The following is a 144,179-nucleotide window of genomic DNA, read 5'->3' as shown; positions in this document are numbered from 1 at the left end:
ATTACCTTCATCAAACAGACCTGGTGGGTACAAATGACACCTTAAAAGTATAGGATGACGATTAATTACCAGCACCTCCTGATATCCCACAGAAAAGCTGTATTTTTGCCGGAATGGGGGATTAGGCTCATTGGCAACCTGATCACGTGTAACACCTCCATGAATGTGCTCTCTGCAATGGTTCAAACTCTTATTTTTTTTTTTGTTTATATTTTGTTGCAAGAAATATATTGTGTTTTTGCTATGAACTTCCTCATTTACCAAACTTCATCAAAAGATAGATGGGCTTAGTTATTAGAGATGTGCGCAGGCCCCATTTTTGGGTTTTGGTTCTAAATCATTGTCTTGTTTTGGTTTTGGCAAAACCACCCTCAAGTGTTTTAGTTTGATTTTGGATTTTTTTGTGTTCTTATAGTATTATCAGCATCAATAACATTCATTTCCAGTCAATTTTGACCAATTTTGGCACCTGAAATCACGAGGGAGGCACTTACACGCAATCCAAAAGATGCGAGATCTGTTTTTTAGAACCGAGATCTGACTTTCGGGAGACCCAAGCCAGAACTATCTTCTACTCGAAACCCCCAAAGTGACCCGAGCCGGGACTAGATTCGACTCGAAACCCCAAAGTTCGAGAGTGTTTGGTTTCCAGCAGCACCAAATGCATCTGTACTATTTATTAACAGTACTTTGCAGGAAATCTTTCAAGAACGCCCATTTTTGGATGATTCCCGCAAAAAATTAACTATGGATTGAACGTTTGGAGGAGTCCCTCTATTTTTGATAGCAAAAGCAGCCCCCTTATGGGCCAAACTGGGCCCCGATAGTTATCGCCGTATTTAGATGATGTCACAAAGCAACAGAAGCGCTACATGGGAATTTTTTTTTTTCTTTTGATCAATGACCCTCAGTGAGTTCAAAACAAGTAATCTCTTCATATTCTGTCTCATCCCGTAAAGTACATATGGTGAATGACAAACTAATTTATATCAAAAGAATAAAGCTCAGCAAAGCATTATTAATTCTAATGAGAATAAGAAGTTCATCAGAGAATTATGATGAGACTCAGTTTCTGTTCATTGTGAGTCATGCGGCCGTTCCATGGATAACCCACGCGGCCACCTGGTGGCTCCGGCAGGGATAGTGTTAATGAGAAGAGGCATTACAGATGTCTCCATATTAGCAGTGACTTGTGATGACAGCAATATGTGTACTCAGAGAGCAGCACAGATTTGCTTCACTTGACTCATTAATCTGAACAGACTGCACAAGGTTCCATACTGTCACAAATCACAATCAGTTAGTGAGCAGAGGCCTAGTCTCCGAGTTGGAACCCAAGTGTCCCCCCTATGAATACAATGAGACCCTTTTCACCAATCTGTAATTTACACACTACTTTGGAATTGTTAAAACATCCCCTAACCATAATAATTTGTTATTTTGCAGCCTATTTTTTCTTTTCTTCTGCTTCGTGCTTCAAAGCAATTGTTTTTGTGCTTTGAAACTTTTTATATTTAGGAAATATACGATAAATAACTCAAGTTAAATGAATAGCAGTGGATTCTTGAAACTCTATTTCTAAATTGTGTACGGCAAGATCTTCCATTTTTGAGTCCATTGAACTGCTATCCGGAGACTAATGTATATATTTTTAATAACGTTTACCTGCTTAAACTATTTTTTTATGCAATTTATTAATTCTAGACACAAGGCAACAGTTTGTTATATTTATCTGTAACATTGATGAATTACCCATTTGACTGCAAGTGTCACTGGTCTATATTTTATATGTTTTATGATACATTGTTATACTGTATGTATGTCTTTGCTCTAATCAGAGCTTTGTTTTTATGCTTTTTATGATTATTTGCATTAATTAAATTAGATTCATTCTCATCTGATAGCACTCCCAGCATTTTCTTTTTCTTTAAATAAATATTACCTCTACCCTACTTACTGTGTGTGCACTCAATAAAAATGAAGTGGTCTATTTATCATAACCTCGCTTAAATAATGATTTTCTATCACTGCCGATCGCAAATTTTAGAAGCTGCCGCTTCTCTCTGGGTTTGACCTGGAAATGTAACATGTCAATGATATTAAATGCAAAACATGCCATGTTCTTCATTGGACCTTATGTAGAGTAGAACATGCAGTTGACAGCTCGAGAAACGTCTCTGCAAACCAGAAGTGCTAGGAGAGCGTAGAGGCAAAAAAATCTGAAGAGACGCAATGTGCAAAAGTGTAAATGTAAAACAGTAGAACCTCCTGGCACTTTGAAACCAAACCTTTGTTTCAGTTAAACTTTTCTGTTTCTCTGCTTTAATATCGCTTGGCTTAGCTTCTTTTATGGCTTAAATGAATCACCAGAGTGATGGGATGTGAACTATTTCTTTAGAACATGTATAATGCTAAAGTGACATCACAGCTACTATTAAGCTGGGTACACACTAGAGTGATGTGTACCTGGACGATAGGTTAGCTGACGGATTGCCATATCGTATTTGCGGTACACATCAGTACGATGTAATCAATGACGGAACAATCCCTCTTTCCGTCCTTCATTGCCTTGCAAAGCGCTGCATGCAATATAATCTGGCTGGCTGTGCAGCACGGTCAACTGGAAGATATCGATAACGAACGCAGAAAAGCGCAGACTGGACATACACACTGAACGATCCGGACAATATGTTGTTCCGATGTGGCCGGAAACAACATATCAGGCCGATATCGCTCCAGTGTGTACCCAGCTTTAGATGCAAGATACACTGAACACAGGCCCTGATTCAGAGCCGGACGCTCTGACAGAGCACTCGCTCTGAATCAGGGCCGTCCTTCATTTTAGCTGTGGGTGACCATCGAGCTTGCGACGAGACCCTTGTGGTAGGGTCTCGTTGCCGCAAGCCCTGGAGTGCTTTCGGCTCTATCAGAGCCGAGAGCACTCCCACTGACATCACTTGTGATGTCAGTGGGGCCGGCCTCAGACGGTAGGCGTTCCCATGGGAACGCCTCCATCTGGGCAGCCACGCCCCCGGCACGCCCACCAAAGGGGGCGTGTTGTCACTCACTATTGACAGCATGCCCCCTTTGTAGCGAGACCCAGAGCGACGGCTTGCCCGTTGCTATCCGGGTCTCGCGCATGGTCACAACGGAGCCGCCTCCATCATGAGCACTGGGCCAACATTGACCCGCTTGCGAGCGCCCAGCGCTTGCGAGCGGGTCTGAATTAGGCCCACAGTCTTCAACCTTCTCTATAACATAATAATAATAATTTAGGGGCTGTGGGGTCTATTCAGCAAGCAAAATTGTACTTAAATTATGCAGAAGCTAATGTTTCCGCATGATTTAAGTATCCCAGCTATGCAGGAACGGGTTAATGGTGAAGATTACACAATTATCTTCTCCATTAATGCCCTACTCACACAACATCACACTGTAGAGAGCAAGCCATTGCTTGAAATAGTTATGAACCCCTAACATACAATATCTGACTAGATACTGAGCATTGTTAACACAAGATCCAGCAAACTGATATTGTAGTTCTGATTTACTTTATATGCTGTGGCCGCTAGTTCTCAAGTTAATAATTAACAGATTCCTGTAGACAATGAAGAGGTTTGCGATATTGCAGATAGTGACATTCATTATCAGGGCAGATAGTATCAGTGAAAGTATCAAGGTAGCTATCAGGTTTTGGAAGCAAACATTGACTTAGGGTGGTGTCACACGGGCGCTTTTCCAGCCTCAGCTCCCATACCAAATTTTCAAAGTTTTTTTTTTATTGCAGATGGAAAAGTGCATCTCACATGGTATAATGAGGATTTAAATCACTCTGTATTACAAGTTACAACACTGTTCAAAAATTCTATATATCATTTGGAGATCATATTTAATGATCAATTTGTTCAAAATGCTGTTGTCAGTATTTTAAGAATATTTGTTTGACATCTTATGAATTTAACTTATTGAAATAATAATGTAAATATGGAGTGATTAATTCATTTGCACTTTAAATGCATGATGTCAAACTTAAAATATGCATAATAGGGATCATTGCCAAATTTAAGATATAATTCCCACAGTAAGCAACCTGATAGGAAGACAGACAGACATTGATGTCTTCCTGGTGGTGACATCATGATGACGTTCAGTGGATCCCTCTCCCAGTCCCTAACCCTAACCTCCCCTGCCGCAGCCTAACCATAACCCTCCCCTGGTGCCTAACCTCCCCTCCCACAGCCTAACCCTTTCCCTCCCTTAGCTCCTAATTCTAAACTCCCCTTCCACAGCCTAACGCTCCCCCTAGTGCCTAACCCTAACCTCCCCTCCCGCAGCCTAACCTTAACCCTCCCCTTCTGGTCCGTGCACAATGTTGACATTTCAGATGTCGACATTGTGAACATGTTGACATTCTGCACATGCCGACATGGTCAATGAAAGCATTCCGACAATGTTGACTTCATAACTGTCAACATTGTGGTGTCAACTTTATGAATGTCGACATTGTAAATGACAACATTATGGCTACATCCCGGTTTTGACAATAGAGAGTAGTGACAGAGGGCCTGATTCAGAGCCGTTCGCTATTTGCGGTCGTTCGTTCAAAAACAAGGGGTGGCTATTCAAATGATCCGTTCGCAAATTGCAGTCTGTTCACACCTCTAAGACTGAACGAGCGAGCAAAACATACGCTCGGTTATTTGTTAAAAACGCCCCCTGGCCGCTCGCACCATACGTCATGTCCGCTATTTATTAGATTAATCGAGTACATCGACCAGCGTATGAACTGCTCGCTATTCTTGTGGTTGGTTTTTGCTACCACAATCTTGCGAGCAGTTCTGGCTATAAAATAACCCAGTGACGTGGTCAATGACGCTGCTGTATTAATTATGCACACCCATAAAACGCCCGTTTTGACCTTTAAGCACGCCTGCGATCGGATCTCCACTCCCCATTTTCAAGCACCTTCCCCTGTTACCACCCACATACGCCTCATTCTGTCACTCTAAATAGCAGGCATTCGCTATATTGCGAGCACATGAATTTCGGCCGCACTGACTGGTTCGCGCATGCGTATAACGATCCATACGCATGCGCAGATGTGCGAACATTGCTCGGAACGAGCGTACTGCCGCTAGCGAGTGGCTCTGAATGAGGGCCAGAGACCGTAAGCATTTCCTGCACAACAGCAAGTGTGACTTATGTGCTTATTGTATTATGTTCAGGGTGACAGGTACAATTCATAGTCTTCATTGAAAAAGACAGCACAATGCAAATATTAATATTCTCTCTATAATATAATTTTATATGAACTGAAAAGTATTTAATGTATACAATGTTTGCTCTTTTTACAGAAGGAATACTCTCTCCAGGCTAAGTTCCATAATGACTATGGAAAACACGTGATAAATGGCTCAGGTAAGACCTGGTTTGAAGAATAAAGCTAAAGGTGCGTACACACTAGACGATATTTTGCACGATTCGCCCGATTTCGATGCATCGGAACGACAAATTGTGTAAAATACAGTATATCCAAATCGTGTGTCCACTCACGATCACGATGCGGATACACACGGGTCGTATATCGCATCTACAGATCTTGCCTACAGCAGGCAAGATCTGCCAATCTCGTATATACGACACACTGGAAATCGTTAAGGACGCACGTTAAATCGTTGGTCAGATTGGACACTTTTTAGCACCATATCGTGGAGTTCCGAGGAGAGTTCAAGGGAAATCGCTCACGATATTGCATCATGAGCACAAAGTCTAGTAGTGTGTACCCACCTTAAGACTGCTTAGTATTTCATCTATTTATTTATTGAATCAATAACCTTATGGCTCTTACCGTAAAGAATAATTTGCTGTCAATCATCTCGGTTGATTAAAAGTCTCCAAGAAAAGTTTTTATGTAGGATGATTGCTTTAACATATATTTTAACAGTGAAATCAATAGTACTGAAACAGCTTTCTACTTATGCTGGCTACACACTAAACAGATATATCTGCAGATGATGGTTGTTCATACACACCATCATCTGTGTTCTGTGTGCTGCCACTGCAAGTGTAATGCTGGCCATTGGCTGACTGCCCGTATACACAGCACGATGCCCCAATATATTTGCAGATACATTGGGCATCGGCTGTGCAGCACAACCAACGCGATATGTCTGTGAACGATGTCGTTCACAGACATATTGCTGGTACACACTGGCAGATGGGCACCCCATATATTTTGGTCGATAAATTTACCAGCCAGTATACCTGCCAGTGTATCCCCAGTTTAGACTGTAATAAAGTGAAACCAGCAGAAGGATCATTTGCCTTTTTCTACATGTGGTTCCTTGGTGTATTGCTAGTCTTTATGCTCGTATCTTCTGTCGTCTGGTAGCATGTAAAACCGGGTACACACTAGATGATCTGTGCACCCAGTGATGGCAGATGCGACGACACGATATATATCCGGCGGTCCGTGCACAGCGCACGATCTGGTGTACAACCGCCCAATATATCATTCCCCCGTCGCATCCAGAACCATGGTATCGGCCGCCGGATCTTCTGATCTGCTATGCATGCACAAATGACACACGGGAGCGCCAGGGTCGTATATATAATGGGTGCAGGTGTGCTGGGCACACGGGCCCCCGTGTCCAGGAAGGGCCCGCACGCACACCCTGCACACATATTATACTTACCTCTTCGGAGTCCCACATTGGCGCTGGTGTCTTCGCTGTGAAAAACGGCTGGAAAATGGCCACCCGGTGACATGTGCATGCGCTATAGACTCTGGGCACACTCTAGTGCCCAGAGTCTATAAGTGCGGCGCTGGCCGCACACTGCTCAGTGCGCTGGCGGCCGCCAGACGGAGAGGAGGGGGCCCGTGACGGAGACTGCACACGGGCCCCCTCCTCTCTAGAAATGCCCCTGGGAAGCGTGCGATAGTGCAAGCACACTGCAGGATGTGGACAATTTGTCGTTTTGATTCGCCTCAAAACAACAAATTGTCCAATATATCGTATAATGGACAGGTTCTCAAACTCGGTCCTCAGGACCCCAAACAGTGCATGTTTTCCAGGTCTCTTCACAAATTCACAAGTGAAATAATTAGCTCCACTTGTGAATCTTTTAAAATGTGACAGTGAGTAATGACTACACCTGTGCACCTGCTGGGTGACCTGGAAAACATAACCTGTGTGGGGTCCAGAGGACCGAGTTTGAGAACCTCTGGTCTAGTGTGTAGCCAGCTTTATTGTCCATTTCATAAAGTCACGCGCTATCTTGGTATACTGACCATGTTGACTCAAATCAGAAATTTAATTCTGTTAAGTTTGGAGTTTGTTTATATAATGCAAGTACAGTACAAAACCTGGATTTACTTATCTACATAATAACAGCATAAGATCTGGCCCATTTTCGATATATGTGTGCCCCAACGGCTTCCACTGCTAGGAAGATGGTACGGACCTTAGCCTAGCAGGAGCCAGTAGAGGAGATGGACACACTGCTGGGAAGGAGGCATGGGGGAAGGATAGAGCGAGGGGCGTGGGACTGAGCACTGGGGAAGTAGGACTGAGTGGGAAGCGGGCATTGCAGAGAAGGGGGTGGGTAAGGGGGGAGTAGGACTGAGTGGGAAGCGGGCATTGCAGAGAAGGGGGTGGGTAAGGGGGGAACAGGACTGAGCACTGGGTAAGTAGGACTGAGTGGGAAGCGGGCATTGCAAAGAAGGGGGCGGGTAAAGGGGGAGCAGGACTGAGCAGTGGGGGAGTAGGACTGAGTGGGAAGCGGGCATTGCAGAGAAGGGGGTGGGTAAGGAGGGAGCAGGACTGAGCAGAGGAGGAGTAGCACTGAGTGGGAAGCGGGCATTGCAGAGAAGGGGGTGGGTAAGGGGGGGTGCAGGACTGAGCACTGGGGAAGTAGGACTGAGTGGAAAGCCGGTCTTGCAGAGAAGGGGGTGGGTAAGGGGGGAGCAGGACTGAGCTGGAGAAGTAGGAGTGAGTGGGAAGCAGGCATTGCAGAGAAGGGGGTGGGTAAGGGGGGAGCAGGACTGAGCAGAGGAGGAGTAGGACTGAGTGGGAAGCGGGCATTGCAGAGAAGGGGTGGGTAAGGGGGGAGCAGGACTGAGCAGAAGGAGTAGGACTGAGTGGGAAGCGGGCATTGCAGAGAAGGGGGTGGGTAAGGGGGGAGCAGGACTGAGCAGAGGAGGAGTAGGACTGAGTGGGAAGCGGGTATTGCAGAGAAGGGGGTGGGTAAGGGGGGAGCAGGACTGAGCAGAGGAGGAGTAGGACTGAGTGGGAAGCGGGCATTGCAGAGAAGGGGGTGGGTAAGGGGGGAGCAGGACTGAGCAGAAGGAGTAGGACTGAGTGGGAAGCGGGCATTGCAGAGAAGGGGGTGGGTAAGGGGGGAGCAGGACTGAGCAGAGGAGGAGTAGGACTGAGTGGGAAGCGGGTATTGCAGAGAAGGGGGTGGGTAAGGGGGGGAGCAGGACTGAGCAGAGGAGGAGTAGGACTGAGCAGAGGAGGAGTAGGACTGAGTGGAAAGCAGGTATTGCAGAGTAGCGGCAGCAGAGGACTGTACAGTGGGCCGGTATTGTAGAGCAGGGGGTATTGACACGAAGTGGGAGGTTGGGGCAAGGTGGAACAGAACTAGGGACAGAGCAGCCAGCAGACAATGAGGGGACTAGTTCCTTTACTAATTTATGAAATCATTGTAGATGACATCTACATATCAAGACGACGGCTTTTACGTTTGCTATTACATGCCGTTTGGTTAATGGGAAACTAGGATGGTAACTAAAGAAGTTCATATGTATGCAAGGGGACCTAGCCGCAGGTTTTAGTGTGTATACTCCACTGGGTGTAATCTACTCATAGAATATTGCATATTGTCATACCCACTACTATTTTTCTGTGAGCCTTTTTCTTAATTTTTGACTGTCGGGTGATGGACAGATATTCGGGAGACTCTTCACAACCTACTCCTTCTAAGATGGGTAGAAATAGACCAGCGGGGAGCAAGTCATCCTCCATGCCACATGGATCCTCAGAGACCCCGTCGGGCCCACTGGACACCTCCTGTCCCGAGCAGGGGGTTATAGTAGCCCAGACGTCTATTGCTGATATGATCGAGGCAATTTCCAGAACACTTTTACCCCAGATTGACAAAAAATTTGATGTCATGCAAACATCCCTTGACTCAGCTTTGGCAAAGATTGATGCCAATACCTCCCGTATCTCTGGAATGGAGCAGAGGTTGAGCGATGCGGAGGACACAATTCATTCTTTGCAAGTTAGCCTTGCTCTCGCTCCTCGGGGGCACTGGTGGAGAAATTGGATGATCTCGAGAACAGAAATAGGCGCAACAACCTGAGATTTATCGGAGTTCCTGAAACGGTAAAAGGTCAACGTCTGATGGAATATCTTTCTACCACCCTGCCACGGGCTCTCAAACTATCTCCTGATCTGCCCCCACCACAAATAGAAAGGGCCCACAGGATTGGACCAGAGAGAGATGACACTGCAGGTCGACCAAGGCCGGTCATTGCCCGATTCTTGGACTTTAGAGTCAAGGAACAGATTCTCATGGCCTATCGAAAGTCTCCTCAGTTACAAGTAGATGATACCAGAATTTTGATTTTCCAGGACTTTTCTGCTTCTGTGGCTCAAAAACAGAAAGCCTTTTCTCCAGTTTGCAGTTTCCTGGTGGAGAATAATCAACGTTTTGCCCTCATGTTCCCTGCTAAGTTGCGTGTAGAAGTAGATGGCCGCACTATGTTCTTTGATGATCCTGATAAGGCCAAGGCTCATTTTCTACATAGGCACTCTCCTTCGAGGTCTCCAAATCAAAGACCTTAGAGAAGCATGAAGGATGTATTGGGTTAATAATTGTTTGGATTAACTTGCGGCTGGTCCCCGCGTTCGCTGACTATTACTGGCGTTCCTTATTGGACCGCGGAAATGGTGTAAACTAATATTATTGGTAATTTTCATTTCTATTGCTATTTTTTTCGGTACATTTCCCTGTTTTGGAGAATGTACAAGAGTTTTTGGAAGGAAAAAAGGAAAAAATGATGACTCAAAGGCACATATACTTATTTGTTTTTTGATTATAATGTACAGCAAATTTTTTTTTGTTTTGTTTATATTGAATGTGATGTATTTTTGCAAAAGTTTGGTCTGCCATGCGGATGGCCCCCCTCAACGATATCTCGTCGAAGGCTGGGACGGGGAGATGTTTGTTTTTCTTAAAATGTATTTTTTGTTTGTATTCCCCCTTAAAGGTATAGGTTGATGGCGTCACCTTTGCTTTCAACTCCTCCGATAGATAATGCTTTAAAGATAATCTCTTGGAACGTGGGAGGCCTCAATACGCCTATTAAAAGAAAGAGGGTTACTACATTTCTTAAAAAGCTTAAACATTCTATAGTGTTTTTGCAGGAGACGCACTGGAGGGCTGGAGACGATTCCATGTTGAGAGATTCCTGGATAAATGAGTGTATATCTGCTCCCTTTAGAAATAAATCACGAGGGGTAGCAATATTATTACACCGGGCCTTACCATATGTGATCCATGATAAATACTTGGATCCAGGGGGGCGTTTTATTCTTCTAGATATCTCTATCTCACACACTAAATATACTCTACTGAATCTTTACGCACCCAACACCCCGGCCGATTTTATAAATGATCTTTCTCAGTTTCTACTGACAAGAAATACTCCGAATTTAATAGTGGGAGGCGATTTCAATACAGTTGCGGACGCAATATTGGATAGATCTACCCCTCCGGTGAGACCTCACTCGGTTTATTGGCAACATCTGGCACGATTTGAATCTCTCCATGGCTTAATTGACCCATGGAGGATCCTAAATCCTACTGATAGATCCTATAAGCATCTATCGGCAGCCCACAGAACTCTATCCCGTATTGACTATATTTTAGTGGCGGATGCATTATTTTCAAAAATACAAAACGTAAACTTAGGTGATATAGTCATTTCCGATCATGCCCCAATCAGTATTTCTCTGTATAATACATCTCCGGTAGCTGCCTCCCGCCTTTGGCGCTTCCCCACATACTTGTCTAAATCAGAAGATTTTCGTAATTTCTTAACAACCAAGTGGAATGAATATCTTGATGACAATATAGAGCATTGGGATGACCCTGTGCTCTTTTGGGAGGCGTCAAAGGCGGTGATGCAGGGCCATATTATTAACTATGTCTCTAGAAAACATAAAGAAGCTAATATTCAACTTAACTCTTTACAAGCGGCCATGTCCTCGGCCTTCCAACTCTATATTTCTAATCCAGTTAGAGAAACTTTCGAGATCTATAAACAGGCACGTAAACTGATGGAATCCTTCTTACTTACCCAAGCCAAATGTAAATTAGACTACGCCAAAAACAAATATTTTCGATGGGGAAATAGACCAGGAAAACTGCTAGCTACCATGTCCAGGGCTAGAGGTGGGAGGAGCTTCATACATATGATTAGGGACCCAACCTCTGGGATCTCATATTCTCAGACAGATTTATTATGAACACCTTTATGAAGACAGACCTATTGACTTGAGTCTTCAAGATAGACTACTGAGTGAAGCGCGCCTCCCTAGACTGACCAGAGAGCAGAAAGATAGGCTGGATAGAGACATATCTTCTACTGAGATCAATGATACTATTTCAAGCCTCAAACATCACAAGACTCCGGGCCCAGATGGTCTTTCAGGAGAATACTACAAACTACTGCAACATAATATAGCCCCCACACTATTGGAACTTTATAGGCGTATACACAAGCATGCTCCTTTATATGCTATTTTTAATTCAGCATATACTATCTTCCTACCTAAGCCAGATAAAGATCCCCAGTTAGTGGCCTCTTATAGACCAATCACGTTGCTTAACGTTGATTTCAAAATATTGGCCAAACTAATGGCCACACGATTGCAAAGTATACTTCCTGATCTCCTTACTTCTCACCAACTAGGCTTTGTACAGGGTAGGCATTCCGTAAAGGGCATAAGAGCAGCGATAGCAGCTACAATAGTCTCTTCTGGTAACCCATCTTCCAATAATATGCTCCTCAGCCTAGACTGTCATAAGGCGTTTGACACTGTTCTCTGGCCGCACCTTTGTGGAGTCTTGGCACGACGAGCTTTTGGCCAGGAATTCATAGATTTAATTCACTATTTTTATTCATCTCCTAAGACTTCATTACTAGTAAATGGGGTGTGTGGGGGAATGGTGGAAATGTTTAGGGGAACCCGTCAGGGTTGCCCCCTATCCCCCCTTCTCTTTAATCTATCCCTTGATCCGCTATTACGGCTCATCCAACAAAATTTAGATATTCGGGGTATTTTGATAGGCAACCGTGAATTGAAAATTACTGCTTTTGCAGATGATATATTGTTATATATCTCTAGACCCTCTTCTTCTTTAAATCATCTACTGAATTTGTTTCACAATTTTGGAATTGTGTCGGGTTTGCAGATCAACTCAGAAAAATCGACTGCCTTATATCTTCGGCCGGGATACATGCGCCCCTCTTGGCATGCTAATACCCCTTTTGTGTGGGCAAAAAAGAGCTTTATGTATTTGGGAGTTCAGATCACCAAAAATCCTGCATCTCTTTATAGTATGAACATTACTAGAGCTCTAACGGGACTCCGCAAAGAGCTAGGAGGGTGGGGTCGTCTCCAGCTCTCCTACTTGGGCAGGGCTAGTCTGCTAAAAATGGTGTCCTTTCCTAGGATAATGTATCTCCTGCAGTCCCTTCCTCTCCTGCTGTCTTTAGAGGATACCAAGAAGATAAATACAGAGTTTGTAAATTTTATTTGGAATAAGGGGCGTCGTAGAATAGGCCTTGTTCATTTACAACAATTGAAATCGAATGGAGGCATAAATTTCCCTAATGTTACTCAATATAACCACGCGGCCATTTTGCGTCATCTCCTAGATTGGCTGCATGGCACAGACACATATACTGACTCTAATTTGGAGGGTGGCTTCCTCCCTGATTGTAACTTGGTATCTTTCTTACACATGTCAGACCATGATATTCTTCCCAACTTGAGGGAAAATCCTCTTCTATGGAGCACGCGCAAACTGTGGTGTATTTTGAGACACAAATCAAATTTAAATGCTAACAGATCAACTTTTAACTCTTTTGTGCTTAATCCTGAGTTTCAGCGGGGTCAGGCTGGCCACCCATTCACCACATGGGCGTCAAACGGTCTTGGATCAATTGGATGTTTATTAGACTATAATACAAAGAGGCCTCTCACGTTCCAACAGGCGGTGGGGAAATATGGCTTTCTCTTATCTTCTCCATTTGTATACTATCAAGCCCAACATTACGTTAGTGAAACTATTAGGTTTTTTTCTACACAAGATTGGTCCAATTCTTTAGACCCCTTATTGGCTAATCCTCCACCCATTTCTAAGGCCATCTCTATTCACTATAATTTTCTACGAGTAAAGCTTGATTATGAGAATATTCAAACAGGGCTATATCGTTGGTTGGACCATTTTCTGGAACTGTCAACTGATGATTTACTTAATACATTAGAAAAATCTTGTTACATCATACCTGCTAGCTCTTACAGAGAATTATTTTTGAATATATTTCACAGGACATATATAAGCCCTCACAGAAGCTTTTTGATGGGGTCTTCCTCTTCACACAGATGTTATAGATACCAGGAAGACAATGCAGATATATTTCACTGTCTCTGGGCGTGCCCTCTAGTGAGAATCTTCTGGTTGGGTGTCAGGAAATTTGCAATTGACCACTTAGTGAACTTTGTACCCTTTACTGCGGAGTGGGCCATATTGGGCATATTACCAGCAGATCAGAGGATATCTAGGGGAGGGCGGAAACTTCTTTTGGCAATAAGTGCCGCAGCAAAGAAAACTATCCTTCAGATGTGGATTCAGCCAGAAACCCCTCCTTTTAGTCTGTTTTGAGAGAAGTTGTTTTATCTTTTCAGGATGGACTGGATAGAGGCACCCTTGGAGAGGGAGAGTAGGGTTGGTAAATTTTTTGAAATGTGGGAGAGCTATGTGACCACTCTGCCATTGAGTACAAGGCAACTGCTCCACAAATGCTTTTCTCCTACATCATGGTTCGAACTAAGAATGGTGGATAATGACCCGCCGATATTGATGTAAAGCGGGGGCCCTATCCGCATGAAGGCAAGATTTAATAATAGTAATCTGCTAGTATGGAAACTACAAAAAAAAAAATAATTTAAACTGTCAAAGTTATGTGTTATGTTTTACTGCTGGAACTTTGTATGGTATAGAAATTTTATTATATGCTGTACGGGAATGTTATGTGTTTTACTTATATAACTGTACAAAATTGTATATTACTACTTTTTGTGTGCTAAAGAGTCATAATAAAAATATTTTTGAAAAAAAAAAAGAACTTCATATGTTACTCTTAGCACCATGTAAAATAAAAAAACTAAACTAGTGACTTTGGAATCTTAATATATAAAAATGCACAATGAAAGATAACGGGGAACACTTGGAATTGTGCCTTTCAATTTTTGGGGCTGCAGAGAATTTTCAGAGGGTAATCGGGACAAATTTTTTATCTGCTTTAAAACCACATAAACTTGGATTTGCACAGGAAGGTTTTATGAACTTATTGGTCCAGAGTGCATTAGCAGTGCTTGCTCAATCCCCCAGACTGTACATGGCAAGGGCAGAATGTTGGGGGAACACATGAGACAATGGGAGGGTGTGGAAGGTATACAGTGATATATATGTGACTAGGGCTCCTGTCTGCTGAAACACAATGTTAGTAAAACTTGTACTTAACACAATGTACAGTAACTCAGGTCCTTTATCTATGTCTATTTAGTTTTGGGCAGAATATGATATCAATATCCCATCCCAATTGTGTACTTACTTAGGGTTCGTCAGGTACCCTAACATCTTGCACATGCCTGGCACCGCCCTGCTGGCTCCTGCTTGTAATAGCTGGCAGCATGTAGATGGACAAAAGACCAGAAAAGAGAGTCCCACAATGCCTGTCGCTCTCTTGTCATTCCTGCTGGCCTGGTCTTTTTTTCAGATAGCAGCAGAGAGCAGAAGCCTGCAAGGCAATACTTGGCATGTGTAAAACAACGAGGACCCCACCAAACCACATATACATTGGGCCCCAGGTAAGTATACCTTAATGATATGGTAGACATTCTGATATTATGAAAATTCCATTTGAGGTGGAAGAATCCATTAGGACCGCGTGTTGCACAAAGTTAGGGCTGGCCAAGGGGTTGCAGCCATGTCAGATGGCAGACATGTTTTCTTACTGTACCTGAATGTAATGTTCATGTCTCTTTTTTTACTCATATTTGAGAACACAGGTTTTCTTTTGTCTTTATGAGTGGGTGCAAAAAATAAATCTTGTTGATAATAGAAAAGTTATATAGTGTGGGTTTTAACTTACCCCATTTTGTAAACAAGCTAGACATGGAGAGGCAGCATATATCATTTTTTAACCCAGAGAGAGTGTCTACAACAGGGTAACTGTTGTTACCATGAGCTTCCAAAAGTGAGGATCGGTCTAATACTTCACTATTAATAATGTAGCCACTATATTGGTATACTAGCTGATTAGCCCATCATTGCCTGGCTTTCTTTATTTGTAATTTTTGAGCTATTGAAAAGAAATCAACCTATATTACCCATCTCTATATCAATCCATCAACATACCTTGAGCCTGTGGGGCGGATTTTGCCACCGGGACAGCGGGAAAGTTCCCGCTGGGCCGGTCCCATTCACCCCCCTGCAGGGCCGGCTGACACTGCCTGCCAGGCTGGCTGCCGGCCCAGGCCAAGTACTATGTGCCAGCTGCCGCGCTTCCTGGATTTGCGTTCCATGCAAACAGGAAGCTGTCAGCTGCTCCAACTAGAGGCTGGCCACTGCGGGGTTCCGTTAGTCAGGAGGAGCAGCGGTGGTGCAGCGTAGTTACTGGAGCTTGTGCGGGGCAGTGGCTGTGTTAGACGGAGCACTGTGAATCCAAGGGGTGGTCCATTTGTGCACCAGACCACCCCTTAGCAGTGCAAGCAGCGGCTAGGTAACGCGGAGCCGGTCAGAAATCGGACTCAGCAGTGGGTCATGCGGACAGTAGATTTAGCTGGGGGCAGAGCGCCTTCTCAGCTTTCTTTCTCGGCGGCCAGCACTATGCACATTCAGTGATCCTGGAGGACCCTGCGGCTGTTACAGCATGGCATGAAGTTCTACTTAAAAGTAAGACGTCTGGGGTTCCCACTCTATGCGCAAGTAAAGCATTGAGGACCTCATTCAGAGTCGGTCGTTGCGGCCGCACGGTCGTACGCGACCATGTTCGCTAAACTGCGCATGCGTAAAATTCGCAATGCGCGTGCACAAACTAGCTATTACGATCAGAAATTTCTCTCTCCTTCAACTTGGCCAGGTCGTTAGTTTGAGTGACAGGATGAGGCGTTTGTGGGTGGTAACAGGGGAAGGTGCTTGTGAACGGGGGAGTGGAGATCCGAACACAGGCGTGCCTGACTATGCAAACGGCATTTTATGGGAGTGCATAATTAACTAAGTAGTGTCATGGCACATGTGACATGGGAGGTTTTTACACTGACATGATCGCAGCGCTTAAGAGAGGGTATAGTCAACCTTAAGCTCTACGACCAGCTCTGATGGTTCCCGATGGTCTCGATTAATCCTTATATGCCCGGAGATGACGTGTAATGGGAACGAGAAGGGGGCGTATATTTAGTCTTACGGCCGCATCCTCCCCTCGCTCGTCCAGCTAACGATCACATCCTAACGACGCAACTTGCGAGCGCTTCATTTGCATATCCGGTCCCTTTTACCTTACGACCGTGCGGCCGCAACGACCGACTCTGAATGAGGTCCTGAGTGCCTGTGAGGCTGCGATGTGACTACAAGTCCCCAGCACACTTTGTCAACTGGATGTGCTGAGACTTGTAGTGCCATCACTGTTATAAAGGTCATGAAAGGACAACTGTTTATATATATATATATATATATGTATACATACATATATATATATATATATATCCTCTCAGTGTCCCAGCTCTCACCCTCCCTGCAATGTCCCCTCAGTGTCCCTGCCCTCAGTATATCTGTAAATCCCACTCAGTGTCCTTGCTATAACGTCCCCTCAGTGTCCTAGCCCTCACCCTCACTGTAAATTCCCTCAGTGTCCCTGCCATCAGTATACCTGTAAATCCCCTCAGTATCCCTGTCCTCACCCACCATGCCCTCACTATTTCTGTAACTTCCCTCAATCTCCTTTTCCTCACCCACCCTGTAACGTCCCCTCAGTGTCCCTGCCCTCACTATCCCAGTACATCCCCTCAGTGTCCCTGTCCTCACCCACCCTTCCCTCACTATCCCTGTAACTCCCCTCAATGTCATTGCCCTCACTATCCCATTCCCCTCAGTGTCCTTGCCCTCACTATCCCTGTAACTCCCCTCAGTGTCCCAGCCCTCACCCTACATGTAACTTCCCCTCAATTTCCCGGCGCTCACATAAAAACATTGATGCTTTTTACAGATATTTTTGCGGGTGACTCAGCATCAGGCCCTATGAGGAGGGATCCTCCCCCATCGACAGACCCCATCCTCATTAGGGCTGCTTCCATAAATTTTCCGGGCTGGTTTTCCATCCCAATCCACCCCTGCCTGTGTCTCTGCTAAACCCTACCCCACACCAATCACCTTATCATCTCCTTCACATAAACATCATGCTCTGCCCCGTCACCAGTGCCTTGCCCACCTGCGGTGATTGGCTGAGATGCCTGCCTGTCACGTCAAATCACCGCTTCTTCCCTCTGCTTAGCCAATAATGGCCCCGGTGGCTGGCTGTGAGTGCCAGAGAGTAGGGATGGACATCGGACCCACCATCATATGATGGCTGGGCTTCCACCATTGAAACTTTCGATGTGATGGTTAATAACCATCGCAACAAAATAATTTGATGGTCAAAACTATTTATATAATATGCACAAATAGGCAAGGGGTGAGATCTGAGGCGTGACTAGGGGTGGGATCGGGGGCGGGGCTTGGAGCAACAACATAATACTCTGTACTCTAATGTAGCAGTGCTACCGCGGTGTGCTGCAGGGACTGTGGAGTACACTACATACCCAGGATGAACCCATAAAGCTTCTCTGATGCAGACAGCAGCCAAGGAGCCAGGGGAGGCATAGCTATTAGCAATTTAAAAAAACAAGCCACCATCGGAACACCATTGACTGATTACTATTTGATGGTGACAAACATCGTAAGGCCACCATCGAATGGTAAAAACACTAAAATCTAAAAAAAATTATGGTTAGTAAACATCGATTTTCGATGTCCATTCCTACCAGAGAGTAATAGTGGATGGAAGAGAGGACATCCTGTGGAGGTGGCTGTGGGGAGCTGGGCTGCAACACTCATATACATTATTAACTTGCAGCTACATGCGCGTATGCCGTGCACATTTGTTCTGGCGTCCGTGTGCAAGTAAACGTGATGACATACAGTAATAAAAATCAGGGTTCACTTTTATGATAATTGATATAATATTACAATGTGAGAGTATATCAACAAGAATGTTGAAAGCTCTAATTATATGTATGAAAGAGATATATTCTTCTAAGACCTAATTGTGAATAGATGGTGACCCGGGGATCATTATCAACATATTTATTTTTTTAAATATCTCTACTTGGTTTGGACAAAACCCCCAGTATGAGAACCTAGGGCTCCATTTATTAACAAGCCATAACCCCTTTATCACTAGTTTTCATCTGTAAAAGGGGTTATTATAATTAGTGTTTGTTTTAGCGTATTAAGGCCCTCATTCAGAGCCGTACGCTCTGAGCAGAGCGCACGCTCTGCATGAGGGCCGGGCTCCATTTTCATGGAGCGTCCTCCTGGACGCTCGTATAGCTGTGGGTCACCACCCACAGGCTATACGAGCGTGCATTTTGATGGCCGCGATGGTCGTGACCATCGCGACCATCGAAATTGCGAGCCGGAGCCTGCGGTTGAGGTTTTCAACCGCAAGCTCCGGAGTGATTTTGGCTCTATCAGAGCCAAAATCACTCCCACTGCTTCTGACGGGAGGCGTTCCCGTGGGAACGCCCCCGTCAGGGAGGCACGCCCCCGGCACGCACACCAAAGGGGGCGTGCTGTCAATCAACATTGACAGCACGCCCCCTTTGATCGGACACAACGAGCGAAGGAAAGTCCTTCGCTCGTCGTGTCTGGCGCACGCGCACGACGGAGCTCCCTCCGTCGTGCGCATGCTCAGTGCAGACCATCGACCCACTTGCGAGCGGACAGCCGCTCGCGAGTGGGTCTGAATCAGGCCCTAAGCTGTTTAATATTTTTCAGTTCACATAGTGCCGCTGCATTTCAGTGTGCCCAGCTTAAAGATAGCTTGATATTTAAGAAACAAAGAGAACCTGGACACATATATATGCTTGCGCCATCTATAGTTGGTGATAAAGTCCCCATTGCTAGCAATGTGACACCGATGGAAAGCCATGCCAGCTTTGCTGAATCCCCGCTGGGTTGAAGAGCTATGCGCATGCACGGACAACGGCGGATGCGATGCTTAGTACATCCCACACTTGCTGATCTCTCCAGAGACTCACTGAGCTCTTCACTTTCCAACAACCTGCTGACAAATATATACAGTCAATTCATATTATGCAGAAAGTCTCAAACTAAGGGGTAAATTTACTAAAGTGAGAGTTTTTAAAAATGGAGATGTTGCCCATAGCAACCAATCAGCAGCAGCGATGCAAAAATATGTGTCTTTGGGCACAGCAGCGATGCAAATATATGCTAATGCCACAGGAGGCGTCTGGGGACAAAAGAACAAAAGAGGCCCCCTGCCAGCATCGGAGCTCCGAGTGCTGCGTCCGAAGACACAGCATTGGATCAGCTTCGCAACTATTGGCTGCTGCAGACTAAATGACTTGGTTTTGGGTTTTTGCCCCTTCGCTGCCCCCAAACAGCCGCAGCACATCAATTATGCTGCGGCATAGGGGGCACTGCAAACTACCTAGCAGTACAAGATCTGCACATGTGCAGTGCGGATCCTGCGCAGAGCAAAGACCATTGGTGATGTAGACAAACCATCGGGTCTTAGGTCTTCCTAAACCAGGCTTGCCGACTTTCTGGCTGCCCCTTCCGGGAGGGAGCAGCCAAATCGGCATTACAGGGGTGTGTGGCCATCGTGAGGAGGCGGGGCCGGCCAGATGATGTGTGTTTGTGGGCGGGGCCACGTGATCACGTCATTTTGGCCCCGTCCCCGCTACACAATGCCGATATTACAGGCATTGTGAAGCAGGGGGCGGAGCCAAAATGACGCGATTCGGCGTGATTCGCGTCACGGTCCCCCCCTCCGCTGCAGAGGTTTCTAAGGTAAGTGCGGGGTGGGGGATAAGAGGGGCGGGCAGCAGCCGGGAGGATTGCCTGCCTTCCCGGGAGGTCGGGAGCGGCAACCGATTTTCGGGAGTCGACTAAATCGGGAGGGTAGGCAAGTATGTCCTAAACTGCAGCAGTTTAAAAAGTGTTCTCCTCTGATTAACTTCTAATCAGCCTCCTTATTACCCCCAAACTGCCCCCCTCCCTCTCATAAGAGCTTTTCATTCTGTCTTTTATACAGATAGCTGTAAAGCAATCCAGCTCTGATTGGTCGGTATACAGAGTCAGTCAACCGGCTTCCTGCCTATAGGTGTCAATGCTTCAGATTCTTAGTACCCAAAAAGCGGTTTAAGTGAATCTGACATGATTTTAGAAGATTTGGATATCGTTAAGGAGGATTGGGGTGGGCAGAATGCTACATTATAATATCCATTCAAGGAAACTAAATTCCTGAAAATAACCACTTCCTAATCGCCCACATCAATGCCCACCCTTAAGCCGGGTACACTCTAGACCAGGGGTGGCCAACCCGCGGCTCTCGAGCCATATGAGGCTCTTCTGAGTTTCCGATGCGGCTCCTTGCTCGCGGCTCGGCAGATCCCCATTAGTACTGAGAACGCTGGTCTCTGAAGCCATCAGAGACTAAAGAAGCCTCTGATCGCTTCTGAGGCCAGCGTTCCCAGTAATGCAGTGCACGGGTGACATCATGACGTCACCCGCGATGTGAGGAGCCTGCACACCTGCTAGATCAGTTAGATCCAGCAGGCAGCGGAAGCAGCGACAGCGGGACTCAGGAGCCCTGATGGCATGGAGCGGTGCCAGCATGAAGACAGGCAAGTTTCTTCATAGGGGTGTGAGCGGGCAGGGGGAGCTAGTATTGGGGGCACTACCTTAGGGGCCATGACAACAGGGAGCATTGCAGAAGGGGCACAACTACTGGGGGCATTGCTTAATGGGCACAGCTACAGGGGGCATTGCAGAAGGGGCACAACTACTGGGGGCATTGCATAACAGCCACAACTAAATGGGGCATTGCTTAATGTGCACAACTAATGTGGGCATTGCAGAAGGGGCACAACTACTGAGGGGCACTGCATAATGAGCACAGCTACAGGGGGCATTGCATAAGGGCCACAGCTAAATGGGGCATTACTTAATGGGCACAGCTCCAGGGGGAATTGAAGAAGGGGCATAACTACTGGGGGGCATTGCATAATGGGCACAGCTACAGAGGGCATTGCATAAGGGCCACAATTATTAGGGGGATTGCAGAAGGTGCACGACTACAGGGGGCATTGCAGAAGGGGCACAACTACTGAGGCCATTGCATAATGGGCACAGCTACAGGGGGCATTGCATAAGGGCCACAACTAAATGGGGCACTGCTTAATGGGCACAGCTACAGGGGGCATTGCAGAAGGAGCACAACTACTGGGGGCTTTGCTTAATGGACACAACTGCAGGGGGCACTGCATATGGGGCACAACTACATTGGGCACAGCATAATGGGCATTGGCTTTCTCAGTGTATTTTATGTGGTTCTGGACTTCAATATGTATTTTATGTGGATCTGGCTTGTTTCTGTGTATTTTATGTGGATCTGGCTTGTTTCTGTGTATTTTATGTGGATCTGGCTTGTTTCTATGTATTTTATGTGGATCTGGCTTGTTTCTGTGTATTATATGTGAGCGTGGCTATTTCAATGTTTTCTATATTGCTCTGGCATTTTGTTTCACTTCAACAGTGAAAATTGTATATTGGGAAGATTATGTAAATTGTGTATTTTCAATGTGCTGGGCTCGCCCCCAGCGTGACAAAAAACGGGGGTGTAACACAAGGTCAAGCTCCTGCGAATGTCATACCAAAGGTGTGCGCACAAAAATGGGGCGTGGCCTTGTGACAAGCTAGGCCACACCCCATTTTTGTTCTCGCGCCATGCTATCGGCTCTTTCACTTAACTACAGATATTTCTTGCCTCTTTGCCTCTGACTGGTTGGCCACCCCTGCACTAGACGATATGTGGTCTGATTCGGAAGATCAGACAACATATTGTCCACATCAAGCAGTGTCTACCCGCTATGTCGCTGACGATGTGCGCTCCCGTGCTTCGTCAGCCACATCACCCTTCGGACCTGCATGCAGGTCCAGGCGGGCAATATCGTCAGCGGGGGCCATGTTGCCAAATGCAGTATGGCCCCCGCCGCCGCTCCGTCATTGCCGTTGCTGATGCCAGCATCCCCGCCGAGACCTGTCGCTCGCGACATAGGCTGGGTACACATTACTAGATGAGTACCCAGAATTAGTCCAGGATGGCATATGTGAGATCATTACCTACTAATATTCTAAACTGTTTTGGTAAAACATATATTTACCTAAAACACACCATTCTCTATTACTGTTACATTACCTATATCCAACAATAAACTCATTAAAACAAATAGAGACCAACTGCAAAAGGAATTAAATTAGATAGGAACAAACAGCAATATATGACTTGTAATTTCAGTGTAACTCCTAGATGTAGCACAGAGCTATCAATCAACAGGGAGAAACTTCTCGCCCACCAGCCCTGCTATATATATATATTAAGAGGCTTCCCAATGGCATGTAATTATTCTCGTTGCCATGACAATGGGCCTATACTGAGCAGCATTATGAGAACAAGTTGTACCTTGGCATGTACAAGCTACTGACAGGCGACAGAAAAGCTTTTCACAAACAGAACTACAGATCGGACTTGTGCCTTTGTTAATCCAATGTCATTCTTGGTGCTCACTGCAGCCATCAAGTACAAATACGTCATCAGGAAGACTCTGTTCTCTCATGGTCAAAGAAAATATCAACTGGAGGCGTTTTTTTTTAGGGAAATAAACATGATATTGAGCTTTCTATCTGATACAGATCTAAAAACTGTATAATCACTGTACTAAGCCTTGGAGAGTGATAAAGTGGAGAGAGATAAGGTACCAGCCAATCAGCTCCTCTGCCCCTTTTCAGCTTCTTCCGCCTGACGCTGGGGCTCTTGTGCGCATGTGTGACCCGTAGGTCATGCAGGCGCACTAGTTTCACTACTCCGAAAGGAGCAATGAAAATTAGTGAAAACACTTGGGAGAAGCTGATTTTCGGATCAGCTGTCTCCGCGCTGGAGCAGTGACTAATTGCGTCGAGTTAGAATGTCCGAATGGACCCTGGTAATTAACATAATGAATACAGCCCTAAGGCTTAGTAAAGTACATCTCTGTCTGGATCATAAATTCCACACAATGCATTTCCAAACAACTATTTTGAGGGCTGTCACTCAGACTCTGCCTGTTCACATACAAAGGAGAAATGTATCAAGTACCAACCAATCAGCTCCTGTCATTTTTCAAACACAGTCTGTAAAATGACAGTTAGATTGATTGGTACTTTATCCGTCTCAACTTAATTTCTCGCCAAGGTTTAATACATATCCCCGTTATCTCTCTCTTCCACTTTATCTCTTGGCTTACTAAATCCCTCCTTAGGGACTTAGGGGTCAATTTACTAAGTCTTGGGTGGAAGTCATATTTTCCAACATTTACAAAAGCAAAATAAGTCCCACCCATAATTCATGCTCCCATCTATAAATCTCCACCCAGATCCAGTAGATCCATGCCCACTCCAGCTGATGTGAAACTGCACATCCCAGCATGCCCTGCCTCAGTTTTAACATATCCTAACGACAGAACTGTGTCAAGGCATGCTGGGATGTGTAGTTCCACAGCAGCTGGAGTGTCTATCCCTTTATAGACCATGCCTCTCTTAGGCAAGATTGTCTTTATTATATACACTTTACTAACTATATAAGCTAAACAACACAGTCTTTGATATACTGTATTATATACACTATACAGTAGTAATGTCAAACTTACCTTCAAAGTAAATTTATCTGTTCCTAATACATTCCCCATTATTGTGGATCTGCAAAAGCCTACCAAATAAGGAAAGAGGCATAGCTATCCCATGCTGTAGGATAATGCATACTTTCCATACATTTGATAGGCCTTCTACCATGCCACATGGATCCCCTATTAGAAGGTGGACTTGCCAAGGCGGAATCTGGTGCCCAATTCTTTTCCAGGACAAAAAATCCATATTGAGATACATTGGGGTATATTTACTAAAGTGAGAGTTTTTAGAAGTGGCGATGTTGCCCATAGCAACCAATCAGATTCTACTTGAAGTGTGTCGCTCCTGAATCAACTCTGGGTGGCAGTTCTAGTTGGGGAAGGAAGGCCATCAGTTTGTTCAACCCTCTTCCTTGTAACACGTGTCATCTGTCCACTATAGCCGGCTCTGTATAGCAGCGCAGCTTCAGCGGCACATCAGGCAAAGAGGGAGAGGGAGGCTGCTCAGCAGCAACGACATCCCTCCCCAGCAAGGCTGTAACAAGGGGTGTGCGAGTTGTGCTGCGACACAGAGCCTAGATCCCTCATGGCCCCTGCATCAGTTAGCAGGGTGTCTAGAACAGCTGCAGTGCCATGTGAGTGCCCTCTGTGCAGTGCAGACGTGCACACTGCAGCCCTTACAGCCCCTCGGAACATCCTCCAGGCAGTTATATAATTCCATGTGCTGGTAGCCACACCCTCCCCGCGTGATGTTATGACAACATTCACTCAGGAGGTGTGGCTGCCACAAGGTGCAGTAAAGCTCTGTTATGGTGCTGCTCCCCAGCAAGGCACATGCTGCTGTGGATGGTCCAGGGAGGTTGCTGTAGGGGGATGCAATCAGGAAGCCGACGGTCGTAATGCCAACCGCCGGCTTCCCGTCAAATCCCGGCAGGCGTTGAAATTCCTACGCCTGTCATTATACCTACGCTGGAAGGCCGACACCCGGCATACCGAAGGTAAGTCAGGCGGTGGGTGCGGACAGGCGCTGGGAGGGTTAGGTTAGGGGCTCCCGGGGGGGACTTAGGGATTGGCACCCCCCCCCCCCCGGGAGGGTTAGGCTAGGGGAAGGGGGGGTCAGGGGGGAGGTTTGGGTTTAGGCTGTGGGGACGGGGGGTTAGGTTTAGGCACTGCAATTAGGTGGGGTTATGTTTAGGCACTTAGGGGGGGTTAGGGTTAGGCACCCCTAAGGGAGGGTTAGGGGGGGTATGGTTAATTGTACTTACCTAAATCCCCTGTCTGGATTTTCACTGCTGTTGGCCTGCCAGCGCCGGCGGTCATTCTTACTGACTCCACTGCAGGGTAAGGTAATTCCCCTTCAGAATGACGTTGGACATTAACTGATGACATCAGGGTACATCTACGGAAGGGGATATAGCTGTAACCACTGCAGCAGCTGAACAAGTTTTCCACTTTTAAGGAGGCTTGATGCATCTTCACCGGCTCAAGACAACAATTTGCAAAAATGCCTGTGGCCCGTTGAGATAGCTGTATTCTTTTAGAAAACAAACAACTAAAAAAAGCATGTATCCTGCCCCAAGTCCCCTGTTCCGCTGGATTTTCCACTTCCAGCCTATGCTGACAGCGTTAGTCCCGGTTTTTTTAATGGTGGGGTGATACACACTTTTTTTTTGGTTTATTTAAGAAAATTGCTGAAAACACACCAGGATGTGTGGTTTTATGTAACCCGATACATATTACCACCAGCTTGGTTACACTGGGCCTTATTCAGCAAGGATCGCTGATGCGATCGCAGCAGCAAGCGCGTACGCAGTTCTGTTGCAAAATTATGCAAATGACTGCGATAGCAATGCCGCTGCAGCACAACATAAAGACACCCACTTCCCTTTACTCACATTGCAAGTCTGCGAAAACATCGGTACCATCGGAGCCTCATGCATATCTAAGGCAGGTCAGATCTCACTCACAAACTGCTAAACTTCCTGTCAGTAGCTAGAGCTCAGGCTGCGTATGCCGTCGCACGGGCTTAATTATGCACGTCCCTGTAACGGCGTTCAAACGCACTGACATGCCTGCGTTCGCTCAACAACCCCCCGTCACCACACCCACAAACGGTACTTCCTGTCAATCACTCTGCTATGCATATGCAGATCACGAAAATCGTCAGATTGTGTGCATCTTAGCACTTGCGATCCGTGATCAGGCCACTGTCTCCAAACTGCTGGTTATTACATCTGGTGATTTGGAGGCCAAAATCGCTGGAAAATCTCCAATGTGTGTGCGACTTCTAAATTCGCAACCTATTACATTCTGTCTATTTACTACTTTCTTAACTTGAACTTCAAGAGAACCCTGCTACTTAGCCACACGCTCTTCTGTTACAAATGCCTTGGATTTTTCCAGGCCAAATGACCAACACAATTTTATTCTAGTCTCAGTTGACACCTCAGCAAGCTAGAAGTGGGCATTAGTTTGTGGGGAGGCAGAAAGGAGGTGCACTGTGCAAGAGAGTAATACATACTGTACTTGCCTACTTTTGTTTTATTCAAATGACCACTTTGGGAGTGGGGCCGAGCTCTATACCCCACCCCCGTTACTGCAAGATGCTATGAATCGCAGCTCCGTGGCTGAAATGACATAATTATTTTGTTTGATGGGGCGTGTCCACACCTCTCCGGAATTTGGTTGAGCCCCTCCTCAGCAACCAGGCCTGTGGCAGCACTTGGTGCCCTTGAACAGGACTAGAACATGGCATCGCTAGGTCCTATAGAAAATTTGGGAGAGGGCCTGATGACACCAGCCTACCCACCGAGGGCACTACACATGGGCAGAAGTGGCTCTAGTGTTCTGTAGTTGCGCCGGACTGGCCATGTACAGTGAAGTCCCCAGCACTAATGTTTCTGAGTATTCATAAGAGAAGATAGAAAATTAATACCCTTTAACTATGGAGTCTCATAAAATGTAACATTATACTTCGATAAATTATGTTATCTAATGATGAATGAATCATATTAACTACAGTTCACTTTCAAAACTGAACAATTTTACCTATGGAACACATGGATAAAAAATATCACATCTGTGATTACATATATCAATCAATCAATGTTGACGTTGATGTCGTAAACAACAGACCCATTTTATACTGAATTTATTTTAATTGTGAACAAAATAAAAGAAAATAAAAACAATCAAATAAACTCATACTGATTCTCCTGTAATATTTGTGAGATTCACAAATTATTGTGATCAGAGATGCTAAGAGGGGGTGGGGAGTGGGTAATAATTAGCCTGGCTTGTTGGAGGGGCCTGGATCCACTGCTACCCCCTCCACACACACACTTTTTACCTGTCAGCAGCAGCAGCCTCTCTCCCTAGCCTAGCACATTCTTCTGTGTGTTAGGTTGCAGTGGGTCTAGAGAGGCTGCTGCAGCAGAAGTCTCCTCTCCCTTCTTGATCTGCTGGGGGTGGAGCAATTGCACTTATTCCCTCCTTTCCTTTGGATCTTCTAAGGTGTCCATGAGTGCTTTGTGTTAGTTTGACACTTTTGATTCTGACACTGTAATCATAAAAAGGCCCCCTTTCACCATTTCTGAACCCTCTGCAAATGTGAGGATGAGCAGTAGTAAACGTAATGATTATGATGGTTTAGACACAGAAATTGAGGATGCTACTGTGGAAGTGCAACAGGATGAGGGCGGTAATTGTGTATCTCACACAAATGATGATGTTGATGATGAATGTGTTGGACAAGAACAAGTGGCTAAAATTCAGGAGGATGATGTTGTTGGTGACACTATATGCTACAGCCATCAGGTGTCTTATCTGTTTTTTTGCTCCATGATCTGGCTCTGTGACAGGCTCCCTCCAGCTGCGGCATCTCCTGCAGTCTCTCTGGCTTCCACATGCAGCATTCCCTCCAGTGCTGGCTGTTTGGTGCAGCCATGACAGTCTGAATCAGGTGACTGTTCATCCTTCAACAGGAGACCAGTATGCAGTCACATGATGCCTGCAGTCAATCCCTGACAAGCCATGGGTATATAAGAACTCTCCCTACACACTAGGGATGGGCAGTGCAATTCACAGTACTGTGTTGAGCCACATGGCTCAGCTCAGTGGTGTGTCTTGGGACACATCTCTTTTAGATTCTGCAGATTGCGCTGCAGAGCTGTAGCAAGCAGGGGCGCCAGCGACTCCGAGTGAGTCGCTGACAGCTCCGCCCCCCCAGCCTAGCACTGTAGATCATACTTCTGCATTGTCTCGGAAGAGTCCATGCACACACCCCGAGCCCCAGCAATAGCAGCACGACTCTGAGTGAGTCGCTGACAGCTCTGCCCCCCACATTGCTAATCATATACTTCTGCACAGTGCAGTGCACACACAGCCCAGCCCCGGCGTTAGCGGCGTCCACTGACTGAGAAAAAATTTGAGTGACTCGAATCATTCGAACATCTAAATGATTCAGGCCATTGCTTCGAGACATTCACTCAGTAGCCATCTCTACTACACACAGCACTTGCCAGTATAAAGTTGGCCACAGCCTAGCTGTGTGCTTCCCAGTAAGTTCTTGCAGATTCTTATTATTGTCCAGAGACTCGTATTCAATTAGGAGCGAAATCCCATTTTCAGCATATTCAATTTTAGCGTCTTTTCACCAGTGCGAAAATGCAATGCAATGTAATAGGCGAAAAAGTTTTGCATATAAAAGCCCGGCAGAAAAAAGTGCAAAATTGGGGTTTTGGGGTGCAGAGGTGAGGAAACCCCTCTGTACCCTTTGTACACCCCACTTGACGCAAACTGCATAAAAAATCGCAAAAAACCCACAAAGGACACCCAAAAAAAAGCACTTTGAAAATGTGGGTGAAAAAATCAAAGTGGGGGTACAAAATAAAAAACTAGCAAAATAGCGTTTGGGGGTGGGCTGCAAGTATGTGGGAGGTGTATTTTTGATTGCAGGTGTTTGCTGAAGGTGCATTTTTGGCGCTTTTTAATGCTTGACATTAGCCATTTTTAGATATGCTTGCACCCATTTTCATGTACCCCAAATCTGATGGGACTACTTATTTTCCCCCCCAAAAATGGCAAAATGCTGTTCTTTACCACTTGCTCAAAGACGCTAAATAGCACCTATTGAGACCATTTAAAAACCCCAAATTCCTTTAGCAGGGCTAATCGGGGGTACCCATAGTGAACCCCCATGTCAGAGCATCTTTACGGGGGTGTCAGGATGATTTTCCATTTTTGCAAAGACATACTGACTCCTTCCCTATACAGGATTCCCACGAAGAATCCTTGTGCCCTAAGCTGCTGCTGCTGATGGTGAATTTTCATTACATAAGGGGATCTAGAAGAAGACTAGTAGGTTCACAGGAATGGGTATGCAATCCTTTCAGTCGGGATTGTCTGCTGTCAATATACCGACAGCGGCATCCCCATGCTCAGGATCCCGACAAGGGTCCGGTAAGCATAGTAATCCTCCTCCTTCTCCTCCTAACCCTCTGTTCCAACATCCTTACACTAACCCACCCCCCACCCTAACCCTCCTCGTAAGTGCCTAAACCTAACCCTCCCCTTTGGTGTTTAGACCTAATCCTCCCCCCTTAGTGCCTAACGCTAACCCTCCTCAGTGGTGCCTAACCCGCCCCCGGGGGTACTTAACCCAACCCCCCCCAGGGCCTAACAAGCCCGCTATACTTATGTTCGGCATCCGGGCTGTTGGGATTCCGGCGTCGGCATGTCAACTACTGTTGGTATTCCGGCGCCGGTCTTCTGCCTGGGTAGCTGCATTCTGGCGCTGGGATTTTGTCAGCCGGGATTTGGGTGTAGGTATATTCACTATATCCCGGTTCACACAATTATCTGTGAAACAATAAATTTGCAAGGGGAACCAAGTAAGACAGCCGACATCCTGTTACAGTGCACTGAGGGCCCAATTCAGACCCGCTCGCCAGATACATTCGCTCGCAGCCGTCAGCTGCCAAAGTATGCAAATCCCGCGATCGCCCAGCAAGACATTAGCATGCCCACTATGTCTTAAGACTGCCACTTTTCCTTAGTGATGCCCGTCATCTCCAGGAAGTGTATGTAACAATCGGTAGCATCGAGTACCATCGGACCTATAAGCAGCACATGTGGCTGACCATACCCTACCGCAAGCACTGCGAGTGCTTCAGTGTGTAAATCAGCCATGAGATCTGTATTATGAATGATGCTGCGTCTTAATTATGCACGCCTCTGAAACGGCGTTAAGACGCACAGACACGCCTGTGTCGGCACCACCACACCCCTGTTTCCCTCGACCAAACCCTGTCACCACCCACAAATGGCTCTTCCTGTCACTCATTCTTGTGAGGCGTCTGTATACAAGGGGCAACTTCATTTGCAAACATCAGCTCGCTACGAGCGAACGCATCTGTGAGCGGGTCTGAATCTGGCCCTGAAGTCATGAAAGCTATATTAGCCTTAGATCTGTGTCCAATACCTGTCATCAATGCTTCTGCTTTTAGTCAATTAGTTAAAGTCATATGTCCACACTACAAAATTTCATCTCAATCATTTTTTTTAACAGAACAGCAATTCCTCATGTGTACCAGACGCCTAAAAAATGCCATTGTACCTACTATCCTTTTAACTACAGATATGTGGACAAGTGGTACTGGTCAAACAGAAGATTTTATTATTGTGACTGCCCACTGGGTGGGTGTATCACCCTCAGCTGCAGTATCTGACACAAAATGCCAGCTCATTCACAGGCAGGCTACAGTACTCTCTGTATAACTGGCTTCACTATGAAGCATACCGGTGAAAATCTGTTGGACAAACTCACAGATGTGATAGTAAAATGGCTTACCTCGCTAATACTCACCTCAGGATTTGTCATTTCTAATAACGAAAGTAACAGTGTACTAGCATTACAACTGTGTGAATTTGAACACACATACCATGTATTGTACACACAATAAACAATAATTTATTGAAAAAACATGAGTCCATGCAGGAGATGCTGGCTGTGGCCTGTACATTTTTGGGACAATGGTTTAATTAGCCATGCCACCAACTTACTTAGTAAGCAAATGGAACTCCACCCTTTATATGCTTCAGCGATTGGAGGAACAGCAACTAGTCATCCCTGCACATATCAAACCATAAAATAGGGAGAGTGGGGATATGTTACCTTACTGCAGCATACTGGACAATACTAGCGGTTTTATGCAAGCTATTGAAACCATTTGATATTGCAGAAATGAGGTAACTTGCGCCCCCTAACTGCAGCTTAGTCCCGACCCACAAGAGCACCAGTTCTTGAAATTAGCTAACAATATAAGTATTTGAGCGGTCCACAAGCGCTGTTAGGCCCAAACTAAAGTATCCTGCATCACGTTGGGTAATTCTGTGTTGTCGTCCTATAGTCCTCAAAAAGAGTAGAATTTAATCAATTACAACATGGTCTCTTTTCCATGTTGATTAGAGGAACCTTGGGACACCTTAATCTAAAACACTACGTTCATCAAAAGGTTTCTTTACAGTCTCATAGATATCCTTATTCCTTAAAATGCTGATATTCATTCACTCCCCCACATGCATAATACACTAGTGTACCAAAGATGCGTTCACATAAAGGTATCTTTACGGTTTACAGGCAACTTCCCAGGTGTATGCTCTCTTTATCCTCCAAGGTATAATAAAAAAACTCCAAAGGTAAAGTATTTTCAGAAGGCAGCAAAAAATGTATTCCAGCACATCAAACAGTCCATAAAAACATATAAAAAACAACATAAAAACAGTGTAAAAGCAAAACTCATCAACATGAAAGGAAGACACCTAATAGATGGTTTGTTCCACTCTCTACCATGAGGACCTAACTAAACTATTTCCACCATCTACCTCCAAAGAAACTCAAATTCCTAGGGGTATAGTAGGTAATACGTTGGGATCAGATGGAAAAAATCATGGTATATAAAAGAATGGAATCAAACCTGGGGTCCCCTTTTCTACTACCAACGCATTTCGGATCTTATATCCTTCCTCAGGGTGTAGAGCTGAACAAATCATGTCGTTAATTTATACCCTAATGTCCAGTCATGTGACCAAACACCAATGGGACCTCCCATATCGGTTTTGTCCCTTTATTATTTCTATTTACACCAATGTATTTATATAATAGATTCAAGGATTATAATACAATAAAACAGCATTTATAAAAATATATATCATACAAGTGAAAAAGTGCTTTAATTGCAATGAGTATAATATAAAACATGAAACGGAATATCCCAGCCATTATCTATCTAGTATTTCCATAGTTTTGAAAAATGATGAGTCCATGCAGGAGATGCTGGCTGTGGCCTATAAATTTCTTGGGCATTTTTAGAATTCGGCAACCCCATGTAGAATATTGTAGCACCAACTGAAGAAAGACTTAGTAATCAATTGGAACTCCACCCTTTATATGCTTCAGCAACTGGAGAAACAGCAACTAGTCATCCCTGCGTACATATCAAACCATAAAATAGGGAGAGGGAAGATATGTCTCACAGCGCTGCTGAGTCCAGATCCCTCTTACCTGGTTCGGTGGCGCTGGTGTCCGGACTGGCGTGAGACAGCACGCGGGAGATCTCCGGCGCCCGCTGTCAGCTGTTCTCCTTCCCCGGTAGCTGTGTGCAGGCGGCCACTGCTTCCTTAGGAGCGTGCGTGCCGCTCTGCTAAAAGATTTAAAGAGACAGGCGTGTATTTAGCAAGTGCTGATTGGAGACTAATGTGAACTCTGACCTATATAGGGAAGTTCCTGGGAGCACTCCAGTGCCAGGGTATAGGCTCCATTACCATACTCCAGCATTCCTGTGCATATCCTGACTATTGGTTCTGGCCTTGGCTTGTTCATGACTCTGATTCTGCCTGACCCCTGGTTCTGCGTCGATATCTGGTTCTGACCTCTGCTATTCCCTGTGACCCATTTACGTCTGCTCCCTGGTACCTTATCGTTTGTTTGGTTCTGACCCGGGTAGTCGACTACGCTAAAGTCTTCTGCATTCCAACCAAGTTTTCCAGCACCTGTAAAGGGAAACCTAACCTGAGGGCCGCGACCTGTGTGTCGGACGCAGCCAAGTCCATACCTTCTTGCGAGGGTCCCTTGTGAAAACCGCTGGCACATTAGACTCCGTGCCTCAGGAATAGGTCTAGCCAATTCCCTGAATACGGGTAGCATCCGCAATCCGTCCAAGAGTTTTTGACAATATGTTACCTTATTGCAGCATACTGGAAAATACTATCGGTTTTATGCAAGCTACTGAAACCATTTGTGAGTTCAGACACTGCCAGCCTGAGTCAGGTCATTCCCTTAATTAAACTACTAGAAAAGCAGCTAGAGAAGCTGGAGAAGGAGATAAAACAAAGAAATTCCGCTAAGTATTTAGACTTGTAGATGAAGTTCTTTATTTGCTTCACCAGGATCAAAGGGTTTGCAACTGGATCACTACATTTTGGTAACCATGCTTTATCCCATGCTTAAGTCCTAAGTAATGTCTTTCTTTCCAACTGACATAGATCTTAAGAGATGTAAAGAGCACCTTGGAGCAAGTTGTCAGCTCAAGTGGCACACAACATATCCTGCTTCAGTTTCCCTTGCAAATGCTGCTGCCAGAAAAAAATGACCTTTTCCAAGAGACCCACCGGTGACGATGAGTCAATTCAGCGCACCAGAGTGAAATATTATGATGTCTGGTCAGGCTTAAAAGAATTGCCCACGTATACTGACAGCTCTACCATGACTCAATCTGATACAGTAAGCATCAATAAAATGTTATAAAATAATACTTTAATGATTATATACAAATTTGCATCTCACACAGTCCCATTAAATACTGGGAGAAAATAGGGAATTTAGAGCCCTTTGTACAAACTAACTATGGTGTACTTAAACTGTCCTCAAGGCACACTAACAGTCCTGGTTTTAGTGATATCCATGCTTAAGCACACATGGTTAAATCAAAATAACTAGGGTACTAATTAAGTCACCTGTGCTCAACTATGGCTATCCTTAAAACCTGGACTGTTAGTGTGCCTCGAGGACCGTGGTTGGGAACCCCTGCTCTAGTGTGTACTCAGAAAGAGTTGGCACCTTGTAGGCTACTTCCAAAAATTGTTGAAACACTGATATTCTTCAAAATGAACTACAAATTCTATGGGCATTTGGCGCCAACTAGAATAATAAGAGACTGTACTAGTAAATTCCAGTAGGTATGAGCTAATATTGTGTGATGGTGCTATTAACAACAGTGATGATGAGGATGAGGACTTCTTTAAACTGTGAGGATGATTAACATTGTTAGCCTGAAGCCCATTGGTAGCTTGGTTTAACCAAACTGCCAAGATGTTGTTTTTTGTTTGGGCCCAAAAAAAATAAGCACCTTGGCAACAAAAGTGGTAGTCCCTGTCGATGAAGTACTTGGTTTGTTAAAATGTGCAATAAATAGGATAACAAATAATCCTAATCTTTACCATCTTTACCCAACTCTTTTTTTAGGATATCTTTTTAAGTTTTGTTAAAACTCTCTCCACCAAACATGATATTTTACATAAATGGGGAACCCTGGTCAATTAGGATTTCCTTAGGTATTCCCACTCTGCTATAGGCATGTACTAGTCCCCTAGCAAAGGTCTTTGTTGCTGTATTTTGTAATGGTATCGCTTCCCGGGTATCTGGTAGCTTAATCCATTACTACTAAAATATACTGATGACCCTGGGTCCAACCAAATCCATAGCTATTCTCTTAAATGGCACCTCTATTATGCATAATGGAACCAGTGGACTTTTATAATGTAGCCAGGAAGAATGGTTCTGACACTAAGGGCAGAGTGCACAGTATTGTGATACATCTTTATGGACCCCTGGCCAGAAAAACTACTGTAAAATTCAAACAGCACTTTTTCCACCCCTAGATGTCCAGTAGTTATATGACTATGAGCCAGACTAACACCATATATGCTATTGCAACTATTAATTGTTGCACAATATCTTCTCCAATCTTGGATACTTGGTACAACAAATCTTGATGCACTGCCATGTGAGCGTATGCCAACCTACTATCAGGCTCTATTACGTTTGTGTTAACCACTTTTATATTCTCTCTAGTCTTTACTATAGTAGGATTGTTTAACTGCTCTGAGACAAAGATCTCTTTTCTTACTTCAAGTTCAAGCATACAGTCAACTGGTTCAACAATAATTTCTACTTTATCAGGAGGTACATCATTCTGCACCCCACTGTCACTCTCTGGCTCCCAAACCATGTTTGAAAAGGGAAGCACGTCACATCAAGTTGTCAGTGGGCCTTCTTTGCTTCAGAGACCCGAGTGCTGCCTTCTTGTTGTTTTGTTCTTGTATTGGTGGCTTTCTTCAGCACCCAGCAGGGCACCAGGGCATTTATTATTGTATGCAAGTGGTGTGTCGGTTCTATATATCTCATATATAAAAACAAAGTCTTGCGAGATAATACACACTCTATAGCTTTACTGTGGTCACTGTCTTCATGGAACAGCGGCTGAGTCTCTGTGGAGGACCAGTGACAAGGATTTACTACCCACAAGATTTCCTGTGTAGGAGTCCCCTATTTGTTGGGGGTGGGGGGCCCAGAGCTACTGATCCAGCTGCCCCACCAGTAATCGGGCTCTGGCTGTATGTATACAGTCATGCTCTATCCATGACATGGTCCCATTCCTTCATTATGTGCAGGGGTGTAGCAAGATCTATGGGAGCCCTACAGCTAAATCCCCCCCCCACTCATACTCAGGGTGGGATGTACAGTATCAATCCAAAAAATGCGATATAATCACCAAAAACTGCAGATTTCTGTGGTTTACTGCAATACATATGGATTGCTATATGTACTAAAAAGTTCCCGCAGCACAGCAGTCCCAATATAATTCTATGGGGCTTCTATGTGTCCATATGCAGCAAGCTCCAGAAAGTGCAATTTTCCATAGCTCCTGCCCAATTGGCAACATCATCTGCCTATAGAATCCTATGGGCTTCTGACATGGCCGATGGTTGTGCATGTGCATTAGGACTCCTAAGTCAACTCGAAAGTCACTTCTTTACCTGGACAGGTATGTATTGTATCACTAAGAATTTTTGATACAATATACACTTGTCCTGAGGGAGATAATTAGTGGGTTACTGTACATAAATGGAACTCTTTTACGATGATGATGTTGGGGGTAATTAATAATGAGGATTAGTTATGTAATAATTGTAAAGTGCTGCATTTGACACTGTGGACCACCCTCTACTGCTACAAATCCTTCACTCCCTTGGTGTACGTGACACTGCCCTCTCCTGGCTGTCCTACTTCTCTGACCGTTTCTTCTCTGTTTCCTCTCATAAATCCTCTTCCCCCCCCCACAGCCTCTTATAGTAGGTGTTCCCTAAGGTTCTGTTCTTGGACCTCTCCTATTCTCTCTCTATACGTCCTCTCTAGGTAAACTCATCCACTCTTTTGACCTCCATTATCATCTCTATGCTGATGATACTTAGATTTACCTTACCTCACCTGATCTTTCCCACTCTCTACTGACTCGTATCTCCAACTGTCTCTCTGCTATCTCCACCTGGATGTCCCAGCGAAACTAAAATGTCGAAGACTGAAGGTGATTGTCTTCCCACCCTCCCACATTACATCATGTCCCACTATTTCTTTATCAATAGATGGCATAATTATCTCATCTAGTCCCAAAGTGCATTTTCTTGGAGTCATCCTGGACTCTTCCCTCTCCTTTAAACCACATATTCAGAACCTCTCGCAGTCCTGTCGTTTCCATCTCAAGAATATTTCCAAGATCAGACTTTTTCTCACCCAGGATGCCACCAAAACCCTCATACATTCAATGATCATCTCCAGATTGGACTACTGTAACCTCCTCCTATTTGGCCTCCCCAAATCCCATCTCTCTCCTCTCCAGTCTATGCTCAATGCTGCTGCTCGGCTCTTCTTCCTCTCCAAACACTCTACAACTGCCTCCCCTCTCTTGCAAGCCCTCCACTGGCTCCCCTTCCCTTTCAGAACCCAATTCAAGGTCCTTACACTCACTTACAAAGCCCTCACCCATTCCTCTCCCTTTTACACCTTTGATCTCATCTCCCTTCACTCTTCTGTCCGCCCTCTTCGTTCACTTAATACATGCCAATTGATTACATCCTCCCACTCTCGCCTCCAAGATTTTGCCCGCTTAGGCTCCCCACCTTTGGAATACCCTCCCTCTCCACATCAGACTCTGCACCTCTCTACAATCATTCAAATGAGCTCTTAAGACCCACTACTTCATTAAAGCCTTCCAGCTCTCATCCTAACTTGCTGCTACATTTTCCTTCCTCCCTGACTACCCCATCTGTGTCACTCCTGTTTGTCTGCCCCTCCCTTAAAGAATGTAAGCTCTTTCGAGCAGGGCCCTCTGCCCTCTTGTGCTTCTCCCTACTGTAATTTAATACATCTCTTACTCCCCACTTGGGCAATTAACGCCTGGTTGCTTATGTGGGTGTAATGGTTGCTAATATAGCAATGTTTATTATACATGCCCGTGTCCTGCTTTGTATTGTATGTCATTGGTTACTTATTTGTTTATGTACTGTGTAAGGCGCTGCGGAACACTTGTGGCGCCATATTAATAAATGATGATGATAATAATAATAATATATTAAGTAACTATACACTGAATGGAGCTGTTACTATGATGCTGAAGAAGTTAATACTGTACGTTTTTTTTAGAAAGGGTTAATTATTAATGAGTGAATGATATTGTAATGCGATCAGAAATAATCTCTGAGTTGTATGAAGGTCACACTCCCCTGTATTATATGGCAGTGACTGATACTTTATATAATGTATGGCAGCCACTGATGCTCTCGGCATTATATGGTGTCACTGTGATGTTCTCAGCATTACTTTCGGTCACAGCAATGATTACTGTGATGCTCTATGTCTTGTATGATGGTCACTGTGATGTTGTCTACATTATATGGCAGTCATATAGGTAGAGGGTGACTACTGTCTTCTGGGGAAGGGGGTGCCAAGCTGAGTCTTTGCCTTGGGTGACAGAAAGCCTGTTTCACCCCTGGCAACAGCTTAAACCCTATATGCAGATCTTTAAGCCCATATGCAGAGCCAAGCTGCTGGTACTGTATGTAGTGGATGAATGGAGGAAGATGTGAGGTGTGTTCACATAAATGCATAACTAGATGTAACTGAATGCACAGATACACCTGTCAGGAGACTACAGTATATCTTGATGGTGCTTTAGGGCTTATATAAATATATGCAATGATGGTGGTGACTAATGGCAGCACTATTTTGTCATTTCTGAATGGCTGATTGCCTCTTAACCTCTCCCACTGATAGCACTTCACTCAAAAGTGTGACTGTAATATTACATGAAGCCATGGCCATCTATTCATAGTACTTCATTGATTTTTCAATTTAGACTGCATCAAGAAAGAAGATTCTTATTTGATTTTAAAAGGGAAAAACAAATAAGTTTGGATTTAACTATACTATGGTATATGCGGCTGTCACACATATTAATAATGTACTGTACTACAGGGGCGTAGCCGGAAGTTTGTGGGCCCCATAGCAACAGTTTTAAGGGGTCCAGGCTCAATGCTTTTAGAGAGACACCTCTCTCTGCAGCAGTTGTTCATTTTATACCCCTTAGTAGTGCTCTAGTTTATTTTAATGCCCCCTAATAATGCCCTAGTTCATGTTATGCCCAATAGTAGTGCCCTAGTTCACATTATGCCAGTGTCTCCAGTTCACATTACGCCTCACAGTGCCTTCAGTTGACATTATGCCATACAGTGCCCCCAGTTCACAATATGTCACACAATGCCACCAGTCCACATTATGTCACACAGTGCCCTCAGTTCACATTATGCCTCACTGTATTGTTCCAGTTGATACTGGTAGACAATTATATGACCTTAATGCAGATGAATTCGGCCCCCTAAACCTCCAGGTCCCATAGCAGTGGCACCTCCTGTACCCATTATAGCTACACCCATGCTGTTCTCTGATGTGTATATGAATCGCCATTACTTTATTAAATGGTGTACCAATCAGGTAATGTGACTTTAGAATTCAGTACTAACATTGTCAGGGCGCAACTCTGTGCTATTTCTAGGGTTTCTAGAAACCAATTCGTCCAATTGAAAATATACACGGAATTCACCATCCATGTGCATCTTTTCATATACTTTAAAAAGGTGATATGTCCAATTCAATGTATTGAAAAGTAGCGCCTGAGAGTTAGAAAGTAGCAGAACGAAGCTGAAAGCATGAAACGATCTGCAAACCAGACCTGAGTCACACGCAAAGTGCGGATGGCCACGGCAGCCAGATTAACTACCGTATGCCACTGTTTTTATGCCCGATGCCACAATAATTGTCAATATTATTGTCACTTACACACCCACCATTTGGTAGGTGCCAAAAGCATGGCTACATACCCATGACACTACCAAGTAACAGATGTGTTACGCGCGTCCGCATTGTGACCACCCAGTTGACACCCAGAAACTCCCATTTCACAGAAAGAGAGAATCGCCATCAAAGTACAGTGCTTGCACAGTTTGCTAAAGATTGCTATAGGTGTTCATTTTTGGACTTGCTCCATTGTATGGTCTCCTTATGCTACCGGGGTATTAATGATAGAAAGAGGCAACACAGAACCGGAAGGATGCAATGATCTGCACAACGCACGGTCTACTTATATTCCAGAAATGTGAATCGTTAGAAAGTAGCAGCAGAGCTGAAAGCATGCAATGCTCTGCACAGTGTGTGGCCTCCTTATGTCCCTGCGCTATGAATTATTAGAAAGAGGCAATACAGAGCTGGAAGGATGCAATGATCTGCACAATGTGTGGGCATTTAATCCTGCAATATTGCAGAGTCCTGGGGAAATGGTTTTGTTGTAGCTGAATGCTAGCAGCAGCAGGGGAGGGCTCAGGCTATACAGTACCACAGTCAGGTGACTGCCTGCTCTCACACAAAACATCTTGCACAAGTGAGAGCTCTGCAGATCCAGGCTGCACACACAGGGCTGCAGGGTTGGGGGCAGGCAGAAGAAGTGGTCCACAGTGTGGGGTGGGGGGAGCACAGAAGGGGTGCAGTCATCATGTCACAGAAGTGGTTTGACCGGGTGAGAGTGTCTGATTCTGCAGGGACTGGGATGCACAGAGCCATGCTGGTCAAGTCTGGTAAGCAGGTGTTTTTGTATCCATCTCAAAACCTGGGACACAATGTTGTGTACTGTGCATTGCATTCATCTGGATCAGTCTTATATTGCTGCTGCTGCAGAATGATATTGGAAAACCCAATAGCTGTTAGTCCCGATTCAGCTGCATGAGATCCTGATACCAGATTAGTGCTTGACAGTTCCGATTCCATGTGGTGCTGCAGTAGCTCCCCAGTCTCTGCCTTTAACATTATAGAGTAAATGTGTGATTTCTTCTTAATGCCTGGCTTCATGGTCTGTAAGGGTGAATTAAGCTGTCACCTGTTTAATATGCTGATTTTGTCCCAGTGTGCGATGACTTGAACTGAGCACCTCAGAGGAGAGAGGGAGGAGGTGGGAGAGAAATGTTTCATGGTGAGATAAGAGAGAAGTGGAATGTAATATCAAAGCTAGTGAGAAGTATAGTTCATCACTGCCTTGGAAGTGGGTATACCCATTGACCCTCAGTACCAGCTACTATAGATAGATAGTAAGGAATGAGAAAGTGGCAACGTATGTGTGTGTGTGTGTATATATATATATATATTATCTTTATCACAGGGGCTCTGCACTCACCATAATAACTAACAATAATAAACTGGGGTTTTTTTTGGTTCATGAATTGATCAATGCATTTGAGATTGCAGACCTTGTCAAGTGATACACTGAAGTGCAAAAGTGATGGGATAGCAGTATGTAAAGGTAATGGTAGGTGGTGTCACCATACTGTGACATCTTGGAAATGCCCAGACCTGCATCAGTTATAATCTGACATCTCGTGAGTCAGTTTGAACACCGGCTAGGCTGCTCATGATAAGGCAACGTGAATTATTGGCGTTCAAATGGGGCATTGTATAAACATAGGTTACTTTTGAGGTCAGCAGAGGGTGAGGTCCTCACCTGTCCCAGGGATTTCTCTGTTCTGCTTGGTTTGGCTTTGCATATCTGTACATCTTGATAGTATTAGCTGTAATGTTTGTTTTTGTTCAGTGCTGCAGGTTGTTAAGCTAACAAAACTAATCAGCCAAATCTGGATGTTTTATTTTTTTATTTTAAAGTAAATCCTGAACCGTACTTAATCCATGAGTTGTCTTTTACTCTAGAACTTGTGGGTCAATGATTATTGTAACCTACAGCCATTTTATTCCTGTGTGACAGAGCACTTGTTTTGTACATTTACATAGGTTTAGGAGCTGGTGTGTCAATTGTGTACTTTTGTGTGGGCTAAGCAGTGTGCTTCTTCACCACAGAGTAAGTTGGAACATTTATTTATATACATGATTATTTCTTTTACATTCTAGTAAATGACTGCAGTTCTCAGCCCTCTCGCTGAACAACTGCTCATATTCTGCAGATATCTGTGCGAAAACACTCCAGGCTCAGTCACCTGTGCAAAGTTAAACATTTGTCTTGAGTGGAATACTTCAGGGAATGATTGAGAAGGTTCGCACAACAAACACCGGGCCTGACAGTGAGTTGCACGCTGCTGCGACCACTTTAGTATCTAATGCTGTAGTTGCATCTACGACTTTGGTAATGCTAGTATCAGCTCTTCCCCTGGTGTACAGCTGGGGATGTGGTAAAGGTCTCAATATCGACATCCAAATCCCAGCAAGGGATTTAACATAGGCATCGAAATACCGACGCCTATCTTAATCTCGACGACAGAACGCAGAAGGACGCCAGACCAAACGAGGTAAGTCCGGGCGCCCTTAGCTACGCACGCGCGTGGGGGGGGGGTGGGTTAGCTTTAGGGAGCATAGCGGGGTTAGTGTTAAGTTTTGGCGGGGGAGGTTAGGGTTTGGCACCCCCCGGGAGGAGGTTATGTTTAGGGTGCAGTAAGGGGGGGGGGTTAGGGTTAGGCACCCCTGGGAGGAGGATAGTGTTAGGCACAAGGGGGGGAGGATAGGGTTAGGCACCACTAAGGGAGGGATAGGGTACTTACCTGCTTGTCGGGATCTTCTCCCTTCGGGCTGTCGGCGTCAGCATATCATACCCATTCCATACAGCTGTGTGTCTGACTGTGAGAGGACTGGGACGCCCACTTTGTATGACTTTAGGTGCAACAGTCCCACTTGGTAAGTCTTTAGATGCACCATAGAAACTTGCAGCAGCCGCATGCTACTGTAGGTACAGAATCTTAGTCAGAGTATGGCCTCCAATGTGTGATTAAGGGGGAGATTTAATAAAGGTAGGAGAGATATAAAGCACCAACCAATCAGCTCCTAACTGTCACATTATAGGCTGTGTTTAACGATTTCCCCTGAGCTCCGTGGAACTCCTGGACAAACGATATTGGGCCTGATTCACTACGGATCGCCATTCTACTTACACGAAGCACCGCAGTTGCTAATATCAGCGGTGGGATTTAAATGTTTGGTTTCACATTGCGATCGCATCCTAACATAAGGACGCCCACTTCCTCTTACATCGTATACTAGGGGAACATAGCGAAACCATCGGTAACATCGGACCCATATGCACACTTGCACAAGCCCTGACCTTGCTCAGAAAATGCTAACAGTCATGCACGCTATCAGTGCTTTGGCTGCTTATAGTTACGCAGTGGATAATTTATGCACGCCCCTGCAACAGCGTTGAAACACACTGGCACGCCTGCGTTCGCCCGATCACCCCCGTCACCAGCCACAAATGACACTTCCTGTCAATCACTCTGGGTCTGCGTATCCTCTGCAATCGCAATTCCAAACGCAATTGGTAGTTCACGCATGTGCACTGCAATGCATGCGCAGTACGCAACAATCGACCGATTACGTGCGTATTAGCTTCTGCATTCCTTGCTGAATTAGGCCCATAGGGCATACACACTGTGCAAACAATATATCGTTAGTCGTCAATGATTTACAAATGGTAAGATTGTTAACTAAATATCGTTCGCTTAACAAAATGTAAATAATGGGCTGTACTATGACACAGATGCATGCACAGATCAGTGAGATCCGTGCATGCATCTGTGCGTAAATAGCATGTAAAGTGTTAACATAAAAAGAAAAAATAACATGGGGTCCCCCCCTAAAAGCACAACCAGCACTGGACTTTTCAGAGTCAGTCCTGGTTGTGTATACGGGGGACAAGAGACGAAGGGGTCCCCTGTATTTTGCACAGCCAGCACTGGAATCAGTGAGCAGATCCTGGTTTTGGAAATACAGGGGACAAAATGAGTATTTTCCATAACCAGCACCAGATTCTTTCAGCGGGGGTGTAATGCCACAGCCCGGGCCAGGGATCCCCCAATAAAGGGGTCTCCCTCTCCAGGGCACCCCAAGCCTGGGCTGATAGCCTGGGGCTATCCCCGGCACCCCTGGCAGGTGGGTGCCAGGTTGATTGTGTAAAGTGTTGTGTAAAAGATAGATGTAATAATATTGTCTTTTTCTGGAGAACTACAGGTCCCAGGAAGCCTCCCCCGCATGCTGGTACTTGGAGAACCACAAGTACCAGCATGCAGGGCATTAAGGGCCCGCTGGTACCTGTAGTTTACCTGCAAAAGAAATATCAGGAGAGTGCGAGCAGAAATGCCGGCAGCTATCGCTTCTGAACGGAGCAACAATTGAATTGCTCTGTCAGACACGCAAAGCAAATAGCCGCCCACAAAACAGTTGAATCACCCCCTTAGATTTATGCGCAGGTGAAAAACATTGACCTTTTGCGTGAATGTTGGCAATATGTCTGACTCAGAATGAGGCATTTGAATAAGGGGCAGAGGGGTAATTTGCCTAGGGTCTACAAAAATTGGGGGTTTATTATTCTTCCTAGGGCGGTAATTTACCTTTGGTAGCAGAATGGGCCTCAAAAAGTATCATTCCATATCTCTGTATTTTTCGGGATTATATATCAGGATTATCCTCTTGCCGGGACAGTGGCTTTGATAAGAGCCTGTTCCATGGTAAATTGTAAAGTGAAAACCTTAAGCACACTAGCTGGATTAAAGGCAGGGCGACAGCGGCAATCGTCCCGGGGCACCCCACACATAGGTGGCCCCCACACACTGTCCACCGCCCCTGGGCATATCCAGATGAACCCTTTTTTTTTTCTTTAACGGAGCCGCCTGTCCCGGCCCGTGATTAAGCCCCGCCCCTCCCCTCATTTGGCCCCGCCCCCTTTTAAAAAGACCCACAAATCACGCTGGTCTGACTGCTGCATCTGAAACCAGCAGAGGTAAGCAAGTGTGTGCGTGTCTGTAATCGGTATGAATGACCACCGTATGAGAGTCCGTACAGCGCAGATCCCGACGGAGGTAAGTAAATACCTAATCCTCCCTTCTCCCTCCCCTAATCCTCCTTTAGGGGTGCCTAACCCTAACCTCTCCCCAGGGGTGCCTAAACCTAACCCCCCTCCCCGCACCCCTAACCTATCCCTCCCGGGAGGGGGTGCCTAGCCCTAACCTGCCTCTCTAATGCCTAAACCTAACCCCCCCTTCCCCTAGCCTAACCCTCCCCGGGGGGTGCCTCACTGTAAGTCCCCCCGGGGGCCCCTAACCCCCCCATCCCCGGCTACGTGGATACTTACCCCTGGCATTGGCCAATCGGTCGTGCATCCTGTCGGAGTGCCGGCGTCGGGATTAACATAGGCGTCGGTATTTTCACGCCTATGTTAGATCCCTTGCCGGGATTACACTGTCTGGATTGTGACCGACGTCCGCAACATGACTACATCCTGTATGTGTGTAGAATGTTGATTACAATAGCAGCATTTACTTACCAGGTAACACGGACCGGCAAGTGTCACTGCCCCCAGGACTTGGGTCAGCCCCAGGGAGGCAGAGAGCTGCAGCCTGATGCTAGGTGCCAACAGTAGCAGCAATTGTTTTATTGATAGGGGCCCCCACATGTTTGTTGCCCAGGGACCCCCACAGACATTAATCCGGCCCTGACTTGACTATATGTCGTCCGCCTCTGCAGATCAGGTGACATATCATCCACACTGTGTACCCGCTATGTCGCTGACTATGCGTGCTCCTGTGTGTCTGTCAGCGGGGGCCATGCTGCATTCGGTCGTTGTTCCGTAGCTGCCAGCATCGGCTAGTGTGTACGCACTTGCCGATGCCAGTACCCCCGCCGCGGACAACATTGTGCTGGGTACACATCGTTAAATTTTTACCCAGCATTACTGTTCCAGCATAATTTATGGGACTGATGAGCATGACAAATAGGTCCTACTGTAGATGACTAGACTGGATAGAAGATAGCAGATAACTATGCCTGTTGGTGTACTACCTCTGTCACTGCAGCCCACGGTTCAGGATCTCTATGCTTGAGCACAGGTGACTTAATTAGTACCTTAGTCAATTTGATTTAACCATCTTGTCTCAAGCATAGATATCCTTCAAACCCAGACTGTAATGGCAGAGTTTTGGAACCTCTAGTGTACTAGAAAGACGAGACTAAAGGCCAAAATTTGTGGTGAGGTCTTGTAGGCCGATGAATAGCAGAATAGCATTGTGCTAGGTGTTATTAGGGCTGGTGAATCATTTTACTTTTACTATTATTGCTCCTGATTTGTAAGGCTCCAAACAGTGGGGAAAAAAGGGACCTAGGGCCTGATTCAGCAAGGATCACAGTTGATAATTCGCACACAATCGGCCGATTGTTTTGCAGTGCGCGTTCGTGAAGCAGTAGCGACACAGATCTATCGCAGAATGATTGAAAGGAAGTGTCATTTGTGGATGGTGACGGGGGAGGGGGGGTGGTCGGGCGAACGCAGGCGTGCCAGTGCGTTTGAACGGCATTGCAGGGGCGTGCACAAATTATCCACAGCGATACCATAGGCAGCCTGAGGCCTCATATCGTGCACTGAAGTTAGCAGTTCGTGAGTGAGGTCTGGTCTGCCTTAACTGTGCGTACTCGATGTTACTGATTATTTAGCTACTGTATGTTGCTAAAGTGTACTGGTGTGAGTAAGGGGAAGTGGGCATCCTTATGTTAGGCTGCGATCGCAATGCGAATGCAATTATTTGTATATCACCGCTGATATTAGCAGCTGCGTTGCGCGGTATTAGCAGAATAGCGATCCTTGCTGAATCAGGCCCATAGAAAACAGGGACGTAGAAAATAGACAACATATATGGAAACACAGGGTAGCAAGCCCTACTTGAGAGACAACTTAGAGTTTAGTGAGAAAGGGGCAGCATGCGCCGCAGAGTGGAAATTGCAATAGTTGTGAGGGTCAGGGACGTACTTATAATGGGTGCAAGGTGTGCAGTGCACACGGGTCCCTGGGTCCAGGGGGGCCCCACACACCGCACACTCTGCACCCAATTAAATATACTTACCTCTCCATCGGCCCGGCGCTGGCTGCAGAAATCATGGGGAAAATGGCCACCGTGGCCATTTTCCCAGTGATTCGTGCATGCGCAGTAGAGATGTCCTGGAAACGGGGCGCGGGCGCCATGTTCATGGAGACCTGGGCATGCGCAGTAGACTCTAGCACAATACCAGAGTTTACTGCGCCACCAAGCAGGAGGGGGCCTGATCGGAGCCTGCACACGGGCCCCCTCCTCTCTTAAAGCGCCTTTGGTGAGGGTGTACCAGCGAGAGTAGTATAGGTGAGCACTAATAAAGAGATGTGTTTTTAGAGAGCAGTGAAAGATTTAAAGGCTGTGGGAAATTCATTGGGGCATGTAAGAGATATGCACAGGTGGGTAGCAGCACAGGAGACGTCGTGTAGGTGGGAGATAGTTATCAGAGATGAGCACAGGTGAGGGATCTGAGAGGGTGTGGGGGATAGTAGTTCAACATAGAGATAGGAATATAGGAAATGTACGAATATTTGGCATTGTTGGAGGCTTTGTTTTGCGGGCGAGTCATTTGAATTGAAGTTTGGTGACAACTCTGAGTTGTACTGTGCATTGCTGTGCCGGAAGGTTACCACACATGCAGATACATGCAAATTAGATGGGCATTTCTGGGTAGTAACTGGGGAGATGGCTACCAAATGCGGGCATGTCTCTGGCGTGTCGGTGTCATTGACTGCGGCTAAAGATGCAGTTGCACTGACACCAGCGGCCATGTTCAGTCGGACATTCTGCTCCTGCCATAGGGCAGGTACAATGGCCGTTGCTGTGGCCAGTGGTGCGCCAATAGTGTGTTTTGGTACACACATTGGCAGATTTGTGCTGCAGCCGGTGAGACGTCCAACGGTCGCGGCATTAGAATAAAGATACAGTAGTGAGAAAAGATGCAGCCCCAATAGCGTCCACCTCGGAATCACCCCCTTAGTGTCTGCTTTTATTTTGCTGTATCTAAAATCAGTGTAATATAATTTTTATGATGTGTTTAAGTGCAGATGTGCACTTAGGTTATTTACCTCTATATTTTAGTTCCTCGGAAGTTCTACATTTTAAACAGCAACCTACAGAATAATACAAGTTTGGTCGCTAAATACTGTAAAACACATTTTCTATGTTTCTGAGCACGGTATGTACTAAGGTTGCAGTGACCATTCCGCCAGTCACCGCAACTTTGCTATGACTTGATATGTACTAACATATGCGATTAGTATTGCAAGGACACCTCTTGCGACAAGAGCTGCCCTTGCGAAGCAGCCGACGCCGGGTGACGGGGTCTCCGTGGGACCCCACCCCCTCCGAGCCCCGGGAGCTTCCTGCTGGTCACCTGTGCAGGAAGCCCCGGGCTCCTCCTGGCGGAGGACCAAGGAGGAGCGCCGGCCGGCGACCATGTAGAGCAGGTGAGTACCGATAAAAGTGCGGCCGGGGCTTAGTACACATGGAAATGCGGTAAAAACCCAGAAAATAGGGTTTTTACCGCATTTTTCCTTTAGTACATCCCAGCCTTATGCAGAAAAGGTAAATATAAAAGAAAATTTTTTTACCCCTTCTCCACAGGTGCTATTTTAAATTTAGCAATACAAACATGAGGGTATATTTACTAAGTGCGGGTTTATAGAAGTGGAGGGGTTGCCCATGGCAACCAATCAAATACTAGCTCTTAAGGTGCCCACAGACATAGCGATGTGCTCACGATCAGCCGATGCGTACGATATCCCTTGTAACTCTCCCCGGCAGCTCTGCACACAATCTGCACACGACTTGGTGTCCAATGTTCATACGATCTCTCCTGCATCCAGACTTATTACAGTGCATCGCGTCCTAGATTGTCAGATCTGCCCTACTGCATGGCAGAGACGATGCGATGTGCGACCAGCGGGGACGCGCATCGCATTGTGATCGTGAGTGGCGACTCACGATTTGGCCATATTTTACACGATCTGTCGTTCCAATGTGTCGGAATCTGCCAGATCGGGTATAATATCGCTATGTGTGTGGGCAGCTTTATTTTCTACAAGGTGCTAGATAAACTTCAAAATTGTACAGTTCTGATAATTGCCTGAAAATTCTCATGTTCATTTTTTTTTAAGGCATTGAGCCAGCCCCTAACGTAAAGCAGGAGATACTTCAAAGGAACATGACGTGGAGGGTGCCGAGTATTTGAAATTAATATAACATGCCACTATCTTTGGCCCAGAACGTCAGGTTCCTTGACAGATCACTGTGATGTTTTTGGCAACAATAGTTAAATTTCAAGTACTTAAAGCAGTGGCTTATTATACCTGAAGAAGTCCATGCGCTTGGTAGTGACAGGGTTCCGTCAATATTGGTAAATTTGTTCTGAAGACCCCGATTATGCTCTTCCATGGGTGCACAGGGTCTTCCCAGTTCCAGTTTGTATTAAATAAATTGTTGCATGGGTCCTAGTCTTTTTTTATTACGCCCCATATACAGTAGTAGAGTTAAGTTAGCACAAGCCTATTGCAAAGTAAAAATCCAACCATGACTGTGAGAAAAAAATTAGTTTCTACTAGTGAATATGAGACAGTGTTTTTCATGTTTGATAACATTGAATATAAGTAGAGATGTGCCCCGACCCCTGTGTTTTGGTTTTGGATCTGGATCTCCCCTGGTTTTGGATCTGAATCTGGTTTTGGATTTTTTTTCCTTGGTGTTTTGTTTTTAGGTTTTGGATTTGTATTTTTTCCAAAAAATTATATAAACAGCTAAAACCACATAATTTGGGCCTGTTTTTGTCCCTACAGTGTTATTAACCTTAATTACAATAATTTTCTGGAATTTCTAGGCATTTTTAACCACCTCACAGCTCACAATATTGATTTCACTATTTTTCACCAATACAGGCCAAAGGCTGCAGCGAGCTGGCTGGCTAAAGTAAGCAACAGAGCAGCAGCACAAACGCACGGCAGTTTAAAAAAATATAGGACATCTAGGAAACATTGCCACACAGCAGTGGCAGACAGGATGGCAGTTTAATAAACTATAATAATGTCAGTCGGCAATGCCCCGAATTGTGCAAAATGTAAAGGAAAGATGTGCAAGATGGAATTGTCCCTCCCACCCACTCTTATGTGGGATATTAAAAAGGACATGCACAGTTTAACAAACCAAGCACTTTAGCCATTAGGACTGAAACTTTCGTGGCTGAACTCCTTGGTTTGTTTGGGCCCCCACAAAACATTTTTTGGAAAGTCTATCTTCAATTATTAAGGAGGAGGTTAATGATGAGGGTGTTGGTGGTGGAGATTGCATGTGCTGGTCCAAACTGCTGATACTGGACTGCTTGTTATTAATTTACAAATTACAATTTTGTTAAACAAATTGCATGAACTCGCTGCAAATGACGTAACAGGGAGGAGGTGCCTAGATGGTAAGCGTCCCTTCCTCTGCTAACTTTGGCTTTACAAATGGAACAGATGCCTTTACAACTGTTGTCAGAATTTAGATTAAATTAATTCCACACCCAAGACGTTGCTTTTCTGGCTTTCTTTTTATCATTAGCAAGAACTGCTGCCACTGGTAGCTGATTTACGCAAACAACATCCTTATCATCAACATCCACATTAGCATCAGATAGGACACAAATTTCCCCCTCATCCTCCTTTTGCACTTCCTCCACACTATCATCCTAATTTTTTATTATTTCAGCATCTAATACTAGCACAGCCGTCATGGTGTCAGTGATCCGCTGTGAAACTGGGTGACAGCTGTTATACTTACTTCCTCTATCGAAGGACTGTTTAATAGTCAATTGTTTTTTCAAATTACTTCAGATCATGAATGATGATATTGATGATGATGATGATGATGCAGGTGTTGGTGTTGGAGACCGAAGGCGCATGGATCCCACAGAGAGGTAGCAGGTAGGTGACACTGGACTTGTTACGTTTTGAGTTTTGGAACTTGGCGACAAACACTTTAATATTTGATGAATGCGCTCCAAGTGACGTAACAAGGAGGAGGTTCCTAGGTGATTTAGATCCCTCCCTCTACTCACTCTTGCTTGGCAAAGGTCACATATGGGTGAACAACTGTTGCCCAGATCAGGGTGGAAACATTCCCACATGTGAGAAGTGGATTTTTTTGTCTTTTGTCCCGGCATGACAACAATGGACTTTGGCTTTTTCAATCCATGGGCAACAGCTGTTGCCTTACTTACACAAAGGACATCCTCGGCATCAACATCCTCATCACCGACACCGACATCTTCATCATCAACATAATCATCATCCTTAGCACCTTCAACTACCAAAATATCCTCCTCCTCCATGTGCAATTCCACAGAAGCATCCTCGACGACTACATCTGCAAGATGTTGACTGCCCTTCCCCACATTTATGTTGGAACTTGGAGGATCCTCCAGTACACTAGTATTTAGATCTGGCTCACACATGTCAACCGTGGACACACTTGCACTCTCCTCGGGGGTTTTGTGATTTCGATTTCTCAGGGCACACAGTTAGTTTTTCCGGCTAACTCATTTTAACAACTTAAAATTTTTTAATGGTACCACCACTACTACTACAAGCAGAAGGGCTATCAGAATCAGCAGTCTTCATAAAGAAAGGCCAAGGCCTTATCCTTTCCTTGCTACTTCGTGTAGTGAATGGCATATTGACAATTTTTTGTTTATCTAAAGGAAAATTTCCTTTAAATTTTTTTTTCTTAACTTCGGTAAAAGTAGCTTTACCATATCGATGGCGTGACTTAAGCCCTGGGGCATGGGCCTTCATTGAGGACGTGGAAGTTGACGGCCTTGCACTGCTGGCGACAGCTTCAACATGTGGTTCTTGGCCTTGCTCTCCTGTCATGTGACAGCCCTCCATATTTTCTGCGGTCTTGAAGCAGTGTCACAAGCACCAATAGTGTAGCCAAGGTGCGGTTACAAAATTTACACACGTGCAGTCGTGCGTACACAGAAAATTTTTTTACATAAAAAAGACAATTGATTTTATTTTTTTTTTATGCTCAGGAACTTGGGCCCAGAGCAGTGATTGATCACGACTGGAGTGGGGCAGCACAAGGTTGCAACTTGCGTGGCTGGCTGGATACACGTACACACACACACAGACAGTTAAAGTTAAAGATGAAAAAAAAAAAGACCATTTTTTTTTTATGCTCCAGAATTTAGGCCCAGAGCAGTGATTGATCACGACTGGAGTCGGGCAGCACTAGGTTGCAACTTGCGTTGCTGGCTGGATCTTGTGCGGTTAAGCCTAACACACACACATACACAGAAAAATATTACACTAAAAGACACTTTTATTTTATTTATTTTTTACAATATATATAAATTTTTGGGGGGGAGTCCAGAACTTGGGCCCAGTTGGACACAGCACCAGCCCAGATGTATTCTGCACCAGTCCAGATGGACACAGCAGACAGCAGAGCACCAGCCCAGAATGGATCAGCACTGCAGCACCCGAGGACACATCAAACAGCAGAGCACCAGCCCAGAATGGATCAGCACTCAGCAGCACCAGCCCGGAATGGATCAGCAGTGCACCAGCCCAGGACACAGAACACAGCACCACTCTCCCAGCCCTACACTACCCACCCTCCCTGTTCAGTCTCCACAGCCGGAGTCAAATGGCGTCCGCCGAGTGGTCCCTATATACTACAGTACATTGATCATAGAGACGTAAGCTCGCAAACCGCGAGATTTCCGACTCTATGGTTTTGCCTCGGTTTCGAGATCCGAGTCAGGCGGGAAACTCCGAGCCTGCTTGGATCCGACTCGGATCTGCAAAATTCGGGTGGGCTCGGTTCTCTGAGAACCAAACCCACTCATCTCTAATAATAAGGGCATATTTGTTCAGGTTTGCGAAGTTGTTCACAGGTGGAAAAACAGGTCTATCTTTAAAACACTGTCAGATTAAATTTCTCCTCAGCCTCAAAGTATCTTATCATGTTGTAATATCTGGATGTCCACAAATATGTCTATGAATAACGTGATTGTTTGAGAACTGCGCTACAGTCATTGCTTGTAACTGAGGCCACAACATTCTGCTTGTGGTTCTGTGGTGCAACATTCAAATGTTGTCATTGGTCACTGCTCTGAAAGAACCAATGAGTCTCCTCACGTAATGTCAGCAGTGATGTCAGTCCGCCTGCCCCCTGGCTGCTCTCAGCGGCTGTGATCTCTCAGATGTATGTGACAAAGCAGTTATTGTTTTCAGCATTGACAGTTGCATATTTATCATAGCTTCATACTTGTGGCCACTGGTTTAACTAAGGGCTGGCACAGGGCCAGTTCTCCCATGGTGAGAACCTCATCTTTGGCAGCACAATCCTGGGGGTTGCAAAGATGAGCCTCTTATCTGGTCTCTTTGGGCCTGATGCAGAGTTTAAGGCAAGTTGCCTATAATTGCTCCTGAATTGCATGCATGGGAAAATAAATGTGCTTGTAGATCTGTACACATCTCTGCGGTCATATCGTCTCTATCCAGGAATTTGGTTTCATATCCATCATCATTATCAGCACACACACTTGCACCAGCCCTATCCCTGGTGCAAAAAGATCCATCATAAAACTGATGTATTTACCCGTACACACAACACTGCATTGTTATGTTCTGGGTTGTTTGTGGACCCGGGGTGGTAGCAGGAGCGATCACAGAAGCGGGTTTGAAAATAAAACTAGGTTTTTTAATAAGTGCTTGAGAAGACATAAAGTATGGCAGTAAATAAAAGTACAGGTATATATAAACGAGCACTAAAGTTCTGTGGTGGGAGTAATGGGTTAATGTCTAAGTAGAACAGTTAGAACTGTCCAGGTGTGCAGGTAGTGAGACTGAAAATGATCAAGCAGGTATGCAGGTAGTGATGCAGGAAAAAATAAGCCAGGTATGCAGGTAGTGAACTAAGGCAAATGAGCAGGATGTCAGCAGGCTCATTCACTCAGGTATGGGCAAGGGTGATGGGGGAAGCGGGGTAGTCCAGCGGGAGCTAGGAGCTGACAGGCAGACTGGCAGACAGTGAATTCACAGGAACAGGATAAGCACAGAGAACTCCCTCTCAGCTAGGCTGAGATACACATTGCACTGGCAAAGAAGGAAGGCACTGACCCTTCCTAAATACCCCATGCCGTGCTGTTACTGGCCGGAGGGAACATGTGACTCACCAGGATTGGCCAGCCGCATCACATGGCCAGAAGGCAAGATGGCGGCGCCCATGCCAAACGGAACGGAGACGCCGCCAGGCCTTACCAGCGCAGAGTGACAACAGGCCCGCACAACAACGCGCGCAGCCAAAGCCCCCCGCCAGATACCAGCTCCGCCACCAGACAGCCCGCGCCACAACGACCTCACAGGTAACACCCGCCTAGCGCCATGCTGAAATACCCTGGCCGTGACATGCATCACCCACAATTCCTTCGACAGGCCCTCACTGAACTTTGCCTATGAGAGAACTCCCCAGTCACATCCGAATTTGCGTCTGTCACTGCAACCTATGGACTAATATATGCTAATGAAGCTATCTGTTCATCTACTTGAGTGGTAGGTTAATTCCATGTGTCCTGGTCGCACCAGCCACTGTTTTGTAGCATCAGTGGATTCACAGTATCGACATGGACATAATGTAGACATGGTCATTATGTCGACATTGTGAATGTCGACAGCCATAACACCGACAGTACATCTCACTTTTAGGGTTAGGCTGCAGTTATTGGTCCTTATTCGTAAGTGTGCACTAGTGCTGAACGCAGATTTCCGATGGTCGGGAATCTGCACAGGCGCCCGACTCTTACTGCTCATGTGCAGTACGGGTCCTGCGTGATTGCGTTTGTGGGCGGGAAGGGGCGGTGACGGCCCTCGTTTCCCAAAACTGAGGTGTGTCACCGCCGTTGGGGGGTGGGGAGGGAAGGGGCCCAGATCTCCATCGGCTGACGGAGATTTCCTGACCTTTCTCTCATCTGTGGTGGCCGGCTTGTGTGACCCCATGGGGCACTTAGCAGGCCAATGTTCCTGCAGATTATCTAATGCTGCTTTGGACAACGCAGCTCGGGTAAGCAATGCATGCAGAAGGCGTGATGCCTCCTGCTGCATTACTATATCTGCAAGGACGAAATTTCAAAGCTGCTAGCGAGCATCTGCAATTCCCTCCTAAGCTGAATCAGGCCCATTGTTAGGTTATGGCTCCAACGCTAGAAACGCTATACCAACTGTCGACATGCACAATGTTGACATTATGACAATGGTGACATGCGTCATGTTATTATAACACCCATGTCGACATTCAGGATGTATACATTCAGACCATGTCAACATTCTGGAGTCAACTTTACATACCATAATAAACTCTCATAGATACAGCAGCAGTCCTTAATCTCCCCAACAGTAATGAGGTACAATAATAAGTTGTGACTTTAAAAATCTATCACACTTGTTCATTACCTTTTACATCACATTCCAGTCATTCTTTATTTCCACATCAAGTACAGACAGCATTAGACATTTAGGAGTGGTTGGAAATTTTCCAGGTTCCTGTATCATGAGCAGATTAGACATTAGGTTAATGTAGGTTAAAACTGAGATACCTCACACCTCCCAACTGTCCCGATTTTGGCGGCACACTGGGCCTGATTCAGCAAGGCACGCTATTCTGCTTATACGCACGCAAGTGCTTTGCTAAAATCAGCGGTGCTACTTAAATGTGTGCATTTGCATTGCGGACGCAGCCTGACATTAGGACGCCCACTTCCCCTTACTCACATCCGTACACTTGCCCAACATAGCGAAACAATCGGTAACACCGGGTAACATCAGACCCAGACGCAGAGTTAAGGAAGCTCAGAGCTCACTCAGGAATTGCTAACTTATGTGCACGCTGTGAGTACTCAGGAGGCGTCTGTTATTGCAGTGGATAATTTATGCACGCCCACGCAACGGCGTTGAAATGCACAGGCATGCCTGCGTTAGCACGGCCACCCCCTCCCCGTCACCACCCACAAACGGTACTTCCTGTCAATCACTCTGTCGCTCGTCTGCGTAACTTCTGCGTACTCAGGCCCTGATTCAGAGCCGGACGCTCTTTCAGAGCGCTCGCTCTGAATCGGGGCGTTTTTTTTGGGAGCCGGCCTCTTTGCCGTTCGCTAAGCTGTGGGTGACCACCCACAGCTTTTGCGAGCGGCCAGGTGATGGTCGCGACCATCAGGCTTGCGACGAGAACCTTGTGGTAGGGCCTCGTTCCCGTAAGCCCCAGTGAGCTTCCTGCTCTAATAGAGCAGGAAGCTCAACTACTGACATCACGAGTGATGTCAGTAGGACCGCCCTCAAACGGCAGGCGTTCGTTCGGGAACGCCTCCGTTTGGCCAGCCACCCCCCCTCCCAACAAAACGGGGCGAGCTGTCAATCAACATCGACAGCCGCCCCATTTTGTTGTGAGCCCCGTAGCTCCGGGGCTCGCGCACGTGCAGTGTGCGCGCTGCCCGGCCATTGACCCGCTTGCGAGCGGGTCTGAATCAGGCCCTCAGTTTGCAGTGTCTGGCTTGCGCAGGCGCACTGCGCTGTATACGCATGCGAAGTGCGAATTAATCATCTGATTGCATGCGTATACGCAACTGCGTCCCTTGCTGAATAAAGCCCAATGTCCCACCCGCGAGAAGCTCCCTCTCACCCGCTGCTCTGCTGAATAGATGTTGTGCGCTTATGCATGATGTCTGTTCACTGAAGAGAGGGACTGAAGGCATGCCCAGCAGCTCCAAGAGCACTGGGCATGTACCCAGCATGACGAAAATAGGGGTGTGGCTCGTAGGCACTGCAATTCCTGCGTGGCCATGTACGTCTTGTATTGTATTGTATGGAATTCAGAGTTTGGCAGCCTGTGCTCTTCAGCTGCTATAGAACTACAAGTTTCAGCATACCTTTCAAGGCAAGGCATGCTGGGACTTGTATTTCCACAACAGCTGTGGAGTCACATCATATTTGCCAGCCATGGCTATCGGTGTTGATAGGCCGAGCCATTACAGTATCTAGCACCATGTTGTGTTATTGGGCTGCGATATTGCAGTCTGTATGCCCATTCTTTAACTCCTCCGCTGCTGAGCCTGTTTTGGCACTTTTCAGGCTGGGCACATTCCAACACCAAAATTATTTATGCAGTACTCAACAAATTATACCTTGTTTGTTTCTTTTTGTTTGTTTGCTTTTTGTCCAGAATACAACAGTAACATTCGTTTGCTTATTTCTCCTTTTACAGCAAAGATAATCTGCCTTAAATGGAACATTTCTATTAAAATTGCAACTCCCGCAGCTATTTAATACACCTCGCTGTTTGGGCAGGCTAAAGGATTTCTTCTCGCACCCCCCTGGAGATGCAAGGAGAAATCCGACAAAAGTGCCGGGCGCGCAGCTGTTTGCCGGCTTAGCGCAGCGCTAACAGCCGCGCTCCCGGCCTTTTAGTCAGAGAATGCCGGTTTTCGCGCATAAACTATTATGTTCGCATTGAATTGAATTTTGCCCCAAGATAGCAAAAATACAGATTCTATGCATTACAGGTTTTCATAATAAATGTTGCACTTGATTTTTTTTTTAATATATATATATTTTTGCGTTTAGGTTTTAGCAAAACCACCACGTGTTTTGGTTCAGTCTCAGTTTTATATTTATTTAAAATTGATAAAAACAGCTATAGGACCTGTGCACATACTTGGAATCCCACAAGTGATCCGAGCCAGGACTCTATTTGCGGACGGTCGTTCTAAAAAAGGGGCCGGATATTTAAATTGAGCGCTCGCTCTTTGCGGTGTGTTGACGCCTCTATGTCTGAGCTAGCGTCCAAAAAATGCGCTCGCTATTTTGTAAAGATGCCCCTTTGCCGTTCGCATCTCACGTCATCTCCAGTATTTATTAGATTAATCGGGAACATCGAAAGGCATCTGAACTGCTCGCAGTGCTTGTGGTAGGATTTTCTGACCGCTATCACTGCGAGCAGTTCAGGCTAAAAGACAACCAAGTGACGTGGTCGATGACGCTCCTTTAATAATTATGCACTCCCATTAAACGCCCTTTCGACTGTTCGGCACGCCTGCGTTCGGATCTCCACTCCCCCGTTTTCAAGCACCTTCCCCTGTCACCACTCACAAACGGTACATTCTGTCAATCAAGTTAGCAGCCCCTCGCTGTTTTACGAGCGCACGATTTCCGACCGCAATGACTGGTTTGCGCATGCGCATTATGACCCATATGCATGCGCAGTTGAGCGAACATCGCTCAGAGCGAACGAGCAGCCGCTTACGAGCGGCTCTGAATCAGGCCCTCTGTTCTACTTGGAATCCCAAAAGTGATCCGAGCTGGGACTCTGGGCCTGATTCAGAGCCGGACGCTCAGACAGAGCGCTCGCTCTGAATCAGGGCCGGCTCTATGGTTATTTTGAGCGGCCTCCTGGCCACTCGCATAGCTGTGGGTGACCACCCACAGCTATAGCGAGCGGCCATGATGATGGTCTCGGTGGTCTTGACCATCGCGACCATCGGGCTTGCGACGAGACCCTTGTGGTAGGGTCACGTTGCCGCAAGCCCAAGAGTGCTTTCGGCTCTATCAGAGCCGAAAGCACTCCCACTGACATCACTTGTGATGTCAGTGGGGCCGGCCCCAGACAGTAGGTGTTCCCATGGGAACGCCTCCGTCTGGGCAGCCACGCCCCCGGCCCGCCCACCAAAGGGGGCGTGCTGTCACTCAACATCGACAGCACGCCCCCTTTGGTACGAGACCCGGAGTGACGGCTTGGCTTTCAGCAAAACCGAACCGCTTATCTCTAGTTTGAATGAAACGCATAAAATGTGTATTAGTGATATGGAAACCTAACAAGGTATTTAATTTTGAAAAGTAGACAACCTACCACATGAAATGAGGATACCCCTGTTTTTATTTAGCATAGTTTGGGGGAGATCTGGACATTAGAACCTCCACATTGTGGCAGTAACGTGTAATTTTCTTAAGGGGACACTTTCTATGAAAGAGAAAACTCCCTGTCATTTACGCTCCATTTTCAGCTTCTAAAATAGGGCCACATATACTAGAATGTCTGATCTGAAATGGTTACGTATGTAGAGTTGAAGTGTGACAGCAGCAGGTCCAGGAGACAGGAGGCATGGGCTGAAAATTATATTCAGGAAATACAATAAAAAAACAGGAGTTAAGTATGCTCACGTACAGCTTTGCTTCAGATTAGTATAAAATATTTTGAATCCTCTGCCTGATGCAGGAAGAAGTGTGTGAGAATGAGGAGGGGAATCTGCCAGTTTGCTTATTATGTAAACAGTGTGAGGAACTGAAAGGAATCTAAAAATGGCATATACTGGATTGTGTTAACCCAATCAGCAATACTGACAGTAGGGAAGGGGGTGAATCACAACGCCAATGGATCTGGGCAATGGATTGCTGGTACCACCATTCTTCTGAATGTATATTACACCCTACAGCTGAGCCACTTGCATGTCAGCTTACTTAGAAACAGACACTGTTATGCAAACTGTTATGTAAGTAACTGTAGGTGGTGTTGCAATTAGCAACCAATTAGACGTTTCCATTCACATCGTATCTGTATTAAAATGACAGAGGGCCTGGTACAGTTGTGGACGGTATTGCATAGCCGCAAGGAATTGGCTGTGCAATAGCGTCCAACTAATATGCTAATGCAGCTGGAGGTGTCTGTAGGGAATAGTCACTTCCTGCATGCTTCTGCAATCTGAGTGCAGCGTCTATAGACACTGCCTCAGGACACAAGTGACCATCGGTCGTAGTGGTTGCTGATTTGCCCTGAAGCTTACCCAGCCTGACCAGCTCCTGGCTGCTTTCAAGGCCAGAAAATCCTCATACTACACCGCAGACCCTGGCCTTGCCACTCCCAGAAATTGGGCGACACAACCCATCTCCAGGAATTCTACCTGGCACCGCGCCCTCCCCGCCCCCAAATAGTGCCAGGAGGAACTGCGACCATGATCACAGGACCAGTTCTGCACATGCGCCCCACCATTGTACATAAACCATCGTGTATACGTACATATCTGAAACAGCCCATAAACTGATACAGTAGATGTGGGTAATATCACCTTCACTTTACACAACGTAATATCACCTTCACTTCTCTACCCACCCTAGAGCTGTGACAACCCTCAAATGTCCTGATCTGCAGCCCTCAAAAGGGTCACTTTACACTGAAGTGGGAGGAGTTTTACCATCTATGGTTGTAATTAAGTGAAAGTGGGCATATTTAGGCAGATCAAGGGCGGAGTTTGGGCAGATCGAAGTCAGTGCTTTTTTGAAGCTTGTTTTCTTCATGAATATTGGATGGTACAGTATGGTGTGTGTAGTCTATTATATAGCGATTGATATCTCTGGAATAGGTGGAAACAGCCAGACATACAGATGTGTCCTCATACACTATTGCCGCAGTCACGCCAACCTACCCTTCTCGGCGTGCCAGGTCCCGTGCACCTCGGCTTTCTCTGTGCATCTGAGCCACATCGCGATGCAACAAAACCACTTCACGACTGAGGGCCTGATTCAGCTTGGATCGCAGTTGCTAATGCGCACGCAATCGACCGATTGTTGCGTTCTGTGCATACGTACGCATCACAGTGCGTGAACCAGCCACTGCGATTGGGGCTGCGATCGCAGAGGCTATGCAAACCCATCACAGATTGATTGACAGGAAGTGCCGTTTGTGGGTGGTGATGGGGGGTTGGTTGGGGAAACGCAGGCGCGTCAGTGCGTTCGCATGCCATTTCAGGGGCGTGCATAAATTAGTCACTGCGACAGCCTATGCAGCCTGAGGTCTCATAGCGTGCGTGGCTGTTAGCAATTTCTGATGAAGGTCAGGGCTTGTGCAACTGTGCGTGAGGCTGCGATGGTACTCTATTGTACCGATGGTTTCGCTATTCTGCTAAGCATTACGGATGTGTGTGAGGTAAAGTGGGCGTCCCTGTGCAGTGCTGCGAGGGCATTGCGATCACAATGTGGCAGCAAAGACTAGCATATAATCGCAGTGGTAATGCGTGCGTATTAGCTGCTGCGATCGCAATAGTGATCCAAGCTAAATCAGGCCCTGAGTCTGAATATGTATACAATGTCAGTGTAGTCCCGTCAAAGTGGTTTTGTAGAATTGTGATAAATACGCACAATCGAGCTAAAGACGCTACACCAGCTCACTCGTGCCAGGCATCTCACGCCACCTAGCATATTGAGGCTACAGTAGGTGTATGAGGATACATCTGTAATATGGCAGTAAATAGTTTTGCACAATTTGTGACCTGCTACCAAATAATTACTATACCTCCCAACATTTCAGATGATAAATTGGGGATGTCTGAAAAGGGGGCGTGGTCTAGCGACACCACTTTGGGCTGCCCCCAGGCTCTCCCTGCACTGTGACAGGTGCAATGTGCATATGCCCGGCATCTATTGACACTGCTTCCCCCAACTGTTCACCCCTGCTGGACACTGCAGCTCTAAAAACAGGACTGTCCCTCCAATGGGACAATTGAGAGATACAGTATGTAATTGGCCAAGTTTTGCACTAATTGTCCTCTGCTTGCAAACAGTAAAAAGTTGTCACTATTACTGATTAAACACCAAATGATCACCAGGATTTTGCTTTAGCGTTGTTATGCCACAAATTGAGTTTACAGAGCTCTTCTAGCAAATGGGCACCATTACTTTACTCTTAGTATGATTAGTTCATGATTGACAAATGCAGCAATCTTAGGGCCTGATTCAGACCCGCTCGCAAGCAGGTCGATGACCCGGCAGAAATTCACTCACTGCGGGGCTCGCTACAAACAGGGCGGCTGTCAATGTTGATTGACAGCTCGTCCCGTTTTGTAGGCGGGGTGGGGGGGGGGGTGGCTGGACAAACGGAGGCGTTCCTGAAGGGACGCCTGCTGTTTCTGAAGGAACGCCTGCCGTTGTGGGCGGCCCTACTGACATCACCAGTGATGTCAGTAGTGAGCTTCCGGCTCTATTAGAGCTGGAAGCTCACCGGGGCTTGCGGCACATGAGAACCTACCACAAGTGTCTCGTCACAAGCCCGATAGTCGCGACCATCACCTGGCCGCTCGCAAAAGCTGTGGGTGGTCACCCACAGCATAGCATGCGGCCAGGAGGCCGGTTTTCAAAGAAAAAAAGCGGCCGCCCTGATTCAGAGCGAGCGCTCGCTTTTTGCGAGCGGCTCTGAATCAGGTCCTTAGTTCTTAGATCATGATTGACTAATGCAGCAATCCCACATTGACCTAAATAGTGCATTGGAGCCTTTTAAGCATACAGTACATCTGCATCTGTAGTTTTTATTAGCTGGTCTCCTACAAATCATTATCTCTTTTTCAAAATAATCTAGGAAGAGTAGACAAGTAGGCTTCTAGTCAGACTTAGGGCTCTATTTATTAACATTATTTTTACTAAAATAAAGTGAAAAAGGGTGAGATTTGCCTGAGATTTACTAAAAATAAAATGTGAAAAAATACCGGGGGAAGCCCTGTGATAATAACACCACCTGGAGGTGGCGTTATCCAGGGTTTCCCCCAGTTCCCTGACTCCTGCTCCACTCTGACAAGCAGAGCAGAGTCGGGAGCCGGCCCCTGTGATTAGCTGTGTGGTCTAAACAGACCACAAGCTGAACACTGCAAAAAATAAAAAAACTTATCTGAGTCCAGGGCCGGTGATCAGTGCTCGGGTGATGTCCACCCTCCGGTCAGCTGGTCTCCGGCACCTGCACTGTGACCTTGGTCAGCTGCCGCATTAAACAGGTGACCGGGTCACAGTGCAGAATGGGAGACCAGCTGACCAGAGGGTGGACATCACCGGAGCACCGATCACCGGCCCTGGACTCAGGTAACTTTTTTTTTTTTTTTGCAGTGATCATCTTGTGGTCTGTTTAGAACAGCGATGACCTGACCGGAGGTAAGTAAAAGTAAGGGGGGGTCGTGGAAGGGGAGGGGGTGGCTGCAAAGGGGGGGTTTTGAGGGAGGGGCGGCCGAGGTGAGGGGGGGGGCATAGCGGCGGGCGGTCGGTGCATGCGCGGAACCTTGTCATTGTATTTTTTTCGAAAAATACCGTGATAAGTGTGCGGAGGGGATTCACAGGGAAAGAGGTTTATCACAAGCTCTGTCCCTGCAAGGGATTTTTTATAAATCCATGTGATATTGCCTGAATTCGCAATGTGAATTCAGTCGGAAATATCACACTACAACCGCACTTTAAATGCGGATTGTAGTAAATAGAGAAACAAAAGTACTGTAGTACTGAATGCCAAACATCTAAGTATCCCATATGATGGTAGAGGGAGGAGAAGGAAGGGAAGGATTTTACAGTGCATTTTGATCTCAAAATACATAACGAAGCCTCTCTGCTCATTACATCATGTGCCATGTGACTGTGGTTGCCATGGTAGTCAAATGACACTGTGCAAACTGTAGAATTATAAATTATTCATAGCATTGACCAAGGGATATTATAATTTCTTCTAGCCTGCCATGGCAATTTGTTTTCTTTTCATGCTCTAAAACAAATGAACAAATGGTCTCAGACATGGCAATATTAACGTCTTCATTTTTAACAGGAATTCTCTTGACGAAATGTAAACAATTCTCCTAACTGCTGAGCACTGAACACATGGTTTTATCATGACTTATTTGCTAATCATTGGACTGTAAATGTAGAGCTCACTTAGTATATCTCCCTACAGCCCACCCCGTCATCTCTGCGCTAGCACTGCCATCTGTGTACATCCTGACAAATGTTCTTTTTTAACAGCTATCTGTGCCAGCTCTGTGGACTTATATTCTATGCCAGGGCAGCTGCTTCCATCTCAGTAAATCATATTTACTTCATATTAACACATTTGCATAACAAGGCATTTCAAAAGACTTTGACCATGCTGAAATTCAGCTGCAAGATATAATGAGCGGATGTTTTTGTGACATTTATGGGTCTAGTCGGGTAATCGCATATTAATTATTGCCTCACAAATCTGCCTAATGTTGTGTTATACTGGTAAAATCCCCGCCATAATTAGCTTAAAATGCAGGGTACAAGTGTCCTGCGGTTCCAGAGGAAAACTCCTCTACCGCCATAGATAAAGGTCAGATCTCCAAGGCTCGACACCCTGAGAATTGCTAAAGCAGAGACAGGAGTAGGTTACACAGCAGATGAGAGGGTCAGACTTGAGCACTCTGTGGTTCTGCCTGCTGGTGGGAACAGCTAATCTCAGTAGGAGTTCTTATCTAAGGGCAGATGTATTAGGCCTTGGACAGAGATAAAGGGGCAGATTCAATAATCTGCGCGGCTGCAGCTCTGCTAGGAGCTATTCAATCACTGCCGATCAGCCGCGTGATAAACCCCAGATTTTTGGGATCTTCAAAGTGGAACCCCTGCGTGAGGCGTGCTCGAAAAGGGGACCCCCAGCCTCCTCCCTGCACTGAATGGACGCGCACAGTATTCATTCTCCCTCACCAGCACCGCTGCTCTGCAAACAGAGCAAAGCTGCAGCGGTGACAGTGTGTTTTCCAACATCCCGACCTCCAGTGGAACAGCAGGACAATCCCTGAAAAGAGGGACTGTCCCACTTTAATCGGTACATTTGGGAGCCATGTACTATGTTGGGATGACAGCGGACATCTCCGATATCTGCTGCGGTCCCTCCATATCTGACAGCAACTACAGTCCTCATTGGTATCTATGGGGGGTTGCGAAGCTGTCAGATATACCTAGCTCCAGAATGCGCTGAAGATAACTTTAGGCGCTGTAATCTATGAGCTACACTTTGCAAAGTTTACTGCAGGCATACGCGCACGCAGGGGGGGGGGGTTCCAAGTACGTAGAAACCCCCTCTGCCCACCACACCATTGTCGCGCAGCTTAACAATAATATGAGATATGGTAAGAGCTTACCCTTGTTATCTCTATTTCTAAGAAGTCCATAGGGTTCCACAGGATACCTTGGGGTATAGGTGATGACGTCAGGCATCGGGCACCATAGAGTTAAGTTTCAGCCTCTCAGGATGCACTAGGGTCCCTCTCCTATACCCCGCCCCCGAGCCAAGGCATCTCAGTTAGGTACCAAGCCATAGGCCGGAGGAGGAGAAGGAAGAGAGAGAAGAAAGATCTGGACACACACAAGAATTACATTCTCACCAGAGGGAGACGGAAAAACCGGTGACCAGAGTAAAGCCCATCTGCAGCACAGGTGCGACAGGGCGGGAGTCCTGTGAAACCCTATGGACTTCGTAGAAATAGAGATAACAAGGGTAAGTTCTTACCATATCTCATATTTTCTACTTCAGGGTCCATAGGGTATCCACAGGATAACTTGGGGATGTCCCAAAGCAGTATCCTTTAAGGGTGGGGACGCTAGTGTGCTGAAAGGAGAATCCGCCGCCCGAAGGAAGCATCCTGAGAGGCAAAGGTGTCAAACGCATAATACCTCACAAAGGTATGGACAGAGGACCACGTAGCAGCCTTGCAGATCTGGACTGCAGAGACACCACGTCGAGCTGCCCACGAAGGACCCACAGACCTAGTGGAATGAGCCTTCACAGAAGGAGGAACCAGCAGGCCTTCATGAAGATAAGCTTCAGAAATAGCCATACGGATCCAGGCTGCCAAAGTTTGCTTTGAAGCAGGCCAACCCTTTTTACGGAAGCCATAGAGGACAAACAAGGCGTCCGACTTCCTAAACGAAGAAGTGCGGTCATCATAAGTCATTAAGGCCAGCACAACATCCAAAGTGGCCTCACCTACTGAAAGGCCAGGTGAGTTAAAAGCTGGAACAACTATTTCCTCGTTAACATGAAACTGGGAAACAACTTTGGGAAGAAATTCAGGACGAGTGCGTAGCACTGCCCTGTTCCCATGAAAAATCAAGAAAGGGGGTCTACAAGAGAGAGCCCCTAAATCAGAAACACGTCTGGCTGAAGCTATGGCGTTTTAAGATCCACTGAGCCCAGTGGTTCAAACGGCGGTCCTTGGAGAGCCCTCAGGACCACAGCCAAGTCCACAGGTGGAACAAAAGGCGGCTGAATTTGCAGAATGCCCTGCATAAAGGTGCGTACATCAGGGATTGTAGCAATCCTACGGGGAAACCAGACAGACAGGGCAGAAACCTGCACTTTCAAAGAAGCAAGGCGAAGCCCATGATCTAGTCCTGCTTGTAGGAAGGCGAGAACATGAGACAGACGAAACTCCCGCGGTGCATAACCTCTCGGTCGACACCACTGGAAGAACGTATGCCACACGCGATGGTATATTCTCGCGGAAGACGGTTTCCGAGCTCTTAGCATGGTTCGCACCACAGAGCTGGAAAACCCCCTGGACCTTAACATGGCCGTCTCAACAGCCACACCGTCAAAGACAGCCGAGTCAGGTCCGGGTGAAGACAAGGACCCTGTGACAGAAGGTCCGGTCGGAGTGGTAAGCGCAGAGGACTGTCCACGGACAGACCCTGAAGGTCTGAGAACCAGTGCCGTCTGGGCCATGTGGGAGCTATCAACAGGAGCGTCCTCCTTCCTGTTTGAATTTTCGGATTACCCATGGAAGAAGGGTAACCGGAGGAAAGAGGTAAACAAACCTGAACGTCCACCGGATGGACAGAGCATCCACCAGAGACGCCTCTTCGTCTCTTGTGTGAGACCCGTACACCGGCAACTTGTTGTTGTGCCGGGATGCCATGAGGTCGATCTCTGGAAGAAGTTGAAAAACTTCCGGGTGCAGGGACAATTCCCCTGGATGAACGTCCTGGCGACTGAGAAAGTCCGCCTCCCAGTTTAGCACTCCCGGGATGAAGACAGCTGATATGGCCGGAAGATTGCGCTCCGCCCATACCAGGATCCGAGACACCTCTACGAGAGCCGCCCGACTTCGGGTTCCTCCTTGCCGGTTTATGTAGGCCACGGTGGTTGCGTTGTCCGACTGGACCTGCACTGGGTGACCTTGGAGAACCCGATTTGCCTGCTGGAGAGCATTGAAAACTGCTCGGAGTTCCAAGATGTTTATTGGAAGCTCTGCTTCTGCCGGAGTCCACCTGCCCTGGAACAAGTGTGGACCCGAGACCGCTCCCCAGCCCCGAAGACTGGCGTCCGTTGTTAACAGGACCCAATTCGCCACCCAGAACGGACGACCCCTGTTGAGATGGGTCGTCTGCAACCACCAGGCTAGAGACAGGCGAACCTCCGGAGTGAGCACCAACGTCTGGGACTTCAGACTCTGAGGCAGTCCATACCATTTGGACAGGATCAGGTGCTGCAGGTCTGGAGTGAAACTGGGCATATGCCACCATGTCGAATACCGATACCATGGAGCCCAGTAACCTCATTGCCGAGTGCAGAGACACCCGGCGGCTCTGCAGACAACTGCGCACCCTCGACTATAAGGCAGAGATCTTTTCCCCCGTCACAAAGATCCTTTGCTGTCCCGAGTCCAATAAGGCTCCGAGATGCAGAATCCGCTGAGACGGGATCAGGGTGGACTTCTGCCAGTTTATCAACCAGCCGTGCCGTTGCAGTAGCGCAATGGTCAGGTCCAAGTGGTGCAGAAGGAGCTCCGGAGATCCTGCCACAAAGAGAAGGTCATCCAAGTACGGCAACATGCGGACTCCCTGCAGCCGCAGGGAAGCCGCCATAACCGCCATCACCTTGGTGAAAACACGTGGTGCTGTCGCCAGGCCAAAAGGTAACGCCCGGAACTGAAAGTGGTCGCTGCGGATTGCAAACCTGAGGAACTGCTGACGGCGCAACAGAATAGGGACATGCAGGTAAGCGTCCTGTATGTCCAATGACACCATGTAGTCCCCAGGTTCCAGCGCCAGAATGATGGACCGAAGGGTCTCCATCCGAAACTTCGGCACCCGCAAAGACTTGTTGAGAGCTTTGAGGTTGAGAATCGGACGAAACGACCCATTGGGTTTCTACACCAAACAGAGATTGGAATAGAAACCCTGGCCCCTCTGGGAGAATGGAACGGGCACTATAACTCCAGCCTGGAGCATAGTGTGCAAGACCTTCCGCAGCTCCGTGGCTTTGTTCCGGTCTGATGGTAGACCCGTGGTGAAGAATCGAGCCGGGGGTCTGTGCCGGAAGGAGAGGGCATACCCGTGTGAGACCACCTCGAGAACCCAATTGTCCGTCGTGGTGACCGACCAACACTGGGCAAACTGCAGCAGGCGTCCTCCCACTTTGGGATCCCCCAAAGGGAGGCCCGGACCGTCAGGCCGCAGGCTTGTCATCTGGCTTAGGGGCCGGACGTCTGGTACTCCAGGCCTGTTTCCGGGGCTTGGCCGATTTCTTGGGGCCAGCCGGTCGGGGAAAGGACTGCGCTTTAGGCCTACCCGGGGTCCTATAAGGCCGAAAGGACAACTTACCCGAACCGGAAGGAACTGCAGCAGACGGGAGACATGCCGATTTGGCTGCCGCCAGCGTGGCTACAATTTTGTCCAGGTCCGGACCAAAGAGAACTTCTCCGTTAAAAGGCAACGCTTCCAAACAATTTTTGGAATCCGCGTCCGCCTTCCAAGATCGCAACCACAATGTGCGACGAGCAGCTACAGCTGCCGAAGAAATTCGAGACGCCAGGGTACTAACATCCAAGGCCGCTTCGTTGATATAAGTGGCTGAATCCCGGAGATTGCCAATCAATTCCATCTGCTCAGCCGGACAGTAGGAATCGAAGGACGCCTCCAACGTATCAGCCCAGCGCTCCATAGCTCTGGCAACCCAGCAAATGGCCATAGCCAGCTGCGCTGCCCCCCGCAAGGGAATAGAAGGACTTCAGGCAGATCTCCACCTTGCGGTCCGTAGCATCCTTAAGGGAGGACATGGATGGCATGGGTAATGTGGCACTACGGACAAGGCGTGTCACATGAGAATCCACCTGTGGAGGGGACTCCCACTTGGCAAAATAATTGTCCGCAAACGGATACGCCACTGCTAAACGCCTTTGAGGCTGATATCGTTTGCCTGGCTGTTTCCACGCTTCCTCTAGATGGTCAACTAATTGCCCCGAAAGAGGAAACACTGTGGTATCTCCTTTAACATCCTTGAAAAAGGCGTATTTGGACTTTGATACTGGAGGCTCCTCATACTCAATAACTAAAGCAGTACGGACTGCACGAATTAGGACAGGTATATACACCTTAGACTTAGCGTCCGTCGTCGGACGTCCCGTCGTCATCCTCATAAGGAGCAGACAGAGACGTCACCGGCCGCTTGTGAGGCCGCATCACAGACTCTCCTTGCAACACGTCTGACAACTGCTGTACAGAGCTTGTTAACCCACGCAGGCTCATGAGAGACCTGAGGAGGGGAAATAGGGAGACTGTGAGGTACCATCAATTGTCTTGGGAAACCCTAAGCGCTTTGGCAAAGCAAGCCCAGGGCGGCTCCTGTACCGGAGCCGTGACCGTAATCGGTCGCGTCAACGAATAACACCGTCGACATAGTCCCTCCGCACTACCGTCCCCCTCCGCTATAGGTACCTTGCATGTAGTACATAAAAGCTGGAGAGGAAAATCACTTTCAGACATAATGGTAAGTATGTGACCCCTCTCACTGATACTCGTTAGTATAGTGTGAGACCACCCTGCAAGCACCGCACCGCAAGGGCTTTAGCAGAAAGAACAGGGACAGTTAAATGCTGACAGATAGAAAATGAAAGTACAGGCAGTAGACGCTAGCATAGGTCACATACAATGCAAAGTAATCAATTCCTGCACTATCAGCGCTGATCCTCAACTACACATACTCAGAGCCTGGTATGACACAGCTCTGCATACACAGACCTTAATCCAACGGAGGAGAGGTATGCAGGGGGACCCAGACTGCGATGCCACCGTTCATCAGCGTCCAGCAGCGCTCACCATGCATCTTCCAAAGATGGCCACCGAGAAGCAGATAGGAGGCCGGCCTGGGAGAGGAGCGCTGACACAGAACCAGTCAGCTAGAGCAGAGAGGGCTGTGTGCAGCGGGGGAGGCGCCGGCTGTGAGACAGGGAAGGCGCACTCCCCTGGCATACATTTAACCCCTGGGACGCCGCAGCGCTACCGCTCTGCCGCGGTCCTCCCAGGGGGGTAGTGGAAGCGCAGGTTAGGACCTGGCTCCACGCTGCAGCCAGTCCCCAGGGAGCCCCCTGCCTGGGGACTCGGGACCATGTATCAGCGGGGACCCACCGCGGGACCCCGCTGCTTACCTGTTGTCCCCCTTGATTCCGGCCATGGTCCTAAACATCTGGGGTCACCGCTAGCAGTACCGGCGTTCTGGTACCGGCGGGGGTGTAGGGAAGACAGCATGGACGTCAAGACTGACTGTCCATGCTGTACTTCCAGATGTGCAGCCACAGCTGCATTGAAGAAACTTCAGGGGCTCTTCATGGCCCCCCTCTTAACAGGTGCATCCGACTCCGGCTGGGCACCAAACTAAACTGAGATGCCTTGGCTCGGGGGCGGGGTATAGGAGGGGGACCCTAGTGCATCCTGGGAGGCTGAAACTTAACTCTATGGTGCCCGATGCCTGACGTCATCACCTATACCCCAAGGTATCCTGTGGATACCCTATGGACCCTGATGTAGAAATATATATATTTTTTTTCGTAAAGAGACCTGAGCCGTAGCTCAGGCAACTGTTACTGGCTTGGCTGGCTGTAGGGGGAGCTGTAGGAGGAGGTGCAGCTCTTCCCAGACAGTTCCCATGGGGGCATTGGCATTGTGAGAGGCTGAGAGCTGCCGCTGGGTGACAGTGCCCATAATCCCAGCGCTCCCTCCCGGGACCGCCTCCGCAGCTATGTGTAATGTACCACATGTGGGGGGGTGCCGGTTGGGGGGGGGATCTTTAATAAGTGATGCCAGCACTGTATTTAATTGGCTGCATTTGGTGTGTGTCATTGTATGTGTGTAGGCTTTATCAGTGTATGTGTGTCTGTGTGTGTGTCTATGTCAGTGGCTGACCTAGAGAGTGGTGGGCCCAGGTGCAAGAATATGCTTTGGGCCCCCCTATGCAGTGCCCCCAGTAGTAGTCCCCCCTATGCAGTGCCCCCAGTAGTGGTCCCCCCTATGCAGTGCCCTCAGTAGTGGTACACCCTATGCAGTGCACTTTATATAGTGCCCCCAGCAGTAGTCCCCCCATGCAGTGCTCCCAGTAGTGGTCCCCCTTATGCAGGCCCCCAGCAGTGATCCCCCCTATCCAGTGCCCCTTATCCAGTGTCCCCAGTAGTGGTCCCCCCTATGCAGTGCCCCCAGTAGTAGTCCCCCCAGTTGTAACCCCCCCTATGCAGTGCCCCCAGTAGTAGCCCTCCTATGCAGTCCCCCCAGTTGTAACCCCCCCTATGCAGTGCCCCCAGTAGTAGTCTCCCCTATACAGTGACCCCAGTAGTGGCCAGCCTCCCCATACAATGCCCCCAGTAGCGGCCCCCCTATACATTGACCATAGTAGCGCCCCCACCCTATAAAGTGCCCCCAGTAGCTCATATGCTGTGCCAATGCCCCCATAGTAGCACCCTCTCCCCTTATGCTGTGCAAGTGCCCCCTTACACAAACAAACAAAAACAACACACAACTTACCTGATCCCCGCTCCTGTTGACGACCGCCGCTGTCTGGACACTCCTCCCAGCCCGCTCTCGCTCTGCACCATGGGATGAGAGAGACGTCATGACGTGACGTTTCTCCCATCACCCGCCGCAGAGGGAGCCGGAAGATGGAGCTCATGAGTGAGCTCCAGCCAGCTCCCTCCGTGGATGACGCAGCAGCCAATGAGAGTCTGTCTGACTCTCATCGGCTGCTATTACAAACACACAGCCGCCGCTGGCAGTGTGTGTATGTAAACTGTGTAGGGCAGACCGTTCTCACTGCGGTCTGCCCTACACTTGTGGGGCCCGGGGGACTAGCGGCAGTGCAGGAGGGGCTATGGGCCCCTGCACCACAGCGGGCCCCGGTGCAATGCACCGGCTGCACCGCCGGTAGTTCTGCCCCTGGTCTATATCATTGAATATGTTTGTAGTGGAGGACTCAGTGACATCTTTTATTTCTTGGAGGGGCTGAAAAGCTGCACATGGTATATTCCATATAATGAAACTATGGGACTGCACCTCTGAACTTTGTTAAATTCTTCCTGAGTGCCGGACTATACAACCGCGAACAGTCTATATATACATAAGAAGTAAGCAGACCGCTCCTCGGGTACTCAGTAATCCAAGCTTGTTAATCCCTTACTGTGCAACCTTTCAGATGCATTGAGGAAAGATGTAATAAATGCATGTAAAACGTTGCACAGTAATGGATAACAAGCTTGGATTATTGAGTACCCGAGGAGTGCTGCCTGTATGTGGTTACCTTTTTTTGTCGATAGAAGAGTGATGAGACTATTGATGTGGTCACTTCACCCTGAGCACATTGCAGAGACAGGCTCCTTATGGAGCACCTGTGCCTGCATATGCTATTTAATACATTCAAATGGTATTATTATCACATACTGCAGTTTGGTTTTGGGTGCTAATATCAGACCCAGATTACATTGAGTATGTGATTATTGATAAATAGGCCCCTAAGAATGAAACTGAAAGAGTGACCATTCATATAGGGCCTGTTTCAGTCCAGATCGCGGTTGCAGACAGCTCACGCCGTTCTGCTATGAAAACATGCTAATGACCGCAATCGCACTGCCGTCGCAGCCCAATATAAATTCGCCCACTTCCCCTTACTCACATCCGTAATACCTTGCAAGTCTGCAAAAACATCGGTATCATCGAGTAACATCGGAGCCTCTCGCACAAATAAAACAAGGTCAGACCTTACTCAGAAATTGCTAAATTTCCTGCACACAGTGAGAGCTCTGGCTGTGTATACCATCGCAATGGCTAATTTATACACGCCCCTGCATGCGCAGTTCGCAACAATCGGCCGTCTGCGAGTAGGTCATACTGTATGTAGAAGTTGCTTCACTATAATTAATTAATTGTGCATTAATTTTTTACATCCGTGATCCTACCGCATAGTCTTAAGCCGGGTACATATATGTCGTCCGATCTTGCGGTGCGGACAACATATTGTCCACATCGGGGAGTGTGTACCCGTTGTCGCTGACTATGTGCACTCCTGCCCGTCGGTCCTGCATGCAGATCCGACGGGTGATACTGGCAATGGGGGCCATGCTGCTGAATGCAGCATGGCCCCCACTGTCGCGCCGTTGCTCCTGGCATCAGCAAGTGTGTACGCGGCACGAAACATCGCGTTGTGTACAGATCGTTTGGTGGTGTGTTCCCAGCATTATGAAATCACCAGTAGTAAATATATCAGAGAGTGATAAACAAGTGATGTTGCCATTTATCAAGTAAGAGGGTGGTTCAATAAGTAAGGTAAAAAGACCTCTCACGTGTGTAATGTTCTCTATTTTATTCTAATTTCCCGCCAGGCCAGAGCAGGTAGACCACTGCTTCCCCTCATGTACTGGCGTAACTTCAACCCAGGTGCCCGGGGGCAACATAAATGTTGGTACCCCCCCACCAAATTAAAATTCACCACCCCCCCAGCACCTGTGCCAGCCCCAGCTGCCGCCACCCCCTATGCAGTTCCTTTTATACAGTGCCCCAGTAGTGATCCCCCTATGCAGTGCCCTCAGTAGAGGTCTGCCTATGCAGTGCCCCCCAGTAATGGTCCCCCTATGCAGTGCCCCCCAGTAATGGTCCCCCTATGCAGTACCTCAAGTAGTGGTCCCCAAATGCAGTACCTCCAGTAGTGGTCCCCAAATGCAGTGCCCCCAGTAGTGGTTCCCCTATGCAGTGCCTCCAGTAGTGCCCCTTATACAGTGCCCCCAGTAGTGGTCCCCCTATGCAGTGCCCTCAGTAGTGGTCCCCCTATGCAGTGCCCCCAGTAGTGGTCCCCCTATGCAGTGCCCCCAGTAGTGGTCCCCTTATGCAGTGCCCCCATTAGTAATAATGCCCCTAAAAGTAATGCCCCCTGTAGTAATGCCCCTTGCAGTGCCTCCAGTAGTAAGGGCCCCTGTAGAGCCCCCAGTTGTAATGCCCTTGTAGTGCCCCCAGGGGTAATGCTCCCTGCAGTGCCCCAGTAGTAATGCCCCTTGAAGTGCCCCCAGTAGAGTAAGGGCCCCTGTAGTGCCCCCAGTTGTAGTGCTCCCAATAGTGGCCTCTGTAGTGCCCCCAGTAGTAATGCCGCTGTACTGCCCCCATAGAATGCCCCCAGTAGTAAGGCCCCGGTAATGCCCCCTGTAGTGCCCCCAGTAATAAGCCCCCCCCCCCCCCGCATGTGCACACACAACACAACACTTACCTTAAACCCCGCTCTAGTGCCTGCTTCCGTCTGTCCCCGGCGCCCGCTCCTCGTAACTATGGGAGTGACGTCATGACGTCTCTCCCATTGTGCACTGCGGGACCCGGAAGCCGGAGCTCAGGAGTCTAGTAATTAGCAGACAAAAAAGTTTGAGGGCCCTGCACGAAAGCTTAAAATCTCTTACAACTGTCGTCACTTATTTTAATCAGTTTACATATACGCATTCGTTTGCAGAGGACAGATGACACTTTGGATAGTAGTAAAAAAAAAAAAATCACAGTTGCCTCACCATGAACGAGTTCTAAAAAAAACCCAAAAAACTGGATAATCTCAATTTTTAAAAATCCATCACAAGAGCTTTGGGACAGTGCACCAGGGTAATTAGGAATTAATTGTCGCAACAGATTTTTTTTCCAAAGCACTCACAAGTGGCATATTTGAAAGTTCTCTCAATACAAGCGTCCATCCTAATGGTCTAGAGCCGTACTGTGCTGTTCAAGCAAACAGTGCAGGCGGAACCAATGTGCTTAGCGAGTCCCGTGAGAGATTTTCCCTTTCTGTCTGGGCATGTGGCCAGTCTTCTTTCTCCACCATACGGACTGCTCCTTTATACATGGCCAAACCTCCTTCATCTCTGACAGATTCACTCAGACCATTGAGAATGATAACATAAAAACGTTTTCTTTCAGCTGGGAAGCCAGGCTTTAAGGAATCTGCATTACACCATTCGGCCAGTGACTGGAGGAATACAAATTTTTTACCTATTGTTGTCAAACAAAGATCTACTGTTGTAAGATACTTTAGCGTCGGCAGAACTGGAGTTTGTGTACAAAATTTTCATACAGAAGCCATTGAGATATTATACTTGCACAATATAGAAAGTGTACGGATAAGATCAGTGAAAATCGGAAAAACAAATATTTTTTTTAAGATGATAATCCATTTAGATGAGTAATTTTTGCCTTCAATTTCTTTTTTTTATGCTACTCAATTTAAAGGGCTCAATAAATTTCTCCAAGAGATAAGAATCAGGAGCCAGCAAGTTCTAAGCAAACTGCTTTATTTTCAATGTGTGCTGCCTATAAGTTGGCTCCCAGTGCCAACCAGGCAGCAACAGGGAATACTATTTTTAACCTTTTCAGTGCTCCTATACAGTACCATGGTCGAGTCCCACTCGTCCTTAGCACTTATGGGGTTAACATATAAAAATAACAGTTGCAGTGCCTGCTTTGTATTAACAGAGTGTGCATTCCCAGTGCAGCTGGGGAGGGGGGGGAAAGGTGGCACATGATGAGTTGGAGGCGGCGGAGCTCTAAGTGACAGACAGGAAGGGCTACAGTGAAGGTGCCATGTGCATTGCTACTGATATACACAGCAGCTGGCACCAGGCAAAGTAGAGGTTACGGTGGGCAGCCGGACCACCCTAGTTACGGCCCTGCTACCAGTTGACCACAAGACAACACTTTGTACTACATACAGAGCCGGATTTAGACTTCACGGGGCCCTAGGCAAGACATCGGTTTGGGCCCCCCCTCCCTTAAACTATCCTGTGCATCTATTACAATAGGTTTAGCTGGAGCAAGATACACACATTATATTATATACACACATCTTAATATATATATTTGTGTATCTTGCTCCAGCGACACCTACTGTAATATATGCACAGTTATTACAGTAGTTGTTACTAGATCGCATTATATATTGTAATGTATTAGGGGGACAAACAGGGAGACAGGAGGAAAGGGGGAAATATAGGGCAAGAAGGGAAGAAAGGGGGACGGACAGAGCGAGATGGGAGGAAATGGGGACGGAAAGAGGGAACGGGAAAAAATTGGGAGGAACAGAGGGGACGGGAGGAAATGGGGAGGAACAGAGGGGACGGGAGGAAATGGGGAGGAACAGAGGGGACGGGAGGAAATGAGGAGGAACAGAGGGGACGGCAGGAAATGGGGAGGAACAGAGGGGACGGGAGGAAATGGGGAGGAACAGAGGGGATGGGAGGAAATGGGGAGGAACAGAGGAGACGGGAGGAAATGGGGAGGAACAGAGGGGACGGGAGGAAATGGGGAGGAACAGAGGGGACGGGAGGAAATGGGGATGGACAGAGGGGACGGGAGGAAATGGGGAGGAACAGAGGGGACGGGAGGAAATGGGGACGGCAGGAAATGGGGAGGAACAGAGGGAACGGCAGGAAATGGGGAGGAACAGAGGGGACGGGAGGAAATGGGGAGGAACAGAGGGGACGCCAGGAAATGGGGATGAACAAAGGGGATGGGAGGAAATGGGGAAGAATATTGTAAGACAGAAGGAAAGAGAGAGACAAGAAAAGGTGGAGGAACAGACAAGAAAATAAACACATACACAATAGCTAGTGACATATATATATATATATATATATATATATATATTTATATAATAGTTTTACACACATGTGTTATTTAACTCTATATATAAAAAAAAAAAGTTAAACTTACCCAGTCTAGAGTGGCATACTGTCTTCATAGGCTGAACACCAGTGTCCAGTGCAATTACCCCATGTCAGTCAGTGGAGTGAAAGTTTCCTGCGGTTCCCAGTAGAGGCTGGCTGCAATGCACACTGAGGAGAGGGTGGCTGCACTGTGACTAGGGGGGGAGAGGGCTGCACTCACTGTGACTGCGGGGGGGCTGCCTAGATCTGCGCATGCTGCTGGCTACGCTGCGGAGGGGGGATTCTTGTCAGGGTGGATCTGCGGCTGCTATCAATGTGACTACGGGGGAGGAGGGCACTGGCTATACCTGCGGGGGACGTTGGTTGGACGGGGCTGCGTAGATGCGCATGCTGCTGGGGACGGAGCTTGCTACACTGTGGGAGGCTGCACTGCGGGGGTGGCAGCTGCTGCTACTATCGCTGTGACTTGGAGGGGGGGGTTTGGATGGCTACAGCAGCATTTGTTAGATGAGCAGCACATGCTGTGGGTAGGGGGCTGGCTACATTGCAGGGGAAGGGGAACGGAGGAGCCTGGTTGCATTCGCTGTGACTGCAGCACTGCAGTGCACACATCATGGGGGCGGAGCAGAAAATGGAGCCGTGCTGCTGCTGCTGCCTGTGTGTCTAGCAGCAGTTCAACCAGTGCAGCAGGTCCTCTCCAGGGCCGGATTGGGGGCCCGGTCGCGGGCCCCTTGGGACTCTTCGGGCCCTAGGCGGAAGCCTAGGATGCATAATGGTAAATCCGGCCCTGACTACATATGTGTCCTCACTCATCTTTGCTGCAGTCGCGCAAAACAGCCCCTCTTGGGCCGCCTGTTCCCGTCAGACTCTGCTATTTTTTGCCGAAAATGTGTCTAAGGGGTCTATTTACTAAGCAGTGCTAGGAGAAGTGAAAAGTGATAAGGTGCCAGCCTATCACTTTTCACTTCACCCCCCGTTAGAAAGAGTCAGCTGCTGGTTCTGGTAAATACAGGGGGACCATACGCATTTTTTTCCCCTGTATTTCCAGAACCAGGGCCGGCTCAGAGCCCAGTGCTGGTTGCGCTGAATACGGGGGACCCCTACATCATTTGTTCCCCGTATTTTGGCAACCAGGACTGGTCTCAAAAGCCTGGTGCTGGTTGTGTTTCATACATGGGACCCCTACATCATTTGTCCCCTGTATTTAGCACAACCAGCACTGGCTTTTCAAAGCCCGGTGCTGGTTGTTGTTTTTGGGGAGGGGATCATGCCATTTTTTTTTTCATACACAGGGTTTTTTTTTCTATAAACATAGAAGCACAGATGTGTGTCACTGACCCGTCCCTGCTTCTGTGTTTGTTTTTTTAAACACAGATACAGGTATTACAAATATTCCAGATCCGAGCCTGCATCTGTGTTCTGCTACCTCCCCCGGGTCCTAATGCCTGCTACCCCGACGCCACTAACGCCCGCTACCGTCCCCGGTTCCCGGCCGCAGCTAACGCCTGCTAACCCTTACCCCCTCTCCCCCGCATCCCGGCCGCAGCACTTTACACAATCAACCCGGCACCCACTGCCCCAGGGGTGCTGGGGATAGCCCCGGGCTATCAGCCTGGGTGCCCTGGGGAGGGGGACTCCTTTATTGGGGGGGTCCCCAGATCCCCGGCCTGGGCTGACTAGCGGTCAGGGATGGTGCTGCGGCTGGGGGGCCTGGTGAAAGGGTTCCCCTGGCTGTGGTATCACCCCCCCACTAGAAAGAGTCCAGTGCTGGTTCTGGTAAGTACAGGGGGACCCTACACATTTTTTACCCCTGTATTTCCAGAACCAGGGCCGGCTCAGAGCCCAGTGCTGGTTGCGCTGAATACGGGGGACCCCTATGTGTATTCCAATGAGCACACAAGTTTGTGTATTAGCAGCTCCATCATTTTGTGAGTGACAGTAATCTCACTCTGTGAGAGTGCTGAATCTGCAGTTAACCACATGGTGTCATGGCATACCATATCTGTATTACGCAAGGAACACGCCTTAATGATCGTACTTTCATTGTTTTTTGGAGTTTGAGTGGCAGAAATTCAATAGGTTTTGTGAATTTTCAGATCATGTCTAAGCAGCCTTAATGGGACATGTGAAACCGTAAGGTTTTTTGTCTATGGAATATATATACATATATAGTATGTTTTACCTTCGGCGTAAGGACAGCACTGAGCACTTTTTTTAAAATAATACAGCGTCTCTTTATTCAGTGCATGTGAAACACAGGTGGATTGGGAAAGAGCAAACCTTTTTTTTCTATGGCAAACACACACTTGAATCAAAGTTTAAAGGGTAACTACTCACCCTGTACTAAGTCATGGTAAGACATACTGTAGATCATCCACTGTATATTCAATATTATGAGAGCGGCAGCTCGGGACCTAAATGACAGACTACAAATACTACCGCTTCTAAGAAGAAAACATGCTGGGAATCTGGGGTCTATAACCCCTCCCCAGACTGTACCAACAACACCTCTATAAAGATCAATTCCCATATCAGTGTTGTATTGTCTTTTGTAATCCTGAGGCCCCAAGGCAACTTGTACTGAGAGTGCTAAGTGTATGACTGCTGCAGCATCCACTCGCAGCTCTCCGCAGATAGCTCTGATAACTTAGGTAATAAGGGGTCTGTTTACTAAGCCGTAGATGGACAGAGGTCCTGATTCAGAGCCGCTCGTAAGCGGCCGCTCGTTTGCTCCGAGCGATGTTTGCCCAACTGCGCATGCGTACGGATCGTTATACGCATGCGCGAACCAGTCAGTGCGGCCGAAAATCGTTTGTTCGCTAAATAGCGAATGCCTGCTATTTTGACTGACAGGAGGAGGCGTATGTGGGTGGTAACAGGGGAAGGTGTTTGAAAGCGGGGAGTGGAGATCCGAACGCAGGCGTGCTTAAAGGTCAAAACGGGCGTTTTATGGGTGTGCATAATTAATACAGCAGCGTCACTGGGTTATTTTATAGCCAGAACTGCTCGCAATATTGTGGTAGTAAAAACCAACCCCAAGAATAGCGAGCAGTTCATACCCTGGTCGATGTACTCGATTAATCTAATAAATAGCGGACATGACGTAGGATGCGAGCGGCCAGGGGGCGTATTTTTTCAAAAAACGACCGCAAGTTTTGTTCGCTCGTTCAGACCTAGAGGCGTGAACAGACCGCAAAGACCGAACGGTTCATTTGAATAGCCACCCCTATTTTCTGGACGAGCAAGCGCTAATTGCGTCCGGCTCTGAATCAGGCCCAGAGTACCAGCCAATCAGCTACTAACTGTCATTTTACAAACACAGCCTTTGACATGGCAGTTAGGAGCTGATTGGCTGGTACTTTATCTCCAACCAATGCTTATTAAATAGACTCCTAAGTATCCAAAATGTTCCTATCTCTTCTGGCAGGAAATATAACTGTTATAGGGCGGGATGTTCTAATCATCGCATCCGCGATGCTGTACATTCCGCCACTTATCGGGTACATAATATCACCGGTATGTACCTAGAAAATCACAAAGGACAGCTCTCCCGTTAAGAGGGTCTTCCAGGTTTATGACCCAGAAGTCCCTCTGGCATCCTTATGTGCATGCGCAGAATGAAGCATGCTCTGTCGGGCACACTGGGGGGGATCCGAATGGATTCCCTCTCAGTGCAGGACGTGGAAAGAAACCTGTAGGCTTAAGATGGCGTTAACTACCAGAAAGAAGCCGTAGGCTTCTATTTGGTAATGCCATCAAAAGATGGCGTTACCTATCGGGTCGAAGCGATGCATTCCGGAGCTTAGTACATAAGAGAAATGTGGTCAAACCCCCGAAAACTGCATTTTATGGGGTTTCTCCGCATTTCTGCCCTTCGTACATCCCGCCCATAGAGTTACCACCGGGGTATGTAACTGTTATGACCTTGTGCAATTCCATAATTTAGGGTTATACAGATGTGTTCTTTTACACTATAGCTTAATTTGTGCCACTCTCAGCGCGCCTGGTCCTGGGTGGCTAGACCGCAACAAGCATATGTCACACTCAAAATTTGCGTCTTATTCGCATAAATAAAACAACTGGGAGCATCAAACCTACATTGCTAGCTTCCGATTTGATGTGCGATATTTGTACGTCTATGGATCATTATTGGGCACATTGGTATACGCAGTTGAAAGATTGATGCACTCTATCGCCTTAACTAGTTGTAGATAGTAAGACAGTGTACAGTTGGGGGCATCTATGTAATTAATTGGATTTTCTAGCATAAAATGACAATAATTAGTAAAGATTTATCTCACTCCTAGTAGACACTATGGCCCTGACTTAGGATCAGACATAAGTCCAACTGTGCATTGCAGAAATCAGTCAGTGCTGCATACAGCAAAGATCGTCTCCCGAGTCCCCTCATCAGCGTCACGGATGTGATGTGTCACGGGCTGCTAATAAGGGGACTCTGGAGCTGCACTGTGCTGTATGCAGCACTGACTGTGCATGCAGAATAGAGAGCCGAAGCAGCCCCTGCCCGGGAACAGGTGCCCAGCGGCAATTGCAGGGTCACGCCAACCCTGTGTGAGCCCCTCACTCTTAATCAGGCCCTGATTGGGTGCTAGTGTAATAATTTAATATGGGAAAATTATTATTTCTGCCTGTCAGAGCATGATGCTGCTTATGGAAGCACCAGCATGCCCTGACCGCCAGGTCTCTCTGTACTCGTAGTTTCCATAAACGTACCTCATAGTAAAAAAAGAAAACAAATACTGATTACTGAAATATAATAAAACAAATATTCAAATTCTTCATTTACTAGTTTACTATTCTTCTAAATCCTTATGAAATTTACTGTTTTCTGTCTTGAAGTCATCCAATATTAAGAAAATAAGGGTTCTATGTACTAAGCCATAGGTAGAAAGTGGGAGGAGATGAAGTACCAATTGATCAACTGTCACTTTACAATTTGAAAAATTACAGGAGCTGATTGGTTGGTACTTTATCTCCATCCACTTTATCTCTCGCCAAGGCTTAGTACATCTACCCCTAAGAACATACCCTGATTACTGACCAGATGTTTTCTGTGTGCAGGAAAATACCTTCCCCGACTATCAGAACTTTATTTGCGTTATTTAGAGTTATGATAAGACCGTGAAACCTATAGGACCTTAGTAGGCCTCCCACGTGTTGTCAGTTGGATTACCAGCTAGCTGCTGTCTCTTAGAGCTGAGAATTGGTGAGGTGGAGGGACGTCATTATGTATGTACTGTACAACTATTACAGTGCTTGAAGGATGTTCAGATCAGAGATTTTCTGATTTAATCTTGTGGGCATATTTTACGTTGCCCTCAGTGTTAATAAATTACATTTATAAGGGTAATGCACTAGTGAGTGCTCTCTGCTTGTATACAGTACTTTATATAGCAAGTATCCCTCTATCTCTATCTGGTAGACGGCATATTGGTAGGATGATCGTAAACTCAAACTTTTTTTTTATTGTATAAATCGCATGAACTGTTATGCACTATGAGCCTGATTCATGAAGGATCGCTATTGCGATCGCAGCTCCGTAATCGCACGCAGGTCTGCTGCGAAAATATGCTAATGAATGCAATCACACTGCCAGTATAGAGACGCCCACTGCCTCCCACTACCGCTATCTCACATCCGTAATACCTTGCATACCTCCATAAACATCTGTAACATCGAGAACCATCGGCCCCTCACACAGAATTACTGCAGCCCTGACCTTACTTAGAAATTGCTAACCTCGTTCCCCACAGTGAGTACTCGCACTGGCTAGTTTATGCACGCCCATGCAATGGCGTTCAAACGGGACACGCCTGTGTTTCTACGACCACCCCCAAATGCTCACTACTTGTCAATCACTCTGCGATGGCTCTGCGTGATATGCTTGATCGCAGTGCACGCACACTGCAATGCAGTACGGAACAAGCGATGTTGCAGTTGCGATTTTGAATGAATCAGGCCCTATGAGCGTTCCCTGTAATATGTAGCTTGTCCTCATACTGTACTGTCTTCTGAGTCTGACTTATCTCTGTGCACGGATGCACAGCGCATGTGCGAAATGACACATTTTTGTACTGACGGAATTCGGATGGATCTGTAATTTCATGAAATTGGATGTTTCAGGGTGGAAACTGGAGCAGCAGCAATGCGATTGCCTTGACTTGTGGGAGTGCCATGGTTGTTTTCTGGGAGTGTCATAGGCGTGTAGCTAAAGCTCTGTGCAGTTGTGAGCAGTGTGTACGGGGAAGGGAAGCCTGTTTCTGACTGATCTCTTGCACTTAGCCTGGTGCACGTGCAGATACTTATGATGGCTGTTTTGTTGGCCAGCATAAAACCAATGGGTAGCCTGGGTTTCCACTTGCAGATGCACGAGCCCCCATACATACTAGCCCTACAGATTCTCACGTTAGTATGAGTTAATAAATCAGGCTTACACAGCGGCCCGCTACTACAGCCATGTGCTACTTAGAGTCAGCCCCATACAGTAGTTTACTTTCTAGTTTTGCTCTAAAAATGCTTAAAATACCTATAAACCATTGCTTATTTACAGTAAGCTAAAATTGTTACATGGTATAATATTTTAGCATTCTTTAATTCAATAATAAAACTACTGTTTTCAAAATTTGACCTTGGCATTCGGAAAGGTGTCAAAATGTATCAAAATAATCAAACTTGTTTGAGCTGCTTCTACCGTGCACAAAGCCGCTTGGCCATGGTCAAACCTGTTCGTAATATTGCTTTATTTTACCTCAAGTTGCAGTGAATTTTAAAGTTAGAGAATTTTCATTCAGTAACTTGAACTTTAGATACAATTCAAAAAACAGTTTCTAAAAATTACATGATAATGTCCAGCATACAGTACACTATTATATGTAATAGGGACACGATAGGGCAAAGGATATGTAACAAACAAAAAGTATATTTCTGAAAATTCATAGTCTTCTGCAAAACATACAAGATGTTATTTGTGTGGGCACTGCCTGAAAAGTTACTGATATTGATGATGATGATTGATGATGCGACCAGCCCAAAAGAGCCAGAAAAGGCTCAGCACAGGGGTGAGGAAAATAAACTCATATTGCAATATTTTAAAAACATTTATCAGGACTGCATTAATGCAAGATCTCTTTGAACAAAAAATATATTATAATTATTATATTTACACTTATTGTTGCACAGAGGGGGTGATTCAGAGGTGGACGCAGGGAAGCATTCGGGTGCAAGTGGCCTCTGCATATGCGTATGAGCCACACTTGGTATGCGTCATACCTGCTGCGGGTGTGTCGGTGCCAGCGACTGCATCTGAATAGCCCGCCCCCTAACCCAGTGGCCTCATCACATCACGGGCTGGGCCGCTGGCTCTGGGAAGTAGAGCACTGCCCTGGAGCATCCTAAGGACTCAATAGGATGCCCATCGGCTGTGGCATTAGATTATAGATGCCATTGCAGCTGCGACAAAAGACGCAGCCGCTACTGCAATAGCGTCCATCTCCATCACAGTTTTTTATGTTTTCATTATTTTTTCAGATGTGTTTATACAATATATTATATATGCATGTAATTGTTTACCTGTTTGGTATTAGCATTTGTACTATTGGTGCTGGCATCACCTACTTATTCTCTGTATTCTGCATTATTCAGGTTTGCTACCCAGATGGAAAATTAAATGTATAATAACTGTGCTTGTTAGAGCACAATCCATTGGAGACCGTTAATAAGTAATGGTATTAGGTGACTTTAGTAATAACCTGTGGGTTCCTCTTAGTATTTTGTTATGCAGTGTCTTAGAGGGATCAAATGACTGAAACTTCACAGACCAATATAGTTTCAAGTTATAAAGAGGATGATAATTAATGCATCACAACAAATTAAAGGCATTTTGGATTTGTGTATTAAAGGGGAACAAAAACCAAAATTGAAAGGTTCATAGCATGAAGGGCACTTTCAGTCTCACTGTACACCAGAGCCGTAACTAGACTTTTTGGTGCCCTGTGCCAGAAAGAGCATTGGCGCCTCCCTCATTTTTCAAAGGGACATAATGCACCCAAAAAAGGGGAATGGCCTCATGGGGAAGGACCAGGGAAGAGATAGGGGAGGCCAGGAGATCCTGGGGATGAAATAAGAGGAAGCTACAAGTTAGAATGATAATAAACAGAAATTTTACAGGCCCAAACAGTGCCCCCTGACCAGTGGTGCCCTGTGCCATGGCACCGGCCGCACTACCCTAGCTACAGCCCTGCTGTACACTGACTGTCCTCGGCAAGTCTTAGTGGATTGGTCAAATGGAAGTGAGAATTTCTCACCCTCCTTTAAAGACAACTGAAGCTAAAACTCACATCTTTTTAATCATGTTCCAATATAAACTAATGTAGGACAAAAATGTTATAAAGTAGAGCATAGCATTTCAGTTAGCTTGGTGTGTTATGTCTTGCTCTACCAATGTGTATAAGTCCTCCAATCTGCAGCTTGTATAACATCATTTCAGCAATACAAAATAGTGGTTGCTCATATCAAGCTAATGGTTTTTCACAGGTGCTTGTACGTAAAGGGCAGGGCTTACGCTGCACTACAGAAAAAAAGAAAAACAAATTCCCTCCAGCACACTGCAAAAAAAAACAGCAAAAATGCTTGAACACTATATGATAATAGAAATCCAGAAGTCTTTGTTGCATATATTTGCCTATAAATGGTTAAGCGCCGGGTTGCGTCAAGGCTCCTCTGTACCGGCGTCCCTAACACTACAGAATAATAGCACATACATAAATATATTTAAGTTGAGAGCCAACTTACCTAGGAGGTACTCCCGAAACCTCCAAATAGTACTACAGGAACCAGCACACCCTTCCAATGCTGGTCCCATCCATGCATTTTAGAACAGCAGTACAAAATAGTGGTTGTTCAAATCAACCTAATGGTTTTCCACGGAATGGGTATGTAATGCCGGCTATCGGGATGCCTCCTGTTAGAATACCGACAGCGGCATCCCGATGGTTGGTATCCCGACACCGGTCAGGTAAGTATACTTACCCTTCCCTTTTCCCCCTAACCCTCTGTTCTTGTAGCCTAACCCTCCCTGTTAGTACCTAAACCTAACCCCCCCAAGAGGTGCCTAACCCCCCAAAACCTAACCCTAGCATCACTAGGTTCCCTAAACCTAACCCTCCCCCTTCCTTGCGGTTAACGCTAAGCGCGCCCCGGACTCTTACCTCGTTCAGTCTGGCGTCCTTCAGCGTTCTGGTGTCGGGATTAAGATAGGCGTCGGTATTTTGACTCCTATCTTAAGTCCCTTGTCGGGATTTGGAGTCGATATTGAGACCAGCGGCCTCATAACCACATCTCGTTTTTCACAAGTACTTGTAAAGGGAGAGGTTTCAGTAAAGTAAGTAAACATTTCAGTAAACATGTTGGAAATGATGTGTGTGCAGATGTTATTGCAATGTATAGACACACACCAGCGGATGACTCAAACTATGAGCAGCCCAGTTACTTAACCAGTGGTGTTGGTTTATTGAAAGATGGCAGGTACAGCTGTACTCCCTGTTACATGTACACTGGTGATGGAGCTAAGTGGGGTTCTTTACAGCTTACCAACCAATGAGTGTATGTTGCAAATGGGTAGCGGTGCAGGGATCTGGAACAGACTTACACAGGTATACATCGGAGTCTCTCACAAGATAAGCAGGAGACTTCTGTCCCCCTTAGAATCATTTTCTTACACAGTACAAACAATATGGCCATTGCACATGATCGGTGGTTTTCTCCATGGCCATCTTGGAACAGGGCATGAAGTCTCCCTAGAGGGTCAGGAAGACTGGGGTCTGCGCAGGAGACTGACTAACAAGCTCTGGTTTTGCAACATGCCTACTCTCCCGGCAGTCGTGGGAGGCTCCAGATTTTTCTGCCAACCCCCCGCACCCCCGGGAGAGTAGGCACTTCTCCGGCATTCCTGCCCACTTCCTAGTAAAGTGGGTAGAATGGGGAGAATTTTCACGGAGATCAGGGGTCCCTGAGTAGGGGGCGGGGCTTAATTATGCACACCTTCAGGCTCCGCCCTCCATCGTTGCCCACCTGCTTCTCAGGGAGGAAAAATGAAAAGTAGGCACGTATATATGCAGAATACAAAGGCACTAAGCAATGGATGCTCTCCCGGCACCCCAGTGCATCATCCTCTTATCTCAATTACTACACATCTAAGGAGACCATTCTCGCCTGAGGATAATTCACTTTTATTCTGGCCAGTATAAGATCTCTATCTCTAATCACTGATGTCCCACACAATAGACAGATCCAGTACTAGTGGGGAATCTAGTTTCAACATGTAAATCAAATGTGTTTTTACAATTACCGCTCTGTATTGCTAATTTATAGTGTGTACTTTTTTCCTGCACCCAGCATGGACCACGGTCAATAGGTTATAAACATGATTACAGATTTTGCAATAGCATTTCTGGCGTTCCTAACATACAGATGTGTCCACATACATCTTACCTCCGTGCGCTACAATTCACGTTAACGTGTGCGCTGTGTGACTTTTTACCTTCAAATGCGTTTTATATAATGTGAATAGGACACACAAGCAGCTTCTGCTGATTACAATGAATGCGGCATGCCTATATTCTGTGGGCGACTGCGGGTGCATCTGCATGCAAAATTCTACATTACAGCGGCTGTGACACTGTAACGTAGCATGTCGCATGCAGATACACCCGCAGTCGCCCACAGAATATAGGCATGCCGCATTCATTGTAATCAGCTGTTGAATCGTCTCATGAACCTTTAGTACATTCCTGCCTATAAACCTCTAAGATTCACCTGCCTAGAACCTCTAAGACAAAACCTGCCTATACCTCCTAAAACCATAAGGTGTTGCTAATTAGCGCTGTGTTTTAAATATACCATTAATAAGACTCTAAGACAGTGGAATAGCGGTCCAACGCGCTAAAGATTATTATTCAGGTAAAAGTACAGATGTTACAACGCTATGATCTAACAATGAGCGCAAAATAAATTGTACAGTTATTAGGTCATAAGGTACAGTCAATACATACGCGTGCGCTCTGGGACCAGATACCGGCATCAGTAATGAAACCTTTGTAGAAACAGCATAACAGGAACACCGCAGACTGGCATCTCGTTTCAGAGCACCCACATATATACCCGTACTGGGATAAGCAATACAATAGAATACGTTGGCAGGTTCTCATTGATTCCTCTTCTTGCTTCTTCCGTTACGGTACAATTCATAGGTCAGTGCAAAGACTCAAACCAGCCTCTAACAGCCTGATTGTGTCCACTTTCCCGCTGCATAATAAATCTAGTCTAAACTATGGCATACAACATTTCAAGGAGTTATTCTCTCTATCATTCATATTTCATAGCCGCATGTTCTGGTCTTTTCACCGATGCCACCGGAATGCTGTGGGAATAGAGTAGATCAGTACGGCACCAATCACGGTCCACTTGCCATTTACTAAACCATAGTTACAGAAAACATTAATTTTTTTATATGCTGACATTGTGATTAAACCAAATAATAATCATTCCTTTCGTGCTGCGGGACCATTGCTTTTAAATGTGTATGCGGGGAGAAATTACATTAAATTGTGTTGTGCGTTTAAGGGTCTGTGGGGCACTTAGTGACCAGCACTAAGTTGGAAAGGCTTCTGTGTATGTGTGTGAGCATGCCAGTATGGGTTTTGGAAAGATCACTAAAAAGCTGGCTGTGCGTCTAAATAGCTATTTTGCGTTGTCCTATGTTTAACATGAAGTGCAGGGAAAACACCACTACTTTGCTACCGCTCAAATATGTTTGTGGTGATTTTAATGTGTTGCAAAGTTATTTTATGTCTGCTAAATACCATCGGTAGGTGTTTGGGGAAGATTGTGAAAAAGCTGTTCGTGCTACTTTTTAGCAACTTTGCGTTGTGAGTAGCAAAATTGCTACTTTTAGCAATTTTGCACTGTAGATTGTGTACTATGTATTTTTGACAAAATGGCGCTTGTGTAAGCTTTCTTTTCTAAAATGGAGTCTTGCTGCCATTCACAAGATGGTGTCTTGAGGCCAGTCGCAAAATGGCGTCGTCGCGATTAAATTTTAAACTGAACTTGTCTCAGCCAATTATTCAGCTTCGACAGTCCACCCTTTGATAGCAAACAACATGCTATCACAATCTGCTATTAGGATTTAATTTAGGCTTACACTTGTATATTATTTTGTGTTATTATGGGATGGCACAAGGTGGTTCTTAATCCATCAATAATGTGTCTCTGGGTGGGGACATAAAACTACTTTTATACACACACCGCGGATCTTGGGAGATCATGTGACAGGTGTGGGAATGCACCAGTCTTATAACAGCAGTCTTGAAGGGGAATTTGAGACTTTACATTTTCTGGGTGTTCTATAAATAACATTTCAATAATATCCTCTATGCATGTCTAAATATTATACATTTAAATGATGGTACTTCCTAGCTCAGGGTTGTAATGCAGTTCTGTATCTACCTCGGTATACATATTATCATTTCTAACCACCATCACAGTTTCATTCCTTCGTTTCACTCTGTTTTTACATTTTCCACACTTCAACACAATAGGAACACACCGGACGCATATGCCAATTACTATGATGACAATCAGTATAAGGATCAAGAATTTGCCTATGCTGGCGATCACTTCCTGGACCCATTCCCCTAGACCCGAGAACCATTTCACTGGGTTCAGCCATGACACCCATCCTTCTATCTTTTCCCCTACTTCAGCCACTGAAGCGTTATGGTTCTTGCGAAATTCCCACTTTAGCTGCAGAATTTCATCCATCTTCCGGTCTATCACCTCCTTAGGGTCGCTGGTATCATTGGTGACATAGGTGCAACATTTTACTCCAAATTGAGTGGCCAATGTTATGCAATACCCTCCAGTAACTGCTGTTAAATCATTCAACACTAGCCTGTGTTGCACCAGTTCTTTCTTGTACGCTTGCAATTCTCTCCCTGTGTACCTGAATGTGTCATCGTACATCTCGGTGATATTATCTATTAATTTAGCAAGTTCTTGGATATATCTAAAATTTAATGTACCCCTCGCAATTCTGGTGGGATCCAGGGCGACTAAAACTTGGAAGCCAGTTGTCTCACTGATTAACTGAGCGGCTTTATGCATATCACCAGGTATCATATTTCTCTTGCCTTTGTGTTCATATTGAGTGTGAAGATATGGTGACGGTGTGTTTTTATGTATACTCAGCATTTCAACATGTGTGAGGGTCATAACTTCTGGGACTACTCTTCCCAGGTAACACAAACCATCGGAACTCGGGGAGAGCCATTTATACGCTTTTCTTCCACATATAAAATATACATTATCAGGGAGAACATAAGGAATGGTATGCATCATTATCATTAAAAACATTTCTCTTGCAAACAATCCTATCTCAGGCTCTTCCATCTGGTATATGCAAGTTTCTGGTTGTATTATTTTAGCACAATAACCATCTGGTACTTTACCAATCATTTCTTTGGTGGAACTCAATGTATACCAGTACCTGAAATGTTTCCCACTTGATTTAATTGAGCGTAGCAGATCATAGTTTATGGACTCATTATCAGCTCTTTGTGAGAAGGTCATCGTCTGATTATTCCCCGTCACTTCCCAACCTCCGGGTTTATTGGGGTTGGTTATGTTCAAACACAAAAGTGATCTATCTACTTGGAATTGATAGAGTTTGAAATGAGGTGGTTTGGAAGAGAGGAATTTTCCATCCAATGTTTTCCCTTTTTGCAATTCTAAAATTTCCGTGGTATTCAGCGGAAATGGCACCAACCCTACGTTATGCTGTCCCTGGGGCACATGTGAACACACCCAGCAATCAGTTTGATTTAACACTTTGCCTACCATGCTATGATAATCCTCTAAAGGATACCCTCCCCAGTACGGGTTATATTTTGGTTGGCACCGTTGGATACAGTTCTCATCAACTAGGGACCCACAAAGCTCACAAATACAGGAATCCTCAGACGATAACCCTCCACACCTTCCCCGAGTATCCGGAATGATAGCTCTTTTAACAATAACAGTACTAAGATTGGAAAGACACTCCCGATTGGCATTGCCCTCCTCCTGTCTCCACTCCATCGGCACTGCCATCAGCTCCCGTTTCCTCAATCGGTCCCCCATCACCGACACTGGATATCCCTGGACTGACCAGGATGGTGAACACTGTAAAAGAGAATATGAAAATGAACACAGCAGGCCTGTCCATTTTAACAACAAGTTCTGCAAAATTTCTCTCGGTTCAGGTATCTCACTACGACCTTTTCAATCCTCCCGGAACAAGCTCGCGAGTGACAGGTCCACACTATCAGCCTTGTCTCCGACTTGTTTCTCCACCGGTTGATTGACCTTTTTGCAGTGAGTCGAATGGACCCAGGTATCTCTCTCGGCCACCTTCAAAGATGTAGTACTCGTCAGCAGCATCTGGTATGGACCTTCCCACCGGTCAGTCAAACAACCTGAACGCAAGAAATTTCTGATCATTTCATATTCTCCTGGTTCAACATCATGACAGTTAGTTTCAGGCATATCATTAGACAACAATTTCAGTTTCTGCTGCTGTTGCTTTAACTGCCTACTCATTGATATAAGATACTTTACAGTTACCTCGTTGTTACCCTTTAGATCTTCCTGTGGACTTATAATCAAATGAGGTTGTCTACCGAACAATATTTCAAATGGGGACAGATTCAGAGGAGGTCTAGGAGTGGTCCTTATGCTATGTAGGACCAAGGGTAATGCTTCTGGCCATCCTAGTCCAGTCTCTGCCATGATTTTACTTAGCTTATTTTTAATAGTCCCGTTCATCTTCTCTACCTTGGCACTGGCTTGCGGTCGGTAGGGGGTGTGAAGTCGGCTATTAATACCCATTAGCTTACACATATTTTGGAAAACATCACCTGTGAAATGGGTACCCCTATCACTCTCGATGATTCTAGGGATACCATACCTGCATACAAATTCCTGAACTATTTTCTTGGCAGTAAATGCAGCAGTATTAGTGGCCGCTGGGTAGGCCTCAATCCAGTTAGAAAATATGTCTGTGCACACTAGTACATACTTAAGGTTCCTGCAGGGTGGTAATTGGATGAAATCAATTTGTATCACCTGGAAAGGTCCATCAGTCGATGGAATGTGGGACGGTTCGGTAGGGATCGCTTTCCCTATGTCTTTCTCAAGCAGGTCAGACAGGACATTGCCATCTTCTCTGCTTGTGAAGAAAAACCTGGTGCGCACCAGTATGCCCTCACCAACTTGCACATACCCTGTTTACCCAGGTGAGTCAGACCGTGTGCTGCCTCAGCCATGCTGGGGTAATATGCCTTGAGGGCTACTGGTTTACCATGTCCGTCCCTCCAGAGCCCAGAGGACTCTTGCCCACACCCCTTGGACTTCCAAATGGATTTTTCCTGATTTGAACACAAATTTTGCATCTCAATTAATTTTAGCATGTCAATGGTTTGGAATTACATAATTGTTTCAGTTGGAGAGAACATTTTTGATCCTGCTGCCCATTTTGCAGCTTCATCAGCTCTGTTGTTGCCCAGTGACACCGGGTCATCCTCACATGTGTGGGCTTTACATTTAATTACTGCCACTGCCTTGGGCAGTTGGATTGCTTCTAAGAGATGTTTTATGTGTCGGGAGTGTGCAACTGGTGTGCCTGCTGCTGTCATAAAATGTCTCAGTCGCCATAGAGCCCCAAAATCGTGCACTACCCCGAACGCGTACCTCGAATCAGTATAAATGTTAGCAGATTTGCCTGCTGCCAGTTCACATGCTCTAGTCAGTGCTACTAACTCTGCCACCTGGGCCGAGTGAGGAGGACCGAGAGGTTTAGCTTCCACGATGTCTGTGTCATTTACAACAGCATAACCTGTACATAACTCACCTGTGTCTGTTTGTCTATGACAACTCCCATCCGTATAAAAAGTTACATCCACATTCTCTAAAGGTGTGTCATGTATGTCAGGTCTAGCAGTAAAGGTCTGATTCAGATATGTCATACAATCGTGCGTATCATTATGTCTGCCGAACTCATCTCCCGCCAGCAACTCTTCTTCTTCTTCCACCCTTTGTACATCATGTTGTACATATGGTAGGTATGTTGCTGGATTCAGCGTACTGCAACGTTTGACAGTAATATTTGCAGGAGCGAATAGGGCTAGTTCCCATTTGGTGAACCTAGCTGAGGAGACGTGTCTGGTTTGAGCTGAGTTCAACAGAGCAGATACAGCATGGGGAGTGTAGACAATCATATCATGGCCCAATACTACGTCCTCACTTTTACTCACCAATAGAGCGGTAGCTGCTACACTTCTCAAACAAGTGGGGAGTGATCTTGCTACCGTGTCCAATTGGGCACTGTAGTATGCTACGGGACTACTGGCATCACCATGTTTTTGTGTAAGGACACCTGCAGCACAACCATCGGCTTCCGTACAATACAAATCAAAAGGTTTTTCATAATCCGGTATTCCCAATGCAGGAGCTCTTGTCAGACTATCCTTAAGATTAAGGAAAGCCTGTTCTGATTCCTCTGTGTGTATGACACGATCGGGCTTTGAGGAAGAGACTAATTCCTGTAAAGGTAAGGCCAAAATAGAAAAACCTGGGATCCACATTCGGCAATATCCACACATTCCTAAGAAGGTACGAATTTGCTGTTGATTCTGCGGCAGTGTCATGTTTTGTATGGCTTGTAGTCTATCTGTTGTAAGGTGTCGTAACCCCTGGGTTAGGCAGTGTCCCAAATATTTTACTCTGGATTGGCACGGCTGTAGTTTGTCCTTAGCCACCTTGTGTCCTGTTTGTGAGAGATGAAGTAATAAAAGTTTAGTATCATTCAAACATGACATAAACGAGTCAGAACATAGCAATAAATCGTCCACATATTGAATTAGAACAGATCCATTGGCAGGTTGAAAAGATTGTAAACAGTCGTGCAATGCCTGGGAGAAGATACTGGGGCTGTCTATGAAACCTTGGGGTAATAGTGTCCATGTGTATTGTAAACATCTATATGTAAATGCGAATAGATACTGACAGTCAGGATGGAGAGGCACAGAGAAGAAAGCAGAACAGAGGTCAATGACAGTGAAATGGGTTGCATTTGGTGGGATCTGCATCAAAATGACAGCTGGATTTGGCACTACAGGGAATTGGCTCTCTACTACCTTAATAACACCTCTAAGGTCTTGTACCAGCCTATAGCCCCTCCCACCACTCTTCTTCACTGGAAAGATGGGACTGTTGGCTACACTAGCTGCACGGACTAAAATTCCTTGTTGTAACAATCGCTCAATTATTGGAAACACCCCTAATTCTACCTCCTGTTTTAGTGGGTACTGGGGAATTTTTGGAGCTTGCCTACCATTTTTTAAGTTTACCATTACAGGGCTTACATTTGCCATTAATCCAGTGTCCTGTCCATCCTTAGTCCAAAGGGAATCTGGAATTAGGGACAACATTTCGTCTACTTGTGATGGGGTTTCATTTACAACTGTAGAGTGATACATTATCCTTTGAGGAGTGTCTAACATATCCCGCACCTCGTATACCATTCTCTCTGGGATATCTAAATATACACCATCAGGGGTGCAATATATAACACATCCCATCTTACATAACAAGTCTCTGCCCAGTAGGTTAGTAGGAGCCGCAGCAGCCAGAAGGAACGAATGTCTGGTATGCAACGGCCCAATAGTAACCTCTGTGGACTTTGTTAAAGGATAACGCTCCACTTTACCTGTTACACCATTGTTGGTACTGTCTCATTGGTCACCTGTAAATTAACGGGAGATTTCATCACTGACCTGGTCGCCCCTGTGTCTACAAGAAAAGGATATTCAGTACCAGCTACATCAACCATCATGACCGGTTCTTGCCTAGTACTTCCCGTTAACCTGACTATCTGTAGACTACAGGTATGACCTGACCCCTAGCGTTGGCTACCGTTCTCCAATAAAGCATTTACGGCTACAATTGGAGCTGGTGCCTGTTGAACATTTGCTGGCCTTTGTGCATATCCTTTATGGGGATATCTAAATTTTCCCTGATGTGGGATTCCTACTCCTTTTACTGTGCAGTTTCTACTTAAGTGTCCTGTTTGTTTAGTTAAAGCATGTTCGTGTTTCGGGTGAAGACATGTGGTGTTGTGAGGTTTGCGCAGAGGGTAAAGGTGGTGGATATGGGTAAGGATAGGGAGGGTAAGGGTATTGTGGGGGATAAGAAGTTGGTGGATAGCCTGGGACCTGTGGTTGCATCGGGTTAGTGGGATAGACTTGCGTTTGTTGTTGAGTGGGGTTAGTGAGAGTGGGTGTGTGTGCAAGTGCAAGCGTGTCTGTTGGCTGTGATGTTACCGTCATTCCCTCCAGAGCTTGTATACTGACAGCCATCAGTTTCTCGCTCTGGGCTTCTCTCTTTTTGGAGATGTTCTTATCATGTTCAATGGCGGTTTCTATGAGGGTATCTATTGTAAGTCCCCGCCAGCCAGGCTGTGAGGTCTGTACCTGAGTTTTCAAACTCTCTTTCAGACCGTCCACAAGTACTGTGACTATCATTCCCCGGTGGTGAGTGCTATCTTTAATACACTCTATCCCAGTGTACTGGGTGATAGCCTGCAGAGCCCGATCGCAGTAATCTTCTGCAGTCTCACTCTCTTTCTGTTTAATTGTGAAAATTTTGTTCCAGTTAACTACTACTGGAAAATATATACCCAATTGAGTTACTATGCGGGAAATGTTACCTTGGTTTACTTGATCTGTTAAGGGGACGTCACCATCCAATACACAATCCGTGATAAATTTTGTCACGTCGGTATTGCGTGGCAGACAGGCCCTTAACACCACACGCCAATCTTTATTAGTGGGCTCATGTGAACTACCCAAATTTCTCAAAAATCTTTGACATTTGGCTAATTCCTTTTTGGGATCGGGGAAATCATTTATGATGGAATTTAGTTCTGCTCTTGTCCAAGGACAATGCATTACTACTTCCCTCGTGGGCACTATACCGTTTGCGTCTGCATTTCCATTTGGAACAGTTATTGTCCGAATGGGATGCAGACCGGTAGCGCTGCTACCTTTGACCTGGTTACCTGGCTGGGGGTTTAATCTGCTGCTGCTACGTATGGTATTAACAACTTCCTCTATGGGTGCAGAGTGTGTTAACACTTCCCTTGCTGTTACCGATGGAGATGGCGGCACCACCCGTGATTGTGGTGATGCAGCATCTATCATTTGCACAGCATGGGAAATGGCAGACATTACAATAGGCTCATCATCCACATCATAAACATTTTCTTTAAGGTTGCTTAAGAGAGGGTACAATTTGTTTGTTACATTTTTATGTTTTTTTTTTCATTGATTGCACCTACACCCCCATCCGCATAGGGTGGTGGTGGTGCGCGTGAACCATCTGTACTACTTTCTGCGACGCTACCTTGCAGTGCGTGCGCGCTATCAAGCGATGCGTCTGCGGCGCTATTTAGCGTCACCGGCGCATTGCCCGAGACTGTGCCCGCGACGCCTGTTTGCGTCGCGGGTACCTCCTTCAGCCACATTTCCCCCTCGTGCTGCCACAGTTTTAAACATTCAAAATATTTAATCTTTTCTCTCGGGATCGCATCAAACTGATGTGATCCCGGACATTATCTAACACATTTTTATCAAAACTACCAATTCTGGGAAACGGTCTGACACTCTTCCTCGTCATATTAAACCATAAATCACAATACCTTATTGCATAAGTACCGTATTTGGTATGCATGATACGACGGGCCGATCCGATCGGCGCCTCCATTAGCAGCACATCATTGCCTAGCATTTCTACTGTTTGCATGGCTCCCATTCTGGGACAACTCCTACGCTTTCCAATAAAAATTTAAACCGGTGAAAGACAATCAAGATACTTTCACTTACCTGCGGACGATTTAAGTCGGCGGCGCCCACACACCTGGATAAGATTTAGTAAGGCAACTTCCACACCTGGATAAGATTTGAAAAAGGCAACTTCCACACCCGGATAAGATTTAGTAAGGCAACTTCCAAGCCTATGAGAGTTTATATGTCGGCCACTCTCACGCACCTCTATACAACAAAAGACAACATGTACACCTGCTACTGTGTATAGAACGGTAAAGCTGCTTACCGAGCGACTAGGCTAACCCTTGCACCTAGCCCTTAAGGATCATACGATACCCTTAACTTTGTTCAACAAATATTCACTGTTACACACTTTTTTCCTGCGCAGAAAAATACACGTTTAACCCAGATTTGGTAATAGAAAAAAATGTAAACCTCAATGGCTTTGTTCAAACACGTGGTAGCACAACCGGAAGTACGTGTACACAATTGTGCGACTAGTCGCATACACAGTGATGCGACCAGACCCACGTGTTATTACCTTAACGCTATTATGCTACTCCCTCTGAACTTTTATCAACGAGAGAAAACAACTTTTCTCTCCTTGTCCCTGGATTCTGATCAGCGCTTCCTCTACACAATAACCGGCAGTACGCTCTCAGCAACACTGTGGTAATGAAAGACTAATGCGTCTCTCAAAAGCCGCCTCCACCCTTTTGCTGAGAGGGAACTGACCGAGTGTTACCGTGTATCAGATAACGTGATAAACCTACGAGCCCCCAACTGTTGAATCGTCTCATGAACCTTTAGTACATTCCTGCCTATAAACCTCTAAGATTCACCTTCCTAGAACCTCTAAGACAAAACCTGCCTATACCTCCTAAAACCATAAGGTGTCGCTAATTAGCGCTGTGTTTTAAATATACCATTAATAAGACTCTTAAGACAGTGGAATAGCGGTCCAACGCGCTAAAGATTATTATTCAGGTAAAAGTACAGATGTTACCACGCTATGATCTAACAATGAGCGCAAAATAAATTGTACAGTTATTAGGTCATAAGGTACAGTCAATACATACGCGTGTGCTCTGGGACCAGATACCGGCATCAGTAATGAAACCTTCGTCGAAACAGCATAACAGGAACACCGCAGACTGGCATCTCATTTCAGAGCACCCACATATATACCCATACTGGGATAAGCAATACAATAGAATACGTTGGCAGGTTCTCATTGGTTCCTCTTCTTGCTTCTTCCGTTACGGTACAATTCATAGGTCAGTGCAAAGACTCAAACCAGCCTCTAACAGCCTGATTGTGTCCACTTTCCCGCTGCATAATAAATCTAGTCTAAACTATGGCATACAACATTTCAAGGAGTTATTCTCTCTATCATTCATATTTCATAGCCGCATGTTCTGGTCTTTTCACCGATGCCACCGGAACGCTGTGGGAATAAAGTAGATCAGTACGGCACCAATCACGGTCCACTTGCCATTTACTAAACCATAGTTACAGAAAACATTAATTTCTTTATATGCTGACATTGCGATTAAACCAAATAATAATCATTCCTTTCGTGCTGCGGGACCATTGCTTTTAAATGTGTATGCGGGGAGAAATGACATTAAATTGTGTTGTGCGTTTAAGGGTCTGTGGGGCACTTAGCGACCAGCACTAAGTTGGAAAGGCTTCTGTGTATGTGTGTGAGCATGCCAGTATGGGTTTTGGAAAGATCACTAAAAAGCTGGCTGTGCGTCTAAATAGCTATTTTGCGTTGTCCTATGTTTAACATGAAGTGCAGGGAAAACACCACTACTTTGCTACTGCTCAAATATGTTTGTAGTAATTTTAATGTGTTGCAAAGTTATTTTATGTCTGCTAAATACCATCGGTAGGTGTTTGGGGAAGATTGTGAAAAAGCTGTTCGTGCTACTTTTTAGCAACTTTGCGTTGTGAGTAGCAAAATTGCTACTTTTAGCAATTTTGCACTGTGGATTGTGTACTATGTATTTTTGATAAAATGGTGCTTGTGTAAGCTTTCTTTTCTAAAATGGAGTCTTGCTGCCATTCACAAGATGGTGTCTTGAGGCCAGTCGCAAAATGGCGTCGTCGCGATTAAATTTTAAACTGAACTTGTCTCAGCCAATTATTCAGCTTCGACACAGCAGAAGCTGCTTGTGTGTACTATTTGCATCACTTTGCAAATAAGACACATTTGAAGGTAAAAAGTTGCAAGAAAAGACGCTATGTGCTGCAGAGTCAGGCCGTGGCATGGAGCGACTAGTAGGGCTGTTTAATGCGCAAGAAGGCTAGATGTATGTGGACACATCTGTACTAGATGCTACAAATTTACTAAAACTACTGAAGATTTTGTTGAAAGTAACTATATTTGTTTTTGGGACTCACACTGGACTTTATATTACTATGTCTCAGGGACTAACTAAAATGCCAATTTGAAACCTAACTATCTGCATTTTTTAAATGGACATGAGGATTTCACTAACACTTTACCACTAAGTGGGGTATTTATCAAAGCTGGGAGAGAGGGTACTTGTGTACTTTATGGACTCATTGCAGAGAGAACCCAATGAATGTTTTAAATGGTACTTGTGTACTTTACATACACAAGTACCGAAAGTTGTCCCGACCTAAAGAAGAAAGTTGGCCCCTCGCGGGCTGGCTATGCTCGCCACAAGGTTATATTCCCCCTCTATGACCACTTGGATGGTAGGGAATGACGCTGGGCACTGGCTGATGACGTCAGGGTCCTCTCCGTGAAGGGGATTTAGATATTACCATGATTGACAATAATAATGAGTGTAGGACACATGGGTTCTCTCTGCAATGAGTCCGTAAAGTACACAAGTACCGGAGAGAGATACAATTGCAGCTTCCAATTTACATTTTCTAGGCAGTGTTTAAAAAATTATAGTTAGTAGCTGATTGGTTGGTAATTTATTATTTCATCTCTCTCCCAGCTTTGATAAATAACCCCCCCCCCAAGTGTTTATTTTGTTATGTCATGTTCTTCCCACTTCAAAACTGGATATTTCTGCAGGTTGATGTTTCCTGATCAATACTTTTAATAATAACACCGTACTAGCTTCCAACTGTCATCTGTTTGAAAAATGACAGTTGGTAGCTGATTGGCTGGAGCACCATTTATTATATGCAACATGTTTTATCATCGTTGAATGGTAAAACTCGTTGATACATAAGACTATCCGCTAGTCTCCAAACATATAAGCTTTCCCTGAAAACTCTCCTCTTCAGACAAGCTTATAAGATTTCAGAATCTCCCACATAACCTTCATAGCTTCTATATCTAATTATATCACCTCTCTCAGTCCACACATAACCTCACACATAGTCTTTTCGTTCACATCCTCCTGACCCTAGGCTAACTTTCCTGTGTGACTGGATCATACAGCTCACCAGGAACCTCTGAAGTCTGTAAAGCACAACGGAATATGCTGCGCTATATAAGAAGCTGTTAATAAATAAATAATAAATGAGGCCCACTGTATGTATCCCCTCCATGAAATTCCTAGGTGTCCTGAAGTGGAAGTCCAAATAGGAGGTTTACCATGGTCTCTAAGTCCTGATTTTCTTGACCTTTAGTGTGCAGCATATTTGCCTACACTGCCGGGAGCCTGACGAAAATTGGGTTCCGATCCCGGCCCCCCACAAGAGTAGGCAAGTCTCCCGGAATGGCTGCCGCCCCCCCCCGCATGAAAAAAGACGGTCATGGGGAGTGATGACATGATTCGCGCTAAATCGCATCATCGTAGCCCTGCCCCCTCCCGGAGGGGGCTGCCAGAATGTCGGTAAGTCTGGTGTTATAAAAGAGGGCTGTAACATCTAGTGTGCTTTTGTTATATAGCATGATAATGTAGTTTTTTGTGTGAGGAGGGTGAGAAACCTAGAACTGTAGACATTTTCTTGTTTTTCACATACTCATGGGCCCTCATTCAGAGCCGCTCGCAATTAGCGGTCGCTCGTTCAGAAAATAGGGGTGGCTATTCAAATGAACCGTTCGCTCCTTGCGGTCTGTTGCCGCCTCCATGTCTGAACGAGCGAACAAAACATGCGCTCGTTTATTTGATAAAAACGCCCCCTGTCCGCTCGCATCATATGTCATGTCCGCTATTTATTAGATTAATCGAGTACATCGAACAGTGTATGAAATGCACGCTATTCTTGTGGTCGGTTTTTCCTACTACAAATTTGCGAGCAGTTCTGCCTATAAAACAACCAAGTGACGTGGTCAATGACGCTGCTGTATTAATTATGCACACCCATAAAACGCCCGCTTTGACCTTTAAGCACGCCTGCGTTCTGATCTCCACTCCCTGTTTTCAAGCACCTTCCCCTGTTACCACCCACATACGCCTCATTCTGTCACTCAAAATAGCAGGCACTCGCTATATAGCGAACAAACGATTTTCGGCCGCACTGACTGGTTCGCGCATGCGTATTAAAAACCGTACGCATGCACAGATGGGCGAACATCGCTCGGAACGAGCGTACTGCCGCTAACGAGCGGCTCTGAATGAGGTCCTTGGTTCGCTATCTAGGATTGATCTCTCCCTCATTACTCCTAAATTGGAGCCTAGAGTGGTAGCAATTAGTTATGAATCCAGAGAGATATCAGACCACTCCCCTATGATTATGGATTTGAGAATGCAGAAGGGACAATCATTTTTGGTTAACCCGTATGGGTGATTGTTTAGAAATTAAAGCTACCTGGGAGGGCTACTTTGATGTTAATAATGGCTGCACAGGTTGAGTCTCCCATATCCAAAATGCTTGGGACCAGGGGTATTTTGGATATGGGAATATTCCGTATTTTGGAATAATTGCATATCATATTGAAATGTCTTAGGAATAGGGCCCAAATCTAAACACAGAATGCATTTATGATTTATATACACCTTATACACACAGCCTGAAGGTAATTTTATTCAATATTTTCAATAATTTTGTCGCTCAAACAAAGTTTGTGTACATACATGAAATTCATTTATGTGTCATATACACCTTATACACACAGCCTATAGGTAATTTTATACTTTATTTTTAATAATTTTGTACCTTAAATTAAGTTTGTGTACATTGAACCATCAAAAATCAAAGTTTTCACTATCTCAGTCATACTAAAAATATTCCGTATTTCGGAATATTTGGATATAGGAGACTCCAACCTGTACTAACGTGGAAATAGTATGGGATGCTTTTAAATCATTTGTAAGGAGTACTCTTATTAAGCGTGTGGCAAAACTAAATCTTCCTATAAAAAACAGGAGACAGAATTAGAATCTAAGTTTTACGCAGTTAGAACTGGAATACAGAGTCAGTAAAGTTAACCTGGCTTAAAGCACAAAAAGAATGGAACAGTTATTTAGTAGCTAAAACACAATACAGGCTCTTATTTTCAGCCCGTTCACAGTATGCTTCGGCAGATAGTTCTGGGAGCTGTCTTGCACATCTAGCTAGAATGGAACGCCTGTCAAATACAGTAGTAGAAGTATTAGATGAAAGTGGTGAGATTCAAAGACAGACTCCAGGTATAGTGGAAGTATTTATTCATTTCTATTAGACCCTTTTTGAGTTTAAACTGACAAGTAATGTAGAGGATTTGGCAGAATATCTAGCTAAAATTCCTCTTCTTGTTTTATCTAGTAAAGCTAGATAATCTTTGGATTCTCCCGATCTCATCTGATGAAGTGAAACGGGCATTTTGCTCCTTCTCTAAAAGGATTGGATGGAATTCCAGTTGATTTTTATTAAAAAAAAAAAACTCCAGATTTTATATACCTCGATTATTGAATCTTTATAATCTTATATTTGATAATGGTGTTCTTCCACAGTCTGAAGCTCTTATAATTGCAATCCCAAAACCAGGAAAGGATCAGAACCTGCCTGAATCATACCGCCCCATTTCCTTATTGACTACAGACGTCAAGATTCTGGCTAAAATATTACTAACTAGGATTAGTCAGGTAATATTAGATATAATCCACCTGGATCAAACTGGGTTTATGCCTGGTAAATCTACAGCCATTAATCTTTATTTACTCATCTTCAGGTCTCCCATGAAGAAGAATCATTATCAGCAATTGTTTCTTTAGATGCTAATAAGGCATTTGATTCAGTTGAGTGGTCTTTTTTATGGGAGTCTATGAAAAGCTTTGGTATAGGACCCATATTTATAAAATGGGATGCGGTCAAAATGCAGATGGCCGGGAAGCCTAAATCCCGGGAGGGTTAGGTTTAGGGTGTGGGGAGGAGGGGTTAGGTTTAGGCATCCCTGGGGGAGAGGTTAGGGTTAGGCACCACCGGGGGGTGGTTAGGGTTAGGCACCACATAGGGAGGGTTAGGGGGGGAGAGGGGAAGGTTACGGTACTTACCAGCCCCAGTCGGGATCTTCAGTGTTCGGTCTTGCGGCGTCGGTATATAGTTAAACGGCTTCCCGGCCGTCGGCATTTCATACCCAACCCTTATAAAATGGGTGCAGCTTTTATATTCTGCACCAAAGGCATGAGTATTCATGAACGGTTTTATATCATCTTCCTTTCCCGTAGCACGAATGAGACAAGGTTGTCCTCTTTCACCGGCATTGTTTGCCATTGCAATCGAGCCCTTAGCTTGCTTATTACGATCGCATAAGGGTATACAGGGACTGGATTTAGGCTCAAGGACAGATAAATTGGAATTATATGCAGGTGACTTATTGTTGTTTATTAAGGATTATCAATTTTCTATGACCATAGTCCTTGATCTTATTAATCAATATGGTAGCTTTTCAGGCCTATCTATAAATTGGACAAAAGCTTGTATCCTTCCACTAAGGGGTTCATGTCCGGCTAATCCCTTGGTTACCTTCCCAGTACAGTAGGTAGACAAATTTAAATGTTTGGATATATGGGTATCAAAAACATCTCAAGATTATATTCTGTTGAACTTTAAACCTCAATTGGAATATTTAAAAACAAAGGCGAGAAGCTGGTTAAAACTACCGTTACCTGTGACGAGTCGAGTTAATTTAATCAAGATGGTGATACTCCCCAAACTATTGTATGTTTTTTGTAATTCTCGTATATCTCCCAATAGCAATCTTTAGACATATAGTTTGGTCTCTGATTTAGGCTGAAAAGTGGGCCAGAATAAAACTTAATAAAACTTAACAAGGCCTAGAAATTGGGGTGGACTTGGCACTCCCCATTTTCATTTATATTATTATGCTGCCCAGTTGGCTCTCCTATGGTGGTGGATTAGATATCTGGATCCATTAGCATTGCCTAATTTAATGGTTGCACAACTAGGAGTTTCTCACACACCGTTACAGATGTTGAGTGGTAAGTGGTAAGGTGTTTCGTAATAACATTCCTCTTATTGCCCAGGCGACTTGAATTTGGGAATACGCTAGGTAGCTGTTGGGTGAAGGGGGCTTAGATCTACACCTCTTTGGCAGTCCAAGATGTTGCGCGAATTAGAGGGAATTCAGGTCCGTAAGGTCTGGAGTGAGTGGGGAGTGGTCTCAGTGGGTCAATTATACTCTTCAATGGTGTTGAAATCATTCTCGCAGTTACAACGAGAGTTCAGCATTCCCACTGGTTATTTTTTATTTTTTTTTTAGATTTCTTCAGTTAAGGCATGCCTTGTCTGCTCAATTTTCAGATATTATTGATTCCTCTTTAAAAAAGTGTATAATGACTACTGACTCATATAGATCTTTATCTAATTGTTTATTATTTTTTGCTGGATGCTTAGCATTCAGAGGAGTTATTGGATCTTAGAACTAAATGGGAGAATGATTTGGGGGCCCTATGCGAGGATGAGTGTAAAATGGCATCGAAATGCCCACAGGTATCTACGGTCTCTATTTGTTTTCAACAAATACACCTGTTTATATTGCATAGGGTATATATTACTCCAATACGTTTACATACATTTGCGGGAGGACAAACTATAAGTGCCCTAAATATGGGCCTGATGACTGTACTTTCTTACATTTGGTATGGGATTGTCCACAGGTTCTACATTTCTGGGCTCAAGTATTACGGGCTATATCAGATACTGGGGATCCGAGGGCTGTTTTTTCAGCAAATGTGTGTTTACTAGGCATAGTTGATGAAAATGGGCCGGATAGACACACTCTACAATATATTGTGAATCTATGCAGCCTAGCTACAGTATGTATAGCCCGTACGTGGATGGCCCAGGAAGTTCCAGTGTTTAAACAATAAATATCGTTAGTCAATACCACCCTGGCTCCTAAAGCTGGGTACACACCTGAAAGATATATCTGCAGATCAACCGATCTGCAGATATATCTGTAGAAAATGGTTGTTCATACACACTGAACAACCGTCACTGCCATCTAAAGATATATCTGTTGTGAGGACATTGGCCAATTAATCTTTTACTCCGTACACACTGGCAGATCATCTGTGTGAAATATTCCTGTAACGTACATAGTGGGCTGGCCTATTGAAGAGCAGGGAAAGGAAATAAGCCCTCTATTCTCCTGTTGTCCTCTGCTTCTGTACCAGCATCTGTGTCATAGCACCTTGTGTCATAAGGCAAATAAAAATAAATACTATCTACGTTTAGATATACTTTAAAAGATAAAGGTATGGGTCAGGGGTGTGGCTTTGGGAACCCTAAGATGGCGGCCACATTAGTGCAGCTCTACCTCCACAATTTTAAAACTTGATTTTTCTGCTTCATACTTCAAGCTGCAAACAAAATAGTAAAACTGTAAAGTATAAGTAGTATATGTGCCTGGGTTACACCAGGAGAGAACAGTAGTAATTCTAAGGGGTCCATTTACTAAGCAGTGTTAGAAGACAGAGTGAAATGAGATAAGATACCAGCCAATCAGCTCCCAACTGTCATTTTTCAAACACAGCCTGTGACATGGCAGTTGCGATCTGATTGGCTGGTACCTTATCTCATTTCACTCTGTCTCCTAACACTGCTTAGTAAATGGACCCCTAAATATCTTGAGCACAACTGAGAGTGTTAACTTTGCTTGGTTTCATCAATCAAAATTTTATTCCGCAAAAATAATTTTTTATATTTTAAATTGGGCAGTAGGGAAGTTTTTTTTTTTTTTTTATAATAATAATAAAAAGAATACTAATGTCTCCACCGATTTAAGGTGTCCCTCTATCGGTTTATTGGTCCTGTCTCTGGCCCTCATTCAGACCCGCTCGCAAGCGCTATGCACTCGCAAGCGGGTCGATGGTTGTGCATTGCGCAGATGCGGCGTGCACAATGTGCGTGCGCAAGCCCCGTAGCGAGTGAGAAATTCACTTGCTCCGGGGCTCGCTACAAACGGGGCGTCTGTCGATGTTGATCGACAGCTCACCCCGTTTTGTAGGCGGGGTGGGAGGGTGGCTGAAGAAACGCCTGCCATGTGTGGCGGCCCTAGTTCAGTTTGTGTCAGTAGTGAGCTTCCGGCTCACTGGGGCTTGCGGCAGACGAGACCCTACCACAAGGATCTCGTCGCAAGCCCGATGGTCACGACCATCACCTGGCCGCTCGCAAAAGCAAAAGCTTTTTGCTAGCGGTTCTGAATGAGGGCCTCTGTATTATATATTTTCTAAAATGGCTGTCTGAGAGCTTCTCCACCCAGGCTTGTATTTGTATTCAGCATTGGTGTGTACTACACAGTTGATATATAATATTTTTTTTTTTGCACAGAGACCGCTGGCAGAGCCGGATTTAGACCTCACGGGGCCCTAGGCAAGACATTGTTTAGGGGCCCCCTCCATCAAACAATCCTGTGCATATATTACAGTAGGTGTCACTGGAGCAAGACGCACACATCATATTATATGCACGCATCAATATATACCGTTTTATTTCTCCAAAGGAAACCTGTCCGATCTGTGGAAAGGAATAGGCGGCACTCTTGAATCCTGACGAAAAGGTCTTAGGACCTTGAAACGTTGACTATGGCCCTCATTCAGAGCCGTACGCTCTGAGCAGAGCGCACGCTCTGAATGAGGGCCGGGCTCCATTTTCATGGAGCGTCCTCCTGGACGCTCGTATAGCTGTGGGTCACCACCCACAGGCTATACGAGCGTGCATTGTGATGGTCGCGATGGTCGAGACCATCGCGACCATCGAATTTGCGAGCCGGAGCCTGCGGTTGAGGTTTTCAACCGCAAGCTCCGGAGTAATTTTGGCTCTATCAGAGCCAAAATCACTCCCACTGACATCACTAGTGATGTCAGTGGGCCGGCTTCTGACGGGAGGCGTTCCCGTGGGAACGCCCCCGTCAGGGAGGCACGCCCCCGGCACGCCCACCAAAGGTGGCGTGCTGTCAATCAACATTGACAGCACGCCCCCTTTGATCGGACACAACGAGCGAAGGACTTTCCTTCGCTCGTCACGTCTGGCGCATGCGCACGACGGAGCTCCCTCCGTCGTGCGCATGCTCAGTCCATAACATCGACCCACTTGCGAGCGGACAGCCGCTCGCGAGTGTGTCTGAATCAGGCCCTATGTATTTAATCCATCGGTGATCAATACACGTTTTTTTGGAGACAAAAGAATGCCGCCTATTCTTTTCCACACGGGGAGGGCCAGGTTTTCCTTATCTTGCTCCAGTGATACCTACTGTACTATATGCACAGTTACTACAGTCTTCCTAGATCACATTATATATACATATATATATATATATATCATCCTGTAACATATATATACATGAAAGGAATGTGCATGTTTGTGAATGTATGTATGTGTGTGTGTGTATATACATACATACATACATACATACAGAGTGTTATAGGCGAGACGGGATGATAGGGGGTCAAATGAACCGAGGAAGACAGGAGAAAAACTAGTGTGAGACTGTAGGAAAGGGGGATGAACAGAGGGAGACAGGAGAAGGTGAGGGAACAGAAAATAAGATAAAAACACCTTCACAATAGGTAGTAACTCAGCAAATTATATAAAATATATAATCTAGTGACATTGTAAAATCTGTGTATAAATCCAGTAGGTGTCACCAGGTCAAGTCTTGACCTAGTGACACCTACTGGATATATGCAGTTTTTACAATGTCACTAGAGGAGAAAAAAATAAATAAATAATAATAATAATAATAATAATAAAAAAACATATATATATATATATATATATATATATATATATATATTTGCTCCCATTGAGATATACATTTTCATAGGCCCTAACTGCCTGGCCTTGCTGGGTGCTGCAGGTGGGCGGCGGCGGTCCTGAAAGGCTGGCAGAGTGGCTGCGATGGGGCCCGGCTAGATGGGTGATGGACGGATTATCAGAAGCGAGGGACAGGGCGGCGGGCGGGCTGTGCACCCGTTGAGTCACTCTGTCTCTGTGCAAGTGTGCACACCCGGCTTCTCCCCGCAAGCAGCCGCAGGTAGGCTGCCGGGCCACGTACTGTCTCTCTCCTTGACAGAGAGACAGAAGCGCGGGACTCTCTGGGAGAGGAGGAGGCGGGACTGCGTGACGTCATGACTGTGATCGAGTAATTTCTAAGGGCAAAGGGGCCCGTCCACGGGCCCCTTGGGTCCTGCCGGGCCCTAGGCGAGCGCCTAGGATGACTAGCGGGAAATCCGGCCCTGACCGCTGGGTGTGTATTGCATAGTGTATATGGGATGGGTTCGGGATGTCGGCACTCATGATCCCGGCAGTCAGAATCCTGATGCCGGCATCCCGACACGGTTAGAATACAGACACTTGTCGATCAATATTCTAACCCTCCCCCTCTCCCTACCATAACCCTCCCATGTGCCTGACCCTAACCTCCCCCCCTAATGCCTAAAGCTAACCTCCCCCTTCCCTTAAACCTAACCCGGCCCCCTAACATCGCTACTTACCTTCGGGATTCCGGCGGTCTGGATGCTGGCATCGGGATTCTGACAAGTGTCGGGATCCGGAATTCTCGTGGTTGGCATATTGACCGCATCCTGTATATATAATAATTTTTTTTGCACAGAGGCCGCTAGTTGAGGCTACCTCTGACAGTGACTCACGATGGTCGTATCTGCCCCCACCTACAGGTCACAGGTCCAGGCTGGCAGGGGCTCACACGGGTGATGGGGAGAGGCAGTGAGTAACAGGAAAGGGTGATGGGGAAAGGCAGTGAGTGACAGGAAAGGGTGACGGGGAGAGGCAGTGAGTGACAGGAAAGGGTGATGGGGAGAGGCAGTGAGTAACAGGAAAGGGTGATGGGGAGAGGCAGTGAGTAACGTGAAAGGGTGACGGGGAGAGGCAGTGAGTAACAGGAAAGGGTGATGGGGAGAGGCAGTGAGTAACAGGAAAGGGTGATGGGGAGAGGCAGTGAGTAACAGGAAAAGGTGACGGGGAGAGGCAGTGGGTGACAGGTAAAGGTGACGGGGAGAGGCAGTGGGTGACAGGAAAGGGTGATGGGGAGAGGCAGTGAGTAACAGGAAAGGGTGATGGGGAGAGGCAGTGAGTAACAGGAAAGGGTGATGGGGAGAGGCAGTGAGTGACAGGAAAGGGTGACCGGCAGAGGCAGTGGCTGACAGGAAAGGATGACTGGGAGAGGCAGTGGGTAACAGGGAGGAGAAGGTGATGGAGAGAGACAGTGGGTGACAGGGAGAGGCAGTGGGTGATATATAGGGTGGCACTGGGCTGCATGGGAAGGGGCAGTGAGATGGAGGCGGGAGGACACTAGGCTGGAGAAGAGGGTACACTGGACTGAATGGGGGGACACTGACTGTACTGGCTGGGGGGGTCTTGCTCGGGCAGTGGGCTGGTTGGGGGAGGGAAGGGGGAAACACTGGGCTGGCAGGGTGGAAGACACTGGGATGGGGGGTTAGGAAGAGGGCAGTGAGAAAGGGGTGGGAGATGGGCACAGTGAGGTAGGTCAGTAATGGTGAGGTACACTGGGCTGGACAGTGGAGCAGGCAGTGGCATAGGGTCGGGAGCAGTCAGAGGAATGTCAGGGACATAGGTAGCTGTCAGTGGCACAGGGAGCAGTCAGGGACCAGCAGGGCAGGTCTGGGGTGCAGGGCATGGGGCGGTACCAAGAGTCAGCAACAGCACCAGTCCCGCGCCCAGCGGCACAGTATTCTAGATGAGGCCGTACCAAGGACCTATACAGTGGCATTATCACTTCTTTTTTTCCTGCTACTGATTCCTCTCCCTATGCAACCAAGCATCTGACTTGCCTTCCTCATTGCTTTGGTACATTGCTTGCCTGCCTTCAAGTTTTCTGAAATGGTAACTCCTAAATGCCTTTCCTCCTCTGTATTTTCTATTATAGTGTCCTTAATACTATATTTAGCCTTTAGGTTATTGGGACCCAAGTGCATGATTTTGCATTTTTTTTATATTAAACTGTAGTTGCCATGTTCTTGCCCATTCCTCTAGTCTACACAGATCCTCAGTCATTTGTCTTACCCCTCCTGGTGTGTCTACCCGGTTGCATATGTTTGTGTCATCAGCAAAATGACATACTTTACCTTTAATATTATTTGCAATATCACCAACATATATATTAAAAAGCATTGGCCCAAGTACTGATCCCTGGGGTACTCCACTGGTTACCTTTCCCTTCTGTGAATACACTCCATTTACTACAACTCTCTGTTTCCTATCCTGCAACCAAAATCTTATCCATTCAACAGTCATAGAATCCAATCCCAAGCTTTCCAGTTTGTTTATCATTCTGCGATGTGGGACCGTGTCAAAAGCCTTACTAAAGTCTAGATAAGCTACATCTACGGCTCCCCCTTGATCTATTACTTTGGTCACCCAGTCAAAAAAATCAATAAGATTTATTTGGCATGATCTTCCCTGAGTAAATCCATGCTGTATCCCATGCTGCGGCACCTCTAACTTCCTTTCCCCGAGGATATCACTGCACAGCACGGAACCCCCCGATGATGCTGGGATTAGAGGATCTCTTGCAGAGGTGGACGCTGGTCCATGGGGAGTGGCCAGCCACCGGTAAGAGCACATGTAAGCTGGGGCCGGCCCGACAATGTGGAGCTGGCTCTTCAGGCTGGCGCAATGATCTTTTAATATATATAACTATAAACTCTGTAGTCAGCAGCCCCCTAAGACGTCGGCCTCTCCCCCCACTCCCAGCTCCCTCTGACAGGGCTGGTGGCTCCCGCACGACACTCACTGCTGGCTCCCTATATTCCCCACCACCACCCCACAGGTCACAGATATATTAATTGATCGGCCAATATATCTGCGAGTGTGTACCCACCATTAGAAGTATTTTCATATTTGGTCAGACAAGCGGAACAAAAGTTTGGTAAAATCTGGTATAAGTGGATTAATTTGAAATAATTAACAAATTTGTCAGAGATAAGGGGGGTATCAACTAGGCGATTTTAGCAAGCGATTGCACGATAACGACGTCGTTATTGTGCAATCGCTTGCAAATCGCGCATGCATCGGGCATATTTTGGTAGGAAGCAACCAGCGATGCGCGTGCACGCTGGTCGCTACCGACATCTATCATCGCCCGTACATGCTGGTCAACCTGACGATCCCGGGGATAATGGATGTGCCTGGACTGAACAAGTGAATGTTTAGTCTAGGCACATCACTAGATATACAAACGAGAGCACAATTACAATGTCGTAATCGTGCTCTCATTTGTATATCTAGTAGTGGATACTCGCCTATAGATTCATCTTCTATGTCCATTCTGTAGTTTGTTTGGCTTAGGCAGGGGATGCGGCGGGTGGGGGGGGAGCAGAGAACATATTATTATTTTGCCTTGATGTACTGTATGTAATTGTATCAAGTGTATGATTAAAACCTATGATGTGCAATGTGTATGTATTCTATATGTTGTCTGTTGTATTGGTCTTATTTTTTTGATATGGGAAATTTAATAAAAGAATATTGAATTTAAAAAGAAAAAAAAAAGTAAAAGTAAAGAAAATAACTTATAAGTTGCTGCTTCAGGTGGCACCCAGACAGCCTGTGATATCATGCGAGCCACCAGCCTACCTGGAATATTATACAATCTTGCATGATACACAATTAATAGTATTTGACTTTATGATTTTAAATTACTATTATTAGAGAACCTCACAGGCTCATTTTCTATCCATCTAGGAGAAAATAATTGTGTGTTGTAAAAAGAAAATCGATCATGGGTCTAGAAAGACTCTGTAATATTAAAGGAAACAATCTGAAAATAGGCACAGTTGCATTTGGTACTAGTATTAAATAAGTCTCTCTCTCTCTCTCTCTCTCTCTCTCTCTCTCTCTCTCTTCTCTCTCTTCTCTCTCTTCTCTCTCTTCTCTCTCTTCTCTCTCTCTCTCCTGTTCTCCTGTTCTCCTGTACCACAACCACTAAGTTAATTTTAACAAGGAATTCATGTATAATTCATGGAACAATGTGTTATTGAATGTAAATTGCATTAATACATTGCTAGGACAAAAGGGCCCACTCAGAGTGGATCAAAAATGACCCTGTTTGCAGCAAAGTACTCTACTCTATTGTATCACACACTTTGAGGAAGCAAACACCGAATTAAAGAAGAGAAGTTATTTCCTATCTTGTATTACCTACTGCGTCATTGGCATGAATATAACTTTGTTTCAAGAATTTTGACATTTGTTGTCAGTGACACATACATGTTTTTCACCTTTGTATGTAGCAGCTGCGCGGCAAAATGTAAATTCCACAGGAGGCGCCTCCTGCTGGTGTCTCTGAGTTCAGGTCTTCTTCCTTCCATGTAGCATCCATGGTCTTTGAAAAATTACAAAATGACGGACTTGGGTCACTCTCAATCACTCTTCATAGAGTGTGATTGGCTGAGAGTGTCGGTTCCCAGCACACCCCCATTCATTCATTCATTCATTCATTCATCTTTTAAGAAAGTAACTAGTCAGTACTACAATGCTGTCACTTTGCCAGCTCACTCCCTTTTCGTTTCTGCAGCCTCCATGTATTCTGATATACAGAGGGAGCCACCGGATATAGGGAGTATTCTGGCACATCCTGATTATCTTGAAGGAAACACTGAGCTTATCAAGCCTAAGAAGCTCCTGAATCCTGTAAAAGCATCTAGAAGTCACCAGGAGCTCCACCGAGAACTGCTTATGAACCATCGGAGGTAAGTTTTCTATTTTACTACTTTATGAAGTTGTGAATGTATAGCGTCTAATGGCTTCTGGCTTGGTTTAATTTATTAACTAATATTGAATTATTATATTCTATTTAGTTTAATAAAAATGTATTTACTAAGATCATATTTGCCTAATGTTCCGGAAGTTGAAAGAGACTTAGGATTTTTCTGGGAGTCCCCCGCACCTCCAGAAGAGTAGGCAGATCTCCCGCATTCCGCTCACTTCCTAGTGAAGTCGTTAGAATGGGGAGATAATACGGGGAATCTCGTGTCCGGACAGAGAGGCGGGGCTAAAATTAGGTGAATTGCATGATTTAGGCCACTCCCCACAGACCCACGAATCGCGACTGACATTCCCCTCCCGACGGGCTGACGTATCGGACGGCATACACATTAGACGATCCGGTGCCTGAGCGCCTGATGTGTTGGCCCCTGCCGCATCTCGCTGCATGGGGTTGTCAGTCGCATTGTCAGATTGATCTGCAAGTGGGGCCAAGCTGACGAAAATGATTGATGATCCCACGGGAGCGCGCAACACGTGTAGTGAGTACACATTAGACGATATGTCGGCCCGATCTTGGTAGCGCACTTTTTACTTTCAAATGCATCTAATTCACACAGCAATATGAATAGGATACACACGCAGTTTCTACTGATTATAATGATATGCGGCATGCCTGTATTCTGTGTGCAACTGAGGGTGCATCTGCATGCAAAATGCTACGTTAGTGTCAGCGGCTGTGACACTGTAGCATAGCATTTCGCGAACAAGACACATTTGATAGGCATGCCGCTTATCATTTTAATCAGCAGAAGCTATTGGGTAAACAAAGTGGCAACTGTGCATGGGCCGGATCAGGCTTATACTAACCAACGGGGATAGCTCCTGCAATCAGATTGATTGGTCTGTTGAAGTACCACACTTTCCGTAAAATGGGCATTTCTGGGTGTTAATTGCGCGGCTAATATAAGTTTGGAAAGAACTGACCCATTATGTCTGAGTGTAGTGTTTGGGTAATTCAACTTCCATGCGTGATCGTAGTGTTTGGGCAGAAATAAGATGCCTGTTTCTCATGGATCTTTTGCATCTAGCGTGGCGCAAGTCCACATTCTAATGATGACTGAAGCCCAGTGGGCAGAATAGGCGACCACTTCCAGATGCACAGATTTTCTGCACACTTCGGCAGATTCTCGCATTTGCAAATGAAAGTGAGTAGATTGCCCTGGGCGTACGGAGAACGGCCGTAGATACGTACAGATTAGAATCAGGCCCAATATGTTAAGGGAATCGGAACGCTCCTGGAACGCTCCCCAAGCTCGTGAATGCAATAGCGGATTATTCGACACCAGATAAAATGCTCTCCAGTGTCAAGCCGTCCATACATGGTGCGACATGCACCTTGCGTCGCGACCTGCGATCAGACGGCCGACATCTTGGGCGGTCCATACACACGGAGCGATTGGGTGGCCGACCGCCCAATATACAGGCACCCTCCCCGACCCGCATAGCACTGTATGGGATCGTACATCACATCCCCAGATCAAGTGAACAAGCAGTAAGATCTGGAGGTGCGATGTACGACCCCACGGGATTGCGCACTGGCTGGTATCATGCCCACACATGGTGCGATATAGCAGCGATATCGTACCAATCCGTCGGATCGGCTGCTATATCGCACCGTGTATGGGCACCTTTTAGACTCCTTTACATGCATTAATAAATGCAATAAATGTAATATGGAGCCTAGATTAACACTCAATATTAAAAGAAGAAGAATATTGTCCTGTCTGAAGAAAAAAAAGAGAAGAAACTTTCATAAGAAATCTTGGTAGAAAACATGAAATTATATATTTTTAAATTGCTTTTACTCTAAAATTCTAAATGCCATTAATAAGATGTAATTCAAGTGAAAACTACAGACCCCCGAGGCCCAAGCAGTATTAATGCTGTTGCTGGATGGAAAGTACTGTAATGACTGTTTAGTACAGGATCTTATCTAAAGCCAAAAGTTGGGTTATCTATTATCCTGGAAAAGCAGTTGTCAGCTTAGTATGGATCTTCATTTACAATTCAAGAAGAAGTCGGACGATAAGGTCACCAGGAAATCCTGCCTGACAAGTAACCTTTACATTCATGCCCGATGTGTTCACATTTAGATGTAACAGGCGCATGCAGTCCAGTAGCCCTCATTATGGATACATTACACAATGATACAGAGCTCTACATTCATATTGTTCTTTAGTCCTGCCACAGAAGTATCTGTGTGGGTGTCAAGTTCAGATGCTCCTGACACTTCAGTCTAATCAGAAGGGGCACAGAATATTTTTAGAGGGAATGTTTTTTTTTTTTTCACAATCGGAACAAACATTCGCTGCCATGATTAAATAAAACCTGTATGATGCTATTGTGCTATTACATTGTGCAGATGCACCATCTAGTGGCAGAAAACTGTAGTGCATCTCCTTTAGTAAGACTGCAGCAATGTTTTTAATATGTGGGTTATATATTATTGTCTTACTAACACAATATATTTACATGCTACAGTAAAATAATTCCCAGAACATGGTCATTATATTATTTCAGAAATTATTTTATCCACTATAAATGTAAAAAGCCTGAAGACTTTTAAAACTATTGATGTAAAGTATGCTGAAACATTGCTTCTTTTACAGTATTGTTTATTTCCAGCTATTTGTATAGCGCACACATACAGTATCCTGAAGCAATTTACAGAGAATATTCAGCCATTCAAATTAGTCTTTGCCCTAGTGGAGCTTACAATCAAAGGGCCTGATTCAGCAAGGATCGCAGTTGCTAATACACAAGCAATCGGCCGATTGTTGCGTTCTGTGCATGCGTATGCATTGCAGTGCGTGAATTATGCACTGCGATAGCAGAGGCTACGCAGACATATAGCAGAGTGATTGACAGGAAGTGCTGTTTGTGGGTGGTGATGGAGGGGGGGAGGGCGAAAGCAGGCGTGCCAGTGCATTGCAACGCCGTTGAAGGGGCGGGCATAACTTATCCATTGCGATGCCGTAAGCAGCCATAGCCGTGTGCGCGTGAAGTTACTGTAGTGCCGCCCGATTGGTTGAGGAGGGAGACAGGCTGTCACAGGCTAGCGCTCATGCAGGAGTCGGATTGCACGGGTCGCCCGCCCCTAGAAACGGCCCTGATAGCACTGATAGCGTACGTAGCTGTTACCAATTGCTGAGTAAGATCTGGGCTTGTGCAAGTGTGCATATGGGTCTGATGTTACCGATTGCTTCGCTATATTGCTAAGTAATATGGATGTGAGACAAGGGAAAGTGGACGTCCTTATGTGAGGCTGTGATCGCAATGTTATACTGCGATCGCAGTGCATTTGCATATCACCGCTGATCCATGCTAAATCAGGCCCTAAATTCCTTACCACACACATACACACTTGGGTTAGTTTTTGTCACCTGCCAATTATATTTTTGGATTGTGGGAGAAAACCAGAGGACCCGGAGGGAACACACACAAGCACTGGGAGAATATACAAACTCCACTCAGTTAGGACCGTGGTTTTCTATCTGATAATTTTCAAACTGAGTGTTCCCTTTGAATTTTATTTATGACACTTCATTATACCCGAGTGTAGAAGAATATGATTAGGCCTCTTGCATTCCTGTCTTCTAACAAACCCGATTGTCCCTACCAGAGGTGTGAGCATTGACAAGAAGCCAGAGTTACAGCGCGTTCTTGAGAATCGACGACGAGACAAGATAATGCAACAGAAGAGAGAGGAGGAGGAGACCAAGAAGCTGCAGTCTCCGTTTGAACAGGAGTTGTTAAAGAGACAGCAGAGGCTCGAACAGGTACCTGTTTCTCGGTGCATAGCGCTCTCTGTATTAATACAGTCACTCAGAGACCTGTGGCTCTCCAGCCTTTGGCTGGCAAGCCATGCTGGGACTTGTAGTTCCATAGCAGTTGCAGCTCAACAGGTTGCTTAATTCTGGTGCAATGATTAAATACATACAAAAACTAATAATCATTTTTATATTTTCATTTATCTAACTAGCTTTGCTAAAACACATTTTGGGGCTGTTTTATTGTTTACCTATCTCCACCATAACCATCCTAGCAGTCTGTCTTTACCTCCTTATCATGCTAGAACCTGACAGTCATTGAGAGATGAAGATTCCATTGCATTGGCCTGAAATGCATTGAACAGAATAAAATGCCCGATTAAACCTAATGCATCCTAGAAAACCCAGCTGATGTCACCATCGCAGATAAGCACTTAAGGGTGTATTTACGAAGTTGTAAACCCCCTTTTAAATATCCTATTTAGGATATCCCTTAGTGTAGTGTTAAGGCTCATGTTTTTGCTTAGGAGCTTATGTTATTGATGATAAACATACAGTATCTCCTTGCATATACTCTATTGAGGAAAATAAAAAACTTAAATGTTGAAAGTGTTAAAAGCCTTCACAGCAGACACACATACATAAATGTGTGTATAAAACTGAAAAACGTATTACTGCGTTGCCTGATCTGCACCTGAAAAAGATGCTTCTAAGCTGAAGTGCAACATGAAACTGAAAAATATACCCTATTTAAATCATAGGCGTACGCAGAAGCCAGCACAGGGAGTACCTCAAAGAAACCCCCCCTTGCCGGGTAATGGATTCCCCCCTGCCCCTCTGGGACATACACTACTCACTGCCCAGGTCACACAAGTGAGTAGTCCATGACCCAGTGGTGGCTAGGTCCGCTGTGGCACTCCCTACGCTGTCTCCAGCCTACGTCAATGATCATGATGCAAGATCCTGAAAAACTCAGGGGCCTTTTTTTTTTTAAACGAAGTATTGGCTTTTGTAAGCCACTGCTTCCCGGCGTGCTTTACACTGACTGTGGGTGATATTTTTCCCCGCAACCTGCTGGGAAGCGGCAGCTTACAAAAGCCGCTGCTTTGTAAATAATTCCCGGGGTCTTTTGTGGAGTGGAAGTGGCTGCGTTTCAGCGCAGGAAGGAACACAATGAAAATGTTCCACTTTATCCTATTTCAGTAACCTCGCTCCACAAAATGAACCCTCATTTTTCACCTGCTCTGCAGATACGTCAATGTAAAGCAATAATGTCACAATGCCCGATCCCTACTCTCGGCGTCTGCACACAGCTGCTCATCCACAATTGTCATCTTGTTCTGTAAATATAACCGTTTTTTTTTTTGCAAATGCAGACGCGCAAATCGAGGTGTATGGTGAAAACGGACTTTGTACTGTGGCTCAGCAGTTAAGTTCCTGTGTCCTCACCAGTCTGTCACAGATAGAAGTGCACTACCACCTATATCTGCCCAAATACACCATATAAACATGTTCTGTAACACCTCTGTCACACGCCTCATTTTGTAATTATGGAATGTAATGGGGATAACTTTGAGCAAACTTTTTTGTTCTTGTTTTGATTAGCTTGAAAAAGAAGAATAGGAGCCTAAAGAAGACGGCCATGCCCCAGAGTTTCTCAAAGTGAAAGAAAACCTGAGAAGAACAACAACGATTCCAAGCGATGAGAGAGTCGTGTAAGATTTGCCAACCGGGAATTAAGTTCTATGTGACGCTGAATGTCGGACAACACTTGGGCACTTGTGTACTTGGCTGACATTGCAGATTTGACATTATGGAATTATCCCTCATCAAGACAGCAAAACACCTACAAGATTGTATCTACAGAAGTGATATAATAACCCTGTACTTAGCTGCCACAGCGTTGAGTAGTTGATGCTTTGCCCTAGCGCCAGCGGACATATCTTCATGCAATTGCACGTGGCTGTGGAGGTTCATGGCTGAGCTGATGTGTTGCCTACTGTGTCTTCACCCCAGGGCATTGCTGAGTTCCATGTAATTCAGAAAAGAAGAGACTTCAGATTCTTTGTAGGTCGCCATTGAAATCTGCGTCATGCAAATCCAGTGACGATGGGGCATCTGATCCACAGCCTGGGAAACAAAACACATACATATCAGTAGGCTGGGTTTACTGCATACATGTTCTGCATGTCCTATACCGAGATATGTGCTGTGAGTGTTGCACAATCATCTGTAACTGCTACGTGAGGTTTCACATGACCAGAAAAAACACCTTTGCTGTAGCGTTACCAGCCCACGAGTAGTACATCCTATTACTATATTAACACAATATGGTATTACCTGCATAAAGCAACCACAGGATCTTAGTGAAATAATGAACAAAGGCCACTCATTCTTAACCTTGCTGATGGATAGTTCAATCACGAGAGTCTCCTTTCTCTAACCAGTAGAGGGAGCAGTGTGGAAGTCTAATATGGTCTCCTATAGTCATACTATGACTAGATGTTGCAGAATTTAATTTGAGATGTACAGTAGAGGATTTCTCAGGCATTGCTAAAGCCAATATGTAATCAAGCCTTAATGATATAAAATTTATACATATCAGTGAAGGGGAAGGATCACAAGTTCACCATTATAAAGCTATATATCATGACAAAAGGTGTTTCACTGCCCATTACAGAGCAGCCTTAGATCTTCTTCTCCTTTGTTTAGATAATTAAACTCAATATTAATAATAAGGATTACGAATAAAAAAATCTATGGACGCTAAAATGGGTATTTTGATGGGTACTCCAAATAGATCTATTCAAGTGGGGCAAATTCTCCCAGAACCCATAAAGATATTTGCCTTGCACACAGTCCAAACAACTCCAGGATTCAAGTTCTCTTTGCAGTTTTGGGTGGACTGCATATATTTGATTGATAGGAGATTGCATATCATCTTCCTATCTGGACCCGGTCAATATTCCAACCGCGGGGATTCCGGCGGTCAGAACGCCAGCGCCGTAATCCCAACACCTGTCGGAATCCCAGCGCCGGTATCCCAACCGCGGGGATAGGGGGAGGGTTAGTTTTGGGCATTAGGGGGAGGTTTAGGTTTAGGGTGCAGGGAGGGAGAGGTTAAGTTTAGGCACCGGGTAGGGAGAGGGGGAGAGTTAGGATACTGACCGGCATGTGTCGGTATCCTAACCCTGTCGGGATGCCGGCGTCTGGATTTTGACCGCCGGGATCCCAAGCGCCAGCATCCGTACCCATCCCTACAGACGTATGTGCATGTACAGTAGCTTTGACTGGAAAGAGATGACAAAATGGGCGGAATTCAATTGTTTCCAGCCCCCTCCACGCCCGGGGGGTGCGAGCTGAAATGGGGGAAAACTGACTTATGTGGGCGCCCATACAGCACTTTTCGTGATTGTGCCCTGCACTTTGGTCTGGGGTAGCCGTTTTACGCAGCTAAACCCGACCTCTATGGGTACGATTAGCACCATAATCGGCATCAACTGAATAGTGCCCCGCGATCTCCTGTCACTTTAGATGGGAGATCGGGCGTGCTAAAACAATTGAATTCCGCCCAATATTGGGATGATCCTCTCTGAGCTGTGAAAACCATAATCTTTTTATATGGGAAAACTTGTATTAACTGGTGGAATTTTTACAAATTATTTATTTATTAATTCATCAGTACCTGTTTCCACGAGATAGAAAGGAGATGGGTACGGGATGCCGGCGGTCAGAACCCCGACAGGAGTTTAGTGACAAAAGTTTTTGTGCCTGCGTGAAATCTCAGCTTATATAATAACATGGTGCACTGTGAGCAAGCTTGCTCTATAGCGTAGCAACCAATCAGATCAGAGCTGTCATTTCTATAACAGTTTAAAAAATAAAAGCTAATATTTCTTTGGTTGCTATAAGCTATGACACATCAGTGTACATTGTAACACATTAATTGATAAGCCACTAATTGGTGCAGTACAAATGAAGTACCTGTAGTCTGATATTAGCACTGTTAGCACCGGTAGGTACAGTAGTACCATGAAGCTACTTAACATTGAGCTGCCAGAGATATTTTGTCTGTTTCGTCATTTAATGATCCTTCCCCTTTAGCGATGCGGTCTGATCACATTATGGTTTACTCCTGTGCAATTAAATAGAACATATTTATTTTGGTGTCTCTTTGATACCGGCTATTTTTCTATGTAGTCTTCTAATCAAAATAAATATATAGACATAGAGTATTTGCTTACAGTTTATTAAATACAGCACAAAGTATTTTTTTAACGAAGTAAACTGGACCATTATATATTGATTTTGCCCACTGTTGCTACAATGGATACTAAGTTGCACTTTATGTACTAATGGGATTATTGTAGTTTTATTCTCAGAATTGTACACCAGATGCTTACATATAAACTTTTTTCAACTACTGAAATACTGTCATTGTTGGAATTGAATGGTAATGTTATAGACAAATGATAACTGTACGCAATCTTGAAAATTTAGTTTTTAGCGTAATTCAGTAAATTATGCTTTAATAGAGAATGCTACTTACCTGGGGTCCATGTACAATAAAACAGCGCCTTCGACAAAATATTTTAAAGTTCTGGTGCTCTACAGTCTACACTAGAGATGTGCGGGTACTGTTCTCAGAGGACTGACAAATACCGAATTTAGGGGTTCAGAGTCAAACCGAGTTCGGAATCCAGGGCCGGTGCTAGGTAGTTTTGCAAAACCAAAACACGAAGATGAATCCGGATCCAAAACCAAAACACCGGGGTCGGCGCACATCTCCTTTCTACACTGTTCTGGCCTTATAAAGCCCATAGTAACACATTACTATCAGTCGTATCAGTTTAGGCAGCACACCTGTAGACGACCCCCAAAGTCTTGTTGCATCATGTAACCTCATTTGTTGAAATAATTAGTTTGTATGAGCATATAAACTTATTTACCATCTACAGGAGTGTTTCCTGAAAGTTACAGTATATTATTGACTGGGTTCCCAGCTATCACCTCCAATGGTGGAGCGATATATTCCTCTCTTCGAATAAGGCAGGCTTCTGTGACTCTCTATTCATAAGAGACAGGATTACGTAACTGAGCCACTGGAAACCACAAGGTTAAGCGAAAGACCGGTCCCCAGGTAAGTAGCATTCTGTAATATAGCATAATTTTACTGAATTCCATCCAGGTTTTGGGTGGAATTTGTCATTAAGTAGCATGTTGGAGATTATTTAACCAATCAGACAGTTGCTTTCACTGTATAATTGCACTTGATCAATCACAACAAAATACTGACAGGTTACAATACTATAGTACATTGTACATTAGTATTGTGTTGATAAAGTTGGTCCACAGAGGTCCTGGCCATTTGCACGTCCCAGGATTATTCCAAGTACAGCAAATGCTGGCTTTCCCTGCGCAGGTATCCACCAAAATACTACAGTCAGCAAGGAAACGATCTGTACTTACAAAATGCAAGTGGAAAAAAACCCTTAACTGTTAAAAGCTGCATCAGTATAGTATCTTATATAACATAGGTATCCCAATGAAAGTGAAGTAAACCTTGTTTTTGTCCACTTATTGCATTATCCACCTAATCATTTTGAAAAATTTACAATATTTATCATGAATTTGTAAGGTTAATGTCCTAATTGTGCATAATGACAATGTTGTCTTGGTCATCTTACAGTATGTTAGCCAGGTACAGAATACTTGGATAAGGTATCTTTAAATTTGACACATATAGACCAATCCTGCTGTTTATCACACACACACACACACCTAGGTGGCCAAAATGGACACAATGCCTCTATCCAGCCCATGACCCAAGTGACTGGATCACTTCCTGTGCACACTGTGGCCTGTTAGTGAGGTTGGGAAATCACAGCACCCTCGTATAGGCTGATAGAGGGCAGTGGGTAATTGTCAGGCATGGTGCCATTTTTGATGTGACATTTACACAATTTCAGGCTACTTTGACCAGTATAGATGCAGATATCAAGTATGTGTGGTCAGATTTCGGATCAATGTGATATGAAGCAGAGATGTTGGTACTACATGAGTGATCAGTGTGGCTTCTACATTGTTCAAATTTAAATCTCTAATTATTGTCAGGTACATAAGAAAATCCAAAGCTGCAGATAACCTGTTATGAAAGCCCACATTTTCTCTTTATTATTAACACATTTCCAAACAGATCTGTATAATGGTGCATACACACGGTCAGATTTCTTATCAGATATGATTATGAACAATAACGATTGTAAAAATCGTTCATATCTTTGACATGTAGGGCATGCATTGACCAACGATGCGCGCTCCCGCATGTCAGATAACGATATCTGACATCTACTGTGTTTGCAGGCAGATTTGGACGATTTCATTCATTTTAATACTGTCAGAAATCGTTCATGACATCATTGGTCAGATCATTCATCTAGCAAGTCTGACTGTGTGTATGCTGTGTGTGTGTTAACACAGCCAATATCTAATTAACTGTGACGTATCAAGTCGTAAAAAGAGTGGAGTGGTAGACCAGTGGAGAAGTTGCCCATAGCAACCAATCAGCCTCTACCTATCATCTTATAGAATGTACTTGATAAATGCTAGCTAGAAGCTGAGGATGCTATGGGTAATTTCTCCACTTGTATCATGCAGTGTAAAGATTGGAAAAGTGAACATCTCCCCCACAATTATATTGTAAAGGATTCCTTTCACCATATCCTTATGATCCGGATAAATCCAAAATAATTATTTTATTTTGGCAAAATTCATAATATTTACTAACAAAATGACATCATTCACTAATGGAATATAACCTATAGATGACATTCAATATAATTATCTTTTATTCCATCAGTTTTCTCTTTAATGTTAGCTTAACGTTTTGGAAAGCAGGTTTCCAATTCCTACTGCTAACAAATCAATACTTCTGAAATATCAGGTGTCAGACATAAGGTTAATTGAGCGCAGCCTAAGCGTCAGGCTGCCGTCAGGTTTCACTGTACACTGTGTCGACATTTTCAAAATAAATTTTATTTTTTATATCTCATTTGACGCGGTGGTTGATACGTATTCAAAAGAAATGTTTATGTTAACATAGGTGCCTTATTGCCAGTTTATGAACAGGAGTACTTTATAAAAGTTTATCTTGCTACAGATGTGCGGCTTATTTTCTTTTTGTTCTCTATACAGTAACTTGAGGGCAAAAACTTGAAGTAGACATACTGTAATTAGTAGACAGTCTAGTATCTGGGGATTTTCCATCAAATAAGGTAAGTAGAATTAACACTGTACAACACATTACATTTTTGCTTGTAGCTTACTGTTAATAATTGACAAGATAAAATCTGCCGAGCACGCCATTTTCACTGGCTACAATATATAGACCAGGCCACTTGTGTAAATTGTTAAGACCCTAACACCTGTGGGCAGCACACAGATGTCCAGCCACATTCTCTCTATGCTTGATCTGCGTTTTTTCCATTTGCAAGGGCGATTTTAAACTCCCACTCATTCAGCTCGTCACTTACACACTTAAACTGTCCAGCAACATTGAATAATCTTTCTATCTCTGAAGTTCAAAAATGTGCGCATTAAATGTATGTGATGGGAAACCTAGCATTTTGTAACTCTTGAGTATTAGCATATTTGTTGTCAGATTAGCTTTACAGCTAAGTATCCTCCTACAATAGATATTATCTTTCTATCCCAGAACATTTTTAGGGTCATTGCATGCTTTGCGGAAAAGCGCACAACCACTCTCACACCACTAAAGGACACAGTTGTCCTTGTGTCTCATCCTATACGAATTTGCACCTTCATCAGAAAAGCAACTTTTTAGGCATAATTTATCTAATGCAATAAAGCTTTAAATATACAAAAGTGCCACACGTAAGGAAGACAGTCATGATGTCACTTGCTCACACGAATCATTTAAGCCATAAAAAAAGCTGAACCAATGCAGTATTTTAGGAGTAAAACATAAACGTTTTACTTAGGCAGATTTGTGATTCTAAAGCTGTAAGAGGTTGGACTTGATGTGACATTTATACATTTAGACAGCGCAATTTTCCTGTTTCTTTGCAAATATAGACACACTTGTGGCTTGTGGTGGTGTCACATGTAAGCGCCGCAATGGCATGCACCTTGGATATAAGCTGCCACAAATTCACAGCGATGTTCATTGTAACCTTTTAAACCACTGGGTATTAACTCTGGATATTTGGAGGCCAAAACTGACTAATTTATGGTGAGTTGGAACTTGCAGCCAAAATTGCATTTATTTACATGACCCCTGTAGTATGTGAAGTCCTGTGTAGCCTTTGCTGTGCATTGTTGCTCTGCCATCTACTGGTTAGATTCATAATTGCACAATGGCAGAAATGTGATCACACTACTGGTTTTCTTTGCATTAAAGGAATGTTTTATACAGGCATCCAAACATTCAATCTGCAGCATTAGCCATATACAGTACACTGCTTTACATCTTTAATTTGGAAAGACTAGCTTCACCGTAATGCATTAGCAGTGTGCCGCAGTCAGGCAAGATTACATTTTACCATGATCAAAAACAGTATTTGTCCTCTAGAATTATATATTATTAGCCGCTCTGCACAATATTTTATTGTATTGCTTATGGTAAGTTTAAATGGTGATTGGGAATTTTTTTTCTGTTTATTAGCTGTATAGATACAGGAATAAAAGGTTAATGATTGCAGCATAATTTACCACACTTGTTATTGTGATGCAGTTTATTGTGGTGCGGTTTTGGTTTATTGATCAAACTTGTAATATTATTAACTATGTTAAGCAGCATATTCTTTTTGTACCTGTGTTCTTTTATATTGCTTGTTTTTGTGTTGTTTATTTGTTCTATCTGTTTTTTTTAAAGGATAGAGATCCACAGTGTAATAGTATTTTACATTATTCAGTCTCACAATTATTATTTACATATGTTTTTAGGGATGCAAACAGCCCATGATAGGAGCTGAGTTTATAATTGTATGGTCTTATTTACATAATGTTATTGTCAATATTTCAGATTTAATAATAAAAGCCACCTTTTGTCATATTGCTACAGAAAATTATCCCTGACCAGGGGACGTCTAATGAAGCACATTTTCCCAAAACAAGTGTTCTATTACAGAACAGGGGAAGACATTTGTCCAGTACAGACTGTACAACATTACGTATGGGCATTATCTCCATCTTGTGGATTGTTGTGGTAATTGTACCCACAGCCGATACCATGTATGTTCAGATCTTATATGCCTTTTGTTTTTGCTTATAAATGAATAGTTGTCTGTGGTTAAGGGCTCACCTCCATAAACCTGTGGTTAAACTGCACTTTTTTAAAGTAACAATGTATTTTTTGTAATTTCCCTTAATATATCTGCCTTGTATGGAACCAATGAATTATTATAAAATAAAGAAATAAGAATGTATTTAATGAAACTGTCCAGTTAAATTATTTTAAATACATATCTTCTTGGCCGTAAGCAGAACACCTGGGGGTCTTTTACCTAAAACCATCACAGTTCCATTGCCAGTAGCAATCCCTTATCCAGGACAAAGGATACAGCTCTCATTGTTTTTATTGGACAGTTGGAGAAGCTCAGCAGAAACTGTCCAATCAATGTTCATCTGTCACCTGCGTGGAAGGGACCTAAGAAATTAAATAAAAATATTTACTAGAAGTTGCTCTACCATCTACTGAGATATTGTTTCTAATGCTCTTGTCCTTCTGTTCCTCTCATAGACTTGGTTGAAAACTAGGGGGGAGAGTGTGAGCGAGAGAGTCAATCACAAACCACAATAAAGAGAACCGACAGAGTTTCAGGGAGCAGCCCCCGAGACATGTTATCAGTGACATAACTAGAGCTCTAGACACCCCTCACAAAGTGAATGTCTTGTCACCACAAACCTAAACTGTCACTTTTCTAGCTTTTATTAAGCCAAAATATCCTAAAACCTATAGTTTCTGCCACTTTTTGTTCAGATGAAAGTATGGTAATGTTTGTGACCCGTTCTTGCCCTATACTGGACCATAGATAGTTGTTAATCAGCTTCGGCTTACTGACACTGCGCTTACAGGATGGCGCTGTGACGGGTAATGACAGGAAGATTCTCAGGGTGATTTACACAGTCTGATGTACTTCCTTCAGGGAATAATTATTTATTCATTTTATTAAATCCATTTGGGTAGCTGACAATATTTTGTACAAGTCCCATAGCCTGACCGTCATTCAGAGATGTACACAAATGTCACCGCAGCTGTGATTTGTCTGCAGCGCCTGTGCGATAATATGCAAATGTTGCAGCCGTCGGGATTTGTATAGAAATGCCAACCGGGGCCATCGCAAATCCAAGCAAGTGAGTACATATACACAGCCGCCATCACAGGTCATAATCGCCCAATCCAAGTGACTGCCTACAAAGACACAGCTCAACTGCAGATCAGCCGATTATCAGACTTCTTAGTAACCTTATGGTTGCACAGAATGGCCGCCGGAACTGAGACGCTGGAGCCATTGTCACTGTGTGCGGGATCGCTGTTGTAGACACGTCGCCACCTCCCAGTTGCCGTCCACAATTGGCCCCTGCCTGTCAATCTATTTGCACATAAATCCTCCCTGTGAGTGACTTTGGAAATAACACTAGACGTGCAACGCAACTCAGACCAGCGATAATCGCTCACCTGTGTATACATCGGCGTTGTCTCCATCTCTGACTCAGACCATAAGTCTGCAGCATTGATGTCAGCAGCATCTTTCTCTAGGTGACTAATTGGCTCAGATGAGAGGGTGCAATACTTTCATATTCATCCTTCATTCCCAACCTCAGTATGTTATATGTACAGAAGAACAGATAGATAGATAGATAGATAGATAGATAGATAGATAGATAGATAGATAGATAGATAGATAGGATATGAATAGAGATGAGAAGAGCCTTTTGTGCAGAACAATAAAACAAAATCACCAAAGTGTGCAATAGGTATATGGATTGCCTCGTACCAAGAATTAGTAATTATGTGGCTCATCTGTGTATCTTTTCAGACACATCAATTGACTTCATATCCCTCAGGAAGGCTCCCAGCATATGGTATAAATCACCAGGCCTTAAAACAGAATGTATAACATAGCAATATACTTTTTTTTTTAGGTTTGATTTACACATAAGGTACAATGTGATGTGGGTCAGTGATATGGTAGCAGTGCTGGTCAGTGTTATTACTATCCAGTGATGGTGGGCAGTGATGTCATAAAGTCTCACAGTTCTATGCAATGCTGGTCAGTGTTATTACAATCCACTGATGCATGGGCAGTGATGTCACAAAGCCTCACAGCCCTATATATAAGGGACTAGCCATGGCCAGCGCCATTTTGTGACTGTTGGTCATAGAAAATTGTACTGAGCTTTCAATTAGTTTGTTTGCTTCAATTTTACCTTAAAATGGACGTCAAAACCTCCAAGAGTCTGCTGCAAGAGCTGAAAACAACGTCTACAGAAATGCTGCCGCAGCTGCTTCGGACATTGGAGGAAATAGTCCTGAAGGACAATAGTAAAAGTCTCCATAAATATGATGCAATCCTGCATCACATACTGCCGTACCTGAAGTCTCCTGATGGAGAAGTGCAGCTTTCTGCCGTTAGGCTGTTTGGGAACCCTGTAAAGTGCTACAGGCAGTTTCCAGGCTGCTACATCAAGACAGTTATAAAAGATCAACTGCTGCCATTACTCGTGTCAATGCACAGCAATAACCGGGAAACATCTGATGCTGCAGCCATCGCCCTGCACTGCTGCCTTGCACTGAGAACGACTCTGGACTGCAGTGACCCAAGATATGAGGAGGTCATCTATCACACCTTGGCAAGAAGACAGCGCATGAAAAAACTCCTATTCAGTGCTGTGAAAAGCCTGAAGGTCATTCAGGACACGGAAGCACTTGTGAGCGTGATCATCACCGTGAAAGAGTTTATCTCTTATGATGAGCTTTCGGAAATGGACATAAAAAGTTTGTGGAAAGAACTGGAATTGGCCACGAGACACCCCAGTCCTATCATACAAGATGGGGCCAGGAGCTCGATTCTATCCCTGAATAAGAAGTGGATGACGCTTGTTAACACCAAGAAAAGTAAGAGGTCTGCGAATGCCCCCTAGTCCAGCTGGCAGGAGGCAGAGGGCGCAGAAGCACAGGAACACCTTATATAACACCCTTATTGCTTTATTAAATAAAGCCTTAAAAATAAGAAGTTGTCTCTTATTTTGTGTCAGAAAGCATAGATATATTTTATTTTATTCCAGATATATATATATATATATATACAGTTTATTTGATGTACCTAAGTTGCACAACAATGGGAACTATTTGCTGTAATAGGTTTCAAGTAATAAGACCTGTGGGGTAGTTATATGTATACTGGTTGACCAATTTCTGCTATTAGCAGTATATACCACAAGTATTACTATGCAGCTATATCAGTGTAATTTATAAAACTATTTTATTATTATCAATCTTTAGGTAAATATATATCTTGGAACACTAAGGGTATAAAGTTATCAGGATGTGCTTGTTATTTAGGGGTATCATCGCAGTATATATTGTACAAGCAATTCTGTGTTCTCATTCCTGTATTCTAACACTGTAACAGCTAAATTGTGGTGCAATTCACATCACAAAAAGGACTTATTGGATTGGGGGAGATGTAGCCAAGAAAAGTGAGAAAGTGGAGAGTGATAAAGTACTAACCAATCAGTTCCTAACTGTCACTTTACAGGCTGTCTTTCAAAAATGGCAGTTAGGAGCTGATTGGTTGGTAACTTTATCACTCTCCACTTTGTTACTTTTCAAGGCTTAATACATATATATTGTTATACTATTATCAATGTGTTACACAATGTCAACAATTGTTTGGTATAAACATTGTATCAGCTTTACTGTAACACATTGATACATTTATTTTTAGAGAGTCAGATACTCATAATATTTAGTACAGTGTGTAGGCATACTATTGTAATGGGAGCGGTATGATTTACCGCCGGACGCATTTCCGGCATTTCAAATCCCAACGCTGGAAGACCGGCACCAGTGAAGATCCCGACTGCGCTAAAGGTAAGTAGTAACTAACCTAACGCCCCCTAACCCTCCCATAGGGGTGCCTAACCCTAACCTCCCTCCCTAGTGCCTAACCCTAACCCCCTGTAAGTGCCTAAACCTAACCCCCCCCTTCCCCACTGCCTAAACCTAACCCTCCCGCAGGGGTGCCTAACCCTAACCTCCCCGCGTGGGTGCCTAACCCTAACACCCCCTTCCCCTAGTCTAACCCTAAGTCCGCCCCCGGGAGCCCTGTCCGCTCCCGGTGCCCGGCTTACCTTCGATCGGGATACCGGGCGTCGGGCTCCCGGCGTAGGTAAAATGACAGGTGTCGGGATTTCGACACCTGTCATTAGACCCTTGCTGGGATTAGACAGTCGGGATGCCGACGGTTGGCATTTAGACCGTCGGCCTCCCGACTGCATTCCCATTGTAATATATCACATTTCCTACTTTGAGTCACATCTTCTCATTCTTTCTATAAGATTTTAATATTTCACTGAACAAGGTTTTTTAAATTTATGAATAAAAGTTACATTTTATTGAACCCTATATAATATATTTTGTGCACTATTATATGACAATCCTTTCCCCTTTTCTGATTTCTATAATATACATTATTTTCATGGCCTGTTCAATCTGTGTATAATCCAGACTCAAATACAGGTGACCTCCCATAATGCAAATACACGTGTGAACCCCCTACAGTATATAGCGGCCCATTTATGAATGATCGCATTTGCAATGTGATCTAGGCATGACATTACCACAGTGTCAGATTAATGTCCACATGGGTTTGGAGCTGAAATTTATGATGGGTCTATTGTGTGCGGCTGCAGGGGGTGTGACAAGTGCCATAGCAGCAGTGTGACTGGTAATGTGGGGTCATGACCAGTGCGGTGTGGTTGTGATTTACATAGGGGTGTGGCCTGTGCAGTGTTTGTGTTTAGTCTATGGAGGGCATAGCTGGCGCTTACCTCAGGGGCATATCTATAATGGGTGCAGGGTGTGCGGTGCACACAGGCCCACACTGAACCCATATTACCTAAAACTTACCTCTTCGAGGTCCTGTGTCGGGTGTCTCAGCCCTGCACAAAATCCCAGAAAATGGCCGCCGTGGCCATTTTCACGGCGTATTGCAAATGCTCAGGGAGGAAGTCGCCTGCATAAACACTAACCAATTATCAGGACAGATAATTAGATAGTGTGTACTCTGCTTTATATATATGTGTGTATGTATGTGTATAGGTATATATATGTATGTATGTACAGTATATACTGTATATTATATATAGTAGACTATATATACACACAGATATATACACACACATACATACATATACATACACACATATATATAAACTCCTGTACCCACCTAATTTAACATATATATATGTAGATATATATATATACTTACATACATATATACACAGGCCAGACATTTAAGTTAATCTGGACATGCTGGGCTGCCTTCCCTCCTGAGCTAGGTGACTCAGTGGTTCGGTTGACACAGCTTTGGCGCAGTAGACAGGAAGGTGCAGGGGGCGGAGCTTCGACTGATGGGGCGGGGCTTTGGCAGGCCGAATGTTGGTGGGGCTTCAGCTGGCTGAATATGAGCGGGGCTTCGGGGCTGGCCAGTGCAGTCGACCAGCCAAGAGGAGGGGGTGGGGGTCAGAAAAGGCTAAGCTGTTTCTGGCGGCCGGGAGGTGAATGAGCTGGGCTGTTCGTTGGTGGTGACAGGAAAGAAAAAAAACATTTTCTTTTTCCTGCCTGCACTGTATCATGTTGGCTATTTTCAATGGGAGACCTGGAGCTTCACCCACCCCATTGTTAATCCGGCCCTGCATTATCAGCCATGATCGCATTGCAAACTGTGATCATAGCGCTGGGATGTACAGTATCATCGGCACATGCCCGTCCCTGCGATGTGCCTGGAGAGCTGCTGGGGCTTCTGCCCATTTGCAGTCCTGCTGACTGCACATGTGTGACCGCCATTGCCGGGGAGGGTTCTGAGGGAACCCGCTGCCGGCTAATTATGGGAAGTGTAGCCTATAGGCTATAGCGACTAACCCCAATACGATGCATTCCGGAAGTTGGTAAATTTGGAAGCATCACATCCCCCATAGAAACCTATGGGGGAAACCGCTACCAGAGGGACTGGAGATATCTGCTGCGGTCCCTCCTTCATACATTTGGGGGATACTTAATATTTGTGGTTAACCCCAGAAATTGGGTCTTTTTGGGGATTAAGCTGCAAATATGCAATGAGTGCAAATATTCAATGATAAATGGGCCCCATAATACCTTTTCTATAAGTTTCTCCTCTAATTGGTAATACAATGCCACCAGAATGGGAGCCAACTTTTTAAAACTCTTTGTGGTGCTCCTATTAATTCCACCATATACCTCAGAAAAGGAATGCTTAGATATCTGACTGAGCAATCAGTATAATACCCAGTGTATTATATAAATAACAATTGTATTTTAAAAACAAAAGAGTGCTCTCAGCAGGGTCTCTCATTAGGAAAAATGTGTTTACTCACATCAGCAATTTAAGAGACCTTCGTCAAGACATTCCACTATCCAAGTGATACCACCAATGTCACACAAGTGCACAGGAGCACACCTTAGTTGCAGTAGATGATCACCTTGTGGGAATCCACCGGAAAGGACGTCATTATCACATGTGTAAACAACCCAGACTTACAGGTAACTCGAAGACCAATCCCCACCATCAAATGTCACACAAATATACACTTACTGCATCCACTAGTATCAGGTCACCTTTCATAATCCGGCTACATGGGTGACAGAGTGCCTATCTGTGCTGGTGGCGCTCCAGTGTGCCTGTTCAGGTTTGTGTTCCAAGCTGGAATGCATAAACCACATATCCCGCAAATTTGGCTGTGGATCCAATCCAGGGGATGCAAAGTGTACACGGGCACCTGGATGCAAAGTGTACACGGGCACCTGGATCCAGGGGAGCTCGCACACCGTGCACCCAATTAAATATACTTACCTCTGTCGGCCCGGCACTGGCTGCAGAAATCAGCGGAAAAATGGCAACAGCTGCCCCATTTCCCCGGTGATTCGCGAATGCACAATAGAGATGTCCCGGGGACAACGGCACGGGCGCCATGTTCCCAGAGACCTGCGCATGCTCAGTAAACTCTGGCACAATGCCAAAGTCTACTGCGCTGCTGGAGAAGAGTGGGCCCGATCGGAGCCTGCACACTGGCCCCCTCCTCTCTTACAGCACCTCTGATCCAATCTAATATCCCATAACAGCTATGAATGCTAATTACATACATGTTATAGCACACCTACCTCACTCCAGCTGAGTGTGGCTGAGTGTATCTCTGATCAGACACCCGATCCTCAGTGATACTAAACAATTTTGTCTCCAACCTTCAAAAAATATGGATGAATAGGGATGAAAGTCTTGTGATTCGGTATCACGGCACTAGTATCCCGACCGCCGGCATCCCAAAGGTAAGTATCAGGGTGTTAGGGGGAGGTTAGGGTTAGGTACCGGGGTTAGGGTTAGGCATTATGGGGAGGGTTAGGCACCTGGTAGGGAGGGTTAGGATTAGGGTGCGGGTAGGGGGAGGTTAGGTTTAGCCACTAGGGGGAACTTAGCTTTAGGCACCGGGGAGGGGGTGTTAGGTTTATGGTGCGGGGAGGGGGAGGTTAGGTATAGGCACTAGAGGGGGGAGGTTAGGGTTAGGCACCGGGGAGGGTCTATTAGGGTAGGGGTTAGAAAAATACTTACGTTACTATAAATGGGTGTCGGGATTGTGGCTGCCCGGATGCCGCTGTCGGTATTCTGACCAGCGGCATCCCGACAGCCGGGATTTCATACCCATCCCAAAGCAAGCATGTATATTCCTAAAGCAGTGTACATGCTGGAAATCTCCATATGGTCTTCATACAGGAATGGGCAACAAGGCATGATGTGGGCCCAGTGCAGGGATACTGCCTAAAGCCATTTACAATAGGGGCATATTTATTTATTATCAGGTTTTAGAACCGATAATTATAATTTCTTATCGCTGCCTATCGCGCCGATAAGAGATTACAGATGTGTCCACATACACTTATCTTGAAATAATCCTGTTTGGCATGCCATGAAAAAAACATGTATTTTTTAAACAAATATGCTTCTTTTTTGCACAGACAATGAGAAGGTACAGTATGCTTACCCAGTACATACCTAGTGACTTGCTGATAATGAGAAGGTACAGTATGCTTACCCAGTACACACCTAGTGACTTGCTGATAATGAGAAGGTACAGTATGCTTACCCAGTACACACCTAGTGACTTACTGATAATGAGAAGGTACAGTATGCTTACCCAGTACACACCTAGTGACTTACTGATAAAGAGAAGGTACAGTTTGCTTACCCAGTACACACCTAGTGACTTGCTGATAATGAGAAGGTACAGTATGCTTACCCAGTACATACCTAGTGACTTGCTGATAATGAGAAGGTACAGTATGCTTACCCAGTACATACCTAGTGACTTACTGATAATGAGAAGGTACAGTATGCTTACCCAGTACATACCTAGTGACTTGCTGATAATGAGAAGGTACAGTATGCTTACCCAGTACATACCTAGTGACTTGCTGATAATGAGAAGGTACAGTATGCTTACCCAGTACATACCTAGTGACTTGCTGATAATGAGAAGGTACAGTATGCTTACCCAGTACATACCTAGTGACTTGCTGATAATGAGAAGGTACAGTATGCTTACCCAGTACATACCTAGTGACTTGCTGATAATGAGAAGGTACAGTATGCTTACCCAGTACATACCTAGTGACTTGCTGATAATGAGAAGGTACAGTATGCTTACCCAGTACACACCTAGTGACTTGCTGATAATGAGAAGGTACAGTATGCTTACCCAGTACACACCTAGTGACTTGCTGATAATGAGAAGGTACAGTATGCTTACCCAGTACACACCTAGTGACTTGCTGATAATGAGAAGGTACAGTATGCTTACCCAGTACACACCTAGTGACTTGCTGATAATGAGAAGGTACAGTATGCTTACCCAGTACATACCTAGTGACTTACTGATAATGAGAAGGTACAGTATGCTTACCCAGTACATACCTAGTGACTTACTGATAATGAGAAGGTACAGTATGCTTACCCAGTACATACCTAGTGACTTGCTGATAATGAGAAGGTACAGTATGCTTACCCAGCACATGTGTGGTGACTTACTGATAATGAGAAGGTACTGTATGCTTACCCAGTACATACCTAGTGACTTACTGATAATGAGAAGGTACAGTATGCTTACCCAGCACATGTGTGGTGACTTACTGATAATAAGAAGGTACAGTATGCTTACCCAGTACATATGTGGTGACTTACTGATAATGAGAAGGTACAGTATGCTTACCCAGTACATACCTAGTGACTTACTGATAATGAGAAGGTACAGTATGCTTACCCAGTACATACCTAGTGACTTGCTGATAATGAGAAGGTACAGTATGCTTACCCAGTACATACCTAGTGACTTGCTGATAATGAGAAGGTACAGTATGCTTACCCAGTACATACCTAGTGACTTGCTGATAATGAGAAGGTACAGTATGCTTACCCAGTACATACCTAGTGACTTGCTGATAATGAGAAGGTACAGTATGCTTACCCAGCACATGTGTGGTGACTTACTGATAATGAGAAGGTACAGTATGCTTACCCAGTACATACCTAGTGACTTACTGATAATGAGAAGGTACAGTATGCTTACCCAGCACATGTGTGGTGACTTACTGATAATAAGAAGGTACAGTATGCTTACCCAGTACATATGTGGTGACTTACTGATAATGAGAAGGTACAGTATGCTTACCCAGTACATACCTAGTGACTTACTGATAATGAGAAGGTACAGTATGCTTACCCAGTACATACCTAGTGATTTACTGATAATGAGAAGGTACAGTATGCTTACCCAGTACATACCTAGTGACTTGCTGATAATGAGAAGGTACAGTATGCTTACCCAGTACATACCTAGTGACTTACTGATGATAAGGTACAGTATGCTTACCCAGTACACACCTAGTGACTTGCTGATAATGAGAAGGTACAGTATGCTTACCCAGTACATACCTAGTGACTTGCTGATAATGAGAAGGTACAGTATGCTTACCCAGTACATACCTAGTGACTTGCTGATAATGAGAAGGTACAGTATGCTTACCCAGTACATACCTAGTGACTTGCTGATAATGAGAAGGTACAGTATGCTTACCCAGTACATACCAAGTGACTTGCTGATAATGAGAAGGTACTGTATGCTTACCCAGTACATACCTAGTGACTTACTGATAATGAGAAGGTACAGTATGCTTACCCAGCACATGTGTGGTGACTTACTGATAATGAGAAGGTACTGTATGCTTACCCAGTACATACCTAGTGACTTACTGATAATGAGAAGGTACAGTATGCTTACCCAGCACATGTGTGGTGACTTACTGATAATAAGAAGGTACAGTATGCTTACCCAGTACATATGTGGTGACTTACTGATAATGAGAAGGTACTGTATGCTTACCCAGTACATGCCTATTGACTTGCTGATAATGAGAAGGTACAGTATGCTTACCCAGTACATACCTAGTGACTTGCTGATAATGAGAAGGTACAGTATGCTTACCCAGTACATACCTAGTGACTTGCTGATAATGAGAAGGTACAGTATGCTTACCCAGTACATATGTGGTGACTTACTGATAATGAGAAGGTACAGTATGCTTACCCAGTACATATGTGGTGACTTACTGATAATGAGAAGGTTCAGTATGCTTACCCAGTACATACCCAGGGCCTGATTCAGACCCGGACGCAAGTGGCCGATCGTACGTTCGGCGTACGTGCCGAAATATGTAAATTTAAGCGCTCGCACGTAATTTCGAACGCACCTAAAATTCCACCCCAAAGTCTACCGACCCCTCCTCTAGCTAACGAGCGAGCCAAATAGCGAGCGCACATCCACAATGTGGCTTGCAGGGAACGCACGCACAAGTACAAACCGGAAGTGGGCCTGTCAGATTCCAATTACCTGCTCGTTTATTCTGCCTACCTCCTTCAATCGTATCATGCCAATCAATATATCAATTAGCTTACTTGCTCTTCACATGTGTTTGTTTTTTTTTATTTTTTAAATTGCAATAAACTTTACTCTTGTCCGTGTTTGTGTTTACCCGCAGAATACGTACGGTTTAAACAATAGCTTTCTTTTGCCAAAATACATGTTTGAGCCAATTATCCATTTGTTTTCCGTGTTTTTACCCACGCATATTTTACTGGGTTAATTTCTTTATTTAAATTAGCGTACGCATGTCACTGCATCAAGCCTATCATAAATCACAATAGATTTTTGGCCCTGTCGAACACATGACTCATACACTAACCAATAGAATGGTTCCTGTTAATTTCCCAACTACATTAGCCAATCAAAATTATTTTCTGGTCTTTATTAAAACTGTTTTATTAAAAATACACCATTGCCATCATGAGAGCCTCTGCATTCACCAAGCAAAAGCTTCTGGTTTAACAGAGGTGATGGACAGGCGGATCACCAGCCAGCCTCCCCCCATCACCATTCGTGAAAAGCGTGCCGCCTATGCGGAGGTTCGCGGATGCCTGCGTTCCTTCGGCTCACGCCGCCAGATCGGCCAGCTGGAGCGCAGGTGGTCCGACCTTCAACGGCGGACGCCCCGCTTGCTGGCATGCTTTCGCATGCGTATAGCGGAAAGTAAGTTTTTTTTTCTTTGGTTTTCATGTTTATCTTTGTGGCCCTATCTGCGTGTGCATGTTTTCTTGTATTGCCTGTTTATTCTTTGCACTCATCTGCGTGTGCATGTTTTCTTGTATGGCCTGTTTATTCTTTGCACTCATATCTGCGTGTGCATGTTTTCTTGTTTGGCCTGTTTATTCTTTGTACTCATATCTGCGTGTGCATGTTTTCTTGTTTGGCCTTTTTATTCTTTGCACTCATATTTGCGTGTGCATTTTTTTATTTTTTTGGGTTAAATTAGCGTTTAACAAGGTGATGTTCTAAACTAACCTCAATTTGTTTGCCATCATTTAGGGGCCGAGCGAAGACTACGGCGTCATCGCCGGCAAAGACGGCGCTCTCGTCCCCTCTCCCCAACCCCCAGCCAAACCTCCTCTCCCCAAAATACCCAAAATTCCCCCTCCTCCCCAGACCCTGTCGCCCATCCCTCTTTGCTATTTCCCCTCCATCCCAATTCCCCCTCCCCTCAACCCACCCCTCTCTTGACCACCCCATCTCCTGAATCGGTGATAACCCCTCCCACCTCCTTGGGAAATTTGACCACCTCCGAGGAGGACGAGGGAGTGGTTTCGGGGCCAGCCGTCATTCATAACGGTATGTTTCCCTTTTATCCTTTTTTGTTGTTGAAAATGTGTTGATCTAATCCTTTGTCTGTGCCTTTTCCTTTTTTTTGTTTTCAAAAAGTTTGGTTATATATCTGTTTGTATTTACATTTCACAGCTGATTTCCCCATACACATATCCCACATGGCAAAACAGTCAAACTTGTATGTCTGGCTTACGGTTGCTATTTTTTTATGGTTTTTTGTTTGTACATTTTTTGGGGGTTCTGGGTTTTTGTTAAAATGTGGTTTTTGCAACACTATTGTCACTTTTTGATAACTCTCTTTTGCTTGTGTTTTTTTTGAGATTCATAAATTATGGATTCATTGTAGTAAGCACCACAATTTTCTAACCCACAGAGGACCAGAGGCGTTTGGCGGACCTAGCCGGGTGCGTCCAAGTTATGCGGGGGCACGTGATCGGCCTGCTGGTGGTCCTGGATTGTATGGCAGGGATCCTGCGTCCCTAATTTTTTTGTTTTTACCCTCAAATTTATTTTCAAAAATAAAAAGTTAAATTTTGATTTCAGTCTCATTCCTTGTCTCAAAATCTTATATTGTTTAAACTTACATAAGTAGACTCTTGCAGCAAGTATTTGCAACTAATGTCACTAAGATTGTGTTATGTTGTTTTTTTAAAGCAGGCACATGAAACAGCTAACACTAACAATAGGTTTTACGAGTTTCCTGTTGTTGTTTTTTTAAACAAAAATTTACATGTTACAATTTTGTGGGAAACCTGCTTAAGCCGAGATTCCAAAGCATACTGATTCTACATAATACCTTTTGGTGTTGGTTTGGGCCCACAAAGCATAGTTAAATAATGTGCAAATTGCCACATTACAGGATTAACCCTTAAGCAAATTTAACGTGGGTGAACCTGCTTACACTTGCTTGTAATGTACAATAAAATTTTGGGGATTCCAAAAACAAAAAATTTATTCACCACATAAAAAAAACCCAAAGTGTTGGTTCACAAACAATACACACAGTGATAACAAAATGTAAAAACCAGCAAACACCATAAGAAAAATTACAATAAAAATCAAGAACTGGTTGACGAATGAGCATGCCAACATGATTCCACAAATGTTGCGTTTCAAAATTGGGTCCAGAATATATATCCAATGTGTCCCCATGAAGTAATTTTTTGGGAGCAGGAAGTAGTCATCGTTTCAGTCCAAAAGATGATGAAATAAAACACAAGATGGGAAATAAAAAAACAATTAATTTGATGTTCCAAAAAATTCCTTACGACATTGTGTCAAATAACTTATTTTGTGCCAATAATTACCTAAAATATCTGGCCACCACATCATCGCGTATGGCCCCCCCACATACTGACCTCCGACCAACCTCGGGGGGCCATCCTCAGGCAAAGCATCCTCTGGCTGCATTGGGACACCACTCCTTATGGCGATGTTGTGAAATATCCCACACAGGACCACAATTTTCGAAACCATATCCGGCAAATACATGAGTTCGCCACCAGAGCGGTGGAGGCATCTGAATCGGCCTTTTAAAAGGCCGATACAGCGCTCCACCACTTGCCTGGTGGCTGTAAGTGCGGAATTAAAATTACTTTGTGGCCCTGGTGTGGGAGCCAAATAAGGAGTGAGCAGCCAGGGCGTGCAAGGGTAGCCACTGTCTCCTGTGAAAAAGAAGTGACAACAGGAACACTGTGTATCAAGCTTAGCATTGGTATGTACTAAAGGTCTCCACTTACCCAGAAGCCACGCATCACCAGCTTGTAGGTTGTCTAATTTTTGCCATATCCCTGATTGCCGGATGACGAATGAGTCATGTGCACTCCCAGGTAATTTTGCATTCAGGGACAGGATCTGGAGGGAGGCATCACATACCACCATTACATTCAGTGAGTGATAGTGTTTCCGGTTCCTAAAAATGGCCACCAGCCATGCTGGAGGCTGAAGTGGTATGTGAGTACCATCCACAACCCCTATGATGTGTGGGAAGCCAGCTATTTGGTAAAAATTGGCCTTGGCCACACTAAGGGCACCCATATCCAAAGGCATTTTAATAAAATGATGGAGGTGCTTGAAAAGGGCCTCCATCACTGCCCTCAGGATCCTGGAAAAGGAGGATTGGGATATTCCCGCAACTATTCCCACCGTGGTTTGAAAGGATCCTGAGGTACAGAAATATAACACCGCCATAAATTGCGTAAGTGGTGGTATTGCTGTAGGACTGTCAATTTGCTGCTCAAGATCACTCTCTATTAATGAGAGAGTGTCTATGATGATTTGGGGCGGAAGACGGTAGCGTCTTAACACCTCATAATCGGGCATTCCAAAAAGGGTGACACGTGTTCTATATATCTGGGGCCTTGCACGCCTACGATGCCTACGCCTGGGACGAGATTGAGGTTGGTCGGCTTCCGGGAGCATGGCCACAACAATCCGACCAAGATCAACCTGAAATGGCAAGAATTGAATTTAAGGTTTGTTTGCCCCAAAAAAGAACGAAAAATACTTATCTTTACGATACAATCCAATGATGCTTACATGCCGGGGTATTGTCATGATTTACAAAGCCTAAATATCAAAATACCAGAACAAGGACAAAATGTTTGGTGGCCATTTAGGATTCTTAATTGGGTAAAAGACAAAACATAAAAGGGGATAAACACACATTTCTCCAAAGAGCAAACCGACAGTGCGCAGACTTCCACAATTTGGGGCCCAAACAACAACCAAGATTGGGAACGGTAAATATCACCCAATTTAACTAACGAAAAAAAGCAGACAAAAAAGCGCTAATTAGTTCGCAATTTAACTAACGAAAATAAGCAGACAAAAATGCGCTAATTAGTTCAGACATTTAGGAAACACAAAAACAAAGAAAAAAACTGTAAGGTCCACAAAAGATGCGTAAAAAAAGACATGAACATTTAACAAACAAGTGAAAATCCAAACTTACCAATACAGGATATAGAAGTCACCGAACAAAAGGGTCGTTGGGGCAGAGCCAAAAGAAACCTACAAAAGGAGAATTTTTAGAAATTTATGGAGCCAAAACAAAATAAAAGGATAGCCAAATTTAACAAATGGAAGACGGAAAAAAACTTACCAAAAAAATACACAACAACTAAAAGAAAAAAAAAAAAAAAGCGAACGGAAAGATAAACACAAAAAAAACGCACTGAAAAAATCGCCAAACACCGCCAAATATAATTCCCGCCAACAATCCACTCCGACCAACGTAACCTCCAACAAACAACACCCGCCACCTAGACTCGAGACGGCCAAAGCCATAAATAGAGTTTATTTTCCCGCTCAAAGTAAGGAGGGATCATAGGAACGCACAATCAATGATGCGGACGAATAATAAGGACGCATGTATAAATACGTCATGACCAAAAAAAAACGGTCTGGTGTATTTCTTGTTTTGGTAAGAAAAATGGCTACAGACCAGCCAAACAATGGCCAAGAGGCGGCCGGTAAGTTTTTCGGGCATTTCCAAACAAGGATTATTTTGAGGCAGAATATAGTGAAAGTTGGCCAGCTAAAATTTCTCAATTTTATTGAAAATAGGTGTGGAGGATGACATGGAAGAGGCTGCTGGGCCCAGTATTCCGGGCAAAGCAGGGAAAAAGAAAAGGCAGCCACAATTCACAAGAAAGGAGATGGAGGTTTTGGTTCAGAAGTGTGTGGACATCCTGCCACAGGCAGACAGGAATATAGGTGCAAGCCAGAGGACATCCCGGAGCCGGTCTGGCGCCCACCCTTCCCCAGCCAAACAGGGAAAGAAACGATGACAGCACTGGCTACTTTGCCCACACTCCTTCTGTGCTTGCCCCATATTCCTTTCTGGCCAAAACTTCCGTCTCCTTTCTTGTGAATTTTTTTTTAATTTTGTCTTTTTTGTTCCAAAAATATCATTTTACAAAAAATAATGTTCCCAATATTAGTGGGTAACAATGACCCCAAAAATGTACGTGACAATGCACATGATTTGTTTTAAAATGTGTTTTGAAAATAAAACCTACAAATTGTTCTCAACTGTATTGTGACATTAATTGAAAATTGGTTTATAGTTAATCCTCTCCCACAAGGAAAAAACGAAATCTGAGTTTGGGACTTTCCAAAAATCAAGGGTTAAAACAAAATGTTACCGTATATACTCGAGTATAAGTCGACCCGAATATAAGCCGAGGTACCTAATTTTACCACAAAAAACTGGGAAAACTTATTGACTCGAGTATAAGCCTAGGGTGGGAAATGCAGCAGCTACTGGTAGTAATCCCCCCTCTGGTACTGTCCCCAGTAGTAATCCCCCCCTGGTAGTGCCCCCAGTAGTAATCCCCCCCTGGTAGTGCCCCCAGTAGTAATATCCCCCCCTGGTAGTGCCCCCAGTAGTAATATCCCCCCCTGGTAGAGCCCCCAGTAGTAATACCCCCCCTGGTAGTGCCCCCAGTAGCAATATCACCCCCTGGTAGTGCCCCCAGTATTAATCCCCCCCCTGGTAGTGCCCCCAGTAGCAACATCCCCCCTGGTAGTGCCCCCAATATTAATCCCCCCCCTGGTAGTGCCCCCAGTAGCAATATCCCCCCCTGGTAGTGAACCCAGTATTAACCCCCCCTGGTAGTGCCCCCAGTAGCAACATCCCCCCCTGGTAGTTCCCCCATTATTAATCCCCCCCCTCTGGTAGTGCCCCCAGTAGCGATATCCCCCCCTGGTAGTACCCCCCCGGTAGTAGCCCCCCCAGTAGAAAGAAATGTAAAAAAAAAAAAACACTTACCTGTAACCCCGCTCCTGGTCCCGACGCTGCTACAGGCTCCTCCGCCGCTTTGCATAATGGGAGAGACGTCTTCTCCCATTACCCACTGCGGGAGCCGGAAGATGGCTCCTGCAGTGGGAGCAGCAGTAGCCGCTGAGAGTCTGACAGACTCTCAGCGGCTGCTGATTACACTAAACACATAGCTGCCGGCTCCGGCGGCTGTGTGTTTAGCAGTGTGTAGTGCTGACCGAACTCCGTCCGGTCAGCGCTACACACGCGGTGCAGTTGTGTCACAGTGACACAGTCTGCACCGCAGCCCGCATGGTAGGCTACTCAGCAGTGTACCATGCGGGCATGACTCGAGTATAAGCCGAGGGGGTGCTTTTTCAGCACAAAAAAATGTGCTGAAAAACTCGGCTTATACTCGAGTATATACGGTACTTTAAGGAACACTTTTGAAAAAAAAAAAAAACAGCCCAATGCAAAAGGTTACAATACACACAAACATGATTACAATATTGTTACAAAATGCAAAAATACTCACCAAATTGTAAAATACATTCCTACAAAAAAACGCTAATTGATTGTGTAATCCTGAAATTAGCAGCCGAGATTTTCAGCTGCGTACGGTTTTGTGCTATTCCAAAGGAAAAAAAAAAAAAAACATTACAAGCTGGTTTTCAATCCAAAGTTGATTGTTTATTTGACAAGCCGTGATAAATCGATGAAACATCGAGGAGGCCCGGGCCAAAGGACAAGGCCATCGCCATTGTGGTCGAGTAATCCAGACCCTAAGCTTTGCGAGCAGTTTGAACGGAAAGAGGATCCGCCAGTGACGTATGAGTTGGTACGAACACATTGGACGTTCGCATGAGCTAATTTATGTACGCCCCAAAAACGCCTCGCCACGCCTGCGTTTTTCCATCTCCACCCCCGTCAACGCCCAAAAACGGCCTGTTCTGTCAATCATATTTGACATGTCACTTCCTGTTTGCAATTTGCCGAACGAGTGAAAAAAAGCTCGCAATCTGCCGTACGCACATGCGCAGTGTTACACCGACGCATGCGCGGTTTCGCAACATTGGAACGCAACGAGCGTACTGCTGTTAACGAGCGGCTCTGAATGAGGGCCCTAGTGACTTGCTGATAATGATAAGGTACAGTATGCTTACCCAGTACATACCTAGTGACTTGCTGATAATGAGAAGTTACTGTATGCTTACCCAGTACATACCTAGTGACTTACTGATGATAAGGTACAGTATGCTTACCCAGTACATACCTAGTGACTTACCGATAATGAGAAGGTACAGTATGCTTACCCAGTACATACCTAGTGACTTACCGATAATGAGAAGGTACAGTATGCTTACCCAGTACATACCTAGTGACTTACTGATAATGAGAAGGTACAGTATG

The 144,179-nt window shown here is 45.3% G+C and overlaps 1 protein-coding gene across 1 annotated transcript; it reads left to right on the top strand.

The window, feature by feature from the left end:
* Window positions 1-40,389: 40,389 nt before the first annotated feature.
* On the top strand, window positions 40,390-120,908 carry FAM107A (family with sequence similarity 107 member A). The gene is made up of 4 exons (XM_088478693.1): window positions 40,390-40,547; window positions 112,459-112,633; window positions 116,332-116,488; window positions 118,085-120,908. The coding sequence occupies exons 1-4, from the start codon at window positions 40,466-40,468 to the stop codon at window positions 118,100-118,102; spliced, it is 432 nt and encodes a 143-aa protein (XP_088334819.1). The 5' UTR covers window positions 40,390-40,465; the 3' UTR covers window positions 118,103-120,908.
* The last annotated feature ends 23,271 nt before the right edge of the window (window positions 120,909-144,179 follow it).

Source organism: Taudactylus pleione, unplaced genomic scaffold (genome assembly GCF_031769625.1).
Source record: "Taudactylus pleione unplaced genomic scaffold, aTauple2 ptg000217l, whole genome shotgun sequence".
In the NCBI taxonomy this organism is placed as follows: domain Eukaryota; kingdom Metazoa; phylum Chordata; class Amphibia; order Anura; family Myobatrachidae; genus Taudactylus; species Taudactylus pleione.
This window is presented reverse-complemented; position numbering and strand designations above follow the sequence as displayed.

Coding starts and splice junctions, on each gene's coding strand:
- FAM107A (XM_088478693.1), top strand. CDS start 40,466: ATGTCACAGAAGTGGTTTGACCGGGTGAGAGTGTCTGATTCTGCAGGG. Junction 40,548..112,458: donor AGCCATGCTGGTCAAGTCTG/GTAAGCAGGTGT, acceptor TCGTTTCTGCAG/CCTCCATGTATTCTGATATA. Junction 112,634..116,331: donor CTGCTTATGAACCATCGGAG/GTAAGTTTTCTA, acceptor TGTCCCTACCAG/AGGTGTGAGCATTGACAAGA.